This window comes from Ictalurus furcatus, chromosome 22 (genome assembly GCF_023375685.1).
Source record: "Ictalurus furcatus strain D&B chromosome 22, Billie_1.0, whole genome shotgun sequence".
In the NCBI taxonomy this organism is placed as follows: Eukaryota; Metazoa; Chordata; class Actinopteri; order Siluriformes; family Ictaluridae; genus Ictalurus; species Ictalurus furcatus.
Genome location: NC_071276.1, coordinates 9,144,075 through 9,245,982, shown reverse-complemented (window position 1 = coordinate 9,245,982; position 101,908 = coordinate 9,144,075). Strand labels below are relative to the sequence as shown.

The following is a 101,908-nucleotide window of genomic DNA, read 5'->3' as shown; positions in this document are numbered from 1 at the left end:
CACACACACACATATACATACACATTGTATATATATATATCTATATATATATATATATATATATATATATATATATATATATATATATATATTCTCCCTGTGCACTCTAGACACCCCATTGAGTGAGGGCTTTACAGAGGACAGCTGCCCATACCTGCCAACATTCAAGTCTGGCCCTAATTACTTCCCAGTCATCAGTTACCCAATGGCCTATAGGCAACAAAGAAAGAAGGGGTGGCAGTGAAGAGACTCACTGAGGGATCATAACTTCATGGAGTTCTCTAAAAGCACACACAATTGTCAGGGCTAAGTAGCCTAGCGCCACGCCTCCTCTCGCCTTTTTCTCTCTGTGTCAAATTGTCACCTTTTCCTAGCCTTTTGCAGGAGCACTTTCTAAGCATACACATTTTAAGCCTTAGATTTTTTTTTTTATTCTCAGTAGTTCAGGTTACCAGATAAGGAAAAATTTCACATTATTCTAAAACCAATCTGAATCTAGAATAATTGTTATTAGTGTTTAGCTAAATAATAATTCAATTACATTCATGAAATCATTTGGGGCACCATGGCAATGGGGGTCTTGTGTTGTTTGTGTATGGGAAGGACTGAGCTTCTGTCAAAGCCTCAGTGAGAGTACTGAAACTTAAGACACTTATGGCATTACACAAATTAAGTACTATTTCAGACACATAGTGAAGGTGAAACATAATACTTTAAAATGTATTAATTAAATGAATTAGAAACTGACTCTTAATCTACTGAACATGTTCAAATTCTCAAAGTTCAAGACGCATCATTTGAAATACAAAATCCCAACCCTGCTACAGCATCGTCACCTTTCCTTAATAGGGAAACTGTTACCTGAAGGACAGTAGCGTTATTTGTGCAGAGATTATAGAGCAAAATATTAGAAAAAAGAATTTATAATAAAGAAAGTTTGACATTTCTGTATTATAAATTCTTTATTCAAATATTTTGAGATACTGGATTTTTGATTTCCATGAGCTGTAATCTGTAATCATTAAGATTAAAACAAAACAAAACAAAAAAACCTTGAAATATTTCACTTCATGTGTAATGAATCTAGAATATATAAAAGTTCCGTTTTTTAAATTAAATTATGGAACAAAAGTGAACTTTTCCATGATATTTAATTTTTTTTAGATGCACCTGTATGTTATGTTATGTTATGTTGATATACAGATGATGAGCCAGCAGTATGGGAATACATGCCGAGACTGAATCCCTTCCATTAATAAAAATAAGACCTTGCATCTCTAATAATAACACTACCCATTCACTGTTATAATCGAAGAATTCAGTATGTCCCTTTCTCATTTTTAATACTGCCCTTGCTCAGGGTGAGGAAATCAATGGGACTATTTACATGTACAGAATAATCTGATGACTGCAAAAAATCTGAATTGTAAACTCATTCAACATGGTTTACAAGCACTTAATTAATCTGACAGTGACAAGTAATCTGAACTCTCTGGGCTTGGATCTGGTGTTACAAATCAGATTTCCTTTTAAATACATGTTGTAAACAGGTTTTTTTTTAAAAAAAGAAAGAAACACGGGGTCATTGGAATCTCAATTATTTATTTAAGGTTTGTGCTTTAGAACATGCTTTATTGTCATTTTATTGCTGTAATGGTAATATGACAAGTATGTCTTAAGCAGCCCTCCTTTATCTGGTTATGTTTACACAAATGCACAGACGTAGAAAAATGATGGATATCAGATTAATGGTATACATGCTTTGAATAACTAGATTCTCAAGGTACAATCCAGGTGTCTGGATATTTTGAAGCCCAATAATAGCTTTAAATTGATATAAGGTATCATAGAGTGCAGTTTACATGATTGCTTGAACGACCTGGTAATTGGCAAAATCAGATAATGATTACATAGATTTAGTTTGGAGTAATCATGAAAATCATGACATTTTAATACTTTGTGACACACACCAAGTTAGTGATTCTTTAACAATAAATAAATAAACACAAAACAAAATGTTCTCAGTCTGTTCAATCCCAACCAGCTGAGAGGGAGAGAGAGAGAAAGAAAGAAAGAGACAGAATGGGGCAAAAGTCAAGGGAGAGACAGACAGAGAGAGGGAGATGGAGTGAGGTTAAGGAAGAGAGAAAGGAGAAGGAGGAGCTGGAGGTGTGGCGCTTACTAATGACAAGCAATGCCTAGATAGGCTGTAAATAGGAGTACCAATCTATCAAAAGCTATTCTTTCCCATGAAGGCTGTGAAATCACAGGGAGACCCTTCTTAATTGAATTTCATGGCTTGCTTTTGTCATGTACACCACACCTTCTGTCCCACCAGCTCCACATGGAAGCTGAGCTTATTATGGCTCTGTCTCTGTAGGTTTGTGTATGTGTGTGTGTTTGTGTTTGGGTATAAACACTTATACTGTGAACATAATCACAGAAGAAACATACTATCTACAGCATTGCACATAGGACTTTGCCCACTCTTAATTTGGTTCATTAAAATGCGCAGAGACAAATTCAACCCCAAAACGGCACTCTAACAGCCTGTTGGATGAATGTTGTGGAAATGAGAGTGCAACACTGCTCACTTTCCTCCTGCGCACTCCATCCTCAGCCTCTGGACCTCCTCAAAGGCCCCTCCTGTAGCCAGATCAAGGGGCCGGATCCCATGAATTAATTACTGTCCCCCTACTCAGTGTGAATAGGGGGTCCTATTAGCTGGGTTATTAATAGTTGAAATGAGCAATAAAAGGGGCTTAGTGGTAGAAGCAGGGGTGGCAGACTGCAAAGGTGGCGTGCAGAAAGGGTCACGGGGGGTTTATGGAGACAGACAGGCAAACTTTTGTGGCCGCGGAGAGAAAAAGCAGGGAAAATATGTCCGCGCTAATCTTCCATCCATCTGGGCCTCATTAGCATTTAGCGCGCTTGCAGTTGCCAATCAAGCCTTAAAAGCAGCTTTCTCGCCTCCTTTCAGCGCCCCAATGTAAGCCCTGTTAGAATGACACGTAAAAGACTTGACAAAATATTTTTGGACAAGGGCTTTGTCAGGGACCTCACTTCCCCCCTAAAGTTGGCCCCAGTGCCAGAGCTCTGAATGGTCAAAGAGTGCTGGGATACCACTCGCTTATTACAGCCTCAAAGCTTATTATCTCCCCCCAAATAGTTAATAATTAGATTAAAACTTCAAATAAATTAAGTGGCGCAGTGAATGAGGGTAACCAGGAGGAGTCTCCCTACTTGCAATCTGTCTCTGAGCCTATCACAAGGATTTCACCCAGTTCACACAATAGAACCCAAGACCCTGTTGGTGAAAAAAAATTGCAGCCTTGTGCCCTTTCTTTCTTTCCCTGAGTGCTTTATGGGAATTCATGGCCTTTGGATGAATAGAGAAGACAGAGAAAAAGGCAAAGCAGGATAAAAAGGGAGTTTTGTGGTTAAACAATGCCCCTAATGCCTATTAAAATTCTTTTTAATTGTCAATAATAGCTGTGATATACATTAATGTTACCAGAGAGCCAGCAAGGAACAATGTGCCCAGTGGGGTAGCTGGGAAGATGGAGAACTTGCTAGAAAGCAAGTTGGTCATTCCAAAGTAAACTGCTTTCTTGTTGATGTTTAGATTTAGATATCTTGAACATAAATGTAAGCAAATGCAAATTCTTTGGGTAAAGCTTGGGTGCATCTTTTAATTTTATTCTCATGCTCATTTTATTCTTCACGTTGGCACATATAGGATGTGTTGACTAGAAACGCCTAAGAAAAGATATGATAAATAAAGTTCTAGAAAATGTAATATAAGGATGCTGAATCTAACAAGAAAAAGCAAAGTAAAAAAATAGGCACTGTATTTTTTTTCTAGAGCCCCCCCCCAACAATAGAAAATTACTGGCAATGTGGGTGAGAGAGAGAGAGAGAGAGAGACAGACAGACAGGCAGGCAGACTGGCAGCTACAGACTGAGGTCAAATGCTTCTTTGTATCACTTTGTTGGTGAGGTCACACATACCTGATCTTATGAGAAAGTGTAACAGTCAATGGAAGAAAACTTGTGATTGCATCTCTGATAAAAGCAATTGCTGCTCAGCCGTTGAAGTGGAGTGGAGAGTGAATGAACTTCAATTGTTGGCCTTCCTAGCTATAGTTAGTGTGAGGCTGAGCGTTAAAAGGAAAAAAGCCTCACTCGGAAGGCATTACCTGCATTCTACCTCAAAAATCTTGTCCCTGGCTCCACCACTGAGTATTTCAATAGGGCACAAAAGAATGAGAGGCATCTGAATACAGAAGCAAAGACATTATTTATGAGTGTGCTTTCCAGCCATTAAAAAAAAAAAAAATGCTACCGCAACTGAATCAGCAACTGTATTAGTGTGTGAGGGTGCATACTTTAAATTCTGTGCTGGTTGTCAATCAGTTCAAAAGTTGAGGCTTCAAACTTTTAAAGATATCTCCTCTAACTCTCTTTAGATATTCAAAACAGTTTAGGAGACAAATTGTGTCTTGTGCCTGTATCAGTGCATTTTATTTTCGACCTCCACAGCTGGAGGGCTCTGAGATGCCATTCTGAAAGAAAGAGCAAGATAAAAAACCTGAAGCTGAGAGAGAGAGAGAGAGAGAGAGAGAAGAGCATTGGAGGCAAATGGGCCGTGAACTGAATCATCATGTAGCCGCTAGGAACCTGTGTACAGGCTTTATTCATTTGGCCCATATTGTGGAGCGGCGGGCCACTGAATGCTCTCTTTGAGAGGCTTGCAGCATGAACTTAAAGCAAGTAAATTTCTATCTTTTTGCACATTAGCTGCCTCATTGCCCTTCAATTGAATCCCTGAGAGTCCAGAGAAACGAACCTGGTGGAGAAGAAAGAAAAAGAGAGAGGAGGGAGAATAGAGTGAAAGAGAGAGCCATGGGCATAATGGGCAGAGAGGAAGGAGAGTGGGAGGGCTGAGGAGGTAATACGGAATACCAGAAAGTTGGACACAGCTGTAGGTTTCAGAACAGGTCATGCAAAATGAAAATTTACAAACACTTACAGTCTCAGTTATAAGTCTCATTTATCTAGAAATACACTACACTGCCCTTTGGCCCATATGGCCTTGAAAGGACACCTGACCTCAGACGTAATTTGAGTATGGGGTAATTAAGTGTACATCTCCCTCAGGCTGAGGCCTCTTAGTGTCTTGTCAATCAAAACCCCTCAAAGACAATATAAATCACAGACTGGTTGGTCTTACTTCCTCAATCCTGGTGCAACCTATTCTGTCACTACACCCATCCCATCCCTCGCTTCCCTCTTCTTCTTATCAACATCAACAAATCACCCATGCTCTGATCAAAGAGGGTTGCATGTTTATCCAACAATGATGTTAAGAGCCAATGTTACTCTTCATTTTAGTGAGGTAGGAAGTTTGGAGAGGCCTGGGTGTGGTCTCCCTGCACAGTGTGATACTAAATGATGCCCTGAGGACTCTGGCATTCAATGACAGCCACTAAACTGCTGACCTGGAACTTGTGTGGTTGTGTAAGAAAGTTTGTGTGGCTGTTAAAACAGACAAAAGTCTGGAAGGAACTGATAGCTTTACTCTAAAAACAAATCTTTAGTCTATAATGGTCCATTTATGTGTTCAAATCTATTTTAGAGCCACAGTGTATCCACGTTTCCAAGTGAAATGTACATATTAAAGATGTACCATTGATGATACCACACCAGTGACAAGGAACCAGAGGTAGCTAGTTTTTCTGTGATTATTGCAAACACATAATCACAAGTGGCTTTGGCAAATACGCTTAAACAGAACTATCATCATGGTACTGGATGAAACACCATCATCATCCAGTGGATTATATTACATGCCAATTTGTCTGCATCATTGATTTCACACCACTGGCACGGACAAGACAACTGTTTAAGTCAAGATTTCACCGACATGAGTGACACTTGTAAAGGGTGTGAGAAAAGGTCCATATTTGCCCTGAAGAGACATCAAAGGGCAGAACAAGCATGACACCAGCGAATCTCAGCACAACTCTGCCTCTCTGAACTTGGCTCACCCTGACCCACAAGCTCTTTAAATGACTGTGTAGAGTGTCCTTGATGAATGGCTGCGATTCTACATCTTATGCTTGCTGGTGACACGCGGGTGTCAGAGTGTCAGGAGGAGAACCCCCCCACCCCACATGTAGAGGCCCATGGCACAGCTTTAGGACAAAAGCTTGGCCTGCAGTGGACACACACAGCCAGAGCTGTGGCTGACTGGCCCGACCTCGCCTCTGTCTCCCATGAAATTGGAAATTACTAGGGCCATTTCTGATGACAAATCATTTTCTGTATGTCTTTAGCTCCTTGAAGATGAGGAACAGAAACAACTTTTTGATGAAGCTTTGTGGCTGACCTTGCCACCAACTTTCACTAAATTTCAACCCAGCACAGACAAACATAGAGTGTGGCCTGAATTTAGGTTTCACAAAGTGCTGAATTGATCTTTTCTCCCCAAACTCCAATGAGACCTTTCACCAAGTCTCTTCATTAAGAGTTATATATATATATATATATATATATATATATATATATATATATATATATATATATATATATATATACACACACACACACACATATACACACACACACACACACAAGTGCATCTAAAAAAAAAAGACAGATTATCATGGAAAAGTACATTTTTTTCCATAATTTAATATAAAAAGTTGAACTTTCCTATATTCTGGATTCATTACACAAAGTGAAATATTTAAAGCCTTTTTTGTTTTAATCTTGATGATTACGGCTTATAGCTCATGGAAATCAAAAATCAGTACCTCAAAATGTTAGAATAAAGAATTTATAATACAGAAATGTCGACCTTCTGAAAAGTATGTTAATTTATGCACTCGATACTTGGTCGCAGCTCCATTTGCACGAATTACTGCATCAATGCGGCGTGGCATGGAGGCAATCAGCCGGTGGCACTGCTGAGGTGTTATGGAAGCCCAGGTTGCTTTGATAGCGGCCTTCAGCTTGTCTGTATTGTCGGGTCTGGTGTCTCTCATAGATTCTCTATGGGGTTCGGGTCAGGCGAGTTGGCTGGCCAATCAAGCACAGTAATACCACAATCAGGAAACCAGTTACTAGTAGTTTTGGCACTGTGGGCAGGTACGAAGTCCTGCTGGAAAAGGAAATCAGCATCTCTATAAAGCTTGTCAGCAGATGGAAGCATGAAGTGCTCTAAAATCTCCTGGTAGACGCTGCATTGACTCTCGATTTGAGAAAACACAGTGGACCAACACCAGCAGATGACATGGCACCCCAAATCATCACTGACTGTGGAAACTTCACACTGGACTTCAAGCAACTTGGATTCTGTTCCTCTCCACTCTTCCTCCAGACTCTGGGACCTTGATTTCCAAATGAAATGCAAAATTTACTTTCATCTGAAAAGAGGACTTTGGACTGCTGAGTCCAGGAGTCTTTTTCTCCTTGGTCCAGGTAAGACGCATATGCATAAATTAACATACTTTTCAGAAGGTCATTTCTGTATTATAAATTCTTTATTCTATTATTCTGATATACTGGATTTTTGATTTCCATGAGCTGTAAGCCGTAATCATCAAGATTAAAACAAAAAAGGCTTGAAATATTTCACTTTATGTGTAATGAATCTAGAATATATGAATGCATATGAACTAATATATATATTTTATGATGCAATAAGCTGCTCTTAAGGCATGTGGAAATAACTGAAATTAATATTAATGGTCATGTCCAATAAATTGCTTTCCACTTTTCACTAATCAGGTCTTGATCTGTGTTAACATTATAGAACAGGAAGTGTACTAACCTCTAGAGTGTGATATTATCTTAACATTTTTACAATATTCAACACTGTAGCACTGCTAGCATATATTTAATACTGCACTTTTATTGACTTCAACACCTATTATATAATACACTATTTTCCCTGCCACTGATTAAACACAATCCAAACCTCAATATAGAGTCTCAGCCCAAGCTCTTGGTTTTGGTTAGGGTTGAGAGGATTGAGACTGAAGTATGAATACCTTCGATCTTCACATTTCTTTTATTTCTTTTTAATTAGCATTGATGCAATTGAAGCTGTTTTTTTTTAAATCGAACAGAATGTAAAAAATAAAATGTTGTGTTAAATAATATTCATGTGGATAGAAACCATGAGAGAGAATGAATAAGGGATATATACAGTACATGGATTATTTCTGAATAACTAAACAGGACACAAAGAGAGAGCAGTCCCAATTTTTTTTTTTTAGCCATTTCAAATATACAGTGGTGTTTGAAAGTTTGTGAACCCTTTAGAATTTTCTATGTTTCTGCATAAATATGACTTAAAACATCATCAGATTTTCAACCAAGTCCTAAACGTAGACAACGAGAACCCAATTAGACAAATGAGACAAACATATACTTGCTCATTTATTTATTGAGGAAAATGATCTAATATTTCATATCTGTGAGTGGCAAAAGTATGTGAACATGTAGGATTAGCAGTAAATTTGAAGGTGAAATTAGAGTCAGGTGTTTTCAATCAGTGGGACGACAATCTGGTCCGAGTGAGTGCACTGTTTTATTTAAAGAACATGGATCTGTCAAAGTCAAAGTCTTTGTGCAGGACTGATCAATAGTTACCAGAAAAGTTTAGATGCAGTTATTGCTGCACAAGGGGGTCACACCAGATACTGTAAGCAAAGGTTCACATACTTTTGCCACAGATGAGTAATATTGGATCATTTCCTCAACTAAGTCTAATATTTTTGTCTCATTTGTTTAATTAGGTTCTCTTTATTAACTTTTAGCACTTGTGGTGAAAATTTGACCAAGAGTAGTCTTGGCATTACTGGGTCTGGGTTGAATAGAAAGCCGGTGGCATCACCCAGACCTAGTTTTGGTATGGAAAAGCGCATCTATGACTGTTTTGAAAAACACATGCGCCACCTTGTGGTAAGAACTGAAAACGAGGCTGTAAATCAGGTAAGATCACGGATATATGGGTCATTCCGACAATTCGGCGCCTTTTAGTGCAGATCATGGTATTCATTTATTGTATAAAATGCTAAACAATATAATTTTTAAAAGTTGTACTAAAATAATGAAAACTTTTCAAATGTTAAACATTATGCAGTCTATCCCAATAAATAAATATATACATTTTATATACATTTTACACTGTTTTTATTCAACCTACACCAGAGGTTTTCCCATGTCCCTAAGGGCGGTGTATTCTGTTTTTGTGATGGAGATATGAGGTATAATCATAAGAAAAGTTTCGGTCTTTTAATATTGTTTTAAAAATGTTTAAACAAACAAACAAACAAAACCAATAGAATATAAGAAATAAATAAGTATAGATTAGAAAATAAAATTTTGTCAATGTTTATAAGATTTTTTTTCACTTCCCTCAACTTATTGTCCAGCCTGTTATGTCTAATACTGTCTGCCTGGAGCTCACAATCTTTTTGGAGGGAAAACAACTGTTGAAGGTGAGTGACTAACATCCTTTTAATGTCTATTTTTCTTCATCAGTCTGACATAATCAACATGTGACATGTCCACCCTTTTAGGAGAAATATGTGAAAATGCAATAAAAAAAAAGAGAGATAAAGGGTAGAGAGATGCAGGCAAGAAGGAGACAATTGCCGAAGTCAGTGAGAGAGAAAAAAAAAGGGCTGTAAGAAAGAAATAAAGAGAATCAAGAAGAGCAAGCCCAGACAGTGAGCCTGTTCAAGAGACCTCAAGGGTTTGTGCTAGGCCAATTCTAAAAAGCTATGGAGAGGAATAATAAAAAAAAAACAACAACAATAACAACAACAAAAAAACCCCCACAATAAATAAAAATGAATGATGATGAGTCCACACACTGTGGTTGCTTTTTTGTATGCACACGATACAGTGGGGGAAATAATTATTGAACACTTCAACATTTTTTTTTTTTCAGTAAATATATTTCCAATGAGGTTATTCACATGAAATATTGACCAGACATCAGTATTAACTCAAGAAATCTAGAAATATAAAGAATTCACAACATTAAAGTCCATATATAAAGTTATGTGGAATGACACAGGAAAAAAGTATTGAACACGCTAAGAAAAAGCAGTTTTCCAAGGCAAGGTAAGGAACCAGCTGAAATCCACAAGTAATTATAACCCCTATCTGTGCAAATTAATATCAGCTGGGTTAGTAAATTAATGGTCTATAAAAAAGATTTACGTTACCAAGGTGTCGCACAAGAAACATCTCATGATGGGGAAAAGCAAAGAGCTCTCCCAAGACCTTCAGAATCTTATTGTTGCAAAACCTATTGATGGAATCGGATACAGACGTGTTTCAAAACTTCTGAATCTTCTAGTGAGCACCATTGGGGCCATTACCCGCAAGTGGAAGCAACATCACTCCGTCATCAATCAGCAACGCACAGGAGCTCCTCGCAAGATTTCTGACCAGGACACTGAACCTTGAGGTGAATGGGCTACAATAGCAGAAGACCAAATTGGGTTCCACTCCTGTCAGCCAAGAACAAGTATCTGAGGCCAATCATGGGCACAGATTTAAACTAAACTGGACAGTTTCAGTGATTCATAATCTTTTTCCAGCCTTCAACTGTGCAGTTTGGACCATTCTTCAGATTCTTGTTTTTGGCTGCCAGAAGTGGAACCTAATGTAGATGCCTGGGTGTGTCGCTTACCTGTGGAAGAGATGGCACCAGGATGCTCTATGGGAAGATGGCAAGCGAGTGGAGGCAGTGTGATGCTCTGGGCAATGTTCTGCTGGGAAACCCTGGGTCCTGTCATTCATGTGGATGTTACCTTGACACGCATCACCTACCTAAAAACATTGTTGCAGACCAAGTACACCCCTTCATGACAAAATAGGCATTCCCTAATAGCAGTGGCCTCTTTCAGCAGGATAATGCAACCTGTCGCACTGGAAAAATTGTTCAGGAATTGTTTGAGGAACATGTCAAGAGGTATTGACTTGGCCTCCAAATTCCCCAGATCTCAATCCAAGTGATCATCTGTGAAATGTGCTGGACAAACAAGTGACATCCATGGAGGCCTCACCTTGAACATTAAGGACTTAAAGGATCTGCTGCTAACATCTCAGTGCCAAATACCACAGCATTCCTTGAGAGGTCTTGTGGAGTCCATGCATTGACGGGTCAGATGGTGGCACAAGGGGGACCTACACAATATTAGGCAGGTGGTTTTAATGTTTTAATCGGTGTACACCAGATTTTTAAAATTATGTTTCTGAAAGGACTAAGGTATGAGTAGCTGTAAACAAGGCAATATTTAACTGAAACAAAAACACTGCTCATTTATGCTTTTTTATTTTCCCCTTTATCAAAACATATGAGACACTTAGAAAACCAACATTTTCTGCAATTTTTTTTTTTACAAAGAGGAAAAACCATTACAAACCACAGGGTTTCATTTATTTAAAATTCTTGCTTTGCTTGTTTTTGAAAAATACTATCAGCTACTGTAAACTTTTAGTGACCTGACAACAGTTCACAAACAGTTAACAATGGCATATACTGACATAATAAATCAACATATTTATACTGAAATGATGTGAAAATAATAATAATTATTACTAAAAAAGATTCTAAAAGGCCATTAAGGGTGGTCACTGATTATAGTTTACCTTTTTTTTTTTTTTAAATAACAGAAAACACACAAACTTGGTTCAAACCATAGGTTAATCTCTTAATTCTTGCCTGTTATACTCCTGAGCTGTAATGATGAACATACCAGCCGTCATACACACTGAAACCATACGGTTTGAATCAGCACAGTTATGATATACATTCACAAACAGCTATGTGGTGTAAAAATACCCATTACTGAAGATCTTACAAGGCCAACCAATAAAAACCTTGATGTTATTATAACATATGTATAAGAAATTTATATGGCAACAGGGCTCAGATGACACCAGAGCAGCCAGAGTTGTTTGAATATAAAAATAAAAATGAGAAAATGGAATGTTTCTTTGGTCAGTGGACTGTGATTGGCACCACAAACAGAGGGGATATTCTTGGATTTTTAAAATGTTGTAATAATATACCAGATCTTTAATGATTATGTTAACAATAGGGATGAAAAACAGATTCTGGCCATATTTGCTAATAATAAATATGACAAAATTATAACACCTAAAAGTGCCTGTAGAAATGAAGAAAACACACTGAAACCATAGAAACGTGAGACAGTGCTTGGGCTGCAGAAGTAAAGAGTGAGTCATGTTGTTGGTTTCTCGGTTCCTTCACTACAGGTTATGTCTCAAACTGCTCATCACTCCCTATATAGTGCACTTGCTTTGAGGGATAATGCTGCAGGAAACTACTGCTGAGCACACACTATAGAGTGAGCAAGAGAGCCATTTGAGCTTTGCCCAGTCTCACCACTCCTTCTTCTTCTCGTCCATGGAGACTCCACCAGGACCTCGTGCCACCACAAGCAGCAGACCTCCGATCACAGATGTGGTCTGGAAGAAGTCGTACTTCAGGAAGTCGTGCATGGGCCTGTAAGCTGGAATGGTCCAGAAGGCATTGAAGTAGACGTTGATGACAACGAGCCAGACAACCAGAGTGAGGGCAGCCAGCTTTGTCTTGAACCCGATCGCCACCAGGATTATTAGAGCTGTGCCCACCAGGTTCTGTAAGATCTGAAAGACACGAGAACCAATTACACATCTGTAATCAATAGCTTTCAATGCTCACAATGACACATGGGCTTATGATGGTGTGTTAGTCTGACACCTAGTGGTCAATCAGCGTTATTACAATTTGTAAACATTATTTTAACCTTGTGCGTCAAAAGAAACTTGCAGTAAAGACTGTATCCATTCATTTAATCAGAACATGGCGAGATAGTGATTTTGTGCTAGTGTGTGTGCTCACAGAGAGGAAGTTGGCATCAAAGTGGAGAAGGGTCATGAACATGAGCACAAGCAGCACCCGTCCTCCCAGCTGCATGTACTGTTTAGGAGAGCTCTCTCGCACCGTGGGCACACCAGCAAACATGCTCCTGCCTTCTGAACGCGACTCAGCCAGTAGCAACAGCAACCCGCCCCCGAGTGCCAGGTTCCTTATGGAGAAAGAGAGAGAGAGAGAGAGAGAGAGAGAGAGAGAGAGAGAGAATCAATGGAACTAGGGATTATATATTAACAGGGAGGTGATATTCAGATTTGCTTTAATCTTGACTTGAACTCACCTCATCAGAAACTTTGGGTCCCACAAAATGCTGTAGGCAATAGTCTGAAAAAGAGCACAATCATAATGAATATGGAGCCTGATCGACTTAACCATCCAATTTTATTTACCATATAAACACCTCAATCATTCTAATATTGCAGACATGTCAAATGTGATAATGGGCAATAGAACAGGAGGCTTTACACCAACCCAAGTTACATGCCATCTCATGAAGATTTTTCCTTAATTATATAGTTAAAAGACTGGACACTGGCATTAGACAAATCACGTTACAGATTAGGGCCAAGCTACAATGAACACTGTGATTTGTCTTTACTTAACTAATATTAATGCAAGACACAACGGCCCTGTATTTTCTAGACTTTTTTCAAAAATAGCATGGAACAGCTTTGTGCCAATCATTTTAAATGACACACCTGCAGTCCAATGATTCCAAATAATCCAAAACAGGCATACTCCACAAAATTCCTGGTCAGGATCAATACACAACCACCTGGAAAGAGACAGATTAATTTCAATACAGTTAACATTCATTTATATAAATAGAGGATTAAAAGGCCAACACTTTATCACAATAAAAAGCAGTTAGCTGCTTTAAGTATACAGTGATCAGGAAATCAGACATTATTAAAGCTATATTATGTAAAAAAAAAAAAATGAAGACAGCCTACTTAATTTAGTAGCCTTTTAAAAAACAGTATTCAAAGATTTTACTTTCATTCATTTTACTACTGAAGGCACATGCTCTCTTACTCTCCCTACTACTTACTTGTGCCTACAATATATTTCAAAATTTATGTAAAGCTGCCTTATGATCCATAAACAAAAAAATATATCATATCATATACTTGTAGATATAGACAATATAATAGTGAATGGCTAGAAAACTAGATTGCTACTCGTTATTATATCGTTATCTACCACTTTTTAGATTAGTCAGTTTCACTTTCAGCCAAAACATGAGACAGGGCAGTACACTGAATCTTTTACTTCCCCAGTGGGCTAGCTAATAAAAGGTATTTGTCCACTCCTGCACTGACTGAAAAGAGTAAATTGGGCTGTAAAGTAATGCTCATCAATAGATGGCTTTGAGCTGGGCAATATTTTGATCAATCTCGATAATGTACATGATATAGAATTTCATAACACTGTCACAGTTTTTAAAGAATATCCTCTTAAATATTGCAGACTGAATAAACCAAATGTTCATTACTGATTTACATTTTTTTTTAGCAGAAAATATACATCCTCACGGTATGCAAAATATTATATTTTGGACAAGCCACATAATCTACGGACTTTAAAAAATGTGTTGTTTAACAAAGAAAAAGTGTATAATTGTTGATGTGGTGAAGTTTTTTTGTTAGGAGACATGTATTTAACATTTATGGAAAGAATCTCAGACATCAGCGCTTTGTAACAGTCACCGTATTTAAAAAAAAAGTTTCCCAGCGTTCCCAGTTTTTTTCCCTCGGTTTGTTCACCAAGTGATAAAACAATCACTATTGCCGGCTGTGGCTCAGGTGTTAGAGCAGGTTGTCCACTAATCGTAGGGTTGGCGGTTCGATTCCCGGCCCACATGCTGAAGTGTCCTTGTGCAAGGCACGGAACCCCAAGTTGCTCCCAATGGCAAGTTAGCGCCTTGCATGGCAGCTCTGCTACCATTGGTGTGTGAGTGTGTGTGAGAATGGGTGAATGAGACACAGTGTAAAGCGCTTTGCATAAAAGCGCTATATAAGTGCAAAACAATCACTAGTGACTACTAGCCTACTTGTCCTTTGGGCAACTGAGAATAAAAAAATCTTAGGCTTAATTGATAGTACAGCCCTTCCCAGTACAGTCAAGCTGCTACCTTACCCAGCTGGCCCAGTAAGTTTATTAAGACGAAGAGTGATGCAAGGAAGTAGCCACATCCCCATGAGCTCTCGATGTATTCTTTCTGCTCACTCCACTGGAACCACATCCTGATACCATCTTCTAGGAAGGTGCTGATCAGACACAATCGCGCTACATGAGGAAGGTACTGCTTCGTAACTCGCAGGAACTGAAGCAGATAACACAGGAAGAACACATTCAAATCTCTGCACTGCAACTGTGCATCAACATGTTTCAGTATCTTTAACACGCAGAATAAGTTTATAAATGGTTAACAGCATATTATAACAGAGGACCCCATCCCTGGTCCTGGAGGATCACCTGCACATTTAAGAGTTTTCCCTGCTCTAATACACCAACTCAGAAGGGAAGAACACATCACCTTACTGACTAAGGTTAGGTGATGTGGTAAACATATCATGGTGCAATAATGACATTTTCAATTTAGATAAAAGAGATGTTAGTGACGTTTTACAATGCGAGTACGTAGCCATGTCACTGGAAATTGGGTCATCAGTGTCCCAATGTGTAGTGAGACAGGGTCCTTACCAGTGCCCCAACTCATGCACACGATACAGTGGGGGAAATAATTATTGAACGCGTCAACATTTTTTTTTTTTTTTCAGTAAATATATTTAAAATGTTCACTTCACATTTTACACGTGTAAAATGTTCTATTCACATGAAATTTTGACCAGACATCAGTATTAACTCAAGAAATCCAGAAATATAAAGAATTCCCAACATTAAAGTCCATCAATAAAGTTATGTGTAATAAAGTGGAATGACACAGGAAAAAAGTATTGAACACGCTAAGAAAAAGCAGTTCTCCAAGGCAAGGTAAGGCAAGGAACCAGCTGAAATCCACAAGAAATTATACCCCTACCTGTACAAATTAATATCAGCTGGGTTAGTAAATTGATGGTCAATAAAAAGGCTTTTCGTTACCAAGGTGTCACGCAAGAAACATTTCATGATGGGTAAAAGCAAAGAAATCTCCCAAGACCTTCAGAACCTTATTGTTGCAAAACATAACGATGGAATCAGATACAGACGTATTTCAAAACTTCTGAATCCTCCAGTAAGCACCATTGGGGCCATTATCCACAAGTGGAAGCAACATCACTCCGTCATCAACCAGCAACGCACAAGAGTTCTTCGCAAGATTTCTGACCAGGGAGTCAGAAGAATAGTAAGAAGAGTAGCCCAAGAGCCAAGGACCACTCAGAAAGAGCTCCAGAAACACTTGGAGGCAGCAGGTACCATCGTCACAGAGAAAACAATAGGCAATGCACTCCACTGCTCACGCTCACCCTGCAAGACTCAATTTCTAAAGAAAAGGCATGTTGAAATTCGTTTAAAGTTTGCTACAACTCATTTGGACAAAACTATGAAATACTGGGAGAGTGTAGTCTGGTCAGACGAGAGCAAAATTTAATTTTTTGGCTGTCAGACTACACACCATGTTTGGAGAAGAAATGACACTGCACATCACCCTTAAAACACTATACCAACAGGGATGTTTGGAGGTGGAAGCATCATGGTGTTGGGCTGTTTTTCCATCACATGGTACTAGCAGACTTCATATAATTGAAGGAACGATGACTGGAGCCCTTTACCGGGAGATTCTTGAGAAGAATCTGCTGCCATTCACCAGGATGATGATGAAACGTGGGTGGACCTTCCAGCAGCACAATGATCCAAAGCATACAGCAAAGGAAACTCTCAAGTGGTTTCAGAGAAAAAAAATCAAGATGTTAGAATGGCCCAGTCAATCACCTGACTTACGTGTCCAGGCTTGTCTCTGATGTGATTTGAACACTGTTTAGCTGAGGGGAGGAGAAAGAGAAAAATGTCTTCGCGAAATGTGTTTGTGAAATGTGTTTGTGGTTTCAGATCGTCATCATCCCTACGTGCTCTAAATGCATGTCTGAAATGTAAGCCGGCAATGTCAAATTGAGGACATTTATTTTTGGCCTCTAGTACAGATTTCATGAAGACAGGAGGTGGAACCCACGATCATGCATCTCCTATCAAATAAATTAACAGTAACTTTACAACAAATTTACATTTCACCCTGTTCACCAGCTTTTGAAAGCAGAACCGTTATGTCCGACACGATCCAGAAACCTTTATGTCAATTGCTACATTTGTATTATGACTAGCAGATACGGTAGATATTGAAACCAGGAGATTTAAAGCTTCTCTTATTAAAGCGGTGTGTGCAGTAGAACTGTGCATGGCTTAATAAAGACAAAATGTCCATGGTTCAGTGATAACAGGACAGACAAGGTGAATCATCACATATGGGGCAGATTGTACTGCAAAAATACTCCCAAAATGCTACATCTAGGTCTTGGGGCAGAACAATCCTCATTCAAAGAGATTAATGCTGCACGTATGCAAAAATTAAGCAAACCACACAGTGATAAAAAAAACAAACACAACAAAGGCACAGAGGGAGGAAAACCCCTCTAGGAAACCATCCCTTTGCATGCATCAAATTACAGACAAACCTTAGAGAGGTCACAGCCCTTCATGACTCATGTATGAAAACCACTACAATTTGTTGGCAAAGGTGTTCATTATGAAATTGTTCTCTGTACTGTCTTGTGAAATATCTATGCTACCAGGCTCTCTGCTAAGCCCCACCCCTACAGGCCTCACATCAGAGGCAGGAAGTTAAAGCAGCCAATCAGCAATCAACACGTAACAGCCAAGCACACACATGAATGAGAAGAGATCTGTAGGACTCGGTCAACAGAGCATTAGCAGTCAGGACTATGGGAGCGTTTATTTAATCACCTGGCAACATGGTACACCTATTGAGTTGTAACAGCAGAGCACAGGTTTAATAAAGCAAAGCATGAAAGGGAGCGTGTGCATATTCTCTACTGACATAAAACCATCTGATATCAATTATAGCTACCGTACTGGCAATGAGCTGATGACCTTCACTGGATTGTATTAAAAACTGTGTGTACTGGCCTCGTCCTTCGGGAAAAAACACACACGATGTCTGAAGTGACAGACAAACTACACGAATACAGTGCACACAATGAATGCATCAGTTCACATTGTGTAACAGTTCATTTCAGTGCTAGAACAAAGACAAAGCCAGGCGTACAAACATCATAAAAAGCAGGTAAAAATCCACTGTGTTGTCATTTGTGCTATTTAATTTCACTAACTGTTTAAGCTCACTAACTGATGTACAGTAACATTTCTAACAACAGGTTTGTGATTACTCAAGCTGTGGTGGGAACAGACTGAGCACCATCACCTGCAGGTACACACACATTAAGAATAGACTCAAATTAATAAATTAAGAATAGACTTAAATTAATAAATTAAGAATAGACAAAGAAAAACTTAAATAATAGCGTGTCAGGGACAGCTCATTAAAGCCCCACAGTGTGTAGATTATATGCTTAGGCTCCTTAATATAGATCATTTATGATTTTTAATCACTGTTTGTTTTGAGGTTTACTTTCTAACCAATGTGGAGGAAATGTTATGCTCTAAAGGACAGTGATATTTTACCCCAGCATGCTGTTTAAGTTACCGTTATACTGCACTCACTGCATGTTCCTGGAACTATTTCCTTAAACTGCACTTTTACTCCAGTCCTTATTCCACATGAACTAAACCTAACTTCATTTCAGACATGAACTCTTACTATTCCGTCTGCTTAAAACTCACATATAGGTCAGAGGAGCGGTGTCTGTGGGAAAGTTAGAGAGACGATTAAACGAGAAGAGGGCACTTGCAGGCTGTCTGTCGTTTTTCTCTCCATCAGAACAGGCCGTCTTGTGTCTGATCTCTTACCTGATCCGCCACGTCCTCCGCACTGCTCATCAAACTGTTCTGGACCATTGCACACCGCTGTGTTTACCGCAGACTGTAGAACGAGATCAGTGTCTGGTAAAATGTCGGCTAAAAGCTGTGTCTCCTGCAGATGTTACAGGTTTTCTAAACGAGACGTCTCGTTATCGGTGTGGATGAAAAGCATCGCCGCCCCATAATGCCCGACACTGTTGCTGATGTCGCCCCCTGTAGGCTACAACTGGCCCTGCATGCCACGTGGACCAAAGCAGCCAGACAGGGTTGCCAGATCTACATTTGTAATGCATGGGAGTAGTTTTGGGCTTCCGCAGCATTTTTCCCCCTTGTGGTTTGGCGGTTGCGTTTGTTGAGTAATTGTAAACATGGTGGATCCATGGTTAGCACGTTTGCCTTACACCTCGAGTTGGTGGCTGGACTTTAACTGGGCTATTCCAAAATTGTTAAATTACTTCTGGTCTAACCATTATGTATACTTACTTCTGTGCTTAGGGTTCTTGCTGCATCTTAACTTACGGTTAAGATTTGGTTCACAGATAGATACCATGACATTCTCCTGTAAAATATGCTGGTACAATCCAGAATTCACAGGAACATCAATAACGGCAAGCCGTCCTGTACCTGAGGCAGCAAAGCGGCCACAAACCATGATGCTGCCACCCTCAAGCTTCACAGTTGGTATGAGGTTCTCATTTTGAAATTCAATGTTTTTTATTTTATTTTATTTTATTTTTTTATTATTAATCTATCCACTGAACATTTTCCCAATAAGCTTCTGGTTTATAGACAGTCTTGAGCAAACTTTAATTTAGTTAGCAGAAGTGTTCTTTTTGGAGAGAGTGGCTTCCTCCATGCTATCCTGCCATGTCCACCATTTTTGTTCATTGTTTGCCTAATGGTAGCACTTAGATGTTACTCTAGAATTCTTTTTTACGTCCCATAATATTATTTGGAGTGGTTTTTTTTTCTGGACAACCACTCTTTAGGAGAGTAATAGTGGTGCTGAATTTCCTCCATTTGTATATCATCTGCCTTAGAGTGGATTGATTAAGGCCAAATTCTTTTTTTTTTTTTTTTTCTTGAGATCCTCACAAATCTCCTTTGATTGAGGCATGGCACACTTCCATAAACCTGTGTGGTGAAGACCAGACATTTATAGTGTTCTTGAAACATGGGCTGGCCTGCTAAATTCATTGCCATCCCCTTGATTGAAACACGGGACTTCAATTACCCCTTTAAATTAACTCATACTGCTAGAGGTTCACATACTTTTTCCAAAAAAACAAAACAAAAAAAAAAACACTAAACATTTAATGTTGGATAATTGTGCTCAATAAATAAATGTAAAAACTGTAGTTTTTGTGTCATTTGTTTAATTGGGTTCTCTTTATTTAGATTTATGACTTAGATTAATATCTAATCACATTTCATGTCAAATGTATGCAGAAATACAGAAAATTGTAAAGGGTTCACAAACTTTCTAGCGTCATCGTCATTTTTCCTACCTCAATTTTTTTGGGGCCGATTTCTGGTTTCATGTTTATATGGTTTCATTTGAATTAAGTAATTATTCTTCTCGTTATTTATATCAAGCAGTTCCACTGCAATTGGCAGTAACATTTGAATTTTATCAGGCCGTAAAAATAAATACTGCTAAGTAAAACTCTCAGTTTACCTTATGTCCCAACATTATAAACCCTGAATTCACCCTAAGCACCCTGCTGTAACAGATAATAGGATATGTAGATTAATAATTAGTGTACTAATTAGAGATTTTATGTGTACTATTATTCTGACCTTCAAAATGCCAAGTAATGGAAGGAAAAGGTGTTAAGTTTTGGAATGGAATGACTGATAGACACCACCTAATGACCCATGCAGACATAATGCAAGATTGTCAGTGTGGAGACATAAAACACTGCTGACTGGGATGGATTTTAAACCACGGCCTGGCAACCCGGGCTGGTGCAGCGCCACCTATCGCCGCGGAGGATATGGTTGGAACAAACAACGGTAGAAAATTAAGGTTAGTGTGCATATATTCGTTAAAAAAACTTTAACTGAAACGTTACCCCTTATTTGTCTTTTGTCAGTATTAATATTACCCCATTTGTAATGACACGTAACACGACGCCGAGGAAACGCCTCACCCTATCTTACGTCCTCAGTGCTCGCATGGTTGCCAGATGTGCGGTTAAAACCCCCCCATCGGCGTTACTACTGGCAGTATGGGTGATTCCACGATTTGAATATAATTTGTCTCCCATTGATATTACGTTAACATATATGAATTTAAAAGACATTTTAAACATGGCTAAAGTGTCCTTCACAACAACCTATGTGCAAATTTCAGATAATGAACACCCCCCCACACACACACAAACCCTCATAGATTTTGTAATGGTTATAATGGGAATTGTATTGGTTTTAATGGAAACTGTAATGGTCCCTGTGGGTCTCTACTGGTAATTTGTCTTCTATTGGTGTCATGTTATGTCTAGTGGATACCATTAAGGACAAGAAAAAAATTAGTGATGGTCATTAAAATCCTTGAGCTAGTAAATTAAGTTTTTACTTCAAAGCGACGTTCCATTTCCCCATCGCTTACCACATATCTGATCCGTCTCCATAGTAGTTTAAAGAGTGAACTAATGTTACATAGATGTTCATAGATGATAATTCTATCAGAAGAATGTTAATAAATCTGACAGACACGAAGGACTGATTAATTTCAGTTAATTCACTAGAAAAGTGGACACAGAACAGAGGATGTAGTTTGAGCCTTTTCATCGTACTTGACAGTTGCACAAAAGATGTTCTTTAATTAAAAATAAAAACAAATATATTTATATAAATAAATAACAAAATAATTCTCAAAAGGTTTAAAAAGTAGCCAACTAAAAAACAAAACAAAACATAGGATATATTAACACAAACAGAGCAAGTATTGAGTTATAATGCGTAGCCCACCAGGATGACCCAAGGAACTGAGACAGGGATAATATTTATTTTGGCTCAGTTCTATAGCACACAGGATAAAATTTAAATAGTGATGAGGTAAACTGATAAACTGATGTTCCTGTATGTACTATCCAGTAATAAACTTACTATCTTTCTATCCAATTTTATTTAGTATTGGATTAAAAATGAAAACAATCCAAGAAAAACGATAAGATAAAATATTATAATAAAATTAAAAAGTTATAAAACAAAATAATAAATTAGAGGAAAAAAAAAATCACAGTCCAATTACTTTTGCACTGCAATGTACATGGTCAGAGCTCCAGAAGTTGCATATGATAAAGAAAGACATGGTTTTATAAAGCACTGATAAAACCAAAGCACTGACTCAGTCATATGCACATCACTGGGACATCAACGTTTCCATAGACTTACTAAGAGGTTTCTTTTTCTGTCCTGAAGAACCACAATCAGAGATGTTTTTCAGCAGTAAGATGCTTTAAAACCATATTAGGGTTTTGTGTGACTGAGGACTCAGGCAATGGTTTTGAGGTTGGACTTTTGTGGGGGGATTTTGAGTGTTGCTTCTTCGTGTGGGCAGCAGCTGGCTGTGTAATGGTTTTCAGAGTTCTCCTCTTCTTCATGTCTGTCCTTCATCTCCACAGTGCTGTTCTCAACATTCTGAACCTTACCCAAGTAACTGGTTGTTTTCTCATCATCCTTCTGAGGTAGGTTCAGCAGAGCCTTGTACTTCTGAAAATATCACATTTGATATCAGATTTAACTTTGAGAAATCTCAGAAAACTAAGACAACATACAGTATAAAACAGAACCTTAAAGATACAGTGGATATAAAATGTCCACATACCCGTTAAAATTGAAGGTTTTTGTATGTAAAAAATTAAACCAAGATCAATTATGTCAGTTAATAATATGTGAATAAATAAAACTCATTAAAATCTATTGCCACTGGGTGTTGCAGGAAAAAGTGTTTCATCCTGCTATGTTGCATCTGCATTTTTGGGAGTTTGTTTATATTTCATCCTTTCCTTTGTACTCTTGATGCAGGACAGGAGATTTTCTAACACCTCTTCTTATGAACCAAGACGCTGTGCCACATACTTTTTATGCTGAATCATCAATTTATTTATAAAACACTACAATCATGATATTGTGATGTGCATATAAAATGAGGCTTTATACTTGCTGTCATTATTAATGCCCAATCGAATCAGCTTATGGGAGTGTACCCTACAGTTTATGGCAATCAACCCCCAACCCCCCGGTCACCCCCCTTCCCCCCCAGTCCGTGGACAACACTGAACAAATAAGAGTAAGAAAGGTCAAAATCGTAGATAAAAAAAAAAAGCTGCAAAACTGAAGATGTCCACCTATGACTTAGTCGAAACATAGTGCGCCAACTGGAATTTTCTCAGTGAAGAAGGGAGATAAAAAAATTTACTTGGGCAGAAATAAAATAATCATGCACCACCTGGAGTAGATGCAATAACCCTTCCTGTCCATTTAAAACAAATCCCAGCCAAATAGGGTTATAGATAACCATTGCACAGAAAGGAAGGGCTGGTATGGCAGCAAAGTGGTCTCAAGTCAATACGCATAGTAGGATTTTTTCGGCAATCTATTTCTCCAATATGTATATTTATGGTTAATATGCGGTTAAACTTTTTTGAAGCCTTCAATACCTGTAAGTTCTGGTAGTGAGTGAGAGACTTGCAGTGTGTCTCTCGAGCTCGGGACTCAAAGTGGTAGAACTTATGGCAGAGTTTACAGAGGAAGCCTGCTACCGGGACTACAAAACTGGTGCCTGTGAAAGAAGAAATAAAAACTGATGTCTCATCATAAAATTTTTTTTCCCCAACTGATGGTGGGTCTTTCTAGATTCTGTGCTCACCATATTGTGTGTCTGCATCATACACTTTATCAGTAATCTCTGCTGGATTAACCTGTTAGGGAGAAAAGCAGAAGGTCATGGACTATAAAACAAACCAAATGAACTGATAGGTTAATCAAAGAGGACAGTGACCTGTTCAGACACCATGTGTTCATTCTTTTCTTCGCTTTCGTCTTCCTCATAGTCATCTTCATCTTCAAAGCAACCTATGGCGTCTAATGTTATGAGTTCCTCTATGACTTCAGGTCCTCCTTCTTCTTTTAGCTAGAGCAAAACAGAGCAATGAAGTACAGGTTATTTATATATGCAGTCTAATCATATCACTGTTATTTTCTTATCACAACAGAGCTGAGAAACACCTCTAATGAAGTCAAACACCAATGCAGTTAAGTGAAGACAAAATAAAGAAGACAAAGAAATGTAAGGGTGTCTTTATCTATGCAGCACTAAATGGAACCCTGATTCGTTTATCTCCTCTGTGTGGTCTCTCAAGCAGGTGAGAACACAGCAATCACGCTCATGTGTGGACCAAAATAACTGCTCCAGGACTGCCTGAATGAGGTCTCGACTCGCATTTAAGGGAACTCAATTGTTGTGAGAAGAGATTCAAGCCTGAAATTGCAGGAAGTGAATGAAACACACTGTGCATTTTGGGAGGCCCAAACTGAGCCGAAGGACAGAGAAAATAAGTGCTCAATACGGTGCACAAAATATTTGAAACTAATTATTTATATTATTATTTTTTTCATGTTCAGATGATCTGAGTGATACCTCGCCCACCTGTGAACAGTTGTTTACCTTTTCCTGTCAACTTATTTCTGTGAGTAAGAGTATAAGAGGTTTACAATTAAATAAGTAGCCCCATCCCCTCCTACATGCCCTTCAGCTTCATGTTACTTTGCTTTCATTATACGCTGATTCAGACACCGCAACTGACCTATTAGTTTTGAAACCGCAAAAAACATTTACACATGATCCTTCTGTCACAGAAATGGTTTGTCAATATAACAGCAGTGAGATAACTGTACGTATGCCTTCCTGGATCTCAAGAGTAAGTCTTAAGCATGAAGTTGCATCACCCTACGTCCTGACCCAGATCTGGAAATTGAGACAGTCAAGGCAAAACTTCTTTCTTTTGACTCTTTCCCAATGATTTTTCTGTAAATTTTACCTCATGGTTTGAAATGTTGTCTTGCTGCAGAATGCACCCACATTTAATTTTTCGGAGATGTTTTGTAAAATAAGGAAAATGTTCCTTTTTTCCCCTGAAATTTTTGCACTCAAGTGTACACACCTCCTCAACCTGTTGTTTGTGCTCTGGGGACTTCATGTGCTCCACAAACTTGCGAGGAGTTCTGAAGTGTCGTTCACACACTGTGCAGAATGGTCTGGAAGAGACCTTTGCCATCTGTCATCAACATGGGAACATCATTTACATAATATTTACATTTATAGCATTTGGCAGACACCCTTATCCAGAGCGACTTACATTTATATCATTTATACACTGAGCAGTTGAGTGTTAAGGGCCTTGCTCAAGGGCCCAGCAGAGGAAGCTTGGCAGTGCTGGGATTTGAACTCACGATCTTCCGATCAGTAATCCAACATCTTAACAACTGAGTGACCACTGCCACAGAGCAGCTTTACAGAAATGAACCATTTTGTGCTCTTTCCATGTTTGTTCATACCTTGTGCTTCTTGGTTCTTCTGTGTTCGATAAGATCACCAGTAAAGTGACACTGGCAGATTGCACACCAGCGCTGCAGTCCTCTGTAACACATCACATAAATACAACCATAGCAGGCTCTACAATTCATCCTGCAAACCTTTCACAACACTCAACTTAAATGAGCACTAACTGGATTAATAAACAGTGAAAAGATCTAATCTTTTCTCTCCAATAAGTAATAAACATGATTCTAAACTAAATGGTTTGGGGTATTTCAATGGAAAGTCAACCTTATTATTAAAAAACAACTTAAAAATGCAACTTAAGTCAATATTTACTTTTGCTTACTTTTAGTTTAGACTTAACCCCTACTTGCTTATATGTATAGTCTCTTAAACCCACTATGTTCATGTGATGTCACATCCTTAATGCTGGAATTCATCCTCAAACCATATTCCACAGGCTCTTTCTGCTCATCTTCAGCTAATTGCTTGAGATGTTAGATCAAATTAGTGAATTGGTTTGTCAGAGGATTCTAGCTGAGCTAAGGGCTCTGGGATTAGCAGACGCTACCCTACAACACATAAAACTGGTTAGGCCAATAGAGGGACCAGCAGCTGTCTGGAGCCAGGGCAACGAACACTGCAGGTTTTCTCAGGGTATTAGGTTTCTCAGGATTTTCTGAGCTCCATGTACAAGTGCATCTCAAACAATTTGAATATCGTGGAAAAGTTCATTTTTTCCTGTAATTTAATAAAAAAATTTAATTTCATTTCTGTATTATAAATTCTTTATTCTAATATTTTGAGATACTGGATTTTTGATTTCCATGAGCTGTAAGCCATAATCATCAAGATTAAAACAAAAAAGGCTTGAAATATTTCACTTTATGTGTAATGAATCTAGAATATATAAAAGTTCCAATTAAATTAATGTAACCTTGGTTAGAAGTAATTAAGGGTACTGTTGTAAAGGTGTGTAATATCTGTACTTGCCTGCATTTGCCCTGTAGTGATTGGTGCATTTTGGGTAGCAGTGTTGCCAGGCAGGTGTTACTCAGGTGCTGAATCTCCATCATCTTCTGCTGGTGTTCCAAGCTGATCATGTGAGTCTGAAAGTCCTGCAGCAAACCAACATTTCAGTGCATCAGACTTACAAAATACCTGTGCTGTACATCTATGGTAACTAATACAATGCAGGATGTTTAGGAAAAGTGCTCCAACCCACTTTTCTTTAACAGGACATAATCTTACATGTTGGTCAGGAGAAGTGACATTGCAGATATAGCAGCAGTATTTGTTCGCTGTCATGTTCATGTCTTTGTCCATGCCCAGGCCTGCAGCAGCTGCTGCCTCCTCTGACCCAGTGCTGAAGGCTCGACTCTCGCTGCTGCGCTGAATGGTCACCTTAAGAGATGTGCCTACACCCAGCACCTGTAAGCCAATACACTATTCATACAACCGTACACACTGTCCATACAGAAGTGTACTAATTATATCACATGCTAGGAGTTTGAGAGGTCTCGATTTACTGCTGGTATATATATAAAAAAGAACCTTCTAAGCTGTGGAGACTGATGAACATATGAATGAGGTGGTACAGACAAGTATAATTTCTGTTGATCAGCTGTACCTCTGCTGTCCTGCTCTGCTCCACATCCTTGTCAGCTTCAGCAGATGGGCATTCCTCCTCTGCATAACCGTGCATGTAGCCTAAAGCAGGCACAAACATGCAAATTTAAAGTGCACCTATTATGGTTTTTCAAATATTACATTTCATGTAGTGTGTTATAAAACTGTTTGTGAATGTAAAAGTCTGCAAAGTTTCAAAAATTAAAGTGCACTATGAACGGAGTTATTGACTCCCAAAAGAAGGAACCGATTCTGAACAGCTGAAACGAGTTGTTAGTGATTCCAGACTTACTTCCTTTACTAACCTACGTAGGTTTGTAACAAAAAACCCCGGATCTGTTCTTCATCGGCTACACGCGAACAGCTTTGACATGCCCTCAATCACTACAGTTGTAGTTGCACTGAAAGAGTTAGATTACTGTTGTCGCCTCTACCCACTTTATTTGGGCAATCTTTCGCCTCTGGATCACAACCTGTAAGTATGATTAATTATTTATGTATATATTTTCTACAGAGTGTTATAAATGCATGGTTTTGTGTTGTATACGTGTACAGCCAGTGCACAGCTGTTAGCCTCTGCTAACCAGCTAACTCACATTATTGCCAAACTACATATAAACTTACCACTGAGAAACGTCTTGTTCTCGCCGTGCTTGTGATGGTGGTTCGGGTTGATCTTCTGAACTCAAACTGATATTGTTGTGTACGTGAATGCTGTTAACCTGTTAGCTGTAGGCCTCTGCTAACCGGCTAACGAACCGACTCATAAGACGATATCACACGCACTTCATTTTGTTTATTAGCCTTATATCAGCCGCCTTATTCACACAGCAGAAAGTTAAAACAGACTCTTTTTTTTCCAGATGGAGCTGAAACAGATGGACCTGAAACTTTTTATGGTAGTGGGCGTTTCCTTTTTGACACACGCTGGCAGCGGTAAACCAATCACAACAGACTGGGACATCTGACCAATCAGAGCAGAGTATGCTCTCTGAAAGGAGGAGTTTAGAATGAATCCTTAAGAAAGACTCATTTAACAAGTCGTTTTTGACACTGGGGAAAAAAAGGTAATACTGCAATTTAAATTATGAAAACATTAAAGTGTTTTGTGACATTGGATACATCTAAATCTATTGTATGAGACCTCTAAAAAAATTAGGCAAATTTCAAAACCATAATAGGTGTGCTTTAAAACAAACATTATCTAAATGATACAAAGTGTGTAATTTATTTTATTCCTCACATAATAAGAATAGTACTAAGGGCCATATTCAGAGTTGAGTTAGCTCTTGACAATATGCATTTACCGTATAAGTGCAGATCTGACAGTTTTATAAAGGCACAATATTTCACACTGCGTCTTGGGCTGTAAAAACACTCAGAAAATGGTGGAATGCCATTTGAGGCCAATATTAAATACATAAATAAGACAATTGATTTATTAATAGTCCATGAAAAGTTTTTTCTAAGCACAGAGGAGGTCCAAAGACACAGAATCTGAGATCTTATACATCTTGAGTACTGAATCAATTATGAGTAAAATTATGAACAACACTTACTTAAAGTGGGTTTAAGTTTAGCAGATGAGTGATCATTCAGCTTATCCTTCAAACAGCAAAATATAAACAAATATCCATCCATTTTCTATACAGCTTATCCCACACATGGTCACAGGAAGCCTGGAGCCTATCCCAGGGAACAGGCACGAGATCGCAGGGCACAATCGCACACACACTCACACACTACAGACAATTTGGAAATGCCAATCAGCCTAAAACGCATGTCTTTGTATTGGAAGATGAAACCGGAGTACCAGTAGGAGGCCCCCAAAAGCACAGGGAGAACATGCAAGCTCCGCGCATGCAGGCCGAAGGATGGAATTGAACCCCCAACCCTGAAGGTGCGAGGCAATCATGCTAACCACTAAGCCAATATTAAAAATACTATGTGCTGGATCAAGTGGTATTTTAAAAGCTACCAAATAATAATGGTGGAAGCCATATTTCCAGTTAATATGATGATTATAACTAGGACTATTCATGCAGCAATATGATGGCAATATTCTTTTTAAATTGACTCTTGCTTTTACGTTACATCATGTTACATTTAACAGTCCAGATATTCTATCCCTAATTAAATATGAACACTTGCCAAAGACGGTGGTCTTTACTTAAAAACAAAAACAAAAACCCTGTCTCACAATTCTACTGAAGAAAAATCTGGCAACCTCTAAGTGGCATTCCCCAAAAAAGCAACTCTGTAACCTGACTCTGAATACATGTTAATTTTCCACACATAAATATTGCCATAACTTTTAGACTTAACTTGCTGACTCTGGATATGGCCCAAACTGTGTAAACTTCCAAACACCAGAGAAATGAGAACTTTTCATAATAAAGTTAGAATCTGAAATCACTGCATGGAGACTTTTCTATAACACAAAGACTATCAAACACTAGCAGCTGTTTTTAATTGGACAGTGTAGCACAACACAAAACAATTACAACTCCAAATGCAGGATTATCTGTATTCTGCAGAACTACCACTCAGTGGATGTTTTTGTACCACTCTGTGTAAACTCTGTAGACTGTTGTGAAAATCCCAGGAGATCAACAGTTTCTGAAACACTCAAACCAGCCTACCAACAACCACGTCACAGTGAAAGTCACCGACATCACATTTTTTCTCCATTCTGATGAGAACATGAAGTGAATCTCTTGGCCTATATCTGCAAGATTTTATGCATTGCACTCCACATGACTGGCTGAACAAAGAATTGTGTGAATGAGCAGGTGTAAGTGGGGGGTTTTAAGTGAGATGTAACATTTATCAAGTGTGTGTGACACTGATGTGAATGATGTCCATTATAGTAGACAAGTCAGGATTTAATATATGGCCAACTAACCTTCCTGCTCATGGACAGCGGACAAATCTGCTGGTTTTTGCTCTGCATCTCCACCTTCACACTCTTCAACCAATTCATTAGCACTGTGTAATTCAGAACGTGGGAATTCAGTTTAGTGAAACACATAACAGCAGCTGATCATATTTAAAGTCTCAATTTAGTGTCATTCTTTATTTATTACTTATTTATGATTACCCATGAATCTTCTGCTTTTTCCCAGTAGGGTCTGTTTGCTCAGAGGATGCGGCCTGACTTTCAGCAGATGCTTCCAGTTTCTTTCCTGCATCAACACAAGACTGAATTAACATGTTTCAAAACCATCATATGCAATCATATCTGAACGTGCTACTTTGCTAGACAAACGAACTCACCCTCTTTTGACGTTTTTACATCTATTCTACATTTGCTCATCTGCCCATTACTTTTCTCTGCTGCAACATGGCCGTTTTGCCTCTTTCTCTGAAGATTGTGCATAGAGCCGTTCTGAAATATAAAAAGTTCACGCAAATCATCCATAACAATCCATAAAAATGGTTGTAATCACCCTTAAAATACCTAAATGACAAATTAATAGTGCAATCTTGTTATGTTCCGTTCAATCTAGGTTTGAGGTTTTAGGTTCTGAAAATAACTCGAGCAATGTGCAGATGAGAAGCTGTCACCTTATTCATGAAAGTTCCACGTGACTCATGGTGATGTTCAGGTATAAAAGCCATACGTGGGGTCCTCAGTGGAACACCGATGGGAGGGGCGCCGAGAAGAGACCGGCCGCCTCCTGAAGACAAATAAGGTGGGTGTAGCTGCTTCCCATGACATGGTGGCATCTCTTCAACAGTCCACAAAGTGAAAGACATTAGGAATTACACGATAGGAAATGACTCAGTGGGCAGAAGCAAGGTGTTCAAAAACAAAACGGAGGTAATGCCTTTACCTGGTCGTCGGGGCATGGGCACTGTGTGCTGCAGCAGTGGGTAGGGACCGAGGAGGCCCTGTGAAACGGCAGGTCTAACAGTCTGTGCAGATGGAAACGAATGTCCTCCGGGAGGTCCTCTGCTTGGCATTCTGTGAATCAGCAGTAAAGGTTTTTAAGGCCTGAAGCTCGAGTGACACCAACTTCAAAACATCCAATCAACTGATAAACGTTAACCAGCTCATTTTGAAATCTCTAGTGGTGAATCATCTTCAAGATTATACCTGGGGTTCTTACCAGTTCCATGATTTGGAGCAAAACATGTGTTCCTTTATAAACCAATATTACTTCTTTTTTTCCTACTTCGGTAAAAACGAGAATACCACAATTCTGAGCTGTAATTAAATTCTTTTTCTTAAAACATTGCTAGAGTGAAAAAAAAGAGTAATTAAGTTATACATGCTCTTTTGCAGTATTTGTGTTGTCTTGTTACGCAGAGGCTAATACTGCTTGTGACTAGAGATGTACCGGTATGAAAATTTCATATCATGATTATCGGAGACCAAAACTATCACGCTTATCAGTATTATCATGGTATTGTTAAAATGTGCTGAAACTGTACAAAAAGTACTAATACACACACTGAAATCATTTAAACAGGGTTTATATTTGTGTTCGGCCGCACACCGATTACGTCACTTGCCCCCCGTGGCACCGCCCCAGTGTCGTTCTGTTTTTTTATAGCAATAAAAATCATTTAGTTCCGTTAGAGAACATGGCATAAGACAGTGACGGCGCTCGGGAGAATTTCCAATCTTCCAAGAGGACCAAATCCAAAGTGTGGTTATATTTTGGATTTTATAAAAATGCTGAGGGAAACTTAATAGAAGATGGTAATCCTGTCTGCAGAGCTTGCCAGAAGAAAGTTGCTGTGAAAGGGGACTTTGGCAACTCTCCCTCTTTTCTCCCTCGCTTTTAAATCGCTTATGAATGCCCATGCGGCTGTGCGCATTTCACTTTCACTTTCGAATTAGTGGCAGTTGCTTGAATGGTGGGTTCATTATTATTCTTAATGAAAAACACAACAACAACAAAACAGTACAATGACAGACTCACTTATATTAATTAAAATCTTCCGCCATCGTGTTGTCAGTCAGCTCGCCTCTCCCTTCCCGTGTCAGTCAGCTCGCCTCTCCCTTCCCAGGTCAGTCAGCTCGCCTCTCCCTTCCCGGGTCAGTCAGCTCGCCTCTCCCTTCCCGTGTCAGTCAGCTCGCCTCTCCCTTCCCGTGTCAGTCAGCTCGCCTCTCCCTTCCCGTGTCAGTCAGCTCGCCTCTCCCTTCCCGTGTCAGTCAGCTCGCCTCTCCCTTCCCGGGTCAGTCAGCTCGCCTCTCCCTTCCCGGGTCAGTCAGCTCGCCTCTCCCTTCCCGTGTCAGTCAGCTCGCCTCACCCTTCCTGTCAGCCACCTTGCCTCACTTTCGTCACATTATAAGTGAAATCTGACTCCAGCTGATCTGTGCTGTGACTCGGACTCATTCGGCTCATGCTGAATTGAGCAGACGTGTTCAGTTGTTAATTGTAGCGTCCATTTTCACACTCAAAAAACAACGTTGCATGCTGCACCATGATGGGTGTGTGTGTGGACAGCATTTACAGCGAGTTTTAGAAATCACGATAATGACATTTTTTTTAATGATAATGAAATGTGACACAGTAATACTAACCGTCTGGGACTTTTATCGTGGTTTAGCATGAAACCGGTAACCGTTTCATCCCTCCTTGCGACTGTCTCTGACTGTCAGCCATACTGCTTACATAACTACAGCACTTTGCAAGTAGTGAAACGGCCTCTTCCAGTTTTTATCTGGTAACTAAATGTTGCTAAAATATAGAAATTAAGCAGAATATCCTTACCTCAAAAGCGTACAGTAAAAATAAAATACAAGACATTTCACTATTTAAAATCTAAAGTTGTTCCTTTACAAGATTATCCTTGACATTTAACTTTAAACATTCAACAATGTTTAACTACTTTACATTATACAATAAATATCTCTATGCAAACACACAAACAAATCTTACAAATGCTCAGAAATTCTGCTAGGAAACCTTCAGTCCCCAGTTACACTAGAATTTCAGCTAGGAATGTTGTGTGATGTGATCTACAGTAGACCTGGAACGTACCTGTTCATTACACTTGTTTTTATTACGCTCATGAACTATATGTAGAACATCTACAGCTAAAGTTGCTTTCTCCTCAGCTCGCCATACTGTCTGTGTAAACTGGACAAAGAGTGACTGGCCAAAGCATTTATTCTGGATGATGATTGGCTGGCAGATTTTTAACCTTATAAAACCAAGTTTATCTGTGAGTTTTAAAACAATGTTTTATTATTATTATTATTATTCAAATATTGCACTTTGCAAAAAAAAAAAAAAACACCACAGTGCAGTAAAATAAGTAAACCCTGGTGATGAAGTCTTCATAGTTTTCAAAATATCAGACAGAACCGTATCATACTAAGGACATGATTAATTAATATTAACAAAAAGGAATGTATATGCATGCACATGGAGCATTTAAAAATGAGGTTCAGATGTTTCAGCTTATGGTGGCATTGAGGGAGGTTTATTTTCATTTTTCAGTTGAAGCAGATTTAATGATATTGCACTGCTATCAGATGAATAATAGCACTGATGCGGCTATGAGATGAAGAAGTGAAAACGCAGTCTGTTTTTCTGCCTGTAAGAAGCAGCTGGTCAGTTGTTCCTACCGTGTTCCTGGGCGCAGGTGAACATCTGACAGGAGGAAAGGTGGAGATCTGGACAGAGACAGCAGAGACGGGATGGAGGCGCGAGACTCGGCTGGAAAACGCTGGAGCTGCTTTTCCTTTTCACGGATCATCTTTTCTTTCTTCTTTCCCCGGGATGCACAAATCTGGAGACACAGATTTGGCACAGGAAGTAGGACCATGAGACTTTTTCCCCCCGAAAGAAGCTGTGACTTTATCTCCCAGCGTCACGTGCAGCGTTGAAGTCTATTTACAGACTGATCTAGTAACGTGTTTACATCTGCATGCTAACGCGTCTCTAAAACGAGCTAACAGCTCATTAAAATATCCTGTCATTCTAAAAAGCTTTCAGGACTAACTTGTAAATTAAGTCATTCACAAAATATATATTTTATATATAATCGTAATGTATGTATTTAATTACCAGTTATACGCGACGTTAGATTATACAAACTCCACCACAACAGTAACGTTTTCTTCATCTAGTTGGTATAAAGACGAGGCTGCATGTGCGCCCCCGTGCGACCCGGAGGAACAACTGCAGCTCTGTGTTTATTCTAGGGTTGTCACGATACTACAAAAATATCTTACGATACTATTCCAGCTGAAGTATCACGATACCACGCCAATATTGTGTTGATTCATAAATTAAAAATTACATAATGAACCAAATTCCAAGCCCGAACATCGGGCACAAGGCAGGGTACACCCTGGACAGGGTGCCAATCCATCACTGGGCACATAATCACACACCCATTCATACTCTACAGACACTTTAGACATGCCAATCAACCTAACACGCATGTCTTTGGACTGGGGGGAGGAAACCGGTATACTCAGAGGAAACCCCCACAGCACGGGGAGAACATGCAAACTCCGCACACATCAAACCTCGACTCCTGACCCTGGCGGTGTGAGGCGAACGTGCTAACCACTAAGCCACCGTGTGTCATCTGTTGTTCCCTAGAGCAATAAAATCATGCAAATGGTAATTGTCCTCAGAGAACTAAGAATGAACAAAACATTAGGAATAAATAACTAACTCAATAAGTGTCACTAAACTTTGTGTATTCTGCAAAAGCAGTGAGATGTGTCATTTTAGTGAAAATAGTATTAACTGCCGCACATACAACATTACTTTCTGTACTATTGTATTACCGGTGAACGATGCAACCCTAATTTATTCCTGCGTGTAATCTCTGATCTCCACTGGATAGAGTCCTGATCATTTCCATCAAGATGAGTTTTAATACCTTCCTTACATGCTGTGCACTTTATCATCTACTATTACAACTATTCACAAACTAACTATTACAAAGCCACTAGGGATCAAGCAGAAATATCAATGTTATTTGATCAGCAGATATCCAAAGCCTGAATAATAAAGAAATCTCTGGAGATCAATAAAACTCAAACTAATAAAATCTTTGCACAGATATTTTGATGAATTCTCAATAAGTTTTCCTGCACATTTTAGTGTTTTCCTTGCTCCAAGACACCTACTTCAAATCAGAATTTGTTTAATGTGTTGATTCATTGAATCGGGTGAATAGGAGCAGGAAAACATTAAAATGTGTAGGACAGGTTCTGCAGGCCCAGGATTGGGAGCACTGTACACATTAGCGTACTACGGTAGTATCACGATACTAAAGCTTCAAAATACCACCGATGTCACTATATTTTTAATCAGTAGTATATTCAATACAGTAGTACCTTAAGTAATGTTGTGTTAATACAATTTTCGCTAAAACGACACATCTCACTGCTTTTTCAGAATACACAAAGGTGATTGACACTTTATTTAATCTAAATTCTTTACCTTAATCTTTAAAGGTTTCCTGTTTGCTAGTACGCAGTCTAACATTCCCAATTTTATGATGTTTTTTTGAAGTTTCAAATTCAGTTATTTACTCCTAATGTTGTGTTCATTCTTAGTTCTCTGAAGACAATTCCCATTTGCATGATTTCATTTCTCTAGGGAACAATAGATGAAATATGTGGCACACTGAATTAGTTGTTTGCCAGTTGTATGATTGTTTTGAGCTTTTACAACAACCAGTTATTCATTTTCATTAATAAAGTATTCAGAGGAAAATTCAGTTCATTTTGTAGACTCAAATTCTGAATTAACATTTAGTATCATGGTACTTCAGCTGGTATCGTATAATAGTATCGTAAGATATGTTTCTGGTATCATTACAATTCTAGCACACATAACTGCAGAAATGTTTTACATATTCTCCACTAGATGGCGCCTTTTGATTTTAAAAAAATTATTTAAAAAATGATAATAAAAAACAGTACAAACAGGACAGGTATCTGTACATATTTGCTGTTTGTATTGGTCTTAATCAAGTACTCTGTTTACCTTATGTAGGGTAACGCACATTTAACGCACATTAACGCACGTTTTAAAATAGTTTATTTATATATTTTTTAAAAAGCATGCTCCAATTCTCCAAAAACTGATTCATTGGTCGCCCCCAGTGGTCTGAAATAAACCCACACGACAGGGTTGCCAGGACTGCTGCTGACTAAAATGGATAAGGCAGAGTGAGTTATTTAACCACAACATAAATGTTTAAATGTTAAATGCTTACTTTTTCACAAAGTTAACATAAACTTGAGGCACATAAAAAAAAATGTTTACATGATGACATTTTGGAGTAGATATTTCCTAAAATAATTCCTCGATGAATTGATTCAAACAAAATAATTTATTACATACAAACCTTGTAATAATAAAAGATGTAAGATCACTGTGTACCTGTAATGATCTAAATAATTCAGTCATTCATTCATATTTAATAACTGCTTTATCCTGGTCAGGATCATGGGTGGATCAGGGGGGTATCCTGGGAACATTGGAAGCAGAGCAGGGATACACTGGGATGCCAGTCCATCACAGAGCACCATGAACGCACATTCACACCTACAAACAATTTAGCATAGAAAAATACACCTATCAGCATGTTTGTGGGAGGTCATAACATCATCATCATCATAATCATCACCATCATTACCACCACCACCAGCAACAATAATTATAAAAGGAGGTACCGTAGCTTAGTGGTTAGCACGTTTGCCTCACACCTCCAGGGATGGGGATTCAATTCCCACTTCCGCCCTGTGCATGTGGAGCTTGCATTCTCTTTGAGGGTTTCCTCCAGATACTCTGGTTTCCTCCCCCAGTCCAGTATAGGCTGATTGGCGTCACTGTTTGTTAATTTGAGTGTGCTTGAGATGGGTTGGCACCCTGTCCAGGGTATCCCCTGCCTTGTGCCCCGAGTTCCCTGGGATAGGCTCCAGGCTCCCCGTGACCCTGTGTAGGATAAGTGGCATGGGAAATGGATGGATGGATGGATAATAATAATAATAATAATAATAATAATAATAATAATAATAATAAAATGGAGACCCCAGGTTTCTTTGGGTTCTCTGGTTTATTTCTACCCCTCAAAAACATGGCAGTAGATAGATTGGCTATGCTAAATTGCTGCTTGGTGTGAGTGATCATTGGTTTCTTCCATTTCCCACCTTATGCCCAATATTCCCTGGATAAGTCTTGAATTTAACGCAACCCATGCCAGGATAAAGCCCTTAGTAAATATGAATGAATGAATGAATGAATGAATCAGTAATAATAATAATAATAATAATAATAATAATAATAATAATGTAATGGACTCACATTGGAAGATGGGTTGGAATCCATGTTGCAGAAGTGTTTAATCAATAAATCCAAAACAGCAGGCTCAAACATAGAAAAAAAGCAAAAAAAAAAAAAAACCCCACAAAAACAACAACAACAACAACAAAAAACCAAGCAGGGATCAGTAACAGGTAATCAGTGCAACAGGCAAATAAGACAGATGGGTAATCCAAAAATGTAAATCCAAATACACAGACAAAAGATCATAACAGAAAGCAATACTTGAATCAGTTTAACAAATACTCGGTAAGACAGGTAAACTGGCAATACTTTGCAGATAGTCTAATGAAGCACATGGCTTGTAAACCTACACACAGGTATATTGAGTTCAGTGATGAGGTCAAGATGTTTACATCTGAGCTGACCATTTCTGCAGTGTATACTGAGGGCCCATCCATTATCCTCCCATATTTTCTTATTTTAAATTCTGGAACATAGAATGCTGATCCAGTACGACCTATCACTGGGTTTCTTGAGCCATCTGTGTATATTAGAAGAAATGCATAATAAACTGTTCTGATATATTCTATTGCATTGCTCTTGATATTAATGTAATTTTGTCCTTTTTGAATACTCTCATGAATTTGTAAATCAACTTTGACTGACAAACCAAGGATGTATTGGGGAAATTATACCCATTGATGAAAATGATATATTACTTAGTAACATTCCTGCAGCCCATTCCTTTACTTTCCATGCAAAACCTGTTCCTGTTAAGTTTATTGTGTCCCAACTTCCCTCTATTATTGATTTTGTAGGATGATCTGATTTATGCCCTTATAAATTGATCCAGTACGCAACAGATCATTTTTGATGTCTTACGTCTAATGAGGACTCTCCTGATTCAACTTGCACTGCTGAAATTGGAATTGTTTAAATTGCACCTGTAATACATCTCAGTGCTCGTGCTTGAATAAGATTTAACCTTAAGCATAATGATTGATGCAGATCCATATATAATACATCCATAATCTAAAACTGATCGTATAAGAGCACAGTATATGGGGATCATTCATTGTTTATCTGTCCCCCATTCTTGGCCTACTATACACTTACTATTAGTGCTTTGCTGCATTTCTCTTCTTTCCATGTTAATTTAGAGTTCAACCATAGACCTAAATATTTAAATTTGGTTACCCTTTCTAGTGGCTGTTTATATAAATAAAGTTTAATATTTTGTGGATCTACCTGGTCGAAAACCAAACAGATAAGGAACTATTAATCCTCTGCTTTCTAACACACCCACACTGCTATTGACGAATCTTTCCCTGGTTTGGGAATAGGAATTACAACACAAGGCAGTTGTCCTTCCACCCATATTTTATTTAAAAGGTCCAATATTGCTTTAAGTATTACTTCATCCATATGTTTAATCATAGTGTAGCAAACTCTATATTTTCCTGGGGCAGTACTTCTAACCCTCATTAATCCTCTTTTTAGTTCCCACATTTTAAAGGTGGCATCTAAAGCTGCTTGACTATTAGTTTTTTTGTTATATAAAGATAGATAGATAGATAGATAGATAGATAGATAGATAGATAGGTAAAGATCATGATGTTGCTTTAGGATTTCTTCCCTCCTTCTCTTATAATCTTCTTCTAGATTATCTGTGCTGTGTGCTTTTTGAAAGGTGTAGGCTAACAGTTCAGCTTTATCTTCTTTACTCACTGCTGATTTCCTTTCATCTGCTGAGACTGGAATATTCTGAGTTCTATAAACTCCAACCATCTTTTGAAGGACATTCCACTTCCTATTGTGGAGCAAAATGATGCCAATACTTCCCTTTAGCTTGCTTAATTATCTTCCTTTCCTGTGCCCATTTCCTCTGATATGGTGGTAAAGTTGTAGGTAGTAGTGTTTTCCTTGAGAGCTCCCTGAATGCCTTATTTCTATCTTTAACTGCTTTAATGCATTCTTCATTCCACCAAGGAACAATCTTCACCCTAACTTCACATTCTTATTTAGGTATGGATTCTTCAGCTGTATTTATAATAATTGAATTTAATCTGTCAGAACATAAGTTTATATCATCTTCAGTACTATAATTCACCATTCCATTAGTGCATAACTTGTTAAATTTATCCCAGTCAGCTTATTCAAACCTCCATCTAGTTTGCTTTGTTTTATTTTGTTGATAAAATTCCATTCTAACAGCACACATTATTGGAAAATTATCACTTCCTATTGTTGAGTGATCTAGAACGTCCCACTTACATTCTAAAGCTAGAGCTCCAGAAACTATTGTTAGATCTAGACAAGAAGTTGATTAATCCCTTATATTGAATTTGGTTCCCTTCCCATCATTTAAACATACTAAAGGTTGTTCCTCCATAAACTCTGCTACAACTCTTCCATTACTATCTGTGCATAAACTTCCCCAAACTGCATTAAAATCCCCACACCATATCAAATTATCCCCAGCTTTGGTTCTTATTATATTCAATTCATCTAATGTTAACTGATTGCATGGATTATAAAAGTTGACCACCTTTATTCGCCCTGCATGTGTCCACACCTCTACAACAACACATTCACTCTGAATATCTAATATTATTTCTCTAAAAGCTAGCCCATCTTTAACAAAGGTTCCACATTTGATCCATTTGATCCAATTCTATCCTTTATATATAACCAACTTGCCTGTAACCAGGAATGATCAAATTTACTTGCGGATGAAGCCAAGTCTCCTGAATACAAATCATTTCTGGTAACACTGTTAATTGATGTACAAATCTTTTAAATTCTTGGCCATTCGCAATCAAACTTTGGGCATTCCATTGAAGTATTTCATTTAATAGTTTTATTTCTTTGACTTCCCGAAGGATCACATATCACTGCAGTTCCTTCAGTTTGTCCAAGTAGTGTCTGAATCTGTTCTAATGCAATTTCAGTAATACCCAAATAATGTGCTAATAATATGTTTTCAATATAGTACATGGTGAATTGAATTTTCAAATGCCCTTTTTTTTTTTTTTTTTTTTTTTTTGGATTTTCCATACTGCCCCACCTTTTTCGGAATTGTGGTTGTAATCATCATCATCATCATCATACATTAGCAAAAATAAATACTTTAATCATTAAAATTGTCCTTTTTTTAAAGTCCCACTCTCTAAATAACCTTTAAAAACTATTAGGCTTGAAACTTGTCCTAATACATACAATTTTGTTAGGTCCGTTTTTGTTTATAGTAGATGGTGTAGCTTTTATACAATAAATGTGAGGGAAATTGAAAACCCAATCTGGCAACCTTGACATCACATCAGTTCTTAGTGTGTGTGTGTGTGTGTGTGTGTGTGTGAAAGAGAGAGAGAGAGAGAGAGAGAGAGAGAGAGCTTATGGAAAATGTACCTGTCCGTGTAGGTGTCCACTATAATCTAAGTGAGACGCTGGACAGCTTTTGTATAGGCTACTAGACATTTGGACATTTGGACATCACGGTGGCGTTAAAAGGAGCCGGTAAAAAGCGGCTCTATAGTGATCAGCGCTGTTTCTCCCGTTCAGTGAGGAGCAGAAGCTCAGCCAGTAGTCAGAATGGGAAACCGGGAGATGGAGGATTTGATTCCGCTGGTTAACCGAATGCAGGATGCGTTTTCTGCGATCGGACAGAATGCCGACCTGGACCTTCCCCAGATCGCTGTGGTTGGCGGTCAGAGCGCAGGGAAAAGCTCCGTACTGGAGAACTTCGTGGGGAAGTAAGTGCTGCAAAAGGGATGTGTAACATCTTCATATACAGCTGAAATGTCCATAGAGACATCAACGATAGGCTAATTAATCACACTCTTACAGGAACGAATTCACACTATACAGTATTTCATATCACTGTTTCAGCATATTCCTGTAATAACAAGCATTTGCTTTAATTTGTTTTAAGCAGGTTCATTATATAAGATAAGATTCAATGAGAACCATCAATCATGTCCACACAGCTTCTTCATTTTCTAATGTAGCCAGTGTGATGGCTATAAATAGGATATTTGTCCACTAACATATAACCGAAACAATGTATTATGCCAATTGAACCAGTGCTAATATATTGTTTGGGGGGGAAGTACTGCTGATGGGGTGTTTTCTCACTAAACATGGAAGATCGATAGGCCAGTTGTCTCTGTGAATTTTAAACAGGCTGATTCGTGATGAGCTCAAAGGCTGGATGATCCTGTTCACGCAACATCAACATGATATATATATTATATATATATATATACAATGATGCATGGCTAGTCCTCACTCTGGTTTTCTCTGGACAGTGTTGTCTGATGGTCATTTCGATAGATTTATGGTTTGACTCTTACCACCCAAATATATGAACTCATGATCTGACGCCACCATGAGTGTTATCATGTTGCATAGGGCGGCCCTGACGTATCAGAGAAAATGAAAGGGAGGAGATGACCATTATGCAGTCACGTGACACTCCCTCGTCTGTTCACTGTAGGCATAATCTTCCCCCAAATAGCGAGAATCAGGTCTTGTGTTTTCAGGACCAAGGACAGTTCTATGAAGAGTTTATCTGAAATACCCAATAGCCCTGCACCCACTGCAGCCTATATATGCATTAAAAAGATTTTCATGTGTCTTATCCAGTTGAAAGAATATATATGAACCTTTCCTTATATCTAAAGTATAGGCTATGTGCAAAACATGCACTGATATTCAGAATATATGCTGAATACGTGTCAGAATACATGTGTATATATTTAAAATGATATCATCACAATTTAAAATAAAAATGTATAGGCTAAATATATTTCCCTTGCATATCGTAATTATTACAGTCTAATAACAGGCACTATACCACTGCCTTTGCTCAGGGTTCTAAACGCCGACTATTAGCGGGCTGCAAGAGGTCTGTATTTTCCTTACAGACTGCACATAATACGGCGAGGAGAGGCCTCCATTCAAAAACATCCGCTTCATGCGTGTAATCAGCTGCTCGTGCTCTTTACTCTGCACAGACACAAGCGGCTTTGTGCGCTGGCAGCGCGCGACTAGCTTCTGTGCGCGACCCTTATACTGCGCATGCGCAAAGATTCACTCACGCATACCCGCTATACTCTTAACGAATGCAAACAGACTGCGTGATACAAACAGGGTAAAAGATGCAGTATAGACTATGGTCGCCATTTACAGTACCTCTGATGTCAGTTTAGAAAACTTTGGCGACTTTATGTGAAAGAAATAACCAGGAAGAAATTTATCCACTGCGAAATTTATCCAACCATCTGCGAGTTGAGAGAGTAAGGGTGCGTCTCAATCAGCTCCCTAGCTCGTGAATCAATATATGAGTTCAGGCGCTGGTAAGGACCCTGGCTCACTAGACCAGTGGTTTTCAAAGTGGGGGCTGCGACCCCCTTGGGCCAGGGGGCGCCCGGGGGGCCTCAACAATTTGGTCGGAGCCACCAAGCCCATCCCTTCCACTAGTATGTTTTCTCTTCCTCACTCTCAGACAACCACACACACACACAATCAATTCCTAATGTAATGTAATGTAAAGATGGAAGATGTAATTATTAATTAAAAAGGGGGATATATTCAGAAGTCTGTATTTTTAATGTGTTTTAAAGTCATCTTGCAAAAGGGGGGCCTCGGTCAAATGTTAATGCCATTTGGAGGGCCTTGCCCTGGAAAAGTTTGGGAACCTCTGCACTAGAAATTGGGACACTAATAAAAGAATTTCCTGCGACACAATTATGTACTCACTAAGTTTTTTTTATGTCATATAAATTTGTTAGCTTAATCCCATGCATTTTGGTAATGGGAGCTGTTTCATGCAGGATTGTAGGCTAGCTGGTGGATTTTTATAAAAATGATTAAACACTTAAAAGTCATTAGACTCAAACAAACCATATATAGAATGTCAAATAAAGTTAAAAATTGCTTACTTAAGTAATCATTTGAGAGCTACACCAAGGACAACAAGCTACTTATCTCCCCCCCCCCCCCTTTTTTTTTTTGTTGAGCTGAGAGGCTTTAGAAATCATTCCAGTAAGGGAACATAGTGAGCATCGATGCTCCCTGGTTTTTGTGGTGCATTGTGGGATTTTCCCCAGTGCACTGTAAGGAATTTGGAACTGAGACAGACCTTAAAATGGCCGACTCCCTGATCAGTGCCCTGACTACTGAACTAAGGAGCTGATTGAGACATACACTAAGTTCTACCCAGCTAGGCCTAATGGGAAAATAAATCCAGCGAAAACATCCTATTATAGCCTAGTTGGAGCAATAAAAAAATACACACCTTTTGCCATTTCTTTTTTCATATTATTTTTTGCAAAGATCATGCTAAAAATGAAGTAAATTAACCACATTTGCAATTTAATGGTTTATAAAAGCACAAATCATTTGTGACAAGTAAACAAGTTACTTTTTCCACAGCAGTAAGCAGTAGCACATAATTCAGTGACATGAAAAACAAGAGCTAGGATACCTGAGCTGCACATGTGTGCGTGTACACAACATGTGTTCCTCATCTGTCATTTATGTAACATTCTTTCAGTGTTATGAGATAAATATATTCCTACAATGATTGCCTGCTGTTATGTAATAACTGTGAACATTAGCTTTTCTCTCTGTGTCTCTCTCTGTGTCTCTCTCTCTGTCTCTCTCACTCTCTCTCTGTCTGTCTGTCTCTCTCTCTCTCTCTCTCTCTCTCTCATCCTTTCTCCTGGCAGTTTTAGCATAAGGATTTTTGTCCCTTGTCCTCCTCTGACTTAGAGCACTGTGGACACTGAGGAGTCTGTACCATCATCTGTCCTGTCATCCTGTCACAGGCAATCTCCATTGATTGGCAGCACAATGCACGCTGCTGTTCATCCCTAAATAATAGCTAATGTAATAATGGGGTAATTATAAAAAAAGAAAATTATGTCTGGTGTACACCTACAGTATAGGAACTAAATCCTTGACATACGGGAGGATTTGCATGACATATCATTGTATATGGTGTAAAAAAAGGGAAAAAATAATGGGTACATCATAGTACCCACTCAGTACCCATTCAAAGTTTTAGAAAATTCAACATTAAATACAGTAAATCATTCAAATTTGGTGTGTGTCTGGCCTGAACTCATGTGTTATTATACTAGGATAAAGGAACTCGTGGAGGAACGTGAAACCTACAGTAGTCTGCAGCACAAGTCATCTGCCAACTGGTTCAATTATTTTTGAGTGTATATGTAGCAAGATTTGTGACACCTGCCTAGTTTTTAATTACAGTACACTGAAAAAATGGAATATGTAGTCAGTCAGATTTAAGAAAAGTTTCTCATGAAAACGTAATTTAATTTGCTTATACTAAACTGAATTTAAACAAGTTTCTAATTACTAGATTGAATTATGTTGAGCGAGTGTGATCAATTCATATATTATTAAAGTGATCCAATTCCGTAATAAAATCTGGTGAGGATTTGGAGCTGACAGGAAGAAATATCTACGGTAATAAAGGAATGCAATTACAGTAGGTGAGTTAGAACAGAGAAGCAGGAAATGTTGCAGACTCACAATGACAGTGACGGGTTTGATCCTGATCAAATTATGCTGGATATACAAAAACAAATGTAATAAATCAGTGCTATGTTAGAATGGCTCAAGGCCATGCGCTCCCTGAGAAAATGTTTGGAGGAGATGGCTCCCAACCAGGCTGGGACCATCTCCCACCCTCCCTGCCCCGCTGAGAACGTCGCTCTGCCCAACTCTGCTTCGGATGTTGCTCCGCTAAGGATGATGCTGTGCCTCCTTGTTCCGCTGAGGACATTGCTCCACCTTCCTGCTCTGTTTAGGACGTTGCTCCGGCTCCTAGCTTTGCTGAGGATGTTGCTCCACCTCCTTGCTCTGCTGAAGACGTCACTCTGCCTCCTTGCCCAGCTGAAGTCGTTCCTCTGCCTCCTTGCTCAGCTGAGGACATTGTTCTGCCTACTTACTTGGCTGAGTATGTCGCTCTGCCTCCTTGCTCGACTGAGGACATCGTTCTGCCTACTTACTTGGCTGAGTATGTTGCTCTGCCTCCTTGCTTCACTGAGGACATTGTGGCTTCCCCTTTGCTTTGCTGTGAATGTTGGTGAAGCCACTTGCTGGGCTTTGTTCCCCCCATTGGATTAGCAGTTGCCGTTGCTCTGCAGAGGGCATTATTATTGCTCACGGCTTTGGTATGGGCATCATTCCATCTCCCTGCCACATTTGGACATCACTCTGCCACCAGACTCCGCTTCAGATGTCGTTTTGCCTCCTTGCTCCACTTAGGAAGTCATTCCACCTCCTTGCTTGGCTGAGGACATCATTCTGGGAGATCATGACTTTGAGTCCTGTCAATGGTGTGAGGGGATAGAGCAAAATAATCTGTATTTTGGGGGTGGGAGGGAGCAATAGAAAAGATATGGAAGCTTTGCCACATCCTCCGTGGTTGGTAGCTGTCACATAATAGCTCACAATTAGCTAACTGGGGGAAAAACTACAATGAAAACAGAATTTTTAATGACGCTATTAAGAATGGTAATGGAAGCACCACTACCAATCACTTTGCATTATCTTATTTGCAGCCATAATCTATTTGTTAATGGTTAAACATTAAAAGATAACTAATGTCACCAGTCCATAATGTTAGTTGCTTTTCCAGACTATTGTATTGCAAGGAATTTTAATCATCTGGACCTTTACATATTTTAATTGATTACCCCTGGTCTATGAAGCTGGTGATGTGGTTTATGATAGTAAGGAATAATAATTATAGTGAAAGGCAAGACAAATATTTGACTTAATCTCATGAAATGACTGCTAATGTCGGAGGCTGTGCTGTGATGTGTGAATGTCTGTGAGAGAGTCAGTAAGTGTATGAAAATGCAACATAGCTGCCATTGCTGTGGAGCTCACGCCTCAGACCTGCACTGCAGTGTGTCTACAGTACAGCGTTGCTGCAGTTCTGTGTATGCCATGCTCAGGATGTATGACAACAGTACACCACAATGTTTAATCTTTCTCTGCCTGCCGTCTGGATCACACCACCTACACACAACACCATCACACTCATTGGCCTAGTTAGGGGTCCTCTGCCATTTAACTGCTCATTAACAGTTACAAACTCACACATCACCATACACCATACACAGTAACACATTAGAAATTGTGAGAAATCATAATGTATTGTTCTTCTGTTTCCAAATGAAACAAGTTCACATTTTTTGCATGATGATAGGTGGGGAGGTGAAACGTCATATAATATTGTCCCACCTGTGCATGCATATAATTTAATAAATAAATAAAAATCAGGTGAAGTGTATAATAAGACCAGGTATACTAACTAACGAGATAAAATAAAAGGTCAGCTTTAACTTTCTACTGATTATTAATCTCAAGGTTGTCCATTGTTAATAGATCACATTCTCAGTGGATCATTACATTTATGGCATTTGGCAGATGCCCTTATCCAGAGCAACTTATCTCAGTTATACAGCTGACGGTTAAGGGCCTTGCCCAAGGGCTCAACAGTGGCAGTAGTGCTGGGGTTTTAAACTCATGACCTTATGATCAATAACCCAGCATCTTAACCACTGAGCTACCACCACCCTAGATGGACTTAGTTATTTTTTTTATATATATATTTTAAATTTAGTAATAGTTTTAATTTTTCAAACTTAGTGATTTCTGCCTTTTGAATGAGTTACTGACCTCTGTCATTTTTTTTTGTTGTTGTAAGGGATTTTTTGCCTCGAGGCTCTGGCATCGTGACTCGTCGCCCCCTGGTGTTGCAGCTGATCAACTGTCCAACAGGTAACAACTCTTCATGCAAACAGGGTCCACTGTTAATTTTGTGGCTCATTAGCATAATACTTATATTTATGGGTGAAAAAAAATGTAATTAAAATGACTCAATACTTTACAAAATTCTTCTTTAATTGATTAAGTTCTTTTAAAATAATTAATTTGAGTCAAACAATTGCTAAAATCATCACTACAACAGTTTTTACATCTTCTTTTAAGAATAGCAGGAGCTAAAAAATGTAAATGATATGCAGCTGCAGCAATGGTAAGGTGTCATAGTGCCTCACAGCTCCAGGGTCCCCTGTTCGATCCCGAGCTCAGGTTACTGTCTCTCTCTGAGTTTTGCGTGTTCTCGCCATGTCTGTGTGGGTTTCCTCTGGATTCTCTGATTTCCTCCCGCCTCCCAAAAACATGTTAGTGGGTGTGACTGAGTATGTGAATGTATGTGTCCTGTGATGGAATGGCCTCCCATTCTGGGTGTATTCCCACCGCACACCTAGTGTTTCAGGGATAGACTGCGGATCCACTGTGACCTTGACCAGGATAAAGTGGTTGCTGAAGATGAATAAATGGATGATGCAAATCCATGTCATGCAGCACCATTTACCAGGAGAACGAGGTGGACTTTTGTATGGCTGGGTTGGTTTAATTAGCATGTTCATCAAATGGATTCATTGATGAGGGTTAAAATATGCATTCTTCTGTGCCCTTTCAGAACCATTTCTGGATCACTTTAAACTATTTTGTACAGTTACAAAAAGGAAGGTTCACAAAAATTCTTTTAATGGTTAACAGTTCTAACTTTCTAAAGCATTTGTACCTCTTCTGAAAGGAAATCCTTTGTGGAAGGGTTTTACATAGAATCTTTAAGAGCTCCCACAGAGGGACAAAAAATAACATGGAGATAGAGTTTACAGCGTGTACAGCACAATGATTTTGATAGCAGTCTATGTTTCAGCTAGCATTTACCATTTACATTTACCTCATTTGGCTGATGCTTCTATCCAAAGTGACTTACAATTGAGACAGAATACAACTGAACATTTAATGGTTATTGTCTTGCTCAAGGGGCCAACATGATCAATAGCCAAATATCATAAGCACTGAACTACGACTGCCCTCAGCAAGCTAGCAAGTCAGATAATCCCTTATTTTCATTAATAAAATTATGATTTATTTGCAGAATATGCCGAGTTTCTCCACTGCAAAGGCAAAAAGTTCACTGATTTTGAGGAAGTGCGTCAAGAGATCGAAGCAGAAACAGACCGGCTCACTGGACAGAACAAAGGCATCTCTTCAGTACCCATCAACCTGAGAGTCTACTCCCCTCACGGTAGGACATACAGTGCATACACTCATGAACCTGAGTGTGTTATGGACCAGTGTGAAGCATATATGTAGCTTTACAGATTCAAAATATATTAAAATAAAAATTTGCGAAAAAGCAATTTTTCGTGTGGGGACTAGACAAATGATGCCACAAGGTCAAAAACTGACAGATATTCCTATTCCACGTATAAGTTTAAGGCACATAAACCCTCTTTTCCTTTCTCTCCAGTCCTGAATCTGACTCTGGTGGACTTGCCTGGAATGACCAAAGTGCCGGTGGGCGATCAGCCAGCTGATATTGAGTTCCAGATCAGGGAAATGCTCATGCAGTTTGTTACAAAGGAGAACTGTTTACTGCTGGCCGTCTCTCCTGCCAACTCAGACCTTGCCAACTCTGATGCTCTCAAGATTGCCAAGGAAGTTGACCCTCAAGGTGTGAAATACAGTGTTTAATCCATATCAGTCTATCAGTCATTTCTAGTGTGTTTATCTTCTGAGTGACTACATGTCGTAAATGGCCAGATGTACGGAATGTGTAAAAAGTAGGTGCTATAGTTTTTAATGATAGGTGAGTGACATCAAGGGATGTTATTAAAAAAAAAATTCAAGATGTTTCTTTTGAAGTATTCTTATTTGTGTTCAGTTTTATTTTTTGTGTGTGACTATACATAGTAGCTCATGTGTATGTGGGTGTCTCTGAGCAGGTGTGAGAACAATTGGTGTGATCACTAAACTGGACCTGATGGATGAGGGTACGGATGCACGTGATATCTTGGAGAACAAGCTCCTTCCTTTGCGTAGAGGTAAATTTCAGTCACAAAAGTATATTAAGTTCATGCTGTCCCCAATCCATAATGCAATGTGCATCATTGCTGAGTCAGCAAATTATTTTTAGAGCAGCGCTGGATAATCTTCATTAATGTGTCATTAAAGGATTCATTAAAAGATACTCTTCATTAATGTGTCTTTCTGGGTGAATATCCATCTGCATTAACTAAAACGAAATGAGGGCATAAAACCTGCTGCTATAGACCAGGGGTTATCAAAACTTTTGTAGCTAGAGAGCTATTTCAATAAATAAAAAAATCTGCTGATTCCCTTATAATGAAGTGTCGCTGTCTCTAGGGTTCTTAGTTCAAACCTGAGCTTGACTTACTGTCTGTGTTGAGTTTTGTACACAAATGTACATCTTCATTCACATATAGGGTCAATTTATCTTAGCCAATCAAGCTACTGTCGTATATTTACAAGGTAGGAGGAAATTAGAGAACCTGGAGGAAACCCACATGAACCGGGGAGAACATGTGAAACTCTGCACACACATAAGCCAAACTCATGATCAATCCAAAGACCCTGGAGCTGTGAGGTGGCAACACTACCCACTGCACTACATTTACATACAAAGTTTTAAAACCTACACTTTCCACCCACAGTATACACTTTTCTAAGTATTATTAAAATTGCAGTAAGATGGAATTGACATGATTTAGTTTTGTTTTGGATTTTTGAGTTAAATAGACAGGTTTAAAACTATGAGAACTGCAACATCTTTAAACATCTGTAATGCCATTAAAAAAATCATGGATCTCAGATATGGATCCTTGGCCATCCACTATTGAGAATCATGGACTATGTTTACATGGACAGCAGTAATCTAATTCTTGACCTTATTCTGAATAAGACAATAGTCTGATTAAGGTGTTTACATGAGTTGCTTTTAGAATATGCCTTTCATGTTCCCGTTTTACATGTTATAGAACATAGATCAATTAACAGCACACGTCATTACGTCCCCACACCACGCCGTCCGACATTCCCTCCAGAATTTCACGTATCAACATACAGTTCATCTTCGTTATGGTACCGTATACAGTTTTGGGTGTTTCAATTTTAATTTTACGAAAGTTTTGAGTGCAGTTAATTATTTGTCATGCTATACATGCTAATAGACAACTGATTATGAAGCCTTGGGCTGCGTCCCAAACCGCATATTTACCGTCTATATAGTAGCTGAGATACATGTATTTCACCTACTATATAGTAGGTATTTATGCGGTTTCAGATGCAGCCGTGCTCTCTTGTTTGCCGTTAAATGGTTGAACACTGCCATGGGTGTACATGTCCTGTCGCAAAATGCGGTGAAAACTCCCACACGACGTTAATAGTGTGATTAAGGTGTGTACATGTCTGTAATACATGTCGATAATGCGACTAAAACAGGAATACTCCATATGTCTTAATTCGATTTGTGTTTACCTCGAGTATGATTTTAGTCGGATTAAGGTAATCAATAATCGCTGTTTACATGCTAGTTTCTTAATCAGAGTATCATCTTAATCGGGTTAATATTGGCTTATTGTTGTCCATGTAAACGTACTGAGTATTCTTGTACACCTCATAAAATACAAGCCTGTGATCTGGCCCACTGATGTCTGATGCTACCAATAGGCTACGTCGGAGTCGTGAACCGCAGTCAAAAAGATATTGATGGAAAAAAGGACATTACTGCTGCCATGACCGCTGAGAGGAAGTTCTTCCTCAGCCACCCTTCCTATCGTCACCTGGCTGAGCGCATGGGGACGCCTTACCTGCAGAAAGTCCTCAATCAGGTAAGAGGTAGTGGAACTACTTTGTAGCTCAAAGAATGGGAATAAAATAAGATGTGGCACATCACAAGATATTTCAATATAACATGGTGACTGGACCTGAGAGGGTGACTTCACTTGCAGCAAGTTAATTTGTAAAAAGCAGTGGTAGAAAATCAAGGCAGCTAATTCCCAGACAGAGTAGACAAAAACAATCTATGGCCATTATTTCAGAACAGCAGGCCACAGAATAGAAATAAACACAACTCAGCAAGTATTTGCAATGATAGAATAAATTAGGAAGTGGCAGGGGTAATAAAGACTTTGTGGCTAATTGTGGTTACCTGTTATCATTCATTACTCAAATGAGCACAAACTCTGCTTGCTGGACTGGAGGTGCAACAGCACGAGCTGCTTTGAAAATTAACATCTGCATGTGGATTTTCTTTGTTTGCAGCAACTCACCAATCACATTAGAGACACCCTGCCAGGGCTGAGGAACAAGCTGCAAAGCCAGTTGCTGTCCATTGAGAAGGAAGTGGAAGAGTACAAGAACTTCCGCCCAGATGATCCCTCTCGCAAGACCAAGGCCCTTCTTCAGTCAGTCGAATTGCTGTCGTTATTTCTTAAAAACCTAGCATGCATACAAATGTTTAAATAAGTGTGTGATAATAAGGTTAATTCTGTGTGCTAATAATTCATTTTCGAATGCAATTAATTTTTTACTTCTGCATTACTGCAATTGCAGCTTGGTTTGGTTCAGTATATACATTAGCTCATGCCTATCAGTCAGCTGCTGCTCTCTCTTCTTACAGAATGGTTCAGCAGTTTGCAGTGGATTTTGAGAAGTGTATCGAGGGATCTGGTGATCAGATCGACACTTATGAGCTGTCCGGTGGAGCCAGGATCAACCGTATCTTTCATGAGCGTTTTCCCTTTGAATTGGTCAAGGTGATTATAATGAATTCCTTTGAATAATTCCTATTATAGGTGGAAATTCATGGCTGTAAAAGTTCTTTAGTTGACTGTGTTTAAGGCAAACATAATGGCATTTTCTTCATTTGTAACTGTTAAGAGTGCACTATTGTCTGAAAGGAAAAATTGATAAGCTCCCTCCCATTCCACCTCAAATAACTCCTACCATCACTGTCAAAATTAGATATACCTTTTGAAGTGGCTTTTAAGAAAAACAAGTGCAAAACTGTGCAAATCTGTTCTGGCTAAGTGTGGAGCTAATTTCCTGGCCAGAAATTTGTAAATAGAGGCCTGAAGTGAAGAAACTAGTGAGATCCATTTCATGGCAATATTACAAATTATCAGTGGCACCCCATCCATAGGTACACCATTTATATAAGCCATTCAACAAATGTTAATTTTCATTCATTTTCTAGTCCTCATTCACAATGCCATACATTTTATATTCTGGTGAAATACTAATTACCTCTTTTGAGTGACCAACAATTGTCGCTATTTGAGAGATATAAGCTGATGTTCCATTGGCTCTATTGTACAGTTACAAAAACGGTTCCATTTGCTCACCTTCCTGTACACAACCATAAAAAACTGCTGACTTCCCCCAGTTAGCTTCCATATAGCTATTATTGTTCCTAGTGGTCAAAAGGGGAACTACAACAAGTACTAATAGGTCAACTATGGCAGGAATCATGTTGCACCATGCTCAGGAAAGGAGCAGCAGGCAGAACGATTAATGACAGGGTTGCCAGATTGGGCTAGTTTAAAAACACACAGAGGGAACCATCTTGTTTTATAGCATTAACTGGAATTAAATCAAATGTGCAGACATTGTGTCCATAAATGATTATGGAGTGGATAATGTCCATACATCATACATATATGTATACACCACATTGACATTATTTCCCATGCAAAGACTGCACAAAAAGAAGAAAATTGCATATCCTTTATATATATATATATATATATATATATATATATATATATATATATATATATATATATATATATACAGTGAGGGAAAAAAGTATTTGATCCCCTGCTGATTTTGTATGTTTACCCACTGACAAAGAAATGATCAGTCTATAACTTTAATGGTAGATTTATTTGAACAGTGAGAGACAGAATAACAACAAAAAAATCCAGAAAAACGCACATCAAAAATGTTATAAATTGATTTGCATTTTAATGAGGGAAATAAGTATTTGACCCCTCTGCAAAACATGACTTAGTACTTGGTTTAAAAACCCTTGTTGGCAATCACAGAGGTCAGACGTTTCTTGTAGTTGGCCACCAGGTTTGCACACATCTCAGGAGGGATTTTGTCCCACTCCTCTTTGCAGATCTTCTCCAAGTCATTAAGGTTTCGAGGCTGACGTTTGGCAACTCGAACCTTCAGCTCTCTCCACAGATTTTCTATGGGATTAAGGTCTGGAGACTGCCTAGGTCACTCCAGGACCTTAATGTGCTTCTTCTTGAGCCACTCCTTTGTTGCCTTGGCCATGTGTTTTGGGTCATTGTCATGCTGGAATATCCATCCACGACCCATTTTCAATGCCCTGTCTGAGGGAAGGAGGTTTTCACCCAAGATTTGACGGTACATGGCCCCGTCCATCGTCCCTTTGATGCGGTCAAGTTGTCCTGTCCCCTTAGCAGAAAAACACCCCCAAAGCATAATGTTTCCACCTCCATGTTTGACGGTGGGGATGGTGTTCCAGGGGTCATAGGCAGCATTCCTCCTCCTCCAAACACGGCGAGTTGAGTTGATGCCAAAGAGCTCCATTTTGGTCTCATCTGACCTCAACGCTTTCACCCAGTTGTCCTCAGAATCATTCAGATGTTCATTGGCAAACTTCAGACGGGGATGTATATGTGTTTTCTTGAGCAGCGGACCTTGCGCGCGCTGCAGGATTTCAGTCCTTCACGGCGTAGTGTGTTACCAATTGTTTTCTTGGTGACTATGGTCCCAGCTGCCTTGAGATCATTGACAAGATCCTCCCGTGTAGTTCTGGGCTGATTCCTCACTGTTCTCATGATCAATGCAACTCCACGAGGTGAGATCTTGCATGGAGCCCCAGGCCGAGGGAGATTGACAGTTCTTTTGTGCTTCTTCCATTTGCGAATAATCGCACCAACTGTTGTCCCCTTCTCACCAAGCTGCTTGGCAATGGTCTTGTAGCCCATTCCAGACTTGTGTAGGTCTACAATCTTGTCCCTGACATCCTTGGAGAGCTCTTTGGTCTTGGCCATGGTGGAGAGTTTGGAATATGACTGATTGATTGCTTCTGTGGACAGGTGTCTTTTATACAGGTAACAAACTGATATTAGGAGCACTCCCTTTAAGAGTGTGCTCCTAATCTCAGCTCGTTACCTGTATAAAAGACACCTGGGAGCCAGAAATCTTTCTGATTGAGAGGGGGTCAAATACTTTTTTCCCTCATTAAAATGCAAATTAATTTATAAAATTTTTGACATGCATTTTTCTGGATTTTTTTGTTGTTATTCTGTCTCTCACTGTTCAAATACAACTACCATTAAAATTATAGACTGATCATTTCTTTGTCAGTGGGCAAACGTACAAAATCAGCAGGGGATCAAATACTTTTTTCCCTCACTGTATATGCCTAAATTTTCTAGGATAGTTTCAAGCATTTTGTGTAGATTTTCAGATGCATTTGGGCGGAAATTCTGCTGTAATCTGGCAACTCTGGTTAATGATATGATGTGTTCATCTCACACACAGGAAACACACAGGGTAAATGTACATAAATTGATCTGCAGCGTAGTTGTCACTTTATAACTTTTTTTTTGCTTTAGGTGGTTTTTGTTTTTGAGGGAAACAAGTTTACATGTCTTTTTTCTCCCTGTCTTTTGATTGTGTAGATGGAATTTGATGAGAAAGAGTTGCGTAAGGAGATCAGCTATGCTATTAAAAACATCCATGGTATCAGGTGCGTGCACACACACACACACACACACACACACGCATGCACGCATACACATGCACACACAAACACACACCTCAGATTATTAGAGAAATAGATGACTCATAGTTTTACATGTTTCTGAAGTTCACACAGCAACAAAAATTTCAAGAATTTCTAATTTCTAAGTGCCTAGTATCATTACCTAACTAATGATCTGTGCTTAAGCAAAACCAACAAACAGCAATATATTACTGTTCAATAAGCTAACGATTATTTCTATCAATATGTTATTTCTATTTTGTGGTACTATTTAATCCAAAGTGGTTACTGGAAACAGAAAAACACATCAACATTTAACTTTTTTTTTCTTTCCACATTTAACATCACGCATTCCACAGCACTATGGTGTGGATTATATTGTATATTATAATATATATTATATAACTAAATATAATATATAAAACATAGCATAGTATATACAGTCATTTGGAAAAGAAAGTACACCCTCCTACAATTCTATTTTTTGTTTATCGGGGCCAAAATAACAATTGTGCAGTCTTCGCCAACTTTACTATAAACAAACAAATACCCTCAGGTGACAACAACAACAACATCAACAACACCACCACCACCACCACCACCACCAACAACAAAAAAAACACTACAGACTGAAAAGGTGGCTAGGAAAAAGCCCTTCTCTGCAAAAAGAAAATGGCAGCATGGTGTAGGTTTGCAAAATTGCATCTGAAGAAACCACAAAAGTTATGGAACAACATCCTTTGAACTGATTAGACCAAGGTGGAGCTATTTGGTCATCATGCACAGCACCATGTTTGGCAAAAAACAAGCACAGTGTATCATGACAAACATCTCATACCAACTGTCAAACATGTTGGCGGTGGGTTATGATTTGTGCTTGTTTTGCAGCCACAGGACCTGGGAAACTCAAACAACAATGAACGTCACTTTATACCAGAATATTCTTGAGACAAATTTGAGACCATTTGTTTAGCAGCATAAGTTGGGCTGAAATTGGGGCATGTAAGAAGACAATGATCCCAAGCACACCAGCAAATTGACATCTGAATGGCTAAAGAAGAAAAAAAATAGTCAAAGTCCAGACCTCAACGCCATTGAAATGATGCAGCAGGGTTAAAAGAGAGCTGTGCATAAATGAATACCCTGAACTGAAGTAATGTTGTAAACAAGAGTGGGCTGAAATGGCTACATCAGGTTCCACTCCTGTCAGCCAAGAAAAGAATCTGAGGCTACCATGGGCACAGACTCACTGAAAATTTTTGTTTCAGTTTTGCTGAACCTGTGCCCATTGTAGCCTCAAATTCCTGTTCTTGGTTGACAGGATTGGAACCTCATGTAGACATTCTTTGTCCGCTCTTATCAACAAGCCGTTTCCACCCACAGAACTGTCACTCACTCAATGCTTTTTTGGGGTTATTATATTTTTTTGCCCCATTCTTTGCAAACTCTAGAGACTGTAGTATGTGAAAATCCCAGGAAATCAGCATTTTTCTTTTTTACCCATTCTGATGTTTGATGTGAACATTAACTGAAGCTCTCAACCTGTATCTGCATGATATTACGCACTGTGCTGCTGCCACATAATTGGCTGACTGGATAGCTGCATAAATGCGTGGGTGTACAGTTGTTCCTAATAAAGTGGACAGTGAGTGTATACAATTGTGCAAGCTTATTTTTATGGCACAGCATCAATTTGACATTAACAAAACTGGGACTTTATGCAGACTGAAGGGACATAAACCACATACTGTATTACTGTGAACACTTGCATATATGTAACTACAAACTACATTAGGAAAACATACATACACTCACCTGCCACTTTATTAGGAGCATTTAGTTTCTGAAGTATTCAAAATCTGCCTGTCTGGCACCAACATCCCTGCCACAGTTAAAGTCACTGAGATCACATGATCACGTTTCCCCATTATGATGTGAACATTAACTGAAACTCTAGAACTGTATCTGCATGATTTAATGCATTTAATGCTGCCACATGATGCCTGATGTCTGATTGGATAATTGTCTGAATGAGCAGGTGTAAATGTGTTCCTACTGTAGTGGCTGATGGGTGTATATTGACACTTGTATTTTGCAGTATATTGCAATATATTTTTGTTAAGTAAGGATCTCTCTCTCTCTCTCTCTCACTACACAGGACTGGTCTCTTCACCCCTGATATGGCCTTTGAGACGATCGTGAAGAGACAGATAGCTAAGATCAAAGAGCCATGTCATAAATGTGTGGATATGGTCATCTCTGAGCTGGTCAACACAGTCAGACAGTGCACTAAGAAGGTACACCTACATCTGTGTACCTTTACTGGTCATTGTGACAAAATAACTTTCAATGTTTGTATGGACTGAACAAAGATTAACAAGAAGTTAAAACAGTGAGGTTTAGTGAGAGATTTACACATTTGATAATCAGTCATACAAATTGACTTACATATAAGGTAGTACACAGAAGCCCAAAGCTGAGCAGTCGAGGGTTAATGGCCTTGTTTATTTGCCTAACAATTTGAACGCACTTTCTGGTCACTAGCATAGAAGAACTGCCACCAGCATATTTTGCATATTGTTGTGTCTGGTATGTTTCATGGAATATTTAAGCCAAAATGAAATTTAATACCCCCTCTTTTTCCTTGATAAAGAAGCTTCTTTTCAGTTTTGTTCTGGGTCTACACAGCTAGTAATTGAAGTCTGGGTTCATGAACCAATGCCATATTCATCTACATAAAAAAGTATTTTAGTGTTAACACTTAGATGCATGAGTGATTGGACCCTACACTCTTCCATAAGTGGGCCTAAAAAGACCCGTATTAGAATCAATGCGTTTTTATATTGTTTTTGACATTTTAGTTAAGCGTAATCATTTATAAAAACAATATAATTTCTTTGTATTAAGTTTTGCTCAACACAGGATTTTTTTAATGCTTGAAATTCTTAACCTTCTGAAAACATTTTCAACACATAAAATGTTTTCTAACAATCTGGTGAATTGTACAGAACAGCAATGCAAAAATGTCAACAACCATTTTGTGTGTGTGTGTGTGTGTGTGTGTGTGAGAGAGAGAGAGAGCGAGAGACAGAGAGACAGAGAGAGAATTTTGCCTTCTTAACTCCTCACTGTGAACAGTTGGGACAAACAACCTGTTTCATTGCACACTGGTACATTGCATTTCCCACACCTATTACTGACTTTGTGGTCTTTGGAACTTGGGCAGATCTGACACCTCTTCCTTATTGGTTGGTCCTTTCTGCTTCTTTCCTGTGGCTGAGTTATGCCTTTTGCTACTCTACACCTTCCCATCGCTTCAGTGATCGGGGTTTGCAGTTGTGGGCAGCCTTGTAGTCGACTCATCACGTGTGAAGTGACAAGCTCCTTTGAGAGCTCACTGAGGAAGAGCCGTCGTGCATTTGTGATGCCACTGTGGAATTCAGGGTGCTGAGATGTGAAAAAGTTGTAGACATTTAATGTAGCGATGTCAAGGAGGTTGTAACATAGCACCATGGGCCCCCTCTGTAGGTGTAGGTGCCGACCATCTGGTCCATGGTGTGTACACCTCCTTTGGTCTTATTGTAGAATGTGATTACGTCAGGTTTTTTCTTTCTGCTACTTTCATCCACCACTTTGTTGTGGTGCATTGTGCTTAGGAGCACGACAGCCATTCCTTTCTTTCTGCCATAGCTGACCATGGTAAGGCTGCTACTGAATCCAAACTCTGTGCTGTGAAGCTCTCTGGACATGGAAGCCTTCATCAGAGGAGGGATGTCTCGCTTGTTCTGCCTTAGAGTAAACACCATAGAGAGGCCCTTCTCCAAGAGATGCTGTGCAAGAGGAACACTGGTGAAAAAGTTCTCTGTGGTGATGTTGCGACCCATGTTTCTAAAACTGCTGCACAGCTTCTGGACAGTGTTTTGCCCCAGATTCTTCTTAACTTCTTCCCCTGGTTGCTTCCCTGTGTAAACTATCCCATCTATTGCATAGGGGACGTGTGCATCACAAACCCAGAAAATCTTTAGACCATACTTGGCAGGTTTGTTTTTCATATATTGTAGAAACTTGCACCTCCCCCTGAATGTCACAAGCTGTTCGTCCACAGTGACACAATCACTGGGAATTAATCACTGTCTGCAGTTTACCAGGAACAGGTCCCATACATAGTGGAAGGCTGCCATATGGTCGGCTTCCAGACGGATGGATCCGGTCCTCTTGTCATCAAAGCGCAAGACACAGCGAATATCTTCAAATCTCACAACAGCTATAGTGGCCTTGTACATGGGATTATGTAAAGGACTCCCAAACAGCTCACGCACTGATACATCCCAGTTCTTCTCACTTTCTGCAAGAATGGTCAATCCACTGAAGGCCATGAGTTCATTTTTGTTGACATTTTTCCACTCTTTTCCTTTAGCTGTTGCTACTCTCCGCCCCTCCAAGTTTGTGCATCTCATCACCTCTTGTATGATGTCATCAGTGATAAAAAGCTCCCATGCAGGCCCTGCATGATTTCTCATGGTTGTGACTTGGTGTTCTGGCTGGGGTGGGAGGCAACTCACTCCAGTAAGAACCATTATGACTTTCTCTGTTAGATGTGATTTGGACTTCACTTTCGTCTTCAGAAGATTCAGAAGTGGAATCCTCTGTATCTTACTGAGATGGATTTCCAGGTGGACAGTAGTCTGGGTCCTCATCATCTGAAATTTCAGATCCTGAGTCCAACCCCATAACTGCCTGATCAGCAGTCACTATTTCTGAAACCATTTCAGGTGTGTACCTAGCAGCCATGACACCTTGTATGAGGAAATATAAAATCAAGGGAATATTTTCTACATGACAAGCAAGCCCAAAGATTAATATGTACCAATATGAATAAATGCACACACTCAGATATACACAGACGTGTAGGCACACACACACACACACACACACACACACACACAAACAATAATGTTAGCTAGCAAGTGTTATTTAACTATAAAATAGACTAATAGGCTTACATGACGATAACACGTGCTCTTTCACACAACAACACACACACACACACACACACACACACACACACACACACACACACACACACACAAGCGCAATACAGCAGCTCATTTACTTAGTGCAAGCTGACAAATTATCACTAGATTGTCAGCTAGGCTAAACTAGGCTATACTCACTAAATAGTCGTGAATGACACACACACACATACACACACACACACACAATCAAATGATCCCATGAAATTCCATTAGAAACGCATGCGGGTCTTTTTTGACCCACTTATGGAAGAGTGGGGTAGTGATCCAAAAAAATTTTTTTTTAATCAGTAAAAGTTGAAAAAAATTCAGTGTCATGACATCAAAAACTTGTTTTTTTGAAAAATACCTAAGATATGAAATTATAAAAACATTTTATTTAGATATTACAAACAAATGTCCTCATTTTAGACCCACTCATGCATCTAAGGGATAAGCTGTTTTGTTTTGTGCTAAACAGCTGGCTCAGTACCCGATGTTGAGGGAAGAAATGGAGAGGATTGTCACACAGCATATCCGTGACAGAGACAGTCGCACCAAGGACCAGGTTTGGCTGTATTTACACATAATCTGCTATTGTACAGGACTGCAACAATAATGTAACATGAACACATGAACCGCTTATTTTCTCATTTTTGTTGTAGGTGATGCTACTGATTGACATTGAGCTGGCCTACATGAACACCAACCATGAAGATTTCATTGGTTTTGCTAAGTAAGATCATATGGCTTTATAAAAATTGTGTATTGTTATCAGGGGTGGATTTAGTGATTTGTGGGCCTTATGCAAAATATAGCAATGGGGCCCTCATTTCAATGTTTTAACACAGATTATTCCATTTCCAGCATATGCCATTTAGCATTACTAATTAACAATATATATAATTAGCATTTTTAGGGGGTTCTTGGCTTCTGGGGGCCCAAGACCTACGTTTTCCTAGTGCTAAGGCTGCCACAGTTTCTGTACAGTGTAGTTCAGAAATGTTGTATCTGTTTACTGTGTTATGCAGTTTGAAATTTGTTGGACTTTGCTTCACAGTGCCCAACAGAGAAGCAGTCAGATGAGTAAAAAGAAGACTACAGGGAATCAGGTAGGCATTAGCAGCCCACATACACAAACTTTACATTTGTTTTTGGCTAAACAGAAATCATTATATCCAATAATGGATATTTTATATATGCAGTTAAAAGGTAAACATGTTTCAGAATCTATAACAGTAGTATCATTTCAAAGATCCTCTTTAGGCATCTGTTTACATTTTTCAGGTCCTAAAATGAACCCTGAGTCTGAACTGATCTTCTCAACTATGCTCCATTTATCATTTTTGCTTTAAACACAAGAGACATAAATAGTGTCAAAGAGACTTTGGGGACAGGTAGAGGGAAAGGAAAAGTTACAAATATTTGTCAATGTTTTCGTTGTAATAGGAATTCATTGTAATCTCACGCAGCATAACACCTCAAAAAAGACATACTATTGACATAAACTGACAACTAATACAAGTGTCACGATAGAGCACTTTAACTGTCATGGATATTAGATATGTTATTCACTCTGTTATTAAAAGTGCATTTATTACTTAATCTTGTTGATTCTGGAGTGGCATGCAACTGTAAGTTTTTTTCCTCTGGCTGTGTTTCTACTATTTTCTGCTTTCTGTGGCTCTTTTCTTTCCACTCTGTCTATTCCAGCTTATCTAATTACTTCTCTTAAACCCTCTCCTTTGCTTTGCCACTGTTGCTATGGTAATGGCAACACAGGATGAGATAATGGTAAGTGTGCAGAGAGTATTTGTCTGAAAGTGTGTGTGTGTGTGTGTGTGTGTAGACAATAAACTGCTAAATATATTTTACAAATAACGTGAATACAATATGTATATATCACTATATACTGTAGAATGTAATATTATATCACAGCACTGTTGAATTCTTGATTCTGATTAGTCAGTAAGTGTTGATTAATTTTTTATAACAGCAGCTCTTACAGTAGTAGTTCCATATATAATTAAACTCAAAAGATTTAATTCTCTAATACCGTATCATTTCTGTAGTAGTAACAATTAACTTAAAGGGACTTGTGTGGTGGAAGCTTGACAGACTTTTAAAAATGTTATTCAACATACACTAATCAGCCATAACATTAAAACCACTGACAGGTGAAGTGAATAACATTGATTATCTCGTTACAATGGCACCTGGCACAAGGGTCAAATTGTGATGGCTAGACGACTTTCACTTCTCCTTAATGATTGTCAGAAACAGGCAGAAGGTCAGGCGATTTACATACAGGATATCCAAGGCAAGGACAAGATCACAAAAACCAGAAATTCGCTGAATCTGAATGTGTCAGTGTGTGATGTGCCTGAGTGTTGTAGTCTGTGGCGGCCATATTTGTAGGAGCTGGTGTGTTCTAGGAAATGGAGTTCGATGCCGATTCTAGCATTCATTGACATTACAATGAATGTGATAACAGGAACTATCTTCTATAACATTAACTGTGACTATAAACATATTGTCAATTTTTAAAAAGGTGTGACATCATCCTGTTGTTGATTATATTCCTATAATAGCACACCCCGTTGTGTTTTATTTCTTACTTAATAGTGCCTATTTCGAAATAATGTCATGTTCTAGAGATAATAGCACATAAACACTATAACGCAGCACCATAAAGATGGCCTGCCATCCACCCCCCCTCCCACACACACACACATATGCAGTGCTTTATCTGCTGCACTAAGCCTTTAAACCTTTTTAATATGCCTGTGTGTAGGTGATCAGAAAGGGCTGGCTAACCATCAATAACATTGGCATCATGAAGGGAGGAGCGAAGGAGTACTGGTTTGTGCTGACTGCTGAGACACTGTCCTGGTACAAAGATGATGAGGTGAGTCCTTTCACCATTCTACTCACTCTAGTCAAAGACCCTAAAACCCATTTAATCACATCCATGTGATCTACACACTCTAGAGTTCTTCATGTCAACCCTCCTTTTTTCCCTAAAATGCTTTTGGAGGAGAAACTAAAAGTTTAGTCTAAGCACACATTGTCCAACCAAAGTACATATTACATGAATAGACAGATGACAGAACCTGATTTTAGTACTTTTTTCTTTTTATTTGAACAAAAGAGTTAAATCTTTTCTGTTTTTTTTTTTTGTTTGTTTGGTGTTTTGGAAACACAATAATTAACCCAGTAGGTCATTACTGACTTAAACATAAAAAAAAGAAATAAAAAAATGCAGCTGTCTCTCTTTAATTGTGTAAGCGTGTGCAACAGAGTGCCCCATGTAATTCTTATTATGCCATCTCATGAGACCTTGTGATATAAGGCGTTGCTCAGTTCTAATAGGTTCATTGTCGAGCTACTGATAAATGCAAGATTTTAGCCTCCCATTTAGAATCACAACCAACCATCACTGTAACCAATGAATTTTTTCCTCTGTAGCTAGATATTTTTGGCATCTGACAGTGTGGGGGGTTTCTAGTTCTTTGAACTAACCACCCCCTGTAAATGTATACAGTTTGAACACTGCTAAGTCATCATATGTTTAATTTAATGCATGTATACTTCAGGCTTATGGGGGTGAGGGGGTTAGTTGCCCTAGAGTGTATTTAGGCTATGTGTCTTGGAACCCGTTTTCACTGTGATTAATGCCCTGGCTGTAATGTATTGTTTGGCATATGCTGTTCTTCTGGAAGGCACATTGGTCCCCCTGAGGCGTCGGTAGAGAAGGTAAATGTAGACAGATACCACAATGCAAAACATTTCAGAGCATTCATTGAAGTGAATGCAGGATCTCTATTCTTAGCTCTAACCATGGCACAATACAACGTTTGTATGTGTGCATGTGTGCATATGTGTGTGTGTGTGTGTGTGTGTGTGTGTGCGCGCTATGGTGGGACCATGACCCCCACCCAGCCCCGATCCAACACACCAGACATCAGGCATGTAGCTGGGTTAGATCAGGCTGTGGTGAGTTGGGCTGATTTGGGCCTTGGGGAGAGGGCATCTGGTTTTCATTACCTTACATACCAGACTCTGAGTCTGCGAGTCCAACACTTCTGCAAGCCCCTGTGAAGCCCAGCACTTCCTAAAGTCTGCAAAAAGCTGAAGCTAATAGAAAACATCCTCATCATCTCCTGAAGGAGATTTGAGGGCACAAGAGAATCAAAGTCTGCTTGTGATTTTGGATTGTGATACGGCAAGAATGTGAAATGTTTCTGGTTGCAAGTCTGTTTTTAAATTCATGAAATGTATTTTGTGGCTTGAGTGAGAATACTTTTTTTTTTCTCCAAAAAATGAGTCATTTTTTATTTTTATTTTTTCATGATACACAGTACAGTCTTTCATTTTTCATACACATGTGGTGCATCACACACACACACACACACACACACACACACACACACACACACACAAGAACAGAAAAATTAACAGCTATACTGTTATTTGCAAAGGTTTATATGACCTTAGGACAAAATGAAGAAGACAGATGAATTTAATTCATTGCAAAATTACATCAGTTCAAAGGTTTGCCTCAACCTTTCTGAAAGTGATATCAATATTCTCGGATAGCTTGCTTGCCTCCTCTTTGCCTTTAGAAAAGCCTCCGATCTCATTTATATTGTCTGAGAAGAATTTTTTTTCATTCTGGACGTTCTGGAAGTAATATGCATCCACTGTCCATTTTCTTGAAATATATGTTAAACTTCTGCTAGGGGTCATACAGGGTCTTCTTCAAATCAGATCTGGAAACTGAGACTGGCATAGCAAACCTTTGACTACTTTTTTCTGTAGTTGAATATATCCAGATTTAATTTTTAACATTAACATGTAAAATAGAAACATGTTTCCCATTTTTCACCTTTTTTCCAGCCTTTTGCACTGAACACTACAATGCCAGCCAGACACATGTTGATGTGCTTGTATGCTTGTTTAGCGCAGGGAATCAGTGTGCTTTCCCCTGATCAGCCTAACCAATGTGCAGACTACTGTACAATCACCACATCCTGAACAGGTAGTCTGAACACTGGGCAAGCGGGCCAGGCCTCTGAGTCACAGACATGGAGAAGGTCCAAACACTCCAAACCACTCCTAGGGAGAATTAATACATGCGTATATACCCTAGGAAAATATAGCTCAATAAATATTATACAGAGTATTAGGTTTGACTTCAGTTTGTGAAGAATACGAAGAATAATAAACTTAACTACATAAAAATGCATACTCTTTATGCATTGTTATGATTTATGATCTTGGAACAATTTTTGATCATATATTATCATGTCTTACCTGTGTCTGCATAAAGATGTGGATCTGTGCATTCAGCTTTTATTTAAAAAAAAACCCAACATCACTGTAAAACAAAAAGGTGCAAGTGTACAACTATAAATATAACACACTGATGAATCAGACAGGAAACCTGCATATCTCAACAGACTTGTTTATGGTGCTGGACATCATCCACAATCTGTCTCCTGCATTGTCTCATTTCATTCCAATGCTCATCTGCACACATGCAGGCCATAAAAACTTGAAAAGACTATAAAGGATACCTCTGAGTTCCCGCGTTTGTTGCCAAATGGTGTCGGCGACCAGACATGTTGCGCCTCTAAAAACTTCGTCCATCCTTTCCTCCATCCCTCCCTCGCTCTTTCTTTCTTTCTCCTGCCGTGCACTGATGGAGGTCCGAGTGAGGGAGCAGTGGGTGGGTTGAGGGGAGTGGAGAGGAGGGTCCTTGGAGGGGTATCAGTGTTTGATGGTGCTGAGAGAAGACAGGAACGTGGGTGGCAAGAAGTCGTTCTTCTCCTGACCTGTTTCACCTTGGTCAGATCATAAATCTCCCTTCAGCCACTCAGACAGCTGTGAGAACCAAATTCTGTAAAAAAGACAAAATTGTTCATCAGAAGGTTCAGAAAGTAAATGTGATACCAAATATTCTTTTAGGCATTAAACTGATGATGCATAAAAAACAAACCAAAAAAATCTCATCGTGAAAAATACAAGGTTTCATCAGACGAAAAGGTTTGCATCAGATCAAATGTAGATTTTACCAAATCGACGTGGCAGATTTTCTTCAGCAAGAAATGGAAACAGGGAGAAGGAAAGGGAGCAGGAGGAGGCGGAGCGTGCATTTTTTATCCATTTAAAAGTTTTTTTTTGTTAAACAGGAAGTACAAGGCCAGAGGTCAACAGGAAGTGAAAATTGGCTTCTTTTGCAGGCCAGACTAATGTTGAAGACCTGTCAGTGGAAGAGCTGGCATTAGCCTGAGTGTTTATGCTCTGGAGACTGGTGTGTGTGTGTGTGTGTGTGTGTGTGTGTGTGTATGTGTGTGTGTGTGCATGTGTGCGCGTGCGTGTCCTGCTGTGTGTAAGTTTGGGGTGGAGAGGCTGACTCCAAGGAATGTTGGAGTTTCTTTCCATGGAGTTGTAGTATCTCCAGATGTGTAGGCCTTTGGACTCTACCTCCTCCGTGCTGCTTTCCCTCTGAAGCTCACTGCATAAAGAGCTCTTTATACTGACCACACTCACAAATGCACACAGAAAACTGAATATTAAAGGAACTTTTCTAGAGCATGGGGTCAGCTTTACAAATTTAACCTTTATCCACCACAAATCCCTTTCGACTTCAGTATGATGACTATGAATCTAAGCATTAGGATATAAAGCGGGCAGTGATATTAGCTTCAAACAGTCGGTTTTCCTGCATGAATGAATGTGTACAGACATAATATTAATGTTAAATTTACAGAGCAACAGTCATGGACTAACTCTTTAGATCAAAAGAGAAATGGAATATATATATATATATATATATATATATATATATATATATATATACAGTCATGTGAAAAAAAACAACCCATGGAAATTTTTTTTTAACATATTTGGACAAGCAAACATTTGATCCTCTTTGAAACAGTGCCGAGTAATTAAGTTGATGCACTTCATCAAATGACTCATACAATTTACATTTTGTAGTAATTTTCACAATTTAAACTAACAAAAAAATAGATCAGCCACGTGGAAAATGTAAATACACCCCTACATTTATCACACCTTCAAATCCATAAAATTAGAATCAGGTGTTGAAGATTGGGTGCCAATGATTAGTGAGTGCAGATGGAACCTGTCTTATTTATACACCTCTCATATCTAGTGTCTGGTGTTCCCTTTGTTATTGAGTGTCATCATGCCAAAATCAACAGAGGTCTGTAAGACCTTTGGAAAAAAGTGGGTGGATGCTTATGAGTGGCAAGGGATTTAAAAAGATCTTCAAATTATTTGAAATACGTCATGCCACTGTAAGGAAAATCATCTACAAATAGTGCAGATTTCAAAAGACTGTTAATTTGTTCAGGACTGGCCGTCCCAGCAAATTCAGCCCAAGAGCAGACTGTGTGATGCAAAAATAAAGTCTCCAAGAACCCCAAAATTTCACCACAGGATCTGCTAGTAAGTTTTGCAACTGTTGGTGTCAAAGTGCATGCTTCTACAATCAGAAAGAGATTGCACAAATTTGACCTGCATGGGAGGCGTCTAAAAAGAACATTAGAGCAAGACTACAGTTTGCAAATCAGCATATAAGCAAAGACCAGGCCTTTTACAATAATGTGCTCTGGACAGACGAATCAAAGATAGAGTTGTTTGGCCACAGTAACAGCAGACATGTTTGGTGCAGAATAAAGGAAGCTTTTCAGGAGAAGCACCTCATACCACCTGTGAAGTATGTTGGTGGAAATGTTATGGTTTGGGGTTGCTTTGCTGCCTCAGATGCTAAGCATTCTAGCAAATCCACCAAGGAATGGCTCAAAAAGAAGAAATGGAGGGTTATGGAATGGCCTTGTCAAAGCCTTGATTTGAATCCCATTGATATGTTGTGGTGGGATTTGAAACAGGCAGTACATTCAAGAAAACCCTCAAACACTGTGCAACTAGAAGATTTATTTATTGCATGGAAGAGTGGTCAAAAATTCCAGCAATCCTGGTGGACAATTATGCAAAACGCCTACAAAAATTTATTTCTGCTAAAGGGTATGGTTTCAAAGATGATCAAATGTTTGCTTGTCCAAATATGTCAAAAAAACCAACAATTTCCATGGGGTATGCTTATTTTTTCACATGACTGTATATCATAATGAAAAGCAGCTTCCAGTTGGGGAACAACCAGACTGAATCAATAAAATTCAATACTTAAGATACCAAAAGTGCCATTTACCATAACCTTTGCAATGACTGTATTTTTCTGTGTTGGGATACTGTACAAATATTTCAGTCTGCAGTGCTGATTGTCATAACAGCAAAAATGAGAAGCTTCTCATTGTTTCATTAAAGAGAATTGATAGATGCAATGCCAAATCTACATTTGAGAAGTCATTTCACTTACAGTACAGACTCAGAGACTGTGAGGAATAATCAGATGCGATCTCTGCTTTTGCAATTATTATGATTTAGTATTTTCTGCTAGCCCTTCGCCAAGATGCTGTTTTTATTGGCGACAGATGTATTATTATTGGATACTGACTATGCAAGGGAAAATTCTCATACGTTACAGGAAAGTATGAGATAACTGAAGTTTCATTTAATTATGATATTGGAGTAACACTGTAGAGTTTTTTTTGACAGATTTGTAAAGACATATAGTTAATTTTACACAGTGTACATGGTATAATGCATATAGTAGAGAATTTGATAGAATCAATTCAATTCAATTTGATTTCTATAGTGCTTTTAACAATGGACATAGTCTCAGAAACATTTTCAGAAACATATACACACAGGATACAGATTTTAAGTGTGTGGATTTATCCCTATTGACCAAGTCGGTGGTGAAGGTGGTGAGGAAAAACTCCCTAAGATGATGAGAGGAAGAAACCTTGAGAGGAACCAGACTCCGAAGGGAACCCGTCCTCATCTGGGTAACAGTGGATAGTGTGAAAGTAAAAGAAAGTTCATTATGGTTTTTACGTGGACACTGTTTTGTTGAAATAGTCCACTGTTCACTAAAGGAGACCTGAGTGCAAAGCTGCATGTGGTAATTGCAGTCCCAAGGCCATAGTAGCAACTGTAGTCCCAGCAACCACAGCGAGTATGTCCATGTGGAATTGAGGTCCAAAACCATTTCCATGGTACTTCAAGCCGCACCATCCTCAGAAATCTCCAGGCTGTAGCCTCCAGTTGATGAGAGCGCCATCCAGAGGTAGGGCATCAGGGTGGATCAGGCAGGTCCGGAGAGCAGAAAGGGTCAGGATCACTGACATCTCCATAAAATCATGTGTGGCTCGACAGAAGGAGAGAGGGAGTTAAAGAGAGGGAAAGATTATTAGGTATGCTTACTATCCCATGATGGATAATACTGTGTACTTTGCGTAAACAAAAGTCTATTCATGGTCAGCTTGAGTAAACAAATATGTTTTCAGCCTAGACTTAAACACTGAGACTGTGTCTGTGTCCCGAACACTAATTGGAAGGCTGTTCCATAACTGTGGGGCTTTGTAAGAGAAAGCTCTTCCCCCTGCAGTAGCCTTCAGTATTCGAGGTACCAACAAATAGCCTGCACCTTTTGATCTAAGTAGGCGTGGCGGATCATAGAAGACCAAAAGTTCTCTTAGGTACTGTGGTGCTAGACTGTTTAGTGCTTTATAGGTCAATAATAGTATTTTATAATCAGTGCGAGATTTCACTGGGAGCCAATGCAGTGTGGATAAGATCGGGGTGATGTAGTCGTATCTTCTGGTTCTAGTAAGGACTCTAGCAGCTGCATTCTGGACTAACTGGAGTTTGTTTATGCTCCTACAGGAACATCCAGTCAGTAAGGCATTATAGTAATCTAGTCTAGAGGTGACAAAAACATGAACTAATATTTCTGCATCATGTAGTGAAATTATATTTCTTATCTTAGCAATATTTCTGAGATGAAAGAAGGCTATCCTAGAAATATTATCTACATGAGCGTCAAATAAAAGACTGGAGTCAATAATCACTCCAAGGACTTTTACTGCTACACATGACATGTCCATCCAGAGTTACTATGTAATCAGAAAGCTCACTTCTAGCTACACGTTGTCCCAGTACAAGTACTTCTGTCTTATCAGAATTAAGTAAAAGGAAGTTAATAAGCATCCAGTGTCTAATGTCCTTTACACATTAATCAGCTTTACTAAGTTGTAGTAAAGTTGTGTGTTGTCTGGCTTTGCTGAAACATACAACTGTGTATCATCAGCATAACAGTGGAAGCTAATTCCATGTTTACGAATAATTTGACCCAGAGGTAGCATATGTAAACTAAAAAAAACAGCGGGCCTAAAACAGAACCTTGTGGAACACCAAATTTCACCTCGGTATGCGTGGAGAAGTCGCCATTTACATCTACGAACTCATAACGATCGGTCAAATAAGTCCTGAGCCAGGAGAGGGCCGTTCCCTTAATGCCAACAGTGTTTTCTAGTCTATCAAGGAGAATAGTATGATATATAGTATCAAAAGCTACACTAAGGTCAAGTAATACAAGCAAGGAGACACAACCCTGATCAGAGGCCAGTAGTAGGTCATTTACCACTTTAACCAGCACTGTCTCTGTCCTATGATGAGGCCTAAATCCTGACTGATACATTTCATGAATGCTATTCTTATGTAGGTACGAGCATAGCTGCTGTGCTACAACCTTTTCTAATATCTTGGAGATGAAGGGGAGATTTGATATTGGCCTATAGCTAGACAATTGATAGGGGTCAAGGTCAGGTTTTTTAATCAGGGGTTTGATAATTGCTAGTTTAAATGATTTTGGTACATAGCCAGTGCTAAGGGAAGAATTGATTATATTTAGAAGGGGTTCAATTACTCCAGGAAAAATCTGTTTAAAGAAACATGTAGCTAAAGGATGTAGTATACAAGTTGATGATTTTGCTGAAGAGATTAATGAAGCTAGTTCGGTCTGTCTAAGGGGAGTAAAACATTCTAAACGTTTATCAGATATTGCTATATTATCATCTACGGGGTTAGTTATAAAAATGTCTGGTTTTAAATTGATAGTCTGAATTTCACATCTAATATTTTCAACTTTACCAATGAAAACATTCATGAAATCTTCACTGCAATATAATAATTGTGAGTGTGTGCCTGTTTCTGTGGTGGTTTTATTCCTAGTTATTTTTGCTACCATGTTGAATAGAAATCTAGAAATGCTTTTGTTTTCTTCTATTAAGGTGGAGAGATAGACTTTTCTAGCATCACTAAGAGATTGTCTATAGTTCAGGAGGCTCTCCTTCCATGCTGTTTGAAATACTAACAACTTGGTTTGACGCCATGTTCGTTCTAATTGTCGAGTGGTCTGTTTTAAGGTACGCATTTGATCGTTATACCAGGGTGCTAGCTTTTCCTCTCTAATTATTTTTCTTTTGAGTGGAGCTACATTATCTATTGTGTAGCGAAGCGTGAACTCTAAGCATTCAGTCGCCTGATCGAGTTCTATGGGATCAGACGGTGATCCAAATATAAGTGATGTCTCTGGGAGGTTAGAATCAGACTGTATGTAGCGTCTTGGAAAATCAAAAAAGAATCAATGACATGCTATCATTAATATTATAAAGATACATTTTATTTAACATTCTATTATAGATATGTTTGCATTAAAAAAAACTGGTCACTGTGACTGGTCTGTAACGGACTAGGGTGTATTTCTGATGTACAGTATGCATGTTTAATTTATGTGATACATTGCAGTTTTAGCTTCTCCTGCACCCTTCTCTCCTCTCAGCTTCTCCTCTCAGCTTTTTTATTTAGTCAGTTCATCCGTCCTTTCATTTTCTTATACAGACATCGCCCCCCAAAACAGCATTACAGTTTACTAAAAGATGTCTTGAAAGTAAAAAGACTTTGCTCTTAATAAATGACCATTTTTTCTTAATAGAAAAAAGTGACATTACTGTCATTCTTAGCTTAGCATGTTGTAACCATTTGAATCATAACAAGATATTATAATATGTATTGGACAAATAGACTTACTACCATATGAAAACAAAAGTCACTATTTACAATAGACATCTTTTCTCAAGCAGTTCAGTACACATGTAGAAATGTTACTCACAGGGCAAAATGAAATTGAGATCACAACACATATTCTGACCCTTAAGAGTTCCAGCTCAGCACATTGCTCCCTGCTGCTCTCTCACATTGCTTCCTTTACAGGAGAAAGAGAAGAAATACATGCTGCCTGTGGATAACCTGAAGCTCCGAGACATTGAGAAAAGCTTCATGTCCAGCAAACACATCTTTGCCCTCTTCAACACTGAACAAAGGTCTGTTCAGCTCCATTATTCCATACGAGTCCACTTTAATGATTATAGGAATCCTCCAAAGTTTTTCAACTTAACATCTACTGACCACATTAGTAGTGTATGTGTGATTATCACAGACATTTACCTGCACTGAGAAAAGAACAGAATACCCAATGTCTCTAAACTCACTTATAGTCTAATGGCACTTGATGAACTCAGTAATATGTTGCTATATAATGCAAATTCAAAACTACAACCATTACACTCTAACATTAATGAATGAAATAGGCAGGAGGAAATGTTTTGTGAAAGCTGTTCTTAACTTTCTTTGAGGTTTTTTGGCCTCTGTGTGTGATTTGACCTACACAGCTCTGACTAACTGACTGAAAAATGTATGAAAGTGCTCTGTGGCAACAAGTTTCACCTAAACGATAAAAAGGGTTTGCCCTTATTTTCTCAGTATAGAAAAATGTGTCAACATTATTGTACTTGCTACAGATGCAACATGCAATGATTATGTTGATTATGCCTTTAAACCTCATCTTGAACTGAATTTTGGTCTGTATACAGTAGGTACTTGACTCTTGTTGGAAGAATCGATTGGAAAAAATGCATTGCTGATGTTTAGAACCATGCAATTTGTATAGTTGTGTAGTAATTTGTGTTATGAATGCAATCAAAGAATAGAGCCTTACATGTAGCATGTTACTAATTTTGCTCCTCAGGAATGTGTATAAGGATTACAGGCAGCTAGAATTAGCGTGTGAGACACAAGAAGAGGTGGACAGCTGGAAGGCTTCCTTCCTGCGTGCTGGTGTTTACCCAGAACGCATTGTGGTATGACATCACTGCAGATTAAAATGTTATGGCTGCTCTTCTAGCAGTATTGTAGTGTGTTTGTTTGATATAACACTAATGTTTAACAAGAGCTCTGTTCCTTTGCTTTGACATTTCTAACACCTCCTTGCTTTATCCTTTATCCTTGCTTTATTGTTTACCTATATCTTATCTGAAAGGACAAAGAGAAGGTAAGTGCTTCATTACTATGTCTGATCATATTAAATTTCACAGAACAGTCTTATAACCACTGACATAACTAACAACTAACCACACATTTTATCTCAAACTACTTCTTATAATACACGTTCATAATTTCACAATTATGCCTCTATTTAAGTGTTTCTTAATGAAACCTGACTAAGTTCTCCTGAATCCGATTTGCAGTAATGTTTCCCCGATTAGTTCATATAATGTTGATGCACTACTGTGTTGTGCAGCAGAGTGAAAGCAGTGAGGAGAGCAGCTCAGACAGTTTCATGCACTCCATGGACCCTCAGCTGGAGAGACAGGTGGAGACCATCCGCAACCTGGTAGACTCCTATATGGCTATCGTCAACAAGACTGTGCGCGATCTGATGCCCAAGACCATCATGCATCTTATGATCAACAATGTGATTATTTATTTTATTCTCCATTTTGTGTGTGGCCTTGTTGAAAATGTAAATGTCAATTGTCAAAAAAATTGTCAAAAGTCAATTCTACTGTGATAACAGTACAAAAACAGCTGCTTTTTTCCCTCTCACTTTCACCATTAAACAGACTAAAGAGTTCATCCATGCTGACTTGCTGGCCCACCTCTATTCATGTGGAGACCAGAACAGTCTGATGGAGGAATCGGCCGAACAGGCGCAGCACAGGGATGAGATGCTGCGCATGTACCATGCACTCAAAGAAGCCCTAAGCATTATTGGAGACATCAGTACTACCACAGTGTCCACTGCCATGCCACCACCAGTGGACGACTCCTGGCTACAGGTGCAGGGAGGACCCTCAGGACGAAGGTCTGTCACTAGCTGAAACCATGTCTCTCTGCTGTGCAATTTTTTTTTTAAATTAATAAATATGTACAGTTAATTTGGTACTTTTGCAATGTATTTTATACTGTACAATATATTGTTTATTGTTTTTATTCATTTGATAAATAAACATAAAATAGTAAGCACTTATGTTATATACTGTACATCAAGATACTTTATATTGTTATAGGTTTACTATTAGTAGTATATACAGGTGCATCTTAAAAAAATAGAATATCATGGAAAAGTACATTTTTTTAACATTTTTTTACAATTTAATTCAAAAAGTGGAACTTTCATATATTCTAGATTCATTACACATAAAGTGAAATATTTCAAACCTTTTTTTGTTTTAATCTTGATGATTACGGCTTACAGCTCATGGACATCAAAAATCCAGTATCTCAGAATATTAGAATAAAGAATTTATAATACAGTAATGTCGACCTGGAAGAGCTCTAATCAGCTAATTAACTCCAAACACCTGCAAAGGTGAAGTATATGAGCCTTTAATCTCTGGTTAAGATGAAAAATTTGCATTTCATTTGGAAATCAAAGTCCCAGAGTCTGGAGGAAGAGTGGAGAGGAACAGAATCCAAGTTGCTTGAAGTCCAGTGTGAAGTTTCCACAGTCAGTGATGATTTGGGGTGCCATGTCATCTGCTGGTGTTGGTCCACTGTGTTTTGTCAAGTCGAGAGTCAGTGCAGCATCTACCAGGAGATTTTAGAGCACTTCATGCTTCCATCTGCTGACAAGCTTTATGGAGATGCTGATTTCCTTTTCCAGCAGGACTTGGTACCTGCCCACAGTGTCAACACTACTAGTAACTAATTTGCTGATCGTGGTATTACTGTGCTTGATTGGCCAGCCAACTCACCTGACCCGAACCCCATAGATAATCTATGAGAGACACCAGACCCAACAATACAGACGAGCTGAAGGCCGCTATGAAAGCAACCTGGACTTCCAGAACACCTCACCAGTGCCACAGGCTAATTGTCTCCATGCCACGCCGCATTGATGCAGTAATTCGTGCAAAAGGAGCTGCGACCAAGTATTGAGCGCATAAATTAACATACTTCTCAGAAGGTCGACATTTCTGTATTATAAATTCTTGCACCTATATACAGTGCCCTCCACTAATATTGACACCCTTAGTAAATATGAGCAAATAATTCTGTGAAATTGTCTTTATTGTTTAACCTTTTTATATTTTGTTAGAAAAAAATTAGCTGCTTTCATAGATATCAAACAAGTGCAAACACAACACCAGTTTATATATAAAAAAAACTTTGTTAAATTTAGGTGTGCAACAATTATTGGCACCCCTATGATTTCATGTGAGAAAAATATATTTGAAGTATATCTGCATTGATATTTTACATTTTTAGTACACCTGTGTGACTAGGAACATGAAATTGTTCAACCATGACTTCCTGTTTCACAAGGGTGTAAATATGAGGCAACACATGGGCCAAATTCCCTTAGTCATTCGTAACAATGGGTAAGACCAAGGGATATAGCTGTGATGTGCAGCAAAAGGTTGTTGAGCTTCACAAAATGGTAAGTGGCTATAAGAAAATAGCAAAAGCATTAAAAATGCCCATTTCCGACTTTCAGGGCAATAATTAAGAAGTTCTAGTCAACTGGAAATATTATGAATCAACCTGGAATTGGATGTGTGTCTATATTGTCTCAATGCCCTGTGAAGAGGATGGTTCAAGTGGCCAGAAAATCTCCAAGGATCACAGCTGGATCACAGTTAGTTGTGTCTTCGGGTCAGAAAGGCTCCAAAACTAAAATCCGAAGTCACCTACATCACCACAAGTTGTTTGGAAGGGTTTCAAGAAAAAAGCAGGGTTAAATATGGTGGTGGCTCTTTAATTTTTGGTGCTGTTTTTCTGCCAGAGGACCTGGACATTTTGTTAGTATACATGGCATCATGGACTCTATCAAATATCAACAGATATTAAAAGAAAATCTGATTGCCTCTGCCAGAAAGCTTAAAATGGGTCATGGTTGGATCTTCCAGCAGGACAATGATCCAAAACATACATCAAAATCAACACAAAAATGGTTTACTGACCACAAAATCAAGGTCGTGCCATTACCATCCCAGTCCCCTGACTTGAAACCCATAGAAAACCTGTGGGGTGAACTGAAGAGGTGAGTCCACCAGCATGGACCTTGAAATTTGAAAGATCTGGAGAGATTCTGTAGGGAGGAATGGTCTCGGATGCCTTGCCATGTATTCTCCAACCTCATCCAGAATGTTGATTACACATGCTGTATTGAATATTGAGATCCTGAGTATTTTGGGTTTTTTTTTTTTTAACAAAAGATCGAAAGATTAAACAATAAAGACAAATTTTCACAGCCTTCATATTTACCAAGGGTGCCAATATTAGAGGAGGGCACTGTATTATTCATGTTTTGGCACTTCTGGTATATTTCTAAAATCTTACATGCAACTCTTATTATATAATATTATGTTATGTTATATGTACAAAACATAGTAATAAATATCTATTTGTAACATGGATCATTTTTCCTATGTTTCCAGCTTTGTTACACAATATACATAATGTGTTTTAGTAAATTTGTTCTATTTGTCTGTGAAGCATCAAACTGGTGACAAAGGGTCAAAAAAGCCAGAAAAACAGCCAGAAAAACAGCCAGAGAATGAATGGTTTGTCTGTATTCATACACAGATCCCCCATGTCCAGCCCCACACCTCAGCGTCGAGCTCCTCCTGGACCCCCTCGCCCTGGGGCTCGTGCTGCTCCTGGGCCACCTGCTGCCGGAGCTCCACCTGTCCCCTCCAGACCTGGAGCCTCCCCAGACCCCCACGGTGGCACACCACCCCAAGTGCCCTCACGCCCCAATCGTGCTCCTCCAGGAGTTCCCAGGTGAGTCCTAGAGGGAAACGCATAAACTGTACTATTCAAGACAGTATTTCACTAAAATCATCCTGTCTGACATGTTAATTCCTAATTTTAATTCATATACAAATTATAATATAAAACCTGAGCATTTATTTTGTAACTGGTCGAAGTCTTCTACACTGCCAGTCAAACGTTTCTTTGCAGAAAGGTACAGAAAGGCAATACAAACCTTAAACCTAATTGTTGAAGTTATGGATTTATGATTTTCAGATAGATCCTAATGAAGAATTATTTATTAAAGTATATTTAAAGGAGACCTATTTTAAGCCTTTTTTTTTTTTTTTTTTACAAGATAATTTAAGTCTCAGGTGTCCCCAGAATGTGTCTGTGAGGTTTCAGCTCAAAATACCCCATGGATCATTTGTTATACCATGCTGAATATGCCCCTTTTTGGGTGGAAGCAAAAACACGCTGTTTTCGTGTGTCTCTTTAAATGCAAATGAGCTGCTGCTCCCTGCCCCCTGTCCAGAAGAGGGCTGTGCCTTTACAGCTCGTGCTTCAAATACTATAGCGGATGTGCCTTTACAGCTTGTGCTTGGGTTATTAAAATGATTTGCCCAAAACGTACACAGTTTTCAAAAAGACAATCAGCTTACTGTATTGTGCATAATAAAGATGCAGTTATGAATAACATATACAGTAAGCGTTTTCGGGTTAAAAATAAAAATGATGACATAGCTCTGATCTCCATCAATACAATCAGAGGCAATGGTAACTTTAGCAGCATTAACCATGGAATCTGCTAAGAGGCTCATTCTGAAAGGCGATTTGCAAACATTCACAAAATATAAAGTGCGATACTTAGGTCTTCTGGATATGAAGCTGGATCACAAACAGTTGGTACTGAGCCATGCTCGAGAATAAATCTTTTAGCAAATCCTGCTTTATATTGGCCATCATTTACAAAGCAATCTGGTGTAAAAGGATTTAAGGTATTTTTTGGGGCATATTTCCTTCAAAAATAAAATTTACCACTGCGTCTTCGGTGGTTCTGATGCCTGGAGTACATGAAGACTCTTTATTCTTACAGCCAACAACAGAACAATTACGAAGCTGAGTCATTCTTCTTACTGTAGCTTATCACTGTAGCTGCTCCAGCACAGAAAACAATGGTGGCCTGTGTGCAGCTCACTCAAGGGAGCATCTATGTTAATAGGGCAGAGTCCCTGGGTGGGGCCTGTTCCAATGTGACGTCATGTTAGGGCGAAAATCTAAACGGCTCATTTTGAGGCACTGTTCATGAGTGGGTGGATTTTTACCATTGTAGGGTGCTTGTGTACACACTCTGCCAATACAGATTTATGTTCAAACACCATTTAAAAGTGAATTTTGCATAATAGATCTCCTTTAAGCCTATAGATAAAAGAATTATTAAGGATATACAAATGAATGCACAATTTTGCATCCTGTGGTTTCTGGGTAAAAAATTTAAGAGATAAACGACAACCCCAATTCTGAAAAAGTTGGGACAGTATGGAAAATGCAAAAAAAACAAACAAAAAGATTAATTTGAGAATTCAATTCACCCTGTACTATATTGAAAACACATTATTAACACATTATTTTATGTTTTACTTTGTGACTGTTTACCACTGTGTAACATCAGCTTTTCTTTTAATAACACTTATTAAGCGTTTGAGCGACACCACTGGGTTAAGTGAAGCGATCGGAATTTTCCCCCATTCATCCATTATGCATTTCTTCAGCTGTGCAACAGAACGGGGCCTTCATCGCCTGAATACACCCTCATACCATGACAGACACTGGCTTTTGGACCTGACGCTGATAACAGCTTGGATGATTCTTTTCCTCTTTGGCCCGGTGAACATGGCAGCTGTTTTGTCCAAAAATTATTTGAAATTTTGACTCGTTGGACCACAAAACACGATTCCACTGTGTTACTGTCCATCTCAGATGAGACCAAGTCGGCTGTGCTTCTGGACAGTGTTGATGTGTGGCTTCTGCTTTGCATAGTAAAGCATTAACTTGCATCTGTGGATGCAGCGGCGGATGGTGTTGACTAACAAAGGCTTACCAAAGTATTCTCGAGTCCCTGTCAGGATATCCTTTACAGACTCATGATGATTTTTAAGACAGTGACATCTGAGGGATCGGAGATCACACGCATTCAGAATTGGTTTTCGGCCTTGCCCTTTACGCACTGAGATTTGACCGGATTCCTTGAATCTTTTAATTATATTGGGCACTGTAGAAGGTGAAATGCCCGAAATCCTATCGATTTGCCTTTGGGGAATGTTGTTCTCAAAGTGTTGGATTATTTGCTGATGCATCTGTTTGCAGATTGGTGAGCCCCATCCTTTGCTCTTGAAGGACTAGGCCATTTTTGGAGGCTCCTTATATACTATGATTAGACGATTATCTCACCTGTTTCTCATCACCTTCTTATTTCAACTTGTCACGTTTTTTGTTTAAATATAAGTCAAAGTATATTTATAAATAACTCCTCTTTGCTTTTATTTGCATTTTCCATGTGTCCCAACTTTTTCGGAATTGGTTTTGTAAAATGTGAATCTTGAATATTTATATCACATTCAAAGGGAAATATATTTTGTTACTTTTGATAATGAAGCAATATCTGTAAAACCTAACACACTAAATAACTTTTGTGGTGCCTGGGAAAACCTGCTGGGAGTCGCTACACCTAAAATTCTGGAAAACTGACAACAATGAAAAATAGGGTTTTGACCAAATGATTTTTGACTACAGTATACTTATACCTGTACTTTAAGAAAAATATAAATACAATATATTTAATCAAAACACCAAGGAAAAGTTTCATTTTACCAAATCAACGTGGAAATTATGTTATTGTTATGTTTAAGTCCCCATGAATTGCCTTGAAATCAACAGTGCTATTCAATGTGGAAATGCTATGGAATCTTTATATGATTTTCTCTCTTTTCACATTTTGGGGGTAACCAGATTTTAAAATACTATAACTTTAATTGTGATTTAGATATGTACAATGGAAAAATGTGTTTCAGTTTGGAAATGGTTCACCATGTAAAGGGTTGTTCCAGGTTGCCATAATTGTCTTTGTTTGTCTTTTTAATTTTGTGCTAAAGGTATGCTTTTTAATTAGATCCATCCCATTATGTAAAGTTTAAACAAAATGTTAGTGTTAAATATAGTGTTAAAAGTGTTGACTGGCCTTTTGGAAGTTTACATAAATATTTGGTAGTTTAAAGACTTGTGTTGGAAAAATAAATCATTGCAACTGCTGTGTGTATGCATAATTAAGGCTAATTGAGATGAATAAATAGGATAGATTTGCTAGATTAAATCTGCAGGCTAAGAAATTCACTGCAAACAATGTATAGCATTTTGTGTAAAACAGTGTGATGTTGCCAAAGAGAGCGATGATCTACAAACTTCCTTCCTTATATTCCCTCTGCGATTTCGGTAACTTTATCACTACCTGATCCTTTCACACTGAGGAAAAGGATTACTTTGGTTCCCTTTTTGCTTGTTCTTCTCCCCTTTCCCCTTTCCCCTGTCCACTCTATACAATCCACTCAGGGTCCTTAACGCTTTCACTTCATATCACAATGGCACATCATCACTGACTGTGTTGTTAGTTTTCCTTAGCTTTACTCCAGACAGTCTTGTGAACCATTTTGAAGTCATTTGAAGTCATTTCATGTTCATAACCCTACACTAGCACATCAGCTTTGTGAGATCATGCTCTTATTGTGCACTTCCCAGAAAAGAGCTTGGATGAAATTAAGAAAGGGATGTTCTAGAAATATAGATATGTTCAAGATAAAGGAAAACTGTTGATGCTTATTCCTTTAGCTGTTCCTCTCCAATTTTGCCAACCCTCACTCTGACTAAACCCCTCCCACAATGACTCCGGTTATTCTTTCAGAATTTCTATCAGTGACCAATGAGGAGGTCCTCAAAATGGTATGTCTTATGCATATTGTTATTGTGTGGCATCATGATTATCCCTGTGCATGTTTTCACATCCAGTCACCTTTCACCCACTTATCCTTTCATCATTAAAATCTAACCAAATGACCATAGTTTATGTTATCTCTTATACTGTGGATTTAAGTAATAAACTCAAAAAAGATGATGTGCACTTGGTTCAGCTTTACCATTTGTTGAGCTTTCTTTGCATACTTTGGGATTCCTTGTCATGTTACAGCTTACAATACTATATTATAGAAGTCCAGTTCTGTCTGAGCATGTTGATATTTTGTTGAGTTCAGAGAATTCGTTTATGAAACATAACTAGCTATGACGACATTGCCACCTGCACCTTGGTAGTTTTGGAAGGTTTTGTTATTTTTACCTCTTACGTAGCCTCTAGTTGTTAAATTCAATATGGAAACAGCAATGTCCTGATAATGTAGTGGCAGAATGTAACATACTATGCATAAAAACTTACCTTACATTATACCATGGTCTGTCAAAAGACTCAATTCTGATTTGCTGGAAGGTGTGCTTTCAAACTGTTCTAAATTAATGCACTGCCCATAAACACTTATAACCATAGTAACATATACACTGGGGGAATAAAAGTATAGAAAACGTCAACATTTTTTTCAGTAAATATATTTTCATTGAGGCTATTCACATGAAATTTTCACCAGACATCAGTATTAACTCAAGAAATCCGGAAATATAAAGAATTTACAACATTAAAGTCAACAAAAAAGTATTGAACACGCTAAGAAAAAGCAGTTCTCCAAGGCAAGGTAAGGCAAGGAACCAGCTGAAATCTGTAAGTAATTATACCCCCTATCTGTGCAAATTAATATCAGCTGGGTTAGTAAATTGATGGTCAATAAAAAGGCTTTTCGTTACCAAGGTGTCACACAAGAAACATCTCATGATGGGTAAAAGAAAAGAGCTCTTCCAAGACCTTCGCAACCTTATTGCTGCAAAATATATTGATGGAATCGGATACAGACGTATTTCAAAACTTCTGAATCCTTAAAACACTACACCAACAGTGAAGTTTGGAGGTGGAAACATCATGGTGTGGGGCTGTTTTTCATCACATGGTACTGGCAGACTTCATATAATTGAAGGAACGATGAATGGAGACCTTTACCAGGAGATTCTTGAGAAGAATCTGCTGCCATCCACGAGGATGATGAAGATGAGATGTGGATGGACCTTCCAGCAGGACAATGATCCAAAGCATACAGCAAAGGAAACTCTCAATTGGTTTCAGAGAAAAAAAATTGAGGCGTTAGAATGGCCCAGTCAATCACCTGACTTGAATCCAATTAAACAAGATTTAAAGACAATATGTTTAGAAAAATGGGCCAAAATCACACCTGAATATTGCGGCCCATTAATTTCTTCATACAGGAAGCGTCTTGAAGCTGTTACTACAAAAAAAGGCTTCTCCATTAAGTATTAAATAAATTTCAGTTAGCGTGTTCAATACTTTTTTCCTGTGTCATTCCACTTTATTACACATAACTTCATTTATGGACTTTAATATTTGGATTTCTTTATATGTGTGAATTTCTTGCATTAATACCAAAGTCTGTTTCATGTGAATAGACACGTTGGAAATATATTTACTGAAAAAAATGTTGACGAGTTCAAAACTTATTTCCCCAATTCTACAGTAGTTAAACTCACAGCTTCACTGTGCATTCACAGCTAGATTCGTTGTGCATTAAAATCGTGTAGTGCACACCTAGCCGTGGATTATCCCTTACATACTACCCAGTCAGAAGTGATGATGTGGTTCTCAACTGGCTTCAGAGCAGCTGAGAAAACACATTATGATTTAGACTTAATCAGCCATTATGGTTGTTATCTCTCACAAAACACTACGCTAGCAGACTTTAACTTATTGTTGAGAGATATGCATCTGATATACAGTACATCTGATGTAGAGCTGGAATGTATTTACGTGTGCTTGAGTTTATGCGAGAATATTATATAAATGTGACTGTTTGTGTTATGCTTTTTCAGTAATCAGTGAGGAGAATCACTAGGGAACAGGAGCATGAGCAGGATGTGTGATACACATTCATCATTGTGGTGCATTAAATATGAAATGGGTCCCATTCCTGAGGTGTGGACCCCATTAATTTTTATCCTGGTTACCGTTCTGCACTTGTTTGTGTCTGTTTAGTAGAACATAATGTGATGCAGTGCCTTACAACAATGAAGTTAGTGATTTTTAAGTGAAGATACTTTTGTAAATTTGTCCTTATATTTCATCAACTGTGAATTAATTAATATTCCCTTCTCTGAGGCAGCCAAGGTTCTAAAAAAAGTGGAATGTTATATCTGACCAATCAGGGCAGGGAAATCTCTTACTGGCTGACAAACATGCCCATAAATTCAGAAAAATTGCCTCTTACACTAGTACTCCGGTATATTGATCTAGGCTTGTGTTTTGGATGTGTCTTTGGTGGGAACACTAAAGGGAGTGGCTGCATTTTATGGGATTTTGAGTTTCAAAACCTTTAGCTTCAGCTAACGTCCATCAAAATCCCAAACTGTGTCCAAAACAGCTTCCTTGATGTTTCATAAGTCAGTAATTTAGAAGGCCCTTAAAAAGCTACAAAGGTTTTTTTTTATTCTGTGAATACACATATTGTGTCCTTTAAGATATAAAGTCAATTACAAATAATTATTAGCTCATAAGCAGCTCAAAAAGGCAACATTTAATGCAAACATTGAATTTGGATATGATTCAGTGCCTTCCTACCTTCTGACTATACCTTTTAACCACTCCATTAATGCCCATTTTAACTGGTTTACTCTCTGAATGACTAAAATGTTTATTATAGTTTAAGTCTATACTTACCACTGTCCTACAACCACATGGCATTTTATGAGGAATGAGCAAAAAAAATTTAAATGCCTAATTAATCCACAAGACCATGGTGTTTTCATAAATAGGTTAATTTTCTGTGTGTATTGTACCCATCTCAATGTGTGTGTGTGTTCATTGACACTTGTGTTTGTGTTGTTGTTGATAGTTTGTTCTGTCCTTTCTGTCTTCCTGCATTTGTCTGTTCATTGTCATCTTCGAAGTCGACGTGTGCCAACATCACCAACAAGACCCCACAGATCCACAGATTTCCTTACAGACTATTAACCCTGGATCCTGCAGCCTCTTCTCCTCCTCACACCCACACACTCATACAGACCCGGACAACTCATTACACACCCCCTGGATGTAACTTATCTAGGTGCACATGTTTACTTAAAGACATCCATGTCCTTTAAGCAATCTTGAATCAGGTAGAAGGCAGTAATAGTAATGATATCTGACAGTGTTAATTGTACAGTGTGATATATTGTCTTATAGTTATCAGTGGCATTAACAGCACAAACTATACAGATTATATTTAAAAATGAAGCAGATGATATAACTTTCAGCACATTAGACACAGATGGATATATTCTCTGAATAATATAAAAGCACATGTATGCTAGATGACACTGGCCTATCTCTGTTGTCTTTAGTACATTTTATCCTTGCTGGCTTTTGCCCCCTGCTGCCTCACTTCCTTCTCTCTCAAGATCAACCTGCATGCAGCATACAACAAACAAAAGCCCCCCTGCTAATCACTGGCTCACTCATTCATTCACTTCCCTGAGAAACCTGCTTCTCACACTAGAATCTAGCCATTTTCCAGGTTATTTTGTTTAGAGCTTGGCTTATAACTAGCAATATAGGGAAAGGAATTAGGAATTTGATTCAAAGATCTTGTTTAATTTAAGCATCTTGTTAATTATAAGTTTTATATGTGCATGTCTGATATATTTATTCATTTTGTTCAGATATGTTTCCCAAACTTGAAGCTTATTTGCCTTGATTACATTTTTGAGTTTACTGATGTCAAATAAGTGATTGGTTTTTTGGGAAACAAACTAATCTAAACAATATTAACTTTATATATGCAATAAGCAACAAGGTATTTTTTTTCCTTACTTCATTGTTTGCCATCTTTTTTTTTTATTTGTGCAACTTACATCCATTAACCCTTTGACTTCTCAACTAATGCCTGTAAACCAGTAATAACCTGGGTGCCTCAAAATAATGGTGACTATAAGTTAAAGGAATACATGTTTTTAAACCTATTTATTATCTAATGCATTTGTATCATTTGTGACATTACTAAGGACAAACATTTTGACACATTTACCTGCACTTAGAAAAGGAGGTAAAACCTGTTTTCTTCAAAATTCACTTCAAAATGAATTTAAAAAAACAACAACAAAAAAAACAAAACAAAACAAAACAAAAAAAACACTGTCAAAAAGCGTTTAAAATGCTGATGATTCATTCACCCTGGTTGGGATGCCAGTCCATTGCAGGGCACCATACACACACATATTCACATCTAGAGGCAATTTAGTGTAGCTCCTAATGTCAACCATCCTGCACGTTTTTGGACAGTAAGAGGAAACCTTTGTGGTTAATATGCAATGTGGATAATATGCAAAACTCCATACAGACAGTAACTTGAACCTTGAAAGGATTGAACCTGAGACCTTAGAGCTGTGAGCTGGCAATACTACATGCTGCACTGCCATACCATTCAAATACTGATTATGTAACGTGAATTCAAAACTACAACCATCACACTGAAAATGTAGCCCCATCTTTGACAAGATGAATGATTTAAATTTAGGGCTTAATTTACAAATACCTCAGAAAAGTTCCTATAAAATACAACTGCCCAACATCTACCCTTAGTATTATAAGTTTTGATCTGACAGGTTTTCTGTACTTTTCCCAGTATAGGTAAACCGATCAAAATCTGTTTGTGGTAATTGATCACACTCTAGGCATGTAGTAGATAGAGGTTAAGTTGGGAAACTGATTGTATTCCTTTAAAAAGTTCCAAACTGTACCTTTGTTTGTCACTTAGGTGATACCCTTAAGTGGTCCCTTTAGTATGTATCAATATTCAGCATCCAGTATGATCTAGTATTATTCAGTAATCAGCATCAATATTTAAAACTGATTTAAGGTTTAATTAGACCTAAAACACCCTACATACATTAACATTCACTGAAGATACAAAATACCACTAGTGACAAGCAAGAGTAGAGTGGAATACTTTTTTCTCTAAGTTCTATAAGACAAAAATGTCACTTAATAGAGTTTTGTAGGTTATTTGAGTGCTTTCTTTTTGCCCACCATTTGTTTCTCCTTCTCGCTGTACATGTTCTTCTCTTTTACTCAGCCGTCCGAGCAAAGGCAGCCCTTCTCATGGAGAGAGCCCTCATCCTTCGTTTGACTCGTAGAACCCATCCTTCTTCTCCCTCTCTCTACTGCCTTTCCTCTGATCATGAGGACGCTGATGGGTGGACATGAAGGCCAGATAGATCCATATATATCTATCTGCTATGAAGAATTATTTACACTACATATTGTTAATGTATGATTTGACGCAGAGGAGACATAGAGAGATATTAGCAGGGATTACAGAAGTATGGAGGAACCTCTCTATTTTCAAGATGAATGCCCAGTGTGGACTTGTATCATAGTGTTAAGTTGACTACAGTGTTACTTATAATGAAGGTGCTGTGCAGTGTTTCTATGTTTACACAGTAGATAATGTCAATGTGTTCTGTATTGAGCTGTCACTAAAGAACTGCCTGCAAACAGTTTGCCTTGTTTGTCATATTACAAGTATGGGTTACTGTACACATGCTTTCAGCCTCCATCTGAGGCCGAGCTAAATATTCAGTGGTGCTGAATGTTTATTTATTATCAACCACATAAGTGTAATAATACAGTGTGCAGGAGCTTTTGAAACGTGAAGCTCTGCTGTATTAGCAGTAATATATCACTTGAAAATACTAATGATGCTAATAATGAATGAAAGCTAGTAGGAGTTAATTAATATTATGCAATGAAATCATGGCACTGGATTTCCTCTAGCCTTTTTTTCTTGTTAGCCATTATTTTTTGGTGAATAGTTCACATATATATTGGAATATGTATTGTGCAATATGTCTGATGGAGTATGTTGTCCAAATTATAAGAGAATTATACTGCCTTGCTTTAATTTAATGAAACTTGAGTGGAACAATTTCTGGAACAGGGTTTTGGATGGGAATTTGATTTAATCAGAATAAATGAAAGAAAAATATCAAGACAACCCTTACATGAATGTGAGAATAAATATGATATTTCACACTATTTTTCAGTGTTCTACACAGATTCGTATTGTGTTGGTGTATTTTTGTGATGTATCTCTGGGAATTCCTTCAGTTACTTTGTGTACACATGTACAATAATTAGGTAGCTAATAACAAAGTGAAAGAAGTGACTGTGAACAACTGGGAAATGTGTGTATATATTATGAGTCATTCTATTTAAATGAATGTGAATGTGTTTGTGTGTTTGTGTGTTTGTATGGCCTCCTGTATCTTATTACCATTGGTCCAACCTGAGAAACTGGCCAGTTATTTTGTGTTTTCATTAAACTGTGGAAGATGTTAACATGCGTACGTCTGTTCAGTTAATGCAAGACAATTCTTATAGCAATGTAGGGATCAGCTGAAGCATTTCTTCATTCAATCATCTTCAGTAACTGGTCAGGGTTGCGGTGAATTTGGACCCTACAGTATGCATGATTGCAGGGCATCATTCATTCAGATTCACACCTAGTGAAAATGGACCACCATGCCACCCTGAACCTATTTACTAACATGAGCTAATTTTATATAAGAAAAGCTTTATGTTCTATTGGAGTTTGTATTATGTGCATTTCTGCCATTTGGGGGCGCTCCAGAGTGACAGCGTCTCTGCAAGATTTAAGGTTCGAAAGCAGTTCACTGCGTAGCAACAGCTCATGGGAGGTTTATCTGTTCAAATCAGAGGAACAGGAACTCCCAAGTCAGTAATTAACTGTCTCACCAGCAAATGCAGAGCATATCTACTCTCGTTAAACTACACATCTTACTTTCAGCTTTGAAACCAGTAAAGAAAAACCTTTATAAATGTTCCTGACTGTTTTGCTAATTATGTCAGTTGTCAAATAATCAAATGTCTATGTCAAATAATCTTTTCTGACTTCCTTTAAACTGTGAATAAGCCCAAACTGGAAGAACAGCATACAATATAGGTTCTTTACCCCAAACCAACACTCCTGTATTTGTTTCATGTCTCCAGTCACTTGAAACCCAGAAAATACACCCTACATCTGGTTCCAATGACATACTTGCACAATGAGGCACAGTTCTGTGCAAGATTAGCGAAATATGTTTCACCCCATACGTTTTAGGGAGAAGGGGATTCTGGAGTCTAAAGAAGATCTCTTTAACATGCATTCAACTAAAACAGAGGACAATTAAATTAATCAAACTCTGTGTGCTGTTTCTGTATTTATGTGAAGTGTGTCAGATTCATTGTGTGCACATTAGATGTTAGTGACACTTATCACTAGTGAGGGGAAGAAATTCAAAAGCAATGCAACAAAGAAAAGTCAAAGCAAAGGTCCAAATCAAATGCCAGAGTTTTCACTTCACTGCGTTATGTAACTTTCACTCAAAATGATCCACATACATTGATTTTTCTGCTTTCTCATAATACCCATTAGACACCAATTGTTGTAATATCAATATTTTATGACTAGGACAATGTATAATGACAAACCTTTATTATTTTAAAATTTTATACCTAAGGTTACTTTTGGAAATTGTATTAAGAAGTGATCCTCTACAAATAGGCTCCTGTAAGTCTTTGTCATGTTGATGCTCCAAGTTTCTTGTATTTTGCATTATAATGGAGGTCATCCCCTTAGTCGTTAAGCCCTCGTTCATGGACAAGCACATTCTTTTGTACTGTCTCTTTGGCACTGACCCTCACTGTGCGAAAGCCTTAATGGCTGCTCAAGACTTGGTCTTTTATTGGGTTAATTACTGTTTTATCTCATCATGCCTAATTTGACATGGAGGAACACGGTTATTGATTTAAACTCCATGAATCTGTGTATATGTACATAAGACTATAAGTACTATATAAATACTTGTCATCAAGTTAAACATTAAATGACTTACTACATGAGTAGATTTTTTTTTTTTTTTTTCACCAAAGTAAGTTGGGAGAAACAAATAGCCTTCTCATTGGCTACAGTACATTTAGACGGCACTCTACAGTTTGAGCTGAGAAAAGAAAGCAAACATGTTCAATTCTTCACTGATTCCTGGCAACAACAGACAGGAGTTATTCAGTCTGGGGCCCAAGTGAGCAAAGATCAGTCTCCTCCCTACAGAACAGCACTATTTGTGATTACAAGCTGTAGCCTATGAAACTACATCATATTTAGATTCTTTAAAATATCTACACACAAAACAAAAGTTCATATGACTACATGGCATTGTTCACACGTTTTTGATAACTTCCTGTTGCATCTAAGTTATAGATAAGAGTGCATTTTCATATAAGATGCACCCATGCTACTCAGAGTATAAAAACAGTTAAACAGTTACACAGCCATCTTTCCTCTGAACATGGTGAAAAGGCAATGTTTTGTATTCAGTTGTTACACTGTTACTCACTTTGAATGTTAAACATAATTAATCATATATTTAATTTTATTTAAATATATTTACATTCCTACATATTTCTCGCAACTGCAAGAAATGCATGGTTCTCAATGTGGGGTACAGGGACCAACAGGAGTCCATAAGACATAGCCATAGGGTCCATAATTTTTTATTTTTTATTTATAAAAAAGATTTGTTACAGAACCCTGATGAAAAAACAAACAAACAATAAACTGTAATGGTACCTGTGGGTCTCTTCTGGTAATTTGCTGCCTTCTATTGGTGGCATGTTATATCTAGTGTATACCATTAAGGACCAGTAATGGTAATGGTTTTAATGGTTAACTGATGGTTTGTAACGGTATATGAAGTGGAAACCATTAGAATCGTTTATGGTTTCTACTGATTGTTTTTTTTTTCAGCAGGGAAGTGAAAATCACAACCTGGCATTCTCAGAGTTATTGTTTTTATTGTGTAGTTTATTACAGAGTGTTATTAACCTTATGAAATGCCTAATGACAATTTTAATGAAAAAAAAAATGTGTTCTGTGAATGAAATGTTCAGGAATTAAAAGCTCTACGGCTCCAATACAACTTATATTTTATTGTACACATTTAAATATTTAAATAAATCTTTTCTGAGGGGGTCCTTGTACTTATTTTACAGTTAAAAGGGCAGCAAAAAGTCTGAGAACTCCTAAATATAAATATAGAAATAACATCCTGCAGCGAAGGCTGCATTTCTGCTAACACCCTACACTGTCTAGACTCCAAACCGTATACTATCTTACTAACCAGTATGCCACAATGGTAGTTTACATGTTACCTCTTGTGACTGAGAAAGTAGTTGATAGTATTGTAGCATACTGTTTAGTAGTGTAGCGCGCGATGTTGGACGTAGCCAGCGGTTTTAAAATGCAGCGCTCGGATTGGTTGACGGCGTGCTCGCGCTCTGACAACGCAGGGCGTCCGTGGTTTGAATGTGAGAGGCGGCTCCTGTGAACTTCGAGTGTTTGACAACAGCAACAGGGCGCGTGAATGCTGTCGGTACTGCAGAGATGGAGAACCGTAGAGCACGCAGGCAGTCCGCACATTTGGATAAAAGGTGGGTGTAGATACCAGAGGGGGGTTTTTCTGAGACGCTTAGCAAAGAAAACACACATTTCTGTTAAGGCATGACCGCCACGAGCATTTTAAAAATGATAGTTCTCCAGAATCTTCCATCAGTGACTCTTAGAGGGTTTTATTACGCGAATGACATTTCAATTACATTTGTAAAATTATTGTGTGAAATAATATTAAAACGTTGAAAGCTACCATTATTTGGCGGCTCTGTTACTCCACACATGCAGGCTGGATATGTGGCTCTAAACTATAAACTGAAAAAATGTTGCCTATGGCTAAACCTGCCATCTTTACATATTTCTATTCAATGTGTTACATGGTCTTTGGAGTTTATAATGTACTCTCTTTTGACCACGTAAAAGTCTTTTTATTTATTTTTTTTATTTTTTAAACAGTATACCTTAATTATACACATGATAAAATATATCCATGTAACAGCTACTCAGAGGACTACAATGATATACATATTTTATGTAATGTTTCTGTGTTACTGTTTTTGTATAATGTTTCTGTGCTGCTTTTTATTTTTACAATGACTTGTGCAAAAGCCTTGAAGAAAAAGTTCACCCTGAAACATTACATAAGTTTATATTAAGATGTTTTTGATGCGTTTAGTGTTTCTGGTGCAGATGTGTATGTTTGTGCAGTAATTTGTTTATTCCTGTGAGAAGTTAGAGGCTCTCTGGCATGCTGATGTGACTGGGGGACATTGTTATCATTAGTGCAGTTATAGTGATGTTTAATAGGAAATTTTCAACAATTTCACAAGTGTAAGAGACAGGTTTCACTATTAGCTTCTAAAAATAAAAGCAAAACCTTATTTTCTGACTCACTATCTTTCAGTGACATTACTACCTGTTGTTATTATTATTATTATTATTATTATTATTATTAGTAGTAGTAGTAGTAGTAGTAGTAGTAATGCTAGTGTAGATGTCATCGAGACATCTAGAGCAAATCTTTGTGTATGCAGTGTAACTCATTTAATGGTAAAAAGTGCTACTTTGTTTACGTCTGATGCTGTGTGTGGTGATGGTGATTAGACTGAGAAAGAACTTGTAGTTGTGAGGACTGCCCCAAGTTGATGAATAGGACTTTCAAAATGAGGAGATGTTTTCGTTGGATTTTCCAGGTCAGAGATTGGGAATTACATGTTGCAACCTTAAGTCTAATGATGTGTTCATGGTGTCTTCTGGTAATTTGCAATTTCTAATAATGTCATTTCCCACCTCAGGAAAAAAATTGGTCGCATTCAGGAAAGCATGATTTTTGTTTGCTCTGTCAGGACTCAGAAAAGGCTACTTTAACCGCACTTTTACAGTTATAGACCTGAGTGGCTATTGGTTTTCGTGCTACTATAGTCAGTCCCCCAGGAGTTTACGATTGCAGAAATTAATGTGAAAAAGCTGCAGAGAAATCAATTATTTTTGGCTGCAACAATCACAGAAAACTCTGCAAAATCCTGTATGGCCTGTATAGTGAACTTCAAACATTCATGCAACATTTTGGACAGACAATAGCAGACAATAGTGAGTAGCATTAGCAACAAGCTAGTCAGTGGACAATAGTGAGTAGCTTAGCAACAACCTAGCTGGCTAAAATTTGCGATAACTCTAATGTTGATGATTACTTTCTAAATACAGAGATTAGTAGGGTTAATGTTATAGATTTAATCAAGTACCGTGTCTCTATATTGATTCATCTAAAACCAATACTGCTATGAACTCTTTTAAATGTAGAGAATGGGGACTTTACACTGTTCACGGTGTGCGTCATGTTGATTTGACATCACTTCTTAAACAGGGAAGGAACTGGTAGTTGAGAAGTCTACACCAAGTTGACGAGTTGGAATTTCAAGTTGATTTGGATTTTACCAGTTGTAGGAGGTAACTTACATGTTGCAACTTCTCCTCGAGCACCGCATAACACAGCAAATCCTACTGGCGTCTCTATCAGGAGGTAGACGAATGGCATTGTGGCTAGGGCTAGGTGATAAAAACGGTATTGGTATTTATCGACGGGACATCTTTATCAGGAACGATAGAAAAAATATCCGATATAACGCACGATAAAATGTAAACAGACATGAAGTTTGGTTGCACGAACAACCCTCAAGCGTGTGCCATCCCTGGATCATAAACAGCCTATCATATGCCTTGATAAAGGAGTGTGCTACGAGTGACAAGTAAACAGCCAATAACAAATTGTGTATCTGTGGGGTTCGGTTGCGCTATCACCACGTGACATCAGAACACACAAACACATGCGGAAATGAGTTCAGAACCTGCCGAGGAGATTGTGAATAAAAAAGGACGTGTCGGCTCACCAGTGTGGCAGTTTTTTTCGTTTCTTTTCGTCTGACCAACATCAGAACACCGTTGTGTATAAGCTTTGCCTAAAACCCCCCAAAAAACAACGTCCTGGCCAAGTACAGAGAAACAAGCTGCGAGAGACTTGTAGGGCGCATGCGCAGTGCTCCGCACATGTACAGTGCGTGTGACTCTGAACAGCGGGCGATGAAGAAAGGTGATATTTTGCCGCTTTTTTTGCTCCTAATTGTGGGTGATGTAGGAAACCTGAAAATAGACTAAAAAAAGTTTAAATCAAACTCTAGTTTAGAATTACATTACAAAGTAAATCTGTAAATCTGGAGGCTACTGAATATCACACGTTAATTATAAAGATTAATGTATGCGGTTGTTCAGGGGAGATGTATCTAACTGCACACCCTCAGCGCCAGCAGTTTCAGCACAGCAGCACCAGGCCGGCAGTCACCGGGTGGAAGTGACTATATCGGCTTAATAGAGTCACACACATACACTTTCAGAGCGTAATTTTCTTTTATTATATGTAAGAGAAGATACAGATGTAAAATCAAAGTGTGCTTCTAATGCAATGTGTAGAGCATACTGAAAAACAACAAGAAAATTCAAGAAAAATTGTAAATGCATAGTTAAAAAAAAGGTACTATGCAAACATGTCTTTACAGTATCATGTCAGGTTAAGCATGTTCCATTCTCTTCCAGGAGCTACAGAGCTCCTGTATTTATCTGGTAGATATAGAGCAAGAATGATGGTATTGCCAGTGTTTTGGGTGCCAATTGAATAAATATAAAAGCTTGTGTCCTTGTGCTTTATTTTAACAATTACTTAAAAAACACACCAATCATAGATTTATTTTATATCAAAACACGAGTTGCCTCACCATCAATATGAAGACTCCACGGTCCACACAGCCAATCTGAATCTGCGCATGTGTAATGTTAACTCGCTTACTATCAAACACGGCTAATTTTATTATTTACACACAGTGGTTAGCGTAACGTTAGTACAAAGACATGTACAGATTCAGTATTTAACAGATAAAACACTTCATGTATACATTAATTGTTCACCACATAATGACAGATGTAAAAAAAAAAAAAAACAACAACAAAAAAAACACACACCGTGCTCTCTGCCATGCTTGTTCTGTTGTCAATAACTCCGCCCACACCTGCGCCCGGAGAATGTCGGCCTGATACTGCTGTCCTGAAGATGCTGGCGCTGCGGGTCTGAGGCTAGATACTATATTACTAGCCAAAACATTACCAAGCAAATGTAATGTTATACAGCTTCAATTGATAAAATCAATTAAAGAAATTAAGTAAGCTGTTCATTAGATATTGTTTCTTTGTGTGTGTGTGTGTGTGTGCTGCTAAATTCATAAAACAGCTAATATCCTGCAACCAATTTTACATTTGTTTGGATTCAGACTTTTTTTATGTGGTTATTGGCATTTTATGAACTTTTTTAAAAAACTAAAGTAATAAATTATTAACTTTCCATCACATTGGTCATTTGGCTGAGCTGAGCAGTTCCTTAAGGTTACCCCGTTACCTCATGGTTACTTATTGATTCATTAACCTGCTGGTCCCACATTATACCCACATTTTGCAGGTGGTTGGGTGTTGATGTCAAAACCTTCTTGGACAACGGTCCCATCTATTTTCACAATTCTTTCAGCAGTAAATAACAACAAAAGATTGAGAATATGAGAAAGTTGTACCAGTATAATGATAAATTATGACACTTTTCTCAGATATCTTGGGTATTGTTACTACTTTTATAACAGTAACTGATAAAATTATTACCCATGATAGATCTTTGTCTTATTTTCTGTGATTTATTGTTGTAACAGTTCATTACAAGTATCTTTTTTTTTAAAATTAATTTTTGCTGGAGCACCATTAGGGATATATACAGTACAAGACACAGCTAATGAAATTCTATAAAGTGAAGATGTCTATGTCTATAGAAATATCTAAGTATTAAAATAATGAATAACTGTTTTTACCAGAGGCCAAAAATGAGAATTTCCGCCTGTTTTGCGGTGCCCGTTTTCAGCATTGAAATTATTTGTGATGTCACACTCCACAGTAGTGGTAAATGGCTCATATGAAATTAGACACTTAGTCAGGGCTTTAAAAGGAACCCCAACTATGAAGACTTGTAGGCCTTAACACTAGAGATGCACCGATGTATCCACAGAAAATCAGTATCGGCCGATAAAGGCAATTTTTCACGCTATCGGCCGATAGTTTAAAAACATCCGATGATCAGGGCCGATTATATCCTATCAATCAAAAGAGGGCGAGAAAACACATCAGTTATATGCTGTGTGTAAAGATGATGTCTTTTGTGTGGAATGATGACAAAATTGGAGTGTATAAGTCCTGCACTGCTAAAATTTTATACCAGACGCTGCAGCAGTGAAGCAGTTGGCACCTCGTCCAGGGTGCACCCCGCCTTGTGCCCCATGCTCCCTGGGATAGGCTCCAGGTTCCCCGCGACCCAGTACGATAAGCGGTATAGAAAATGGATGGATGAATGGATGGTTACATGACCATGCTATAACAGTTAAAAAGAGCTCTTCAGTGGCTTTCAAATGACAGTAGCCCCACTCTGCTGCGATCTACAGTGACAGAGTAAGAGTCTTTTAACTGACTTTGGAGCTCTATTTCCAGTTAAAATGATCCCTCAGGTGCTGCTACGGAGCTCATTATGCTTCAATCAATCATTATCCCCAGTTCAGAGTCTTTGTTTATTTGATTGAATTTTTGTTTACAATATTAAACCTCCATTTTAGCATTTTTTTAAATTTAGCTTTATACAGACAACATTGTTTATTACATAGAAATAAAATGAGTATGTTTAGTCATAATAATCATCAAAATTTTGTTAACAATATTCTGAGAATCAAATTTCATTGTTAATCGTGAAGCCAATATTGTGATTTGAATCGAATTATGACCAGAGTGTATCATTACTCCCTTAGCAGTTTTGTAAGAAAATCAGCTGGTAGTTGGTTCCAGTTCTTCTGTTTCTGTAAAATTCAGGACAGACTTGATTGTTTTTATTAGAAATGTGCTCTCTTATTTAATATGGTCCATTACATAATAAACCACAGAAATGTTTTTGTAACATTACATAGTTCCCTTGGAATTAGTGATGAAATGCCTTCAGGTTAATAAGAATTCCAGTTTCCTAAATGCACTAGCACAGGACATGTACTGAGTATACTAAGGCAATAGATCCAGTGATGTGTGACAAACACTCTGCGGTCCAATCATTCAAAAATATCTTACATTGAGCTGTCAATAGCCTTCTTTAGATACATGAGATCCATTTAAGTAGACCCAGATGGTGCAGCAACACTGTGTTGTTAAATGAGATGTTATGGGTTTTCCCAAGTAACGTACACTTGCACTTTGCACAGGTTTACAGTAAATAACTAAACAGAAATTGGTGTTTTCATTTTACACATTATATCCCTCTTTCTGTATTAAGCCAATTTGTCCAGGCAGGTCAGTGGTAGCTCAGTAGTTAAGACATTGACCTACTGATCAGAAGGTTGTGGGTTCAAATCCCAACACTGCTGGGCCCTTGAGCAAGGACCTTAATCCTCGAATGCGAAACACGTAAGTCGCCCTGAATAAGGGCGTCTGCCAGATGCCATAAATGTAATATAAAATGTCCAGACTCCACTGTGGTTATTAATCAAACTCCTGCTGTGCTAACCTGTGAAGCAGCATTCCTTAATGGATTCAGCATTTTTTCAACATGTTCTCTATCTGCTGCATGTAGTGTATGTGTAATTACTACAAGCAATAATTGTTCTGTTTCCCTGTAGTGAGAAAAGAAAGGAATCCCATTTGTTCTGCTCTCTTATAATGGTTGTGTAAGGTCACTTGTAGTTAAGAAACAATTTTTTTTTTTATTCAAAAGGTGTTTGTATATTAAGCTCTAAATATGTATAATCCATCCTCTCAGAGATTGGACCACTTTTTCAATCTGTGTGTTTGTGTTTTTTTTCCTGTTTGTTGCCAGTGTAGTTGTGTGGATCTGATGAATCATGAAAATTAATTATAGAATGATACACATCCAGTTGTACATTCTGTGCCTCTGACTGCATGCCATGATTGGGTGTTCGATGGCATTAACTTTGATTTGGTTATGGAGAAGTAAAAGTCTTCCCCTTTATAAAGCCCTTGCCTGATTGGCTCAGTGCAATGGTATAACACAACTATCATGCACTGAATGAGAGTGTCAGGACTCTTCACTGAATTTAATAGCTTTATTGTTAGTGTGAGGATTTTAGAAGTACTTTTAAATTGGCATTATTATTGATTGTTCCAACTGCCCTTACACCTCCATTATGCATTGATTTTTGAGTAAACAGATTTTCTTTATTTTCTCAGTATGTAGAGAAATGCATCAAAATTATTGTCTGTGATAACCACATATCGACAGAGATTAGCTTGAAAATTGGTGGAGTACATTAAGCAGAAAGTAACTGTGCTATAATAAGACCTGACTGATTTTGGTTCTTGTTCTAGGAGGAGCACCTTTAAAGAGCCATGCTGGCTCCGGGAGCCAGACCTTTACCAAAGACCATTAGTGAAAATGCCAGGCAGAGAGAGGAGGGAAAACAATGGAAATTCAGACAACATGGAGAGGAAAGCTTCAGCAAGAGATATACGACACAAGAGGGTACTAGCTCCCTCGCAACAGTCAAAGTATGCCTTTCAATGCCTTTTTTTCAAAACAAAAATACTTTTAAATGCAACTCGTACATCTACTTTTAGTAGTGACTTTTATTAGTCAAGCACTTAATTATTAGCAGGTCACACTCTAATGTCACACTCTTCACATACTGTTACGTTCAGATAAATTTAAAGTTTGCAGCCGTGCCAAAAATGGTTTCAGAACAGTATTTGACCATACTTATGTACATACAGGTATGAAGTGGACAAGCTAGTTCAAGAAATTTGTTTGATTTTGTTTGTAAAATCTAGGCTTTTTTGTATTTTTCAGTGGACAGTTATATGCACTAAAATGCTCTAGAATAGTATACAAGTAAATGATGCACATTTTACTTATCACTATGGACACCTGACCTTTACCTGCATATGTGGGCTTTCCTCAAACTGTTGCCACAAAGTTGGAAGCACACATATTTGTATAGTTTCTCTTCACTGGAACTAAGGGGTCAAGTCCAAACCTATTCCAGCATGACAATGCCCCATGCACATAGCAAGGTGTTTATAGACATGGTTTGCCAAGGTTGAAGGGGAAGAAGTTGAGTGGCCTGCGCAGAGCCCTGACCTTAACTCCAGTGATCATTTCTGGAATGAATTGGAATGCTGATTGTGTACCTGGGCTCCACGCCTGACATCAGTTCCTGACTTCACTAATGCTCTTGTGACAGAATGAGCACAAACCCCACAGCCACACTTCAAAATCTAGCGGAAAGCCTTCCCAGAAAAATGGAGGTTATTATAACAGAAAAGTGGGGGCAGAAAATGGATGGATGAATGACAAGCACATATTGGAGTGATTGGTCAGGTGTCCACACACCTTTGGCCATATAGTTTTTGTGATTTGAGAAATATTGAATTGTTCCCCTTCACCCTCTCAAACACGTTCTCAATTGAAACTACAGATGACCCATGAGTTGTGCAGAGCTGAGCAGTTCTGTTCCAGGTTGGGATGGAGATAACTTCTAGGGTGTATATTTTTAAACAGAAGATTGAAATAAAGAAAATGGCCAGATCCATTGCACATTCATATTGTGAATCAAAGTTTTTCTAAGGTATATTATATGATTATTAAGGTCTTGAAAAACTACATTACTTACTGCACATTTAATGACTACATATGGTAATGTGTTTTATTTTAATGATTTTATGGTTATTTCAGTGTTTGTCCAGGTCGGCACGAGAACAGCGAGTGGAAGAGAGCGTTGTGCCACAGGAGTCCAGGAGCACAGGTTAAAGTAGCAGCGGTGGTTAAAACCTCCCTGACAACCGGTACCACTCCAAAACCTGTCCCTAGAAAAAGGAGGAAGATTCACCCATCTGAGTTTAGGGGCAAAGGCAAGCAAATCTATACTTATTCTGTCAGCATTTGTATTGACAATAGTGCCACTGTAGATATAGTACCCATTCAGTGAGGAAACAAATACATGCAACAACCCTCAGACCTCTGTTGAGTTATCTCTGAGAACATTATGTCCAGAAAACAATATCATTATTCTGGTGCTACACTCTTTTGGCCACTAGATGGCAGCATGAAATATCTGTAAAATTTCAGATCCAGATTCAGCGAATCATAAACCAGCAGTCAGTCGTGGCTCGATATCATAGATTTTGGTGGGGCATTAATAACAACATAGCCTCAAACGAAATTCAGTCAAGAGGCTATCACACTTGACTTAGCTTATAGTAGTCTAGTTAAAGTAACCCTGTAATAGGCAGTCGAAAGATGACAACATACTTTCATCCAGAATACAGTCTAGCAGTTCAGTTTGAGTGGTATTAGACATACCCAACTACATCTCAATAACCACAAAAAAGTTCCTGAATCTAGCTTAAAAAATCTGGCACTGGAAAACGGAGACACATTTATACAGGCTGTATGCACTGTTTAAATTTATAAGATTTAATTTAGGTTATTTGCTATATAACAAGATCTTGGTGGCTGAGGAGTATTTAAACTCAAATCTTGCATCACCATTAACTGTCCTGTCCCCAGCTCTGGCTGATGTATATGGTTTTCCTGCTCCTATGGATGAGCCTGCAACAGTATCAGTTTGCATTAAATTTTCCTCATCTCTTTTGCATTCGGCTTGAGATAATCCTTTAATTATGTATTCTACATACGTAACTGCTTATCTGTTTCAAGCACTCTCTAAAACACTGCTGTTTTAAATGTCTCATTTGTCAAAAGAGTTTGCATGAATTTATTCTGCCTTGAAACAATATACCGTTTAGAAATGTAGTGCTGCATTTAGTATATGTTTCCTTATCTTTCCATGGTTCCTTATCTGAAAGTAATGAATATACATAATGTAGTGCCTTAAGTATGGAAATTATTCTGCTTTTGCTGGGAGCTCTGCATACCACTGCCCTTCACATCAACACAAACTAGATCATACGTCAACTCGTGACATTAGAATAACAAAGCCTGCTGTTATTGTTTCCATACATGAGTCAGATCTGTGAACTTGGGCTTAGCTGGTGGTCATGAATGACCTGACGCAGGAATTAATGAGGCAACATGGGTGTTACGAGTGGTTTATTTCCTGTTAGGGTAATGAGTGACTCACTGGGAGTAAAGTCCATTAACAGACTAAACAGAGACCTCCCAGGAGCATAAAGCCTGTTTCATTAAAATGCATGATGATATAGAACAATGACCTTTCAAAATGGTTCAACATTAAAAATGTTAATGTACACATATTGCAGTAAATGATTTATTTTACTGCATCATTTTTCACTGACAGATCTTAAATCTGAGCTTCACACTGATGTAGAGTCAGGTCCAGTGTAAGGGCCATCCACCCCATGTTTTACACGCAAATGAATGTGTCTTCTGTGTAATCTGACAATTGTGTAGTGAGCACAGACATACAGCAGGGACGGAGAAGAAGAGCAGGGTGATTAATGATCTGGATAGTTTTTCTCCTGCTTTAATCACTCAGATTATTGGCTAAGCATGATAAGGTAGACGTCAAAACTGATCTCAGATCATAGACCGCGACTTTTCAGTTCATATGTCAACAGGAACAACAACAGCTGCTGACACACCGCCTGTGCTCCTTTTAAAGCAGCTCTGACCAATCAGAACTCCAGCTGCCTTATCAGCTATTCAAAAATGGAAAGGCGGTTAAAATACATGCCTGCTTTCTTGTCTTTTGTCCCTGGCTAAATGTGCTGGCTAAATGTGCTGTTTCTAGTCAGACCTTTGAGCTATGATTGATCTTTAGCTTTGGTATTTAAGTATTTTTTGGTATGGACTGTAAATATACAGCGAGCGAGCCACTTGGTTGGTCTGAAAAATGGCAGAAATTCTCATTCATTATACAAACTCGTGGTGAGTCTTGATCATTTTTAAGCCATTGTTTTTCTAATGAATGGGAAGACTTTTTTTAGTTGGAGTGTAACTAATAAGCCAACTACGAAACTAAAATAAAATAACAATAAATATATTGTTGAAACTGTTAGTTTTTGAGATCACCATCATTTTTATACAAAAACAGGTGTTTAAAATAGATGCCTTTTTGCTCACAGGCCAGTTGAAACTGACAGTAACGCCAGACAATGGCTTGCTTCATATTCAGAGTAAGTACCATAACTCCTCGTGTCATATTATGTATATATAATTAATCGTGAAATGGATTGCTAGTGATTTTGCAAGGCATTGTTTGTTCTGAAATGACTTTCTAAATGCTATACATTAATGTTAATGATTACTCAACTTTGCTTGAAAGTCGTTGTTTGGATAATTTGCATCATTGTTGGCAGAAATAAATGTAGCAATAAAGTAATAAATGAAAGTTTCATACTTACCGATTCGGTGTCAAAACCCCACAGTTTTGGAAGCCAGGGGTCTGCTGGGACGGGAGTGCAGGCCATGTGACTCGTATGTCAAGGTAGGTCAGTTAATAATGTATATCGCGTGGTTAGTGCAAACAATACACCTGTTCATAAATTTGTGTTTAAAGGGGACAATACAACATTTAAAATGCATCTTTAATCTTTAATA

General features: G+C 38.4%; 3 protein-coding genes and 1 long non-coding RNA gene across 7 annotated transcripts; 1 reads left to right on the top strand and 3 right to left on the bottom strand.

The window, feature by feature from the left end:
• Nucleotides 1–11,345: 11,345 nt before the first annotated feature.
• Nucleotides 11,346–19,184, bottom strand: surf4l (surfeit 4, like). The gene is made up of 6 exons (XM_053610117.1): nucleotides 18,956–19,184; nucleotides 15,110–15,296; nucleotides 13,669–13,745; nucleotides 13,251–13,294; nucleotides 12,938–13,124; nucleotides 11,346–12,702 (listed from the first exon to the last, which is right to left on the bottom strand). The coding sequence occupies exons 1-6, from the start codon at nucleotides 19,001–19,003 to the stop codon at nucleotides 12,436–12,438; spliced, it is 810 nt and encodes a 269-aa protein (XP_053466092.1). The 5' UTR covers nucleotides 19,004–19,184; the 3' UTR covers nucleotides 11,346–12,435.
• Nucleotides 19,185–21,387: 2,203 nt separating this feature from the next.
• On the bottom strand, nucleotides 21,388–34,368 carry ciz1b (cdkn1a interacting zinc finger protein 1b). 3 transcript variants are annotated; one of them, XM_053610115.1, is made up of 16 exons: nucleotides 34,172–34,368; nucleotides 33,730–33,893; nucleotides 30,980–31,110; nucleotides 30,711–30,874; nucleotides 30,420–30,531; nucleotides 30,244–30,328; nucleotides 30,049–30,131; nucleotides 27,145–27,224; nucleotides 26,766–26,945; nucleotides 26,508–26,632; nucleotides 25,532–25,613; nucleotides 25,138–25,251; nucleotides 23,976–24,107; nucleotides 23,844–23,895; nucleotides 23,635–23,756; nucleotides 21,389–22,684 (listed from the first exon to the last, which is right to left on the bottom strand). In XM_053610115.1, the coding sequence occupies exons 2-16, from the start codon at nucleotides 33,858–33,860 to the stop codon at nucleotides 22,466–22,468; spliced, it is 1,812 nt and encodes a 603-aa protein (XP_053466090.1). In that variant the 5' UTR covers nucleotides 33,861–33,893; nucleotides 34,172–34,368; the 3' UTR covers nucleotides 21,389–22,465. The 3 variants fall into 3 exon arrangements, with proteins under 3 accessions (XP_053466089.1, XP_053466091.1, XP_053466090.1); XM_053610114.1 differs by lacking the exon at nucleotides 34,172–34,368 and having other exon boundaries at nucleotides 21,388–22,684; nucleotides 33,730–34,139; XM_053610116.1 differs by lacking the exons at nucleotides 33,730–33,893; nucleotides 34,172–34,368 and adding an exon at nucleotides 32,075–32,371 and having other exon boundaries at nucleotides 21,388–22,684.
• Nucleotides 34,369–40,771: 6,403 nt separating this feature from the next.
• Nucleotides 40,772–86,443, top strand: dnm1b (dynamin 1b). Of its 2 annotated transcripts, XM_053610138.1 has the most exons (22): nucleotides 40,772–41,151; nucleotides 47,148–47,221; nucleotides 48,396–48,545; nucleotides 48,771–48,974; nucleotides 49,246–49,344; nucleotides 50,990–51,150; nucleotides 51,584–51,726; nucleotides 51,942–52,077; nucleotides 54,985–55,052; nucleotides 57,226–57,364; nucleotides 60,561–60,647; nucleotides 60,745–60,815; nucleotides 61,140–61,191; nucleotides 61,862–61,873; nucleotides 62,874–62,987; nucleotides 72,290–72,399; nucleotides 73,104–73,215; nucleotides 73,395–73,406; nucleotides 73,656–73,829; nucleotides 73,978–74,219; nucleotides 76,946–77,143; nucleotides 86,383–86,443. In XM_053610138.1, exons 1-22 carry the CDS (start codon nucleotides 40,991–40,993, stop codon nucleotides 86,441–86,443), a joined length of 2,580 nt encoding a protein of 859 aa, XP_053466113.1. In that variant the 5' UTR covers nucleotides 40,772–40,990. The 2 variants fall into 2 exon arrangements, with proteins under 2 accessions (XP_053466113.1, XP_053466114.1); XM_053610139.1 differs by lacking the exons at nucleotides 61,862–61,873; nucleotides 86,383–86,443 and adding an exon at nucleotides 84,218–84,294 and having other exon boundaries at nucleotides 73,659–73,829.
• LOC128598921 (uncharacterized) lies at nucleotides 64,534–66,138 on the bottom strand. Its single transcript, XR_008384325.1, has 3 exons — nucleotides 65,659–66,138; nucleotides 65,396–65,459; nucleotides 64,534–65,197 (listed from the first exon to the last, which is right to left on the bottom strand). It is a non-coding gene; the product is annotated as an uncharacterized LOC128598921 (long non-coding RNA).
• Nucleotides 86,444–101,908: the final 15,465 nt, after the last annotated feature.

Coding starts and splice junctions, on each gene's coding strand:
- surf4l (XM_053610117.1), bottom strand. CDS start 19,003: ATGGTCCAGAACAGTTTGATGAGCAGTGCGGAGGACGTGGCGGATCAG. Junction 13,295..13,668: donor TTGGAATCATTGGACTGCAG/GTGTGTCATTTA, acceptor GCTCTTTTTCAG/ACTATTGCCTACAGCATTTT. Junction 12,703..12,937: donor TTGATGCCAACTTCCTCTCT/GTGAGCACACAC, acceptor CGTGTCTTTCAG/ATCTTACAGAACCTGGTGGG.
- ciz1b (XM_053610114.1), bottom strand. CDS start 33,929: ATGGTCCTACTTCCTGTGCCAAATCTGTGTCTCCAGATTTGTGCATCC. Junction 30,532..30,710: donor GTGGAACTTTCATGAATAAG/GTGACAGCTTCT, acceptor TTTATATTTCAG/AACGGCTCTATGCACAATCT. Junction 30,132..30,243: donor AAAAAGCAGAAGATTCATGG/GTAATCATAAAT, acceptor TGAATTACACAG/TGCTAATGAATTGGTTGAAG.
- dnm1b (XM_053610138.1), top strand. CDS start 40,991: ATGGGAAACCGGGAGATGGAGGATTTGATTCCGCTGGTTAACCGAATG. Junction 48,975..49,245: donor CAAGGAAGTTGACCCTCAAG/GTGTGAAATACA, acceptor GTCTCTGAGCAG/GTGTGAGAACAATTGGTGTG. Junction 60,816..61,139: donor GATTTCATTGGTTTTGCTAA/GTAAGATCATAT, acceptor TTTGCTTCACAG/TGCCCAACAGAGAAGCAGTC.